The sequence below is a fragment of the Argiope bruennichi genome, chromosome X1 (assembly GCF_947563725.1).
Source record: "Argiope bruennichi chromosome X1, qqArgBrue1.1, whole genome shotgun sequence".
Lineage (NCBI taxonomy): Eukaryota > Metazoa > Arthropoda > Arachnida > Araneae > Araneidae > Argiope > Argiope bruennichi.
Genome location: NC_079162.1, coordinates 19,695,781 through 19,815,456, shown reverse-complemented (window position 1 = coordinate 19,815,456; position 119,676 = coordinate 19,695,781). Strand labels below are relative to the sequence as shown.

Here is a 119,676-nt window from a genome sequence, read left to right as displayed (position 1 = left end):
GTAGCAAATTCATGTGATAGGGCAAAAAATTTTCATCAATAGTTTTTGGTTTTAGTTCAAAAACCTTGCCGATAAACGGCGTGGCAGACAGTAAGCATATAATAAACGAAGAAATTACTGAAAATCACATCACAACCTTTCGAAATCTTTTAATAAATGAAAACCACAGTTCAACATTTTCATGGTTCTCAAAATATTCCTCTAAGAAACAGAAAACATCAGCAGTACGGTGAGGCCTCGCGCCATCTTGCATAATTCAGGATGCTTCGACGGATGCCACGGATGATTCGACTAAAGCCTTTTCAATGGTAGGGATGACGAATATTTTACGAGCGGTTATTACGTAACCAATATCAAAAAGTCACAAATGCAAGTGATCAATACTTTTCAAAGAAGGGTGTGATTCAAATCCTTGATACGATCTTACTGGTGATATTTCGATTACAGGTTTTGGATCACGATAGAAAGTAACAATCGGTACGATATCACTGAAATTTGCCGGAGCGGTGACTTCACTGGAAAGTAACAATCGATAAGATCTGTCCAATGGAAGCTCTCGAAAGAAATCTGTGATTGGATTGAAAAGTGAACGGACCGGTTATTGGAATTATCGTATCGTATGATTGAATTGCATATCACTGAAATTTATCGGAGCGGGGATTTCACCGGAAAGTGCGAGGGTTCACTGGAAAGTGCGAAGTCACCGCTCCACTTTACGGGAGTGACCGATATTCGTATTTGATGATGCACTGTTCCATACAGATCATTTTTAATTGCTCGTCACATGATTGACTTTGATTACATGTATTCTGTTTACTGCTGGCGCCATCTATTGGTAGAATATAGGACTAAAGTAAACATTTTAAAGAAATGACATATTTTTAACTCACTTTTTCCAGAAAATGGTTCACTCTAATAAATAAATTAAATAAATAGTTTTGAGAAAAAAAATAAAATTTAAGAAGTAAGCTGAAACAGATAAATTAATTCAATCACACGTTACTTAAATTAGTAAATTAAGTATTAATTACAATTAATAAATTTTATATTTAATATTAAGTAATAATTTTTAATTAATTATATGATTGAAATAACAGATATTTGAAACGCATATTTAAAAATAACAATAGCAATATTATTTGTTATTCAAAAAATCGTGGATTATGCATCTCTAAAATTAACCGGAGTGGTGACTTCACAGGAAAGTAACAATCGATACGATATCACTGAAATTAACCAGAGCGGTGACTTCTCCGGAAAGTAACAATCGATACGATCTGTCCAATAGAAGCTCTGGAACAAAACAGAATAGGAGAAATCTGTGAATGGATTGAAAAGTGAACGGGCCGGTTATTGGAATTATCATATCATTGAATTGCATATCACTGAAATTTATCGGAGCGGTGACTTCACTGGAAAGTGTGAAGTCACCGCTCCACTTCATGAGAGTAATCTTGAATTTCCGATATTCGCATTTGATGATGAACTATTCCATACAAATCCTTTTTTATTACTTGTGACTTGACTTTGCATATATTCCGTTTACTGCTGGCGCCATCTATTGGTAGAATATAGAACTAAAGTAAACAATTTAAAGAAATGACATATATTTAATTCAAATTTTTCAGAAAATGGTTTATTCTAATAAAGAAATGAAATAAATAGTTTTGAAAAAAATCAAATTGAAGATCAAGTAAGCTGAAATAGATAAATTAATTCAATCAGACGTTACTTAAATTAGTAAATTAAGTATTAATTACAATTAATAAGTTTTATATTTAATATTAAGTAATAATTTTTAACTAATATGATTGAAATAACAGATATTTGGAAACAAATATTTAAAAATAACAATAGCAAATTTATTTGTTATTCAAAAAATCGTGGATTATGCATCTCTAACTATTTGTAATGTCTTGGTTTCGGGATCGGCATGTTCCCGACTAGAAACCCAATTTTTCCAAAGAACCTCAATGAAAGCGGGCTTGATGCATCCCAAATCTGGTAGGCCTGATCACTTTCTCCTAATGTTACGTGTAATGGAGAAAAGGAATACAAGCCCAAGCGTCATTATCGTGTCTGACCACGGCTAAAATTGCATGATCTGTCACAAAATAACCTTGTAGCAGTTGCTACATCACAATACATTATTTTCTTCTATTAAATAATGACTTTTCAAAACACACTTTCTTTTTTAAAACATTATTATTCTAAGAACACCTTATTTTTTCAATATTACTGTTCTAAGAACAAATAGGTTCTTTTTATTTTCACACATATTTATACACATAATACAGAGAAAGTATACTCGTCAAAAAATTCGAACTCGAGATTTTGATGAACCTCCACGTTTTAGACTTTCCTGAGTTTAAAAAAAAACATTTTTGGAAAAAGGCCGTTTGTCTCTCTGTGACAAAGATAACTCAAAAATAATTTGAGCTAGACAGTTAAAATTTGGTATACGGTATTAACACCAAATTTACAGATATATATCAAATTTTGAATAAAATCTGTTCAGAGGAAGTCCGTCTGTGAGCTCAGATTCTAATAATATATCCGTATCAGAATCACTCAAAATCTCGATTTTTAATTCTTGTGATCATGAATCAGCAATCTCATCTGTGCCACTAATTGACTTATTCATAATGAGAGACTTTTCTCTTCTGATAAATAACTTTGACTTACCAAAACAAATTGAATTCAAGACATTCCGAAGTTTAAAAAAAAGTACATGTAACGTATTTGAATGCTACTCTAAATGCAACAGAACTGACGGTAAAATCCAAACAGACCTTGCATAGCAGAAAAAATAAAATAAAGTGATAGCAGAAACGCGAGAATGTTTCTATCAAGTTAAAGAACCCAGCTCTGTTTATCTACATTACGGTCATCCCCCTCCCCGAAACAGCTGATGAATAAAGTACCCAGTCAGGCAAAATATGAGATAAATGAAGATCAGGAAACTAAAACTATGTTCATTTCAAAGGTAATGGACACAGGAAACTATCGAGTAGCCATTAAAAATCGTTCCAGCTTAAAATGAGCATATGCATCACCCGTCCCCTGAGCGATACGCCCGTCGCGAAAGGGTTAATGTCTGAAACGGATCCAATTTGAGACATGTATTTTATATTTGCCGTAGTCTTTCTCAGTTATTCATTTTATATTTGTCGAAAATTGAGATATATACTGGAGATGTCTTAATTGTCTGGGTGATGCTCGCTCATTTTTCTGTTTCAATGCAAATATAATTGGCTTGTGACGTAAGAATATCGCAAATTTATGACCTCCTAGCATATGTTTAAATTGTTTAATGGAAAGATAATTAAAAGCTCCCGGTCATATGTGCTCTAAGATTTTTAAATGTCCTTTAACTTTTTGGGATAAAATGCTAATAATTTTCAATATCCATCTTCATATTGCTGTAGAACAAATCCAATTGAGAAGTTAGAGACATCTATACACAAAGCTAATGGTAGATCTTGATTAAGAAAGGTTAATAAAAGAGCATTAGCTAAATCTTCATTGCATTTTTCAAAAGACTTCTTTGCCTCTTCTGTTCATGGAATTTTCCTTCGATCTTTTTTACTTGCGCTTTTTAAATATTCATTTAAAGGAGCTTGGGTATTAGTTGAATCTTTCAAGTATTGTCTATAAAAATTAATTATTCCTAAAAATTTACGAAGTTCTTGAATAGTTTCAGAAAGTTCATGGTTTGTTACAATTTGCAATTTTTCTGGAAGATGTTTTGAGCCATTTGATGTTATCAAATATCCCAAAATTCTAATTTATTCACTCCCGTTACAGATTTCAATAGGCCATATTGTTGAGTTCTATTAAATACTTCTGTAAGATATTTTTTATGTTTTTTTCTCAGTTTCTTACGCTATCAGAATATTATTCAAATACTGAAAAGTAAAATCCAGCCCAATGAAAACTGCATTAATGAATCTTTGAAAAGTAAGTAGAGGGAGTACTTCTTAAGCCAAAACTCATTACATAAAATTCAAAAAGTCTAAGTAGTGTTATTATCGCTGTATATATATATATATATATATATATATATATATATATATATATATATATATATATATATATATATATATATATATATATATATATATATATATATATATATATATATATATATATATATATATATATATATATATATATATATATATATATATATATACAGCGATACCAATAACAACTCTTCTACCCAAACAGCTGTTTTGGTAAAATCGGTTAGTTACTTCCCTGCTAACCGAAAGGTTCCAGGTTCTATTCTCCCGCGTCTCATACCTCTAAAATATCATTTAAACCGCGATAACCTCCACATGGTCTCAGGGTGCATTCTGTTTTTGTGACTAAAGAAGCGGGCTTATCCACAGTGATTCTGATGATTTTATGATATCATTTTCAATTTTTTTTTTTTTTTGATTTCTTCTTCGGCTATTTCTAATCTTCTAGGATCTGTCTTTCTTTTGAATGAACTGATTTGCCAATAGTAGTTATATAATGAACAAATCCTGTCGATGCTGCTACGTTCAGTGGTAGAGGGGTGGTTGGCTGTACGCAAATAGTTATATAATGCTCAAAGTTGTGTTTTGTTTTAGAAGTTAATAAATCAGGTTTTGTTATTTTGGAAATTGTGCCAAAATACTAGATTTTTTTTAAAATTTTTTGTTTGAGGTGTTTACTTTTGATTCGTCGGCTGTTGATATAATTTCACCAATAATGCCTAATTTAGTTACACCATCAATTATTTTTTTTGTTTTTAATATCAATCAATAAATTAAACCGGTTAAGAAAATCTGACCTTACAATGCCTTTACTGACCTTGGTTATGATAAATGGCAATTGAAAATCACGGCAAAGTCCCAAATCAAAAATTAAAACTGTGTGTCCGAAACGCAGGATTTCAGTACTTCATGCAGCATAAAGTTTAAAGTCGCCACTAATAATCATTACACGTGGATCGAATTGAACTTACATCCGCAGCTTTAAACATAGATCCAACTGTCACTTGACTGCCAACAATTTCAACAACATCTTGATTCTAAAATGTCATGAAAATAACACAATTTACCATTCGGTTTGTCATGTCTCCGACTTCTGCCTCAAGATAATGATCCATTATTTCTTTTGGTACTACGACTTCTTTCATTTGGCTGGAGATGGAAATGAAGTTCTTGGACCCACTGTTCCGACTAAGATATTTTCTCCAACAATTGGGAAATAGTATTTGGTTCGAATTCTTAATTTAGACTCGAATTCTTAACTTCAATTGAATGAGCCGCATGTAATTCAACATGTGTCAAAAACCTTTTCAGCTATAATCGTCAATTTATCAATACCTTCATCACTAACCACGATATATATTTAATATCATGAGGCTCATGAATTTACTGACTTTTACATATAATTCCGCCTCTATTTTCAGATAAATCTCCTTTATTATTATATCATAATATCTCATAGCTGACTCACATAATTTAAAAGTAAAGAAATAAATTTATGAATATTTCTGTAAATATAAAATTATCCGATTGATATTTGGTTATTGTAACAACGCCATCTTAAATCATAATAACGCTTTTTATTGCTTATAATTTCTTTGATAAGTTCTTTTTATTTTTGATGAAAATCAATTTCGGTTTAATAGTCCAAATTCCAAAAATTTGTTCTTCAGAATATTATTACTCTTTTTTTTTTTTTTTTTGACCAACAAAAGTTTCACTAAATGAAAATAGATAAGATTTTTCGAGTTAATTTAGTTCTAGTCAAGTACCACGGTTTTTTCTTCATATTCTATGGACATTCCATGTAAGAAAAGTTGGGAAATTTAGTTTTAGTATAACTTTATTATTTTATCGTGAGTTTTTAACCGTTTATTATTTTATCGTGAGATAACGTCTCGGCTATAACAATCAAAAAATATTCTTTCTAATATTTATGATTCTATCTTCAGCAATGTAATTTCCGATATTCTGTTTTATTGCCCATATACTTGCGAAACGACTATTTTCTGAAGCTCGTTGAAACATTTATACAGCAACCATTTTGAAGTTTCAATTTATAATTAAGCTGTTGGTGAGTATTCGTTTCATTCGTGAGAATAGAAAAGCAAAGATATTTCTTTTCACCTAAATCCGAAAGTTTTATAATCTCAACTCCTTGCTTTTCATAGAAAAAGTTTTGTTATAATTTATTCTGTTTAACATACAAAATAACCAATTATGTTGAGATTCTAACTGAATTTCATTTCAATCAGTCGTTTCTCCACTTAAAATACTTTTGTGATGTGGTTTCATAAGACAAAATAACAAGCATGTTAATCTGACTCCATTTATTTCCGTACTAAAGATTAATATTTACAATTCTATTTATTATATTACCATTCTCTAAATAAATGGAAATTTCATTTCGCGGGCAACAGATAATTTAACTTTAGCTCTGCGCCAGCGGCGCTCGGGACAGAATAGACAAGGCTACTGCCTTTGAAAACCTTTAGTCTTCTCTCCTTTTGTTGAAAGTGTTTTGATATCTAAAAATCTTGGAATTAAAAGCGTATTAAAAACCTACTTTTCTTTAAAATGAACGAATCGATTCTACAATTTTGTACCTCTGATTACTGCGCCCAGGCAAGTGTTCTGTCTGCCCCATCTTAGTTATGTCATTGCAACGTTGATCAATGCTGCTAAACTTAAGGTTCACAATATAGTTTTCGTAATATTGTCAGACAGTGCCCATTATAGAAATTTCTGTAATGTTTCCATAATATTATATAACATTATGCGACATTTAGGTTTTAACGAAAAATTACACCATGGATTGTTTACCGTTATCAAATTTAAAGTAAATCATTAAGTTAGAACTAATAATCTTGTTGCAGAATATAATGGTAACAATACTTTTTAAAATTTCTGTGCCTCTTGAATACTGTTATATATTATGTAATATTATTGATACGGCATTCGTTATTTACAACATTGCCCAAAATACTTTATAATACTGTGGTGCCACTGAAGTAATATGTTTAAAGTATAATGTGAAATTTGGCAGTTTCACATAGATTTTTGCTCAGGATTAATGAATGAGCATATAGAAAATTACTTAAATTACATGTTTAGATTTTTTTGATATATAATGTTATTTCTTTTTGTTTTCAATAAAAGAAAACTTCAAGTTTTAATTAAATAATTTCTCAAGAAATTCAGTGGAGAATTATATTATTTATTATCAATAATTAAATGCTTCAATAAAAAGTAACTGATTGTTCTAATATAATTATATCATAAATGGCATTCAAGATGATTTACGAATGGTAGTCTGTAGAGAAAATGGGGAAAAAATTCCTTCAAAAAATGAAAACACAAAGAAAAGAAAAAACGGATAGAAACTAAGTAATAATAAGGTTTCAAATATTCTACGCAATGCCAATGAAAAATGCCAAAATGTCTTTTTCGAAGCCTCTTTTCAGCGGTTGTAGTCAGAGTAAAAATATTTTTCTTCCCGATTTAAGTTCAACAAAATCTCGTTTAAACTCAAAGAGTTCGAGATTAATATCTCTTTAGAATATGGAGTTTACATTCTTGTATTAAACTCCGAATTTATAAAAAGAGAATTAAATTTATTTCTATATAGTTGTTACAATCGAATGATTGAATTATTTAGTCAATATATTGATTTAAATATTTATATTATTTTATTTGATGAGAGAAGTTAAAGAAAATTTTGACTAATTTGAAAAAATGTCTGCCGATAAGCTGTATCCATGTATGTTATTGTTTTGGTTTTGCTCTATAGTGCTTTTATTGTTAGTTGTCTTACATAACGTGTTTCATGAGTTTTTATTTATATATAGGAACGCCTTAATGTATTTTCACTTAAAATTTATTTTATATAGTCAGATGGTTATTTATACATTAATATAATTACTGAATTTAACCTTCGAAATTTCTACCATGTGTTTAGGTATTTAGCATTAAAAACTCTAGCAATTTTTATTTCAGAAATTTCCCTTTCATCACTTTTTCGAAATCTTATATATTACTTTTAAAACTTTTTTTTTGTGTCTGTGTGTATGTTTTTTTTTAAAAAAACAAAATTTCATGACTTTGACCTCTGTGCAGTTGACAAACCAATAAACGCGTTTTTGACGAAAACTTTTGTTTTATTCTGAAAACCGCTTATAATATTCCTCTGTTAAATAATGTATTCTTTGATAATTCGGTGTTTTCTAGCATTGTATTTGATAGGAAATAATTACCCTTTTCTCTTTTATATTATTTCAATCTGTGTTTTTATTTTATGCATGTTGTAGTAGTATATTTAGCAAGATATTCAATATCTGTTGAAAAAATTTGACTGCTGATATGATATATTTGAGGCTTATTTGGAATATGCCATGATGCTTATATTCGCTGCAGGTTTCTAAGTACATTTGTGTTGTCATTATGTTGTAATTTAATAATAGATCATTCCTTTGATTCATGTGAATGCAGATATTTTATTCACTATTTTTGATTTTTTCCATGAGTAGATTCTTGATAATAAGCTATTTATTTTTAGTTCAGCCAATATTTTCCTTCAGTTTTTCCAGCTTTATTGAATTAAATTAATAATAAATTTAGTTTTCTCTTTACATTTAAATAAATATATGTTGTGTCTCAAGATGGCTAGCCTTTATAAGTTTTATTTTCATGCTTTTAACATTTCTAAATTTTTAGTGAAAAGTGTTCTAAAACAAGACTTGTGAAAAATTATAAATAATGTATAAATTAATACCAGATCAAGTTTGAATTCTTTTAATTATTTAGACTTTCTTTCAAAGTAAAATTTGCATTCTAATGCAATGGATGTATTCAAGTTTCATAACTTTACATAACAACGTTTAATAGAAAGCTTAGCGGTTCAAGATATTCTTTTGAAAATTAGACTCACAAATGTGAGAATCAGATTGAAGACATATCCTGTTATCATTTTTCTTTACATATAATTTTGTCTTTTTTAAAGTATAGTCATAAAAATTATCTTAAATATAATCACTGTTACTAATGCAGAACAGAACAATATTGTGTTTATGAATATATTTCTCTCGAAAAGTGATTTTAAATAAATAATTATTATTAATTGATTAAATAATTGAAGTGATTTTTTATTAATTGATCAATAAAAGTACTTAAAATTGTTTTAAATGGGTTTACTGAATTTATGACTTATGTATGTATTTCTGAAAAGAAATGAGGATTAAAATTTCATCGTTTCAGTTTGCATGATATTTTTGTACTGACCAATCTGCTATGTAAATTGTAATATTGTTAAGTATTTATGGATTAAATTTTGAAGGTAGAAAAAAACAGTGAGTAAGGTTTCAGGAAAAAGTTATAAGATACAGAGATTTAATAATAGGAATTATTAAAAGAATTAAACTTGAACAATTTCTTTTGGTCATGACAGCAGAGGTTCCGTTTTATATTCATGTAATTATATTAATAAGTTAGATGATTACATTAGTTAAAAAGAACTAGTGTTTGGTATAAAGACCATGGGAAATGCTAATAGTGCTGAGTTCTGTTTGCAAAATTTGTAGGGAGGGAGAGAAAGAAAGATTTCTTTTTTAATCTTTTTAAAATATAAGAGAAAGTATATTATTTTTATGATTCTTTTTAAAATATATAAATTTTCTACAGTCTAAAGCAACTGTTTATCAAATAATTTCTGATCCTTAAATAATTATGTTAATACAGAATTATGATGTAGATTATATTGAAATATTCTATCCATATTTTTTAAATATTGATTTTTTAAAAAAATTCTAAATGTGCATTTTGAAAATAATAATTTTAGAAATCTAAACATGATAAAATATTGTAATGAATAAATTAGGATGAAATATTTTAAAAAGCAGAAATATTTAACTTCTTGAGAAGTGAAAACATTTCTTTACAATTTTCCAAATTATTACAAAAATCATGCTATCCACTAATTTTTTAAGTAAAAAATTTATGTAAATTTTATTTTAATATAAATATGCAGTCTTGTTTTTTATTTCTGCTTCCTTATTAAATATTCCATGTAGATTTTATGTAATTGTATTGTTTGTGAAATCTGAAGCAGTTATTTGAGTTGGATTTTCTTTTGTGGTAATGATTGCATCAGAATTTATTCTTAAGATGAATACAATATTGTGATATTCATGTTCAGTCACTTCCTCTTTTATAATATCTTTATTCATTTTCTAAACCAATGTATTTAAAATTTCCACAATTATTGTAGGACCAAAAATATTGAAAAGAATTTTTCTTCATAAGTGGAGAAAGGCTTGTACATTCAATGAATTGACAAAAAAAGTTTAAATATGTTAAGTAAGATTCTAGTTATATAGTAAATATCAATGACAATAGGAGTGTAATAGATATTAACAAAGTTTGTAGAAACAAGTACTGAACACCACAGAAATTTTGATTTATGTATTATATACTAGAGCTATAACAATTATATACTAGAGCTATAACAATTGTGACTTGCCCATTTCGCTTTAAAGAATTATATTGACTTTAGATGGGAAAAGAAGAGCCCTGCATTGAGTCTGTATTTTGTTGAAGGCAGGTTGGTTGCTTTCGTGCATGCATTACAGCAGAATTGAACTTGTACTGAATATCAGCATAAACTTAATATTTGTTTGGATTGATAGTAAAACAAGCTTCTATTAAAGATTTTAAAAAATTATTCAAAAAATGAATTTACCATCACAAATTCGTAAAAATTTACCTTGTCTCATTGGATTATGGATGTACTGTGGCTTTTCTTTTTCTGTAAACAATTTTGAAGTTCTTTCATTACAAAATCAGTAAACAAGATTTGTGTATTGTGATTAAAATAATTTTATAATTGAAAATTAATCAAACAAATATATGACATCTCTTCACTTATGGTATTATATATTGTGAATCATTAAGTATTTCATAACCTCGTTTCACAAAGTTATTCTAATTTGAAACTTGGCTGAAATTTAAATTTGTTTTCATAAATATTTCATAAATTTGGCAGATTTGTAGATGGTGAACTTTCAAAGCTTGATATGAAAGTAAAAACTTGCACCCATTATTCGTTCTGCACTCTATTCTAAACACTCTGTATTTCCATTCTAATTTTAATATTAATTTTTTTTTATTGTTAAAGAAATTAAAAATTCATTTTTAACTGTTGGTGGTCAAAAGTGAGAAGTGGTCTGTACTTTTACATATATTTTTATTTACAACTATATATACTCTCTTTGCAGTGAATAGTTCATATAATACATGGCTGATTGCGGTTGACTTTGTTAAGCTTTACAAACTTTTTTTACAACTATATACACTCCCTTTGTGGTGAGTTGTTCATATAATACATGGCTGATTGCAGTATTGCATTGCGGTTGGCTTTGTTAAGCCTTGCAAACTGAAGTTGTTTACTTCTTCTGCAGTGGTTGGGGATCCGATGTGTGTCAACGTTCTAATGAACCTCTGTAAGACTCGGGTGGGTAAAGGGGTTGCCGTAATTTTAAAATTGCAAAGTTTGGCATTAAGCCTTATTTGCGTGAACAATTGTTATTTAAAGAAAGTTAACTAAGAGATTTTAAATTAGATTATTTTAGAAAGATTTTAATTGAAGAAAAATTATTAGAAAGATTTTAATTTATTATTATTTAAAGAAACATTTTTTTTCCAGATGGCTTGCCTTTGGGGCATAGGAGTTTAAGTCTTCCTACAGAATATGATTATCATCAAGCAATGGCTCAGCATGCTGCTGCAGTATCTGCAGGTAATAGTTCTCTGCATCCAGCAATGTCTCAGATCCCCATGATGCCTACAGGTTTGAATCTCTCAATGAATTCTGGAAATCATTCTCTGGGTAGTGGAATACAATCTGGTGTTAGCAATACGCATCATATGTCACATGTAGGCAACATGAGTGGAGGAGGCAAGATGAAAAAGAAGTTGAAAGTAAATAAAGACGGTATTCCTGCTCCTAAGCGGGCAACAACTGCCTATATAAATTTCACTCAGTGGTATAGAGAAGATCAGAAAAGAAATGGGAGACAAATACCAAAGGTAAAGCACCAGAAATTACCTCTGAGTATTTTTCTCTTTTATATGAAAACTGATAGAGAGTGATATGTTTTATTGTATGATGCTTTTATGTAAAGATTTTTAAAAATGTTTTGTGCATGCACAAATATGCTACCAATTATTGTCTCATGTAAATCATTAAAAGATGAGACAATTATTGATTTACATTGACAACATTGATTTACATGAGTTTTTAGAAACTCATGTAAATCATTAAAATAATGTTTTTATATAATATAAATTATATAATGATTCTATTTTAATTTAAGAAATTTACTGATGCCCGACTGAGAAGAATGCCCGATGTCATTTATATAATTTCTGCCTTTATTTACTACCAACTACTGTGGTTCCAAGAACTCATGCAGATCATAATATTTTTAGACCATTATAAATTCTATTTCAGTTCCAAAAATTATTTGAATGTAATAATATGTAATGTTCTTTAATTTCTGCTATGTTTGCTCAAACATTTTTGATTTTAAATTGTCATTTAAACTTTTTTGTTAACTGTTTGCATACACTGATTAATAACCATTTTGATCCAGTAAGCATGTTGTTGACCTTATAATAAATCCGTTATAAGTTGATTTATTATGGTAGCTTTTTAAAATTAATTAGAGTTGCCTCAATTTTCCTCGCATCTTTGTATTCTTCAGTATTTAGATTTAGTATTATAAGGTACTGTTATTAGTTAATGTTAACTAAATGCATGTAATGTGAAATAAAGAAGTGTTGTCATGTCCTGAATAAAATGCAATCATTTATAAAATTCCATAATTCAGTTTATTATTAATAGTGATATTAAATTATTATTAAAGGTAGTGAAATCTGGAAAAAATACATAACAGCAATATTATTGGCCCAAGATATTTGGCTGTTTAAAACTGGCCTCCAAGTTTATACCTTGGAATGTTGCCGAATAAGGGTTGTAGGGTTATTGGCCCAAGATTAGTTATGAGGTAAAAACTTGAACTATGAATCTCTTGATTTGGTATTTGATCTGAATATTTTCTGGTATTTTTTTATAGTCCCAAACATAATAATTAGTAAATAGTAATAGTTATTAAAAAAATTGGCCCAGTTTGTATAATTAAGTTATCACATATTTTAATGTACTGTCTGATCTTATATTTGAGAATATTTACAGTTTGCATAACTTGAATTTTTTTTCTCTGATTTTGACCTGTTTTTTTTTTTTTTTTTTGCATTACAAATATATAACTTCAGAGCTATTGAAATGTTGCTATTACATAAATTTAATATTTCAATTCCATACTTAGATGCATTATTTGATGTGTACTGTTTCCCTGCGGCAAAAAAAAAAAAAAAAAAAAAAAAAAAGTAGTTGTAACATTTTTATTTTGATAAAAAATGTTTTGACTGAATGTTTAGCCTTTTTTTTTCTGAAATTTTCCAGACAGTTTATCTTCTCATGTTTTTTTACTGATTAATTGTTTTATTATTCAAATGAATGTTTTACAGGAATATATTTCTATCTTTTCTAGCTGAATTAGTTATATACAATGCAAGGTTTTAAATGCAGTTAAAAGAAGACAGTGTGGAGTCATTTTGACGCCCAAAAGTACATTGATATAATTTGAAAAATATTTATGAAAATGCATAAATTAAAAAAAAATTTCTTTCCAGAGAAATAAAATAAAATCCTTACTAACAAAGTCAGAAAATGTCCATAATCTAACTTCATTTTGTCTTTAGGTTAATTATCACAGAGTGAGTATATTGCTCACTATAATAGCATTATATGATAAGATTATTGTGTATTTGTTTTTTGTCAATAAATATAGAATTCTTATTGATTTATTTTGAAAGATCAGAATATTTATATGCAGATTATGCTTTAAAGCTGAATAATGATTTGTGTTAATTCAAGGCTGACATTTTTATCTTTAATTTCATATTTCGTTTCAAGTCTTTCAGGCAAGATTTCAAAAATTTTGTTTTATATGTAGAAATCCTCCTCTCCCCTTACATTTACATTAATAATTTTTTAAGTATGGATAATGGTAAATTTGTATATAAATTATTTTTGCTGTTAACATTTATGACTATAGTATATGTTTAATGTCTTTAGATAGGTGATTTTGGGAAAGAATGTGCTACTAAATGGAATAGTATGACTGGTGAAGAGAAGCAGCCATTTCTTGAAGTAGCTGCTCGTGATCGAGAACGTTATAGAAAAGAAGTAGGTATTTAAATAGTTATTTGTTAACAAGATTAAAAGGGTTTAGATTCTATTTGAATTTTTTTAAATGTGGTTAATAGGAAATAGAAATATGTCACATCTTCTTGAAATCTAATAGGCTTTTTTTTGTTGTTGTGGCTTGCAAACTTACTTCATTTAATAGAATCTCAGTTGAACTTAGCGATTTTTATTTTAAATCACTAAATAACAATTTTAAATTAATTATTTTTTACTTATTTTTAATTATTACATCGTTTTAAAAGTTTATTTTCCGGTTTTCGCCTTGCAAAAAATTTTGCAGCTGAAGGTAGGATCACAAGTGAACAATTTTTGAGAAACTAATTTACCGTAATAAACTTGTCTTTCATACTAATAAAATATTGGAGTTGCAATATTTTATTATTGCAAAATATGAGTTGCAAATAATTGAAATGATGCTTTTATATATGCAAATTTTGATGTAATAATCAGTCATGAAAATTAGATACCAATGAAGTTTCTCACAAGGCATTTTCCATGTTTGTAATGATCTGTTTTGTTTTTTTAAGGATTTCTTTAATCAAATGCACATACTGTACACACCCGATTATCCGCGGAATTGGGTGGCGCGGCCGCCGCGGATAACAAAAATCTCGGATAATCCGAAAAAAGCTAAAAACGGGTATAGCAAAAGAGAAAACAGTCATTCCAACTTTGAAAAATCGTTTTATGTACAATAAAACGTAAAATAAACAGCAGGAAATGTTTAACTAACGCTTAATATTTTAGTATATCACTCAAAACTAACCTAAAATGCATTTTGTTAGTTTTGTAGAAAAGTGCTTTGTACTTACGAGAGGCGTCAAGGATACACAGAAAATTAATACATATGTACTGTTTTAATTCTTTAATGTATTATGTAATTATAAAAGCATAACTGTAAAACTACACCTTTTTGAAGAAATCAGTCATTCGTGTTTGCTTCTTGGGTTTGCTTGAGGGGAAGTTTCCTAGAAGGCTTGGAAGCATTTTCTCTCTGCTTGAAAGCAAAAAAAAAAACTTCGTGTGGCAGGCGCGGATAACCCGCCCGCGGATAATCGGGAGTCTACTGTATTTTGATTTCCTGTGATAATTTCAGATATAAACTGAGTGTCCCTAAAAAGTGGAATAAGTATGTATTTCCTTAACATTTCATTAAATATGATGGACAATTGTAAGAAAACAACTTGGCTTTCATGAAGGTTGATGATACAAAGAAAATGAAATTTTAATGCATCCTCCATTTTGTTAAGGTATCAGCTGGTAAAATGTTTCTTTTACATTCATCTGTGCACACACACAAAGTTTCAGGCTTACATTACAAAGTTTGAAGAAACATGTTTGTTTCTAAATTTAGAGGGCTTTATCTGAAATTTAGACTTTTTTAGAAATGCAATTTTATTCGATACAACAAAATTATTGTTGCATGCAAATATTTATATGCAGTACATCATTCATTCATCGTGACTTGTAAGAAATTTTCTAAGCATGCATATTGTTAATCACTTTGATTAGTAGATAACTGCAAGTTCGACTATAAACAACAGAAGAGGAACTTGAGAAATCAATATTTTGAGATATCTTGGTGAAAGAGTGTGATGCCAAACAAGAAAATAAAATTTTTTTCCTGTAATTGTGCACATTATATTAGGTTTCCCTAAAGAATGATGTATTTCAGTACAAAGGGACACTTTGAAATATTGATTTATTATGTGTTATTTAATCAAAATGCTTGCCTAGCTGCTGAAGAATCCAAAAATTGTTGCATATGTCTTGACTTTTATTTATGGAGTTGCTTACTTCCTTCTGCACAGCAAGCTTTCTGTGAATGTAGCAGAGGATTGTTGACAAATTCAAGACGCCCGTCTTGATGCCACAAATGAACCGGATTATATGTAGGCAAGCATTGTTAGAAGCAGAGCCAGATTAAACCGTCTCAGTGTCCTAAGCAATGCAAATCTTGGAGCCCCTTTTCCTTGCCAACTTTTAGATTTTTTTAAAAAATTCATTTTGATTTAATTTGTATTTAAGCAATTATAAGTGGCAAATTTTGACAAACTGAAATAGCAAAATGCTTAATTGCAGGTCACTATCTAAAAGGTTGGTTTCAGTATATTGTATATTTATAATATTAATTCCTAGCTGAAATTTAATTTGAAACAAAGTTAAATAATTTAAAAGCAATTAGAAGATGATGATGGCAGTTGTGTTGCTAGTCATATATTTTGGTAAATAGAGTATTATTTCATATAATTTAAAAAGTGCCAAGATTAAGTTTTAAAAAGAAATAGAAATGCGGTGTTGTGGTTTTCTAAAGAACTGTCCAGCTTTAAATACAATATTTTTATTTTCCACAAACACAGCTACACTATAAAATTCACTAACGCTTATCTACTACACACACATAGAAAATTAGGTTTAAGAAAACAGTATGGTGGAAGGATTCCACTGTTTCCAGCCGAAAGCATTCGGCGTTAAAGCAAAGGTTGCGCATAGGGAAACTGTCGACCTCAGGATGCAGGTCTGCCGTTCAACTGCTTGTCTTCTGTAAAACACCACAAGGGATGCTCTCTGCTCAAGAGGAAAAAAAGAGGTGCTACATTAGTAATTACTTAAATTCCGATTCTTTTAAGTTAATGCATCTGGTTTTGAGAATGATAATAAGGTGCATTATTGTTTTGATGAAATAATTGAAATTCTGATTAGTGAAACGTGTAAATGAAATAGTTAGAATTTTTGATACTGCAGCATATTTATAACAAAGTAAATTTTGTGAAAAATTAACCTAAATTCGTGTTTATATTTTTCTTTAAAAGAAAGAGATCCACACAATGATGATTGAGTCACTGTAAAAATAAATTAAGGAATTTATTTTAATATAGAATATTAACTGTTTAAAACCATAAAGAAAGAAAAATAATACTAACACACTTATCAGGACACTTTAACAATTATAGGTATATCTACATTGCAAAAAAAAAGAAAAAAGCATTTTCATCTTTTTTTTTTTTTTTCTCTCTCTCTCTCTATATATATTTATTGGGATCGAATTTGTATCTTCTTTAGTACCATGCAATTTCGATCAATCATAGAACCCATACTTTAGCGTAACTCATCCGTGTCGATTGCAATCCTGACAAACTAGACCCCCTCCTCCACAAAGGAAAAAAAGTTTGAAAAAGAAGATTATTTATTTTGCAGATAAGGACCATGAGAGTTTTAATTTATTCCCCACAAATATCTCTAATCAGCATCTTAGTTGCTTTCCTGAAAAAAAGTTAATTTCGAATTTTTTTTTTTTAATACAATATAACCTTGTTAAATTGTCACTCAAGGGAATTTTTACGACTTAAGTGGAGTGGTAACTTTTGGAGAAAAAAGAATTTTTTTTCTTAATATATAAATATACTGGAATATTTTCAAGAATTGCTGTATGATTCAGTGATAAAAACAAGCTTCTCACAAATTTAGTACAAGCAAATGAATGAGTGGAAAATAAACACTTTTTATACTTACCATGTTTTATTTTCTTTTAATTACTTTAGAACATTAAGATCCAATAGTGTTGATTGATGAAGGTGCTTATTATTGGAGGTGTCCACTATTGGAACACTTTATTTTTTAACTTGAAGATTTTGTAGATCAGGAAATGGGACTTTTATTAGAATCTGACTTGGCTCTAACCATCATAAAAATTATCTCTTGCCTTACAAAGCCTTAATTCTTTAACTAAAATTTCCTCCAAGACAAAATTCTGCCCTTTCACCTTTAAATGTTTCGGACAGTTTTCTCATCCTCACTGAAGTCCTCACTGAATGAGCAGCTCCTCTAAGCTGTTCTGTTATTCATGTATATTGATATAGGTTTATAGTAGTAAATTGGTCACCGACTGTTGCCTTCAGCTGCTTGTCTTGAAGATAATTTAGCTTGTGACTATATCAATCTATTGCATACAGAAAAAAATGTGCAGTGTAGAGAATTATAAGAATTTTGAGAGACTGTTGAGAGAGAGAGAGAAATGCAAGTGTAAGTAATAATTATTTTAAAGATATTTTTTAGTTTAAGGAATTTTAATTTTAATTTGAGAAAGAAGGAAACATCTTAAGGCTATCAAAAACAAAAGGATTAACCTTGTGGTGAAAAGTTCAGAAAAGGAGACAAATTGACTATGCCATGGAGGCTACACTAGTTAGAAGTAAGAACCTGTTTTGGAAAGGAGTTTGTAGATGGTTGACTGTGAAGAAAGGAAGAGAAATTTTATTTGAAAAGGTTTGTTCTGGAGCATAGTTTATTTTCAGGAATTTAATTCTCTCTAGGAAGAGCTTTTGGAACAGTTTTTTGATAAATTCTTTGATACAGGAAAATTTTTGAGGCTTGTTTAATTTCATTATTGTGCATAAATCATCTCACATTGACAGTCTTTATAAGTTTTTGTTTCCCATGATCTTTTTGAAGTTGTACATTGCTACATGAACCCAAATTGGACAAGCATAAGCTAAAATTGGATGTAAATAGTTAAGGTAAATGAGCACATATTGGTTATAGATTGTTCTGCTATACATAAAAAGTATCTGGTTCAAAATAGTTGAGAAGAATTCGTGCTTGCACAAGAATTTGGTTGGAAATTGCTTTTCATTTTTTTACCATGCTTCAGGCACATTTGAAATTCCTTCAATAATAGTTTGATATTGGGGACTAATGTTCATATAATATTGTGGTATAGGTTCTGTACTACAATACATACATATTCAGTTTGTGTTGTATTGAAAGTTGAATTCTTAACTCTCATTTCATCAAACTCCTCATTTACTTTAAATAAAGCTGCCTTACTTTCTGTGACAGTGTTCCTGTAGTCTCTCTCTAGCAATAGTACTTTGATGCCAGAGTGCAAAGTAGCTTAATTTAGGCAATCAAGAGGCTTTATCATAAAATTCATTAACTTCTAATTAGGGAAGATTATTCAGTAGTTAGAGTCAAAGATAAAATAAGGTTCTCCTAAATTACAATGCCTTCATGCGAGCCTTTCCATCAAGAGTATAATTTTATGATTCATTTGATGAAGCAGCGATCCATGACTATGGTAATAAGAAATTAAGAGCTTAAAAGATTAAAAAAACTAACTAGATATTGATTGTCTGAAATGAAAAATTAATAATCCTTTGCATAAAAACATAATAGTCAAATGCATATAAAATCCACATATCTTATATGGTAGAAAAATTTATCTAAATATAAGAATACACAATTCAGATTTCCAGAAATATTCCCACTTTCGGGGTCATTACTGGCAACTAATTAGATTCAGTAGCCATTTGCAGTAACTCAACATAACGTATTGTGAAATTGGTGTTTTTGTTTCCAATGTTAGAATCAGAAATTCCAACTTGCCAAAGAAATCTGTGGAAGTCAACCATGGAAGTTTAACAAAAAGTAAATACAAAAGATGAAAATACAAAAATGAAGCTTTATTTAACAGTTTTTTAACCATAATTCTTGGTATACTTTAACTGAAAATTAGCTCTTGATTCATAACATTCATCCAAATCAATATATATTTAACTATGTGGAACAATATGTACCTAATATTTATGTTAATTTATTGCTTGGCATCATTTAGTGAATTTTCTTGGATGATAGCATCAAAATAAATCATTATACAGCACAATCAAATATAACATTTGTATTGTTAGCTTAATTAGCAATGACCTTGCTTTTTTAGTGAAAATCTTAAAAGCAAATAAATATATATAAATAAATCTTCTCATCTTTAATGGAACTCTTGCATCTACCCGATGCCTTTATGGCTGTCGATTCAATTAAAAGAAGCAACACTTGCTAAAAGAACAAAACAGTACAGTACCGCTTTATTGTAAAACAATAAGACGTATATACATGGAAGCAGTAACACGTCATTAGGTAAAGTCACGATTGGAAACAATTATTCGACTCATTTCAGTTCCCATCACTGCTAGTGGTCACTTGATACCTCTTACAGTGATTTAAAATAACTTTTTGAAGCCATTGACATCAGAATGTGATATCAATCATGCTAAATACTGAATTGTTCTGGTGCAATTATTTATATATATATATAAAATTACATTTTATTTATTATTTCCACTTTTTGTAGCAATGAAGCGAAAATATAGGAATCAACAGGGTCAAATTGTATTCTTGTTCTCTAAAGCTTAACCAACCATATTTAATAAAACTTTGTATGATAAGGAGTCTGAGCAGTTTCAATCCAAAATTTCATTGTTGTCAAATAAAGGCTTGTGTTTAGTATTTATATATGATTTGTAATTTTTAGATGTCTATTTATAAGCCTGCTCGTGATGTAAACAAACCGAAACGTCCTGGCACAGCTTTTATGCTGTTTATGGCTGATTTGAGAAAAGAAATGGCTGGGAAAGAACCAGAAGGTGGAGTTGCTGCTTTAGCAAAATTAGGTATGTTAGATTTGTAAATATTTTTTATATAATATTTTTATATATAAATGGATTTTTCATTGAAGTTGATGTTATGGTATCTGTTTATGTAAAGGATTTTTTTTTATCTACTTATAATGAATATTAAAACTTATATGTTTATGAACTTGGTGCTTTATAAGCAAGCATATATTACTTTTTTTTTTTGCGCATGTTTTATTCTGATTCGATTTCAACTAAATAGGGGTGAGATGACAGATATAGATGTTCGTTTTTTATTAAGCAATATATAGAACAATTTATGGAATTTTGGATTAAAACAAAATGGAAGAGTTCAATAATAAAATGAAAATTAGTACCGAAAAAGAATAGCAAAAAGAAAAACGCGTATAACAAAGAACTTCAGAAACAACAAAGAACTTCATATATATATATAAAGGAAACTGCTTTGGCACAAGATATATATTATTATACATTGCTACCATTGGCGACCAACAACCAGAATGATCCATACAGTTACAGAGACCTTGCACATCGGAATTCTCTTCTCCAGTGTAATGGTTACAGTTAAAATGTACAGATAATCTTTACTTAATTACATCTTTAGTTTAGATATTATTACAGCTCATTTATTTCAATGTTAAATAGTATTTAACATTATAATGTTTATTAGTTTTTAAATTCGCTTAAATAATTATTAATAGTAAGATATTGATTGTAATTTAAAAATTTCTGTTATTAAATGCTAAGCTAATATAGTTTTCTGTATGAAAAAGGGTGATACTCTTTATTGTGTGTGTGCTGCAAAATATTCTCTGCATTAGGATTTTTCGGGCTTAAATATTTTTTCATTATTTATATGGAATTTTATTAATTGCAGGTGGTGAACGCTGGAGAGCTATGTCAGATGAAGAAAAACGGAAATATGTGGAGATGCAAAGTGAAGAAAAGATACGTTATGAAGCTGATATGGAAGAATATCGTAAAAAGGTTTGCTATTTTCTACAATGCAGTCTTAATGTAATTTCTTGTATAATTTTTTCGGGAATTCTTATTGTTGATTATTTACAATTTTTCTTATTTTCTGCATTTTATCTGCGAAAAGACCTTTATTATTATGTCACAAAAATTGTTATCAAAGAAAAACCTAGGCAGTCTGTATGTAAATGAATGCCTGCATAAAAACATGAAATATGCTTAATTTTATGTAGTATTTAGAAATAAATTTTATTTTTGATAAACCATTTTTGGTGACAAATCTTACCTTATCTTATTTTTTTTTTAAATTCGTTTGTCTATTTGATATTTAAACTTTAATGAAGATTAAATCCTTCAAAAATTACAATATAAACTTTTAATGCAGTTTTGGAATATTTTTATTTTGCCTAGTTGTATTTAAAATTTATTATACCAGTTGCAGAAGAAATTTGAATTGGCTATGAAGTTAAAGGGAATTTCATTCTATCCCAAAATGAATTTTCCTCTAACTGAAATTTACATTCTTTTTTTAAACACAAACATCAATCTGCTATGGAATTAAATATATTTGAAGTTTTTAATTATTCTGTTATTATATTTTTTATGATATTCAATTTTAAATGGATTTGATTCAGCCTTATCTTGATAATTTTAATTTCCCATATTTAATGATGATATTATTTTTTAGATAGCACATGATTATGCAATGCAAACGATTTTTATTTTTAAACTTCTGAAAGTCAACTTCATATAAAAATTACCAGATTTGTATTTAAGAATCTATGTATAAATCTGTATGCAACATGTTTATACATATAAAAATGTATGCAACATATTTAGAATATGGATCTATCAAATTTGAAATGTTTATATGAAAATAATTATATTCTCTTCAAATTCCAGCAAAGCATTGCAAATCTTCAACAAGCAAATAATCCTCCTCGCACTGAAGAACCTTCTAATGATGGTTCTGATAGTCTAGATTTGCCAGCTACAAATACATCACAGTTACCTCAATTGTCTCAAGTTGCATCTAATTCAGGTTCATCAACGCCATCGCCTACAGAGACGCCTACCCCTGCATCTCAGTCAAATAGTGCTTCTCCACCACCACCTACACTCAGTCCAGGTCCAACTGACTCATCTACTTCAGAAAGCCCTAATAGTTCCATGGCTGCTTTATCCTCACTTACTAATCCAATGTCTTTATCTCATGCTATGGCAATGGGCTATGCTCAGCATACTCTTTCTAATTTTGCACATGCCAGTGGCATGTTGATGTCAAATCCAAATTATAGCCAAATGCATAGTGCTATGCCATCATCTGCTTATCTTTCATCGTCAAATCCTAATTATAATCAAGCTCATATGCAGGGACCATATAACTGGAACTGAAGATTTTGATTTATATGTGCAGTTATTCTTTCAAGAAATGTTGAAACAACATCCTGTTTCTATATGCATTTATTAAGTTTTTATTCTCTTCTTTTGTGGCTATGCTTATATTAAATTGTTAAAAAATTGTTATGTTAAAACTGGATGTTTGTTGGTTATGGAAAGTATTTTGCACATTTAGCAAATTCTGTATGAAATTCATATAGCAATACGAATAATTTTATTTAATCAATTGATTCAATAGATTGTAATGTTAATTAATGTCATCTACCTATGTGTTATTAATTTAGATTTTATTGCCATATTTGTGTTTTAAATTCTCATTAGTTTGAAGAGAAATATATTTGTCATCAAATCTTATGAAACGTGTACAGTTGCATTAGTTTACTAATTTTTAAAATATTTGGATTACTGATTTGGATTTCTAGTCAGATAGCTGATCAAAATTTTGAAAAAATTTTTACACCATAAATAAAAGGAATGGCTGCTTTCTCCCCCCCCCATACACTTTATTAAATTCATGCTTTTAAAAGCTGTATGGAATTTTTTTAATCTAATACTTTATTCCGTAATTTGCATTTTTGCAATGACATTTTTACATAAATTTTATTTAAGGTACTATTTGGAATGTAATTTGAGTCGTTTTCGTTATCTAATTTGAAAATGCCTTTTTATATCGGAAAAAATCTTTTTAAATCAGCTGTGACTTTTTCTGAGTTTCGAATATATGAAGCTATAATTATTTTAGAATTTATAGGAAATGAAATATATGTATTAATAAAAATAATTTATTTTGTACTGCCATATTTTCTATAGCTGGTGTTCATTTAAATTGTTATATTTTTCTGGCAATTTATAACCAGTAGGTACCTTATTTCAAAGCTGATAATACTATTCATAGAATGGTGTGTAAATCTCTTAAAATTGCATGGCATGTGTTTCATTAATTCTACTGTATTGTTTATGTTAGAAATAGCATAAACTTGTAAAACTTGCCTTCAACTTGCATAATATTTAGATTTGATTACTTGCACAATGCAGAGGGTTTTTTTTCTTTCTATTTTAATTTTCATTTATCTGAAAGTACAAACTAGAGTGCATTTATATAATTTATGAATACTCAAAACTCATATTGTTCGTAACTCAAAATATTTTGATGTGTGTTGTAGTAAATTTTGATAAGTGATTTTTAAGGTTTGTTTCTACTCTGTATTAGTTTCAGTAGCTTGTATCGAAGCTTTCTTCCCCCTTTCATCTGGGCTTCTTAGCTAGTTTCATCTTTTAATAGAATTGGATTATGCATAGTTTTTACTAAATATCAAATCTTGAAACAGATAAAAATAAATTCATTCGCAAGTTTTTATTGAAATTTTGTGTAATTCTTCAGGTTACTTATGATTTCTCATATAAATAAATATATCTATTGGGGATGGTTGGGCATTTTTAGTATCATTTTTTTTCTTCCTTATGAATGAGAATTTTGCAATTGCAGTGATTTCAGTTTTCTTGGTAATAGTTTGCTGAATGGCATATAGAAATTTTTTGTAGTGTGGTATTATTTTTAAAAGTATGTTAGATATTTAATTTTATTTTTATATTAATATATGGGGGTTTTCTGCTTGAGTTAAAGCAGTTGCAACTTTTCAGTGTGAAAATTATTTCGAGTTTGTTTTATTGCAATGTTTTAATTGGGGTTTTCTCCCTCTCATTTTTTTACTGGAAGTAATTACATTTGGAATCTCTAAATTAGCTTAGCTGATATGTACTAAAATTTATAAGTTTTATCTTATTTTTGTTATTTTATTTCGTAATTTATTTTTAAAAAATTCAGTTTCTTTCATACATTAAAAATTTGGTCCTGCCATTCTCTTGAATCTCAGAAGAAACATCAGCATCTGTCTAAATTGTTTTAAGGATTAATTTCGTTACGCTAATTTATTGTAAATTATTTTTTAAATATTTTTAGTGATAATAGTTTGTGAACAATTATTTTTTTCTTAAATAATTGTAGAACCATTCATGCCTCTTGTATTATAAAAAGGCTTCTTTGCCTACAGTTCGTGTTCTTCTCTCTTTATTACCATCTGCTTCTTATACTTTACAGTTTAAGTAACGTATACACTAGTAGTTATTCATAACATTAAAATTTTTCTGATTAAATTAAGGAAACACATTTTATTTATTGGCTGCTTCTATCTTGCTACTTTATAAATGAAGGAGTTAGCATTAATATGGGTTTCGTTATGTTCGCATCCCATTTTTAAAACAACATAAACGCTATTTCCGTTTTAAAAAAGTGAAACTGACGTACAGATTGTCTACTGTATTTTCTTAGAAAATATTAACTAAGACTTTCATTTTAAATTGGGGAAAAATTATTTTTAATACCGTTTTAGGAATATATTTAATTTTTCTTTGAATACTAATATTACTTTGAGGGTTTCTGTGTATGAAAATAGTTTCCTCAAATTGTATGCAAAGTTCATCACCATCAGAACTTTAGCATTATTATCATTTCTTCACGTAAGACTAATTAAATAAAAATTCTGACAATTGGTGAAGTGAAACTTATAAAAAAAATTATGTTCACATTACTCTACAGGAGGAGGAAGTCTTTCTGCTGTAATGATTTGATTAGAATATCTGTTTCATTGTTTAATTTTTATTTTCTTGTGTTATATAAAGAGTTTATTTCCATTATTAGATTGTATCTATTAAAATCTATGCTAAATTTTGTCTTGTATATATTTATTGGAATATTCTGGGATTCAAGAGTTTGTATTTCAAGGAGTTATTTTAATGTCTGTATTAATGTGGAAGCATACATTTTTGTGATATTTACATTATTGTGTGTTTAATGTTTTAAAATATGTGTGTAGATGCATCATTTCTTTTTTAAAAAAATGAAAAATATTTTGATATGTATATTAAATAAATATTCACGAGTTTTTATTACGTTACAAAAACTTCAATATGTATACGAATTTACAATTTTCTGCCAATCTTCAGCAGCATTAATGGTGTCTGTTAGACATTAAATATTTTTTTAATCAAAATATAATTTCAATATTTATAATATTTAAACTTTCATTTTGTTAGCCAATTTATTAATTTCATTATTCTGTGACACTGTATAATTTGCTATACTTTTTTGTTTTTGAGTATATGATTCAGTGATACCAGTCAATTATATTATTTCTCTAAAGTTCATTGTTTTTAATTGGTTTTTATTTCAATATTCTGAGATTGCATCTTTTCCTGAGACATAATTAATCTTATTTTCTTTCTGTGTGTTTAATTTCTTTTTAGAAAGTTTTTCTTCAGTTTTAACTGCATATCCTAAGTATTTAAAAATAAATTTTTGCGATAGTTTTAAAGGATGTTTAGTTGCTTTTTATAAATTTTCTTTACTTTTATGCTAATTTATGATTTTATACTTTTTTCAGAACTATTTCTGTCACAAAGAAATTAACTTTTATTTTTTATATGTGCATTTTGAGCCATTTATTCTAACTATTATTACGTTTGCTTTTTATTCGTGCCTTTTTTTTTTTTTTTTTTTTTTTTGTGAAATATATTTCTTTTAAAATGTTATGTTTTATGTGCTTTGATTTACTACTACTTTTTAAAATGGTTTTTATAGTAATTTTTCCGACTAATGCCTTTTATTTATTCTTGTACAGGAACAAGTAACATAAACGAAAATATTCTAATTGTGAGTAAAAACGTAAATAATTCCATTTGTTTTTTATACATTGTTTTACAAAATGGTATTTGTTTCATTTATTTGTGAGGTATGAAATATCTTTTCATTTACTGCAGCTATGAAATTTTCCTCCTCATTTGCTATTTTCAGTTTTAAAATTGTGCTATTTTGTATTTTCTAGTATATATTTAATTACAAAAATTTTTAAGGAGGACATGTTTTTATGTTTGGGAATTTTTGAATAAAAAAAGTCAGCTGTTTTGTATTCATGTTTATAAGTGTAAATATTTAATAATGTTTGCATTTTAAATTAATTTCATAATATTTACACTATTAAAAAGTATATAAAAAAATTTTATCACGTTTTTAATATGTTTTAATTTTTCTTTTTTCAGCAAGATTTGATTTAAATTTTTCTCACATTTTGCATTGAAACAATATGCATATTTAAAAATGAAAATAGCAAATGCCTTTTTTTTAAAGACAGAATTTACGTGAAACTTTAAAAAAAGTTATTACTTAATGTTTGACATGTTGTTATATATTATCATGATTTCTTTGTATTTATTGGTGATGATAGCTTAAAGACTTGAATGCGTATATAGAAAATTTTTTACAAAATCCTTTGTTTTACTTATGAAGTATAAAATAATTAGCTGTAGAAGCAGGCCCTTTGAATTCATTTTGTAGTTATATCTATAAATTAATAGTTATTAATTGTTTGAAATAGAAAATTTATTTTTGAAATGTTTTATTTCATATGTGAAATGTGAAAATTCAGTTTTTGAAAGTTGAATTTGATGAGATTATTAAAGAAATAGTTGAATAGTCTTTATTTAATTAAACTAAAAATGATAGGCTTAATTAACATGATTATAAATTAAACTGTTTATATTGTTTACAAACTGTTGGTGTTTAAGTTAGAAAGATTTTACTTAAAGTAATTTGTTATCACTCATCTGTATTAATCTGAAAGTTAATATATTTTATTCTCATTGGTGTCAAATATTCTAAATGTATATACTTAACTAGAGACTATAGCAATATCAGAAAAATGAACAGAGTATCTGCAAGTGACTTGTAGGAAATTATTGCAGCATATATTTTTTTAAATGTATAATCTTGTTTTTATTCAAAATCTTTGTTTCTTCATAGGATTGGTGATTTAGTGCTTTTTTTTCCTTCTGTTTTACATTTTTTTCTCTCTCTAAATGTTAGCATTACAGTTTTGGTATATTTAGTTCTGATTTTCCCTTTCAATTTGTCTGGATTGAAGAACAAAATACAAAAGTATTTACCAGAATCTTGTTTTGTAGTCAACTCGAATGTATAAATAATTTTAGCAGTACTTAAAATATTTTCGTCTCAAAATGAGAAAAGTTGTAGCTTTTTTTAAAAAAATCAATTTTTTTTCTTCTTTTTTTTTACATTTGATTTTTATGGATGATGTTACAGAATTTTGGAAACTTAAGTTTTTGTAGATTGCCAAATATTTCTTTTATTATGCTCTGTAGTCTTTCTATACTTTAAACTTATATATAATTTATTTATTTATTTATTTTGGTATTTGGCCTATACGCACAAGTTTATTACATTGCAGATATTTTATTTATAATAGTATTTTCGTAATTGTACGTTTTCGTTTTGATTCTTTTTATATCCATGCTATATTTTTAGATGTGTCTACACCATGTTTTGTATGAGGATTTATAGTGTTATTTGATGGTGAAAAGTATTTCATTTTACTTTAAAATTTTTAATGTTTAAACAAACGTCACAATTTTTAGTGATAGTTATGAGTTTATTGAGCCAAAGTTTTTTTCTTGTGTATTATCTACATAATTATATGTAAATACATTCCGTTTATTTTTACACCTTATGTTGCATGTTTCAAATATGTTATTTGATTGCTTTTCTTTTTAGAAAGATTGTGATCATTGAATTTTTCTGAGTTCATTTATAATTGTTTTCTTTTTTTTATGTGTTAATTATACAATCTGTTTTCAACTTCATTTAAATATCTCACGTAGATTCCGAAGTGTTTTTCCCCCTTTTATTATTTCTGTGATAAAATGTTTTGTATTTTAAATTTTGCATTTGATTTGAAGGTTTGTTTTATTTGTTTAGTAAATGTTTTGATTCTCTTAATTATTGTTTATTTATCACTATTCTGTTTCTTTTTGAAATTTAGTTCATTCTCGTCTTAATACTATGTGAATATTAAAGTTTTAAATGATATATTTTAAAATACATTTAGATATTTTTTAAAAAAAGTAGACAATTTTGATCCATCAAAATGTTATTGCACTTTTCGCATGAGTAGCATGCAACATATTGAGAGTTAACTAAAATTAATAACCTTTGCTGGATACTGAACGCCATTAAATTGGTTTCATCATATAAGGTGAAGCTTGCTTTGGAATTTGCATGTGAATATTATAAATTTAGTTTATACTGTTAATTTTTGATTAAAAATTGTAAAAATATTTGTGTGTGTGTGACGGTTTTTTTTCCATCACAGATTCTAATATACTTTGTAATCGTGTTTTAAAATTTACAGAAAATTGTAATTTTTCCCTTCAATTCTAATAAAAAATTGTGTTAGGTCTTTATTCTAAGTTGCTAGTAGGAGTTCTAAACGTATATAATTTTATAAGATATTATGAGTTTTAATCTTTTATGGAAAAAAAAATATTCAAAAATATCTTCTGTTAATCTAAGAGTTCGTTTTATTTTAAACTTGGTACTTTTTTTATTTAAAAAAAAAATGGAGAAACATTTCGTCGTATTATTTTCTTCATTTGATTTCGTCAAACTAAAATTAATGTAGTCTTCATTTTTTTTATTTATTTATTATTATTATTATTATTGCTCAATATTTTGACTAAAAATTGACTCTGAAGTTGTTTATACTGTAAAAATTAATATAAATTTTGTCCTCACGTATTAAATTCGTGTATTAGATAACATTTAAAGAAAGACTGGAAATTTTAAATCTTGCCATAAAGAAATTTATTTTATCTTCCATTTCGAAATCTCTTCTTTTATTAAAAAAATTTGTCCTATGAATTGACTTAGTTAAAAAAGTTTCTTGTGGAATGTTTTTAATATAATGTTCTCAAATTCATTACGTTTAAACTCTTTTTTACCTCGGTGAAATATATTTAAGCATTTTAATCAGTTTTTTCTTCATATATCCCTCCTGATTTTATGACAAAAGTGACATTTTAAAAATGGCATCTGTTATGTTGTTTCTGTCGCATTTAAATCTGGAAGGGTTCACAAATGTAATGTATAGAAAGTTTTCCTTTTATTATGGGATTTATTTCATAGCTCGCTGCTGTTTTATATTTTGTAAAATTGGAATCTTAAATTTATTCCTGGGAATTGTTTGGATACCTGTTTAATGTTTGATTATTGTGCCTACGCCATTTTAACTCTTTTGACAACTTTTCGTTGTTTATAATTTTTACGTTAGTTGCTTCTTTTTCAACGAAATTTACCTCCGATTCTTCTCATTCAGTTTACAATTTTTTTCAGAAGTCTTTAGGCATTTTTTTTTCTGATTTATGTAGACTTTTAATGAATGAAAGTAAATAGTATAATCTTTTGAGCCTTTTTAACGTCAAAATAATTAGTACCACGTTTTTTTCCCCTCCATCCCCCCCCCCACTTTTATTCTGCGTTTTTAGCTCTAAAAAATGACTTCCAAGCCCAATATATCAAAATATTTAATATCTTGTGTTGAAGTCAGATGCTTAATGGATTCGATATATTGAGGACAAATTCATTTCTTTTCACTTATTTTCTGAATTTCTTGATTTTCCTACAAAAAGACAAGAACTACTAGCTGTTGAAATATTAAATTTGATTCAGATTTCAAATTAAATGAAGAATTAAGAAGTTGCTCATTTACAGAGAAACATTCTTAAATTAATGTGGAACATTATATCCTGAAAAATGTTAGGCATTAATTTCTTATACTGTTCGAAATTCGTAAATTTCAAGTTATTGCCGTCGAGACGGAAACATTTGTTATTTATTCTGTTTAAAATTTAAGATTAGCAGTTAGGTAACCGTTTATATTTACTTACTAACAAAAGCAAATGCGTGTTGGTTTTCTAAAAGGTGCCTTGTTGAACCTAGAACTACCAATTTTTGCAGCAATAAACTTTAATATGTGGAGAAGTGTGTCATGTTAATTACATAAAGTTTTGGCATTTTTTGTTCATAAGATTTGGGAATATTTTTTTAATAATAATACTTACGCCATTAAAAAATTCATAAATTAAAAAAAAAATTTCATGTTTTTTCTAAATTTTGAGAATTTAAAAAAATATTTATACAGCATTTGTTATCATTCTTTTATTCTTGCAATGGAAAATAAATTGTTTTCGTTGTTTATCGCCTTAAATATTCAATCATGTGTTTTTCTTTCATGCTGAAAGTTAAGGATTGAAGCTTCATTTTTCGCATGTTTTGGTAATGTTATTAATTTTTGTTTTAATATTGTGGAATCAAATTCTTCTTAGATGCGTATCTGATGTACTGAATGATTGATTATACTGACTCTTTTATTAATTTTTTTGGTATGTTCCCGTCCATCATTATTAGGGTCATCTTGTCCGACAGTCTAATTGGCTGTAACCCAATAGTGCATGAAATATTTATGGTGACTCATTCAGAAATTTGTTAAACAAGAAAATGCCATCAATATTTATAAATTAAAATTAACGCTTGTATTTATCAATTAGTTGAGAGAAGGAATTAAGAAAATGCTGAATTTTAAACTACATTTTAGTGATGAATTATTTTCTGTTTATCAGTGTACAAAAAGTATTTATTTAGGTAATGCTTTTCATATAGTATAATTTAAAATGATTTTTTTTGTATCAGTTAAATGAATATATTTAAAAAATTAAATAAAATATGAAGTTAATTATTGATTTCTATATGAAATATCTGGAATGAAATAGAAAGATTTTTTTTAATAATAATTTGGCTATTGAAATGAGTCATGTATATATCCAGAGGAGATGGAAGCTGGTTGCAAAATCTTATTATAAAAAGCGAAGAAACCGGTCACTTTAATTTCCTTCTCAACTATTTTATTAGGTAGGTATTTTTGTTGAGCCATAGATATTCAAATTCTTAATTACAATACTGATTAAGTGCCAAATCATTCTAGTGCAAGATACGCAGATTTAATTGGACATGCATGGTAGGTATTGTCATATAATACAAGTAAAATGCTTATATTTTAATGTTGAAATCAACTGTGCATTTTATATGAAAAAAAAAAAAGGAAGCTAGTTTTCAGCAATGTGCAATCAATCGTTATTTTTACAGGTAAATATGACATTATTTGACTTGGTTGCATTAGGGAAACTTATGCATATAGTTAAGAGAGCAGGTCCCAATTTTATATTAATGATATTTTTTTAAGGAAAGAATGAAGATCAAATTATTTATAAAATATTTAATTGAAATTAAACACAACCAACACTGTCAGCGGACCTTCTGATTGCAAAAGGTGGCTGGTCACTAATATAGCAAATATTTATTATTACAACGGGCGAAAGATTTTATGTGTTTATTATTTCGGGTCTGAAACTTTGTTATTTGGTAAATAAGCTGGAGAGTTGAATAAACTGAGAGTTGGTTTTTATATTTAGATGTGTAAGATGTAGACATTATCTGGAAGGCGATTATGGTATTTTTTAATTTTATTTTTGTGATACTTTTAATGCATATGTAAAAATATAATCTACATTTTACAGTTGTTTGCTACTTGATGTATAACAAAATATTATAGTGCAGATTTCTGGTAGAAATTTGATTCTATAACTCAAAAAATATTCAAGGATATTGAAAGTTTTATCTAAAGTGTACCTGAACTTGAATCGCCATTACTCTTAAAGCACCAAAACAAACTTTTTTAAAGAGAAAAATAAGAAAAATTATGAGTTTCAGAGTTGAAATTAATATTTTACCGATAGAGAGAAAGAAAAAAATTAACTGACTTTTATTCTTTTCACTATATTCCTGCATTTCATTATCAATACATTCATACCTATTTTTGTGCGGTAGATAGGGACCGCGTAAATGAAATCGCACAAAAAATATTTCAATGCTTCATAAATAGCTATAACAAATAATTTTTACAACATATTTTTAAAAAATTTATGCGGTGAAGGGGGACCGCATAAAAAAAGGGTAACACTTAGAAAATCTCTCAAATATTTACGAAGTAATGAGGAAGTACTTTTCAAATAAAATAATGAAATTACGCATGGAAACTTTTTTTAAACTTAACTTCTCATCTTAAACATGGAACAATTTTCAAAATGCACGTCATTCAATACTACTTGTCGAAATCCAAAACGCGCATCTTCATGTGATGAGCTGGTTCAAAATCATTTTCGTCATTTGAAGATAATAGAATTGATTTATTTTTGGAATTAATTGACGTGATATGTAAATATATTGTATACCATGCACATTTTATTAGTGCACATACAGGGTATCCTGAAATAGACTGGCGATTTTCAGAAATGCATAACAAAAAAATGTTTTTTTTAAAAAAAAATTCTTGCAAATATACCATTTAAATTTCTGTGGACTTGAAATGTTTTTTAAATACATATTCGGGGCAATATGACCATATTTTAAAACCACCTAAAACATCTTGGACTTTTATTTGTACTTTGTTAAAATGTCTAATTTCGGATTATTTAAATCTCATAAGAATTAAAATACTTTTTCTAGCCAAAATTGTTTTGCAGCATTTGCATGATGCCCAATAGGGACGAGATCTCTTTCGGTCAGTCAGACTTTCCATCCTTTCTTGAACAGCATGTAAATTTTAGTGCTCAAAATTGCTAATGGCTTAAAATATCTGCTCGAAATTCGTTACAAGGATTTTGGCTAATTTATATTGTATATAATTGTAATGATGGCCTAATTGTAGAAGAGTACTAACGTCATTCTCCGAGTATCCAGTATCTTTCTAGAAAATGTATTTATGGAACGGTTTTTACGATTGCAATTTACAGGATTTTTACTTCCCCGGAAAGGACAAGGTTTTATACAAGTAATGCGGAAATTGAAATTATGGTAATTCATTTTTCAAGTTACCTACATGATAGTCTTCAAATAATCAGCTGAAAACTCTTCATTTTAAAAACGACAGTGCAAAGAATACTTCAACGTAATGACTGGCAATCGTGCAACATTCGTGGATTTCACGGTCAGGGACTATCATACCATGATAAGCGTCTAGAGTTTTTACTGTTGGGCTCCACTTCAAATGGAATCAGAAATGTAATTTGGTCAAATGAATGTCATTTTAATCGAGATGGAAACCTCAGTCGTCCGAACGACCACTTTTCAAACTAAAAAAATTCCATTCTTCATACAGTCAATAACAATTTTCTTCAGATGTTTGGTGTGGCATTTTTAGAGACTCATTATTTGGCCATGTTTTGTACAACAATATGTTGAATAGTGACCAATGTATTCAGTTAGTTTTAATGGCTTCTGTCATTATTTCTATAGATGATGTAGTCGCAAATAGATAAGAGTTCTTTCTCATTATATGTCTCTTGTAAGACAATGGCTAAATCCAGAATTTCTTGATACCTGGACTGGCTCACAAGAACTTGTTGAATTGTCTCCTATATCATCTAACTTTACCCTGTTGGTTTTCATTTATGATGTTGCTTACGTTCTTCTGTGTATATAGTACATCTCTTGCAGACGCAGCAGATCTTTGCCAATGAATATAAGAAATTTATCTTGATGCCGAAAGTGATAAATCGAATCACGTGTATGCAAATATTATTAGAAGAATGCACCTTTGTAATAGGTGTCGAAGGTATTCATTTTGAACAAGTTTTTTTAAATTACTTCAATCAATGTTTTTTTTTACCATTTTTCAAAATTTAATGAAAGTTAATAAATGCATCATTATGTAAATGTATTATTTCGCCTTTTTAATACCCTTTTGTGATATGTATATTATCTCTAAAAGGGCTACGAAGGAATGGCTCAAATACCAGTCTGAGATGAGGAAAATGATCTAAATCAATAAATTTGCCTTTTAATATCTCGGAAAATTTTACAGATAGAAAATAAAACTTTATGTACTTACTAGCCGCCTTTGGCGACCAGCCGGCATGCATCGAATGCATCGTCAAAAATAAGGACGCGTTATCATTAAACGATTGCTTAGAAAACGGATCAAATTTGAATTTTGATGTACTAAAAATTACTTTGAGTTTCAGATGACATAAATTTGCATTTTGAGCGGATATTCAGCGCGCTTTTTAAGAGGTAGGGATCGATAAAGAAGGCTAAAAAAAATTTTTGCATTAAGTAGAAGGATTATAATCTCGATTTCAGCACTTACAATATTGAAACTTCCCAGTGCAAGCGATTAATCTTCGGCGCAAAATGCTATTCATTTTTGCTTATTGTAACCATAAGATAACATTTACGGAAATTTGAAATGGAATATGAAAAGACGTTGAAATACTTTAAAACCTTTATGTTGAGACCTAATTAATGACATCTCCGACAATGAGGATGCTATAAATCTAAGCAATGAAATTATTTTCATACTTAAGGAGACTGGCATGAATCTTCGAAAATGAGCTAAAAATTCTTCGATTCTCAATGTAGCTTGAAAACGGGCTAAAGTTGATTGCTGAGAGACATCCGAAGAACTGAGCATACCATTAAAGATCCTGGAAATCATATAGGACAATACAAACCAGATTATGATGTTCGACATCCATCAATTTGAAAAAATAAGAAACCTCAAGCTGATAACGAAAAGAGTTATTTTATTAGCTACTAGCCGCCTTTGGCGACCAGCCGGTTCGCCAATCTTAATGTTCGTTAAAATTTTAATAATAAAATATTTTATATAATTCCTACATAATAGCTTCTTTATTAAAATATTTCAAAACAAATTTTGATAGTCATATAATTCACTCGTAATATTATAAAGGCCTTCAGTCATAACGTAATATGTATCTCTCTAATTTTTTGTTAGCTCCTGTAGCATTTATGCTTCAAATTAAAGTGGAAATGATTAATCTGCAATTAATAAAATAATATTTTTTACTGAAACAAAGCATTTTTTTTAATAATATTATTACTGAAAACAGAGTCACTGAGCATTTAAACCTTATAGGCACTAAAGAATATATTTCTTAATTTATGTAATATCTCAAGAATTTGTCAACAGAATTTTCTCAGATCATCATGAGCAGATCGATTAACTAACAATGTTTGATTTTAAATGCATCAAACATTAAGAAAATATATAGAATCGTTTAAAATAATCGATCGAAAACAGGTTAAAAAAACTACTTAAAAAAAAACAACCGATGTACTTAAAACTATAAGCATATACAAAAAATATATGACTAACATAAATACAATTTAATTACAAAGGCATAAAACTTACCTACAAATAATTTAAATCAAGTCTCCGTTGAAAATCGTTGTCAACAATCAGAACACAATGCGCATGCGTGAATTTTCAACGCCAGTTATGGTAATGCAAATGCGTGAATTTTCTACGCCAGTTGGGGTAACGGTACGCAGATTAGAAATTTTTAATTTCCGTTATTCGGTTTTATTTTAATTCAAAAGTACTTCAGAATGAATCTGAAAGATCGATTAATTAACAATGTTTAATTTTAAATGCATCAAACACTAAGAAAATAAACAGAATCGTTTGAAATAATCGGCCGAAAATATGTTAAGCCTATCCTTGTTAGCATGGGAAAAAAAAACTGAAGCCTTACTCATTTGGCGGTGGGGAAATGAAAAGAGTTTTTTGGCGGGAAAGTTAGTTTTTAATTAAAAATAAAAAAAAAGGGACCCCAGGTGCAAATTCCCATCCTCCAAGGTATGCATGTGCCAAATTTGGTAGCTGTAGGTCGAACGATCTGGCCTGTAGAGCACCAACACACACACACACACACATTGAGCTTTATATAAGTATAGATAGATGAATGTAAGAAAAACATCTTACTCGTTAGCTTTTTTTCTCTATGGAGGCCGTATGAAAATTTAATTTTTGTCACTTTTTATTCTCATCCTCTACAGAGACCAAGATATTTTCACATATTTGAGTACCTTATTTCATGAAACTTTGCAACTGGAAGCATATGCCTAATTGCAATTGTTAAGGATATAAGCACTTATTCCACTTTTTGGGGACACCCTGTATATATCAGTACAAAATTAATAAATATTACATTTTCGCACATCCATGTAAATTTAAAATTTTTTGCGAAACTTGATAATCCGTATTTACACTATGTATAAATGATTGCAGAAATGATTATTTTATGTTTTAAACAGAATAACTTTTAACTAAACTTATAATAAATACTCTGATCAAAAAGTACCCGGAATGATGACATAAAGCAAATTTATCAACTTATTGATGAAAATTTACTATTTCTCCTTCTAAGTAATTTCCAACGATTGCAATGCACTTCTGTCAAAGTTTTTTCCAATCATAAAAACATGCCTTAAAGTCATTTCTGTGAAACTCCTTCAGGGAACATTGCTAATTTTCTTTTATCGAACTAATGGACTCAAAACATTGGCCAATAGACTTTATACACGTTTTGGTTTCGGGTGCATGAAAAAAAAAAAAAAAAAAAAACCCGCAGTTGCAAGGTTAGCAGAGTGTGCGTGTATTCTGTAGTGTGTAAAATAAGCGTATAAATTATGTTATTTTCTTGAAAACTATACATTTTCTTACGATAATTTTTAACAGAGCATGTTTTTCTACTTTATTATTATCACCTATAAAAGTAAATTTTGCGAATAAATAACACAGAACATTAATTTTTTATACATAATTCAAACGATATTGTTGGCGCTTGAAGTATTGTTTCCATTTTTTTGTTTAATTTTTTAGCTAAATATTTCGGCAGAAGATTTCGGTATAAGAACTTATCTCTCTGCTATCCTCTATTTAGAACTATTTTTAATACTCTTTTAGCATGGTGCACTAAATAAATTACTGTCTACGAATTTTTTTAAAATCTGTTACTACATTATGATTTATCTGAACATTATATTGCTCATTAATTGAACATCCATTTTAAACAGCTGTGTGATTGCTGTTTACTATTGTTTAACGTGCTATGCATTTGATTTTGTCGTCATTTCTTACAATTCATGATTTTTGCTTTGCATTGAAATAAAGTGTTTATTGTGTTGAAATAGATTTCTTCTGCCATTAGTGTATTTCTAGATGCCAATACGCTTTTTAAAACTAAATTTTGAAGGAAATGCTATAACAGATTGCTGTTAACTCCATAACATTAAGATATGCATACGCATAATTTAAATTTATTAACTTTAAAATTTACAATGAAATCTTACATCATGATACGTGTTATTGCTTGCAGTTCAAGCATAATTTTGGTTATTTTATCTCTTTATTCTTTGACAGTGAATACCTTATTGTTACAGACTTGAAAAATTTATGTAAACAAATAACTTTTTTTTGGCTTAGAAAAATTCATGGCGCTGAATGTTTATTTTAAAGTGTCTATGAATTGTCTAAATATCATACATCTTAATAAATAATTATTTATTTCTAAATGGTTTCATGATTTTAATAACATCGCAATTGATTTTTTTTTTCTTTATCTGCTGTAGATTAATATTTGGAGTGTGAGGGTTAAGAAACTGACATTTCGAATTTACGATTACGTAACAGTGCAAATCTGTTTTTAATATATTGAGCATAAAATGTAATAATCTTTGATTTGTGCCATAATTTCTTTATTATGATCTATTTAGCAAGTTTTTAAATTAATAATAATAAATGCTACCGGGATTTGAAAATCAAATGATGGAGAAAAATTTTTTACTTACTTCGTTATTACTTAAATAAACAGAAATTCCCACGTATTAAGCAATTTTTTTTATATTCGACTTTCCTCAATTCTATTAACCACTTAACTGTTTTATTTTCTTTACTATCTAGTAAATAACACCTTCTATTTTGAGAATGTTTTCTCATTTTGATTCAAATGGAAATCTATTGAATACTTGACTAATCTATGTATTCGAAGTAATTTTATTATTGAATTATAATCGTTATGAATAGTTTATTTTTTTGCTTACAATTATCAAAATTCGATAAATCGATGCACGTATGGCACTCGGGTAAAACAGTTAAACGGTTAAATCTAATGTTCCATTTCAAATATTTTCTGAAAAAGTCACTCAGCTTACAAAATTGTTTCCGAAATATGTTCGTTTCAGTAATACTGCTTTTTAAGCATAAGGAGGCTCCATTATTTTAATTTAAATCGTTAATTTTCAACATATATATACATTGCAAAGAAAATCCTAAGAAACTAAAAAATATAGTTAATAGCACCCGAAAATTGAATTTATGTGTTAGATGTTTTTTTCCAACTAATTGAAACAGAAATTTGACGCAAAAAACATTTGTTGTCTTAAAATCCCCTATTAGATTTTTTATATTTAAGTCATTAAGTTTTTGAGTTGTCTCATTTATATGCTTCTGAGAATACAGACCAACAGACGATCAACCCCTTCTTGGATTTGCCTCAAAATTCGTCAGCTCTCTGCACAATAGATACTAAATCAATGTACCCAATTTTATCTATCTAGCTCTCTTAATTTTGTGCTTTCCGTGTTAACTTATATTCGAACAGCCTGGTAGACTTCCTAAGAACGGATTTTGCTCATAATTTATTATAAATCTACAAATTTGAGCTAAAGACCGTGTACCAAATGTTTTCTGTCTAAATCAAAGTGTTTCTGAGTTATCTTTGTCACAGATAAACGTTTCCCGTCACAGATAAACGTTAAACAGATAACGTCTTATTTTACAAAATGTGTTTTTCGAACTCAGGTAGTCTAAAACGTGGAGTTCCTTCAAAATCTCAAATTCGAATTTTTTGACGATTGTAATACTTTTTTTTATACTTCGTATAGGAGAAAGTAAATCTTTGTTAACCTTATCTCATACCAATACAACATCTGGGGAAGTTTTTGTTTTGAGTTAAAACAAACAAACATTTAATAAGTATTTTAGTTGTGCATCAATGACATTGAGTACAATTTTTATATTTCTTTCTTTGCTAATTGAAAGAATATTTGATTTCATATTTTGTTTATAGGATTTTATATTTTGAGCTTGAAATCTTTATCTCTCTTCTTCAGAGAAATTATTTTTTCTAAATTATTTGTGTCTATTTTAATTCATAATAAACTAGAACTGTGAATGAAAAAACTTATTAAACTTGTACATTTGTGATTTCCGTAATCTCCTTTTTGCAATATGATAAAATTCGGCCCATAAAAATATTTTTGTTCAGAAATGGATCCTCCTTTTTTTCATCAATTGTATTAAGTTCTTCTATTGAATAAGAGGGAAACTAATTTTAAAACACATATTTATTTTACACAATTCTAGTAATTTGCGTGAAATATTTATGTGAACGTGATTCCCAAATTAATTTTTATTTGCCCAATGGGAAAAAGAAATGTCTTAAAAATTCTTGAGATGATAATATTAAGGAAGAAGGATTATGTTGAATTTCAGACTGAAATACTCTTTGTTGTTATCATTCATCACAATATCTTTGTAGATCTCATCAACGAAGATATATTCTCCAACTCAACTTATCGAATGAAATTCTGTCCTCATTTATTTGAAACATTTGAATAATTTATATGAAATGGCATTTATTTTGAACGAAATTGATGTAAAAGTCTAGAATGTCATATAAAATTCTTGAGAAGATGAGAGTAAAGGATCTTGTGAAGTGCACAGTAGTGCATCATTGGAACCTACGAGTCCATTTTCGTCGATGAGATCATCATAGTTTCGATGAGGACTTGTTCCACTTGAGCTAGGACTAGTTGGTGGTGTAGATCCATTTTTTTCATTTAAAAACACAGTGCAAGGTTCTGATTTAAAGCTGAGAGTCAATTCATCGAGAGGTGAACTGCATGTGGAGGTATTAGAAATTACTGGTACACCACATTTTTGAAGTTTGTTCTCCAATTCCTGTAAATGAGCAATAAGTTAAATATTCTGCATCGCTAAAACTTATTCAAATTCACAGTTTCTATAATTTCAACTATGTTTGGAAATCTCCAATTTTTGTTTTAAGAATTTTCAATCAAATTTTTGTTTAACATTTTCAACAAGCAATAAAATGGGTGTGAATATGTTGTTCGATATTAAAGGTTTAACATCATTTATGCAATTAGGACATTTTACGTGCTTCGAATTTTGGTATAAAGTTGAGATCGTAAAAGTGCAAACACATTATTTCGAATATCATTTTATTTTGTCCCACAAGTTAAAATGATATTTCTTTTCAAGAAAGGTGCATAGTGTTTGAATGTAGATAATTGGTTTAAAATTATAGAAATTTTTTCCTTACTCTGAGAAGCTGTCTTTAATAAAGCCTTGTGCTTGAAAACTACCTTTAATCGGATGATGGCCAGAAGATCTTCTTTATATCTCGGTGACATTTGTAATTTATTACTGAATGAATTTTCTTATTACTGCACTCTATATTCCTAGGCTCTGAAACTTCGGATTAGTTTTAAAACAGTGTCCAGTTGTAGTATGCAGGCATTTTGCATTAAAATACCAATTTTATTTTTCATTTTTGCTTAGAATATTAATTTCTTACTCATGGAATTTTTTATTTTAAAATTCTAATCCAGTTAATCCGTTTAAACATTGCCGAATTATAGATGCTACAAACCTCTAACTGATAGTATAGCTAGGCTAAGTTGCACTCAGAGGATATGATCTTTTCCTCCATTATATTGTTAATTAGTGGGGATAAAGTACATGGCATTATTTGCTCATCCTATTCAACTTTAATTAGAGATGTAAACGCATTGATTTTTTTTTAAAATTGCCGCACCTATATTGTTTTGTCCATCAGTATCTATAACACTACCCGTAGTAGAAACTAATTGCTTATATGTGAAGAGTTTTAGTGCCTTTTTAAAGTTTTTTTTATGGATTTTTGTAATCAATTACACTCTGAAAAAAATCCTTATTATCTAAATAGAAACATTTTCTGGGGGAAATTTGAAATTAATGAATACAGTATCTCTGAAAATTAATGAATACAGTGTTTCTGTCAACTGAAAACTTTTCAATTCTCGGTTGGCAGCTAATTGCAAAATTTCATTCTGAATTTTTAGATGGGAAATAGCCGTATGGTTTGTAGGAATAAGATGTTTGTGTAAATTATGTATTGAAATATTTTTTCTTCCAGGTTTTCATTATAAATTTTTTGAACAAAATTAATATTCTCACATGAACTTTACGCTGGAGATTTCTGTTCTGAATTTCTAGAATGAGCTGCTTCTTTTCCATATCAGGAATTCTTGCGGCATCTTTTTTTAAGCACCGTAGGTAAGCCACAGACGCTCTGAGAATAGTTCCCTTGTTATGTCTGAGGTCGCGAACGAGTTCATAATATCTAAAAAAAAAAAAAAAAAAAAAATTAAATTATTCTTTTAAATAAACAGTATTAAATTGTGCTTAAATTTATATTCTGACAATAAATTTGGAAAAAAATTTTACTTCTATACCTATATTTTTAATATGTAGAGATTCAATTTTAACATAATTTTACACCTTCTGTCTTAAAGCCCAATTTTTATGCCATTAGGATTTTTGAGCACTTGTATTTGTATTTTATTCAAGTAAGGAATGGAAAGTCTAGCTGAACCGAAAGGGGTCCCGTCCCCTACTGCGCATTATGTAAACGCTGATTAAACTCTGGCTAGAAAAATATTTTATTATTTAAATAATAAAATTATATATCAAGATTAGTATTATATATTATTTTAATATAATATAATTTAGTTGTTTTCAAAATATGGCCAGATTACCTCGAATTTATATTCTATAAATATACCAAAAATATTTAAGGTCCACTGAAAATTAAATCTTATATTTATTGAATATATTTAAGAATACTGGCAAACAGCAAGTATTCTTAAATATAATGGCTTCAAATAATTGTCAGACCTAAAGGAAAATTGTGAGTGAATGCGAGTGAACTCGACATGAACAACAGTGACAACAACAAACATTAGTACGATTAGGCGCCATACGTCAATGAATCATGAGAGATATTTCGACCAATGAAAATCTACTTCGAAGTCGATGGGACTTAAGAACTATGTAAAACGTAGATCGCGAAAGTCACGTTTGAGAACTACTCCCTCTTAAAAATCAACTCACAAATGTGGTATGAATAATTTGCGAGTAAACTCATCGTTTGATGAATACGGCTGATTGATAATCTCAGTTTGATAGCGTGTTGTGAGTTTTACAAGAGCAAAAGAACTGAAAAAGTTATTGTATTTAATGAAATATATTTTGAAAATTCAAAACAAGTGTTAGAAATACGAAAGACATACAATTTAAAACTTAAAAATATTTTTCTACCTGTTGGTGTATCTCCTACTATCGATATCATAGTCGATGATACAAAAACTTTGGTGTCGATATATAAAAAAATGTATTATATTAACTAAACATCCATATTTTTAGGTAAATTGTGCTGTTTAACAACAAATATAATTTAGAATATTTTTCGATTCTAATAAATCTATAAATGTTTCTAAAAAATTAAATCAGCATGAGTCCGCTAAACTGAAATTAAAAACACTTCAACAATGCAGCTTTCTTAACTTAGTCTATAGTCTGAGAAAATTTATTTTCTACGTGTCTCAAACTTTTTATAAGATATTGTTGGGAAAATTACTAGAAAAAGAATTGTTGAAGTAGTTACAATCATTGAGGAGACAGAAAACAATTAAGAGTACTTACGGGTCATTTTGTCGTGGCAGTAATGTACCAAGTTCCTTAATTCTGTCATTTATATTAAATCTTCTTCTTCTTTCAACTGCAAAGAGTTTTGATTTTAGTTTTTAATTATCCTTTCCCCCACAATTTATTTCAATTTATTAAAAGTATATAAATAAAGGAAGCTGAAAAACGTTTAGAAAAGAGTTTAAAATAGTTTTTAGTTGAATTCAACATATAGTAAATCACGGACATACGATCTGTGGATAAAAAGAACTAGATTGCATAGATAATTTAAGGATACAAACTTGTTTTACAAAATTGGCTTTTAGACAATTGCTAATTGGGACACCGTTTGTAGATTTTCTTAGACAAAGAAAAAAAAAAGTTTGCTTTATTCAAAATTTTGATTAATCCAGATGTTTTTGATCAAGGATGTAGCTTTAAGTCTGTAGGGACCTTCAGAAGCTGAATTTCTGTAATTTCACCATATTCGACTTCGAGAGTTTATTACGGCTCTTCAATCTCAAATTAATTCCCTCTTGAAAATAATGGCCTGTTTTACATTTCATACTATAACGAATAAAATACAATTTTATAAATTTTTTCAGTTTATTTTAAAATGGTAATTGAAATAAAAAAAGCTTCACATTTCGCTTCAGGGATAAAGATTATAATAAAACACTTTCAAAAGAACGAAGGCACACTTTTAAATATACACATGCAGTTGCTTCTGGAAATTTTTAAAACTGACAATTTTTACATAATATTTACCCTAAACTTTTCTGTTCCTTTATTTTGTATTTAATTAGTTTTCTTTAAACTGTTAAACTTTGGTTCACATGCATGTGTATATCAATTCCAAAGAAAGGCAAGGAAGTGACTGTCGAAGTTTAAATGTGGTCTTACTCCTTGGTTAGAAGAACAGCGTTCTGCGGTTTAAAAAATACGCTTATATTTCGATTTTGAGATCGTTTGTTGGATGCTCTTATATCCAAATTTCTTTTTCATTAGGGGTATCGACAGAAACTTGTTTTCAGAATTGATTGGTCAAAATATTGAATATTATTTTTGTAACCGATTCTAGATCTTAACAATGAATATAGATTTGTGTTTTTCAGTTTTCACATAAATAAGTTAATTTATCATTTGAACTTTTGTAGTACCTGATACACTAAAACGTTTCAAAATTGGTGATATCCAGCAGATTTTGAAAAATTTTCGTGCTGTCCAATTAATAGATCAGACGTGAGAAAAACTTTGGAATTTTTTCAGCTACATGATATATTTATATTTTCTGCAGATTTTCAAATCGTTAGAGGACTTCGATAAAGCAATTTTTCAATGAAGTAATTGAATTGAATAAATAGATATGCATTCAGAAGAAATTTTATCAAATTCTAAATAAAAAATTTTTTCCGCAATACATAAATATCAGCTCATTTGTCGATCTATCTAGGAATTTCAAATACCTGTTAGCTGAGGTTCTTAAGCAGAAAATAAAACTAATTTAATTTTTTTTTAATGAAGTGAAAGAGTTTTTCATAGAAGGCTGTAGCATTTGGCTGATTTCCATGATGCGAAGGCTTGTGAAATGTCATTATTAAGAGGTGATATTTTCTAATCCATGAAGTTATTTGAAGAGAAAAAAATTACTCTCGGTTCTTTTACTAAGTATTTCATTTATGATCTGAACAAATTCCATGATTTTCCTGATCTTAGGGCATTTTAGATAGGTCAGAAAATTTCACTTTCTTTTGTGGGAAGAAATGATCTATACCCTTAAAAATTGAGAAATGCAAAGGAAACAGCTAAAATCTGTAATATTCGCAAATATTCATATCATTGATTGATGTTTTGACATTTCTAATTAAAATGGATATTTTGATGGTTTTTCTAGTGGGCCAAGTGTAATTCTTCTCTTACCGTTATTCGCAGAAAAGATTTTTCGGGTAATACCTGGGTTAAAGTATAATAGTACATGCGAACTCATTTCTGCAGTTTCAACTAAGCAATTCAGAAATACCTTATAGAAAGAAAAGAAGTCGCGATTGAAAATTTATTTTCTATTAACCAAATTTTCTGCTCTCTAGGTAGATTACAATCCTAATGAACTCGAATAATCGAGCTCATTAGGATCGTAACTTAGTACTTAGTATGCTGTAATAACTCATTTTATCAAATGATTTCTGTGTTAAATACTGTCACTTTAGAATATCCATTATCCATACAACTGTAATGAAAACAGTACTTAACGGTTCTTTTCTACTTCTTTAGAGCTCGCATGTCAAACTCCTGATCCATAGCGATTCTCTTTTTGGGAGATCAACCAAAGGTTTAATAAAAATTTCGTACTTGATGCTAATTCTTCTCTATAAATTTCATAAAATCACAAACACGAGGAAAAATTTAATTTGAAGTAAGAATTAATTCGAAGCAATTTTTCATATGGAAAGATGTTCTGGAAGATACATTTTTAAAAAGTTTTCCCCGATGACTACAAAACAGAGACATAGCGACGAGGGATTCAAGAAGGTATGGTGACTCAGGTACCATTCTTGAGAATTCGATGGAGACAAGCGTTAGTTCGTTTATATCATTTTTGAAAATCAAATTAATAAATGTTGAAAAAATAATGTGCACTTTCTAAACCATTGATGAGAATTGTGGATGAGAAAGTGATATCTTACGGATATCACTTGCTTTTTCTATGACACTGCAATAAAATAGGTTTAAATATATGTAATTGATGGTAATCGAGTTCTAATGAAATTTCGATTTCAAAGCAGCATTCAGTGCTGTTGAAGATATCTGAGTTTTAGCCTTAAAGATCTGGAACATCTCAAAATTTTCACATGAAATTCTTTCTGCATTTCATAGTACTTAACGGTTTAAGCAGTTATTCAAATCACAAAAAAAAAAAAAAAAAAAAAAAATCTTGTTACGAATTATAGTGTCTAAGGAGTAGGTGGCGTTGTGTCTATTCACTTTCATTTGTATATATTACATCTCTTTCTTGTACATTGCTCTGTTCTGTAAATACGTCGTGCAATAAACGTGTGTATTTGAGAGATCTGGAATTTTCTGTTAACAAGGAGTAACATGATATGCAGGGCAGCTGCAGAGAGTGAGTCCCCTATATTCTTCTAATACCTAGAATTACTTATAAATTTGGAAAGTAATTACTGAGGGAGATATTTTCACCACGAAGAAGGAAACTTACTGCAGATCGGGAAATTTTTAATGATATTTCGGCCTTTTTATACTATACTATTAGAAATAAATTAACTTTTCTATAAAAATTAAAAGATTCTTTTTGTTTTGATCGATATAGAAAGTGTTTATTTTGTGTTTTAACGTTTGCATGTTTCCGAAAGAAGTGGGGGGGGAGCAAGTGAAAAACTAACACAAGCATATACATGGTGTCCACAGAAATTCTGAAGTCTCTCCCCTCTAACGTCTGAGCACTGACAACAAAAATCATATGAGTGGCGTCTAAGTATAGTAAAACTGCTATGTGCACTATTTACAACGTCACCTGTATTCGAAATTCGTAGTTTACGTTTCTATTTCAAAAATGGTGAGAGATATGGAGGAGAAATTATTATGTACTAAGGTATCATTGGTTTATCATCTCGCATCCATCTGTATATATACCGCATATATGGAGAAAAGACCTAATAAAATGCGTATTTATTTGGTCACAATTTCAAAAATTTTGATATCATGAAATGTTTTGAAGTGAAGAATCAGTTGGCTCATAAAACACTTCTGACGGTGATTTTAGTTGATATTAAGCACCGCAGCCGTTTTGCAAAAGATGAGCTTGCAAAATGCCTTCTGAGAACCTGTTGAGCAGCCAAGCGGAGGAAGGGCGTACGAAGGGAGTCCACGGAGTGAGAGATCGGGAGTTGGGAAATAAGCTGTTATTTATGTGTTTATATAATCTACTGTGTTGTGTCGCTAAATATGTGAAAAAAAAATCTTGGGACGAAAATTGTCTTTCCCTGTCTCCGATTACAATATGCACATTTATACGATAGTTAAAAGATCCTTTTTATAATTAGTGGGAGCTTGGAGACAAAGGAAAATTTACCGAAGAGCAAATTACTCTGAATATTTGGATGGATGATTGGTGGTGATCGAAATTACTTTTTTTCTGTAAACAAATCTTGAAAGAGTATTTCCCGCTATTTTCCATGATGAAGATGTAATGGAACCTGTTTCTTTTCGTCAATTAGTTGATATCCTCCAGAAAAGAGATAAAGAGAGAATATCAATTACAATTTTAAAAAGGAAAATTATTAATTGTAAAACTTCGTCTTGGAATGGGATTATCTAGGAAACATACCGGTGTAATTCAGAATGGTGATCAAAGTTCAGTGGAAAAATCACTGGATGAAATTGTTGTAATGATAGGTTATTAATAGTTACAATACCAAGTAGGAAAGATATGATTATTTCTTTTCGAGTAGAGAAAACGCTTTAATCAAAGGAAACGCTGATGAGGAGATTAAACACAAAGTTTTGTTATGTTTATTAGAGGATAAAATATCTAATTTATTAGTTAACATAGATGAGAAAGAATTTAAAAATTAAGAAATCTTAAAATAATTAGTATTAAAAGAATATGAGGCATCACCGATTCTATGTCTGAATAATTTTAGAAGAATTAAACGTAACTCCGATGAAACTTTTTCTCAATAAACGTCCAGATTAAATCTATGTGGTAATACGTATATTGAAACAATATATACTGAAAAATTATATTTTCGCTTTCTATAAAAAATAGAAATAAACCGCATTTTTTAAATAGTTTAAAAATTGTATTGAAAGTTAGATTTTGCATTATATTTTCTATATTTCAGTCTTTAATTCATAATTTATTATTTTAAACATCAAGCACGCTAAAAACCAATTAATCTGAAATTATCTAAAAGGCACCATTCATATGGAATCAAAATTTAATTAAATTAATTGATTAACTAAAATTAAGTCCCAAGAATATTAAAATAGTGCATCGTAATCAAGAATACACAAATATAGAAAATTTGAAAACTCAAGCGGAAATTCGAAAACAAATTTCCATCTTAAAAAAACACGAAACAAGTCAAGATAAATGTAAGGGCGTAAAAAACGGTATAAATTAATAAAAGTGGCGAATGTGTTTTCAGACATAACTTACAGTTGCGAAGATGAATGCTTTTCTCCATGAAGCGTTTTATTTTCGAATTTTAGTAGAAGTAGAAAGCCCTGATAATATTGCCTTTCATATTTTTATTTCCTTCATAAATCCTAATAAAATATGAAGCTATATAGATAATTTACAAGAAAGAGGTTTACTTACTCATATTATGATTATCTTTCTTTTGTCGATCCTTGGCAAGAGCGTGCAAGGAAATGCAATGTTTCTGGAGATAAACTTTTTTGATGCCATTTTTCTCGTTTATTGCAGTAGTTGGAAACGGATCACTTTGGTTCTTTACTGGATCCATCTCTTCATCTGCCTAATGTTTGGGACAATTATTTGCAAATAGAATAGTAATTTTTTTTGAGATACTTGAACCTTTATTTTGTTATGTTGGATCTATATTTCATTTATTATAAACAACAGATTGCACAGGCTTCTTTCTAAATAATATCAGACAAGTTCACCTTCTATTTCTCATGAAAACACTAAATTTTTGCATTTACTTTGAGTATTTTATCTTAGCAAAGCAAAATTTATCTTAACACTCACCATTTTTAAAAGCACATGTTACTCACTAGGTTCTGTTTTAACTTTCAAAATAAAAGCTAGTATTTAATATAATTCTCAAAGTGTGAGGAGCTGTGAACTAAAATGATTCTTAAAGAATAAGTAGCAACAGATGAAAGTAATTTTTGCGATACTGATTTTTTTCTCTGTCAAATCAATTGATAACTGTTTGTAGAACTGCATCACAGACAGAAAATAATTTCTTGATTTAATTAGAAATTTTGGCGAAATAAACGATTTGTATGCACTCGTATATTTTTCTTTAACTTAAACATTTTGGCGGATTTATTGAGACAAATTTCGCTGAAAGAGAAGAATCTTTTTAATATTTCTTGATAAAAACTTGTAAAAGCTAGACAAGCAAAAATCTGATGTCTAACTACATTCTAAGCTTCATAAAAAAGTGTTTGAATAAAATTATGCATATATTTAGATACACTTCGTTACGGTTTTAAAAAATTAACAAAATTATCAATTTAATTAAGAAATTAATTAAATACTCATTCCCAGGAGTTTCGCACAACATGCAAGAAATAATATATTTTTACAATATACCGATATTTAAAGAATCATATAAAGGATTGTTTCTAAAGAATTAGTAAATATAACTTAGGAAAATGTAAGGAAGCTATAAATATAAGGGAAAAGTGAGTAAGTTCACACTTTTTTGTACAATGCTTACCAATTTTTTAATTTAAAAATATTACGAAATTCTGCGTTTAAGTGATAAGATAACTTGCATTCTTTTTTAAATTCATATTATTTTTCGTACTTTTTACTATAAGATTTTGAATCGCTGCTTTAAGCTAGTCATTTCACTTGCCATCTAAACCATTCACAGCTATTAATAAGAATCATATGACTTTATACAATATTCGAATCTGATCTGTAGTTACTGAATCTTAACATAGTATATGCATCTTTTTACTATGTGTCTTTATATTGTATGTGATGTTGCTAATACTATAGTATTGTAGGGAGAGTATACATTTTGTAAGGTGGAAATGTTGTAGCTCTAAACATATTCTGAAAATGTATTCGTCCCAGTGATAAATGCTAATGTATTCTTTCGTTATCGTTGATCAAATTAGATCGCTCTCTCATTCGTTAAATTTCCACGCAAGGGCTTGAAAGTTTTAGCCTGCTATTCGGTAGCAGGTTTTTTTTAATAACCTAAACTATAAGTTAAGCTACTTGTTTTTTATATAAGGATTATGAATTTTTTTTAGATCCAAATGCAATAAACTTAGTAAGGGTCTTTGGCCCGCTCGTCCAAGGACCCATATCCTTCCTGTCCTAAAACATAGAAGCAAATAGGCTGTTAAAATAGCTTTTATTTAAGAACAATGCAGTCCAAATTTATCCTGATAGATTTGTAATCCGATAGGTTGTCTGAAGATCCATTTGGCATGTGTTTTTAAGGAATAGTTAAAAAAATACATATAAAATTTCAAATTTCATTATTTATAAATATCGCAATTCCTGTATAACAATAAAGCTTAAAAATATTTTAGCTTAACTCATCAAGCAGGCTATTACCGAATTTGATTCATTAGATAAAGTTGAGTAGCTGGCATCCGACTCCATAGCAGATAACATGAATTTCGAAACTTCATCACCAGAATCTGAAATATATTACAAAAATAATCACAATTTATCAAATCTGTTGCCGAATTTATTACAAACCATTACTCTTATCCCACCCATTATAAAAAATGCAGGGTGTCCATAATTAAATGATCCTTTTATTAAAATTATCTACAGACAAAACTGTTGTTCAGAAAGTTATGAAATTTTATGTAGAACAAAGTGAATGGATGGGGATTTATTGGAGCAAATAAAAAAATATTTCAAAATGTCACCTCCAATTGGCTATTTTTAATGAATTACACATTTAACATACATTTAAGATAATTTACAAATTTTATTGCAATGTTCAATAAGACAGCCCTCTTATTCAGCTACCATCCGAAATCGCAAGTTAGCATGTTCCACAGTTGACCACAGCGATTTCTGGGAAAGACTAAGAATATGTCGTGAAATGCTGTCTTTAAGATCACGTAAAGTTTTTGGACTATCTGACTTATTAGATATTTCAAATGCTCCCAATGCCAAAAGACACATGAATTGAGATCTGGGGATCGGGAAGGCCATAGATCACGAAAGTGAAGGTTGATGAAACGTTCATCTGTAAAATGATTTTGAGCACGCTTTTAGCAAAAACTTGTGTAAAAATTGTGCGTGAAAGGCAGCGACGAGCTTGCAGACCCGGGGCAATTTTATTCTGTAATAACGATGGATATCGCTGTCCGTGAGCGAGCATCTTACACTAAATTTTTCGAAGAAATACGACCGAGAATAAATGATGCAGTAAACCCTCACCACGCCCTTACTTTTGGTGGTTGCAACGGAACCTGTAAGTTTGCGGATTTTCTGGTTTCAGAATTTGGCAATTGTGAGTATTCATCTGTCGTCCAAATAAAAGTGTGCTTTGTCTGTCTGTCCAGAGAACATTTCAAGACCATTCTGAATTAACCTTAAGGAGAGCAAGAAATGGAACTAAGAACCGGTGTTGAGTCTCGAAATCATATGGAAGCAACCGCAGGTTGAAGTTTGAACAGATAATACTGGACGATACTTCGCACAATTTTCTGGGAAGTGGAACGGGGCATATTTAGTTCTTCTGTCACACGACTGACATTGGTACTAGTCTATAAGTTGGAAGCACAATCCTTTTCCGCGTAAAGCGCAATATTCTCTATTGCTTCTGCGGAAATAAGTTTTCTCATTCTTTCAGAACGAATATTAAATGATCCTATTTTTTCAAATTTAGCTAATATTAATCGAAGATTTTTAACAATCAGTGGACCTTTACGCATTCTTGTCAAAGTCCATTATTAAAATAAAGCAAATACAGTGGCATTATCTTTTTGGTAAAACAATTTAGCTTACGAAGCTCTATCTGATAAACATAACGACACTCTCATGACGAACAGCGAGCACATTAAAAATAAAGTCTTCACGAAGGTTTATAACAGTGCAGTGTTTTATAACAGTATTGCGTTGCGTGGACAAAAATTTGCATTTTTGTTTCTTCTTCTTCGAAAATTAGTTATCAAACAAGGTTTCGGTGGAATGCACTTATCTCACTACATCCCATTATGAGACTTTGTATTTCGCAGTTGCTCGTACCTTCGAAGATAAATTTAATTAGGGAACTCGAGTGCTTGCATCAACAGATATTTCGCCACTTAAATGCTTTGTTTTTTTCGTGTTAACAGTCAAAGTAACTATTTTTTGTATGTTTCAGCTGAGACCAGGGAGCTACAGTTATTGTCTTAGGTGTACCATTAGGAGTTTTTAAGTGTCTTAATTAAAGCATTACTTTACAATTACAATGAACTTTAGAGATTGTGTAACTTAATGAGTATGAGTTATTGTGATAGGGTGACCTGTAGATAAAGAGGTGGTGAAATCTAAATAAAGAACCAGTCGTAAATGAGTAACTCATTAAAAAACATACTCGGATGGTTAAATTTTGTACTAATTTTTTTACCCGTTCATGCAAATTCCCATCCCTTCATTATATCCTACACAAAATTTCACAACTTTCTGAACAACTGATTCACCTGTAGACAACTGTAAAACAGAATCGTTTAATTATGGACACTCTGTACTTTATAATATTTGTTCCTTAAATTCATTATTATAAAAATTTCTTTCTGAAAAAAAAATGCCATTTTGTCTTAGCTTTATTTCAAATAGATTTAAATAAAAATTTATGTACTAATAATACTTATTTATTCGAAATGCATTTGACAGACATTAATTAAAAATCCCAATTATGCTCAAACTTTAGTAGATGGTATTCAGGTTATCACTCTAACTGTGAACCCACAGTTAATTTCTAAACAGTTATGGATTGCCATATATTTCCGCGTGGAAATCGGTTTTAAATAAAGTAAAGGAACATTTTTTATTCTGGTTAAGTGAATAAAATGTATTGCTGAAAAGTTACGAAACCTAAACTTCAAAACAGTCTCCTGGTCTTATTAGTTACATTTAATAAAAAATATCACTGTGTCTTGATAAAATCTTGCTGAGTAATAAATAAAATAAATGGGGTTGTATGCGAATTTATTTCAGAAAAAAAATAAGTTCTGATAAATTAAAATGTGTGAAATAAATTAAAAATATCATTATAATTTTTTATTTGTTTAAAATTTCAACTAAAAAAACAAGTATACAGCAGGAGCTAAAAAAAAGTTGGAAGAAAATAAAGACACCTTATGCAGAAAAAAATAACCTCATTTCATTAAAAAAAAAAAAAAATGGCATGTTATTCAAAATCTGCTTAAATCCATTTATCTAAGCTATATAGGATTTTCTTTTCCGAGAAAAGAGGAATTTCCGAGGTTTGAGCGGAGCCACATAATGCTTGAAGGTTATTTCGTGTTTTCTGAACCAGTTCTCATTCATTTGTAGCAAAACTTCACATTCAGTAATATCCGACTTCTGTTTAGACATTACGAAATGATGCCCAGTCAAGCATTTGATGGATGTATTCGCGTCTCGGGCGAATTCTTCAACAACATTTGCTGCAGGAAGAGACACATCTGATGAAACATGACTGTAAGATTCTAATTCGTTTTGGATCAGAGGTATTACATGCCGTAATTTAATATCTATCACAGCTAATTTATTTGTAAGAAGTTAAGCATTTAAGATTGTGTATATTATATAATTTGTCTATTTTAGTCGTCAACGAGTAGCTAATTTTTAAACCGTTAGAGATGAGATTTGAATGAAATAAAATTTATTTTTTAGAGTCAATAAATATGCAATTGAAAAGATTACGAAATCTAAATTTGATAGTATTTTCCTGTCCCAATAGTCAACATTTAGGGAGAAAAAAAGTTTGGCTATCCTAGCATAAATAATAATTAAAAAAAAGCTCCACTATTTTAGGAATAAAACTGACCGAATCGTAGCTGTTTAAAGTGAATGGAAATCTATAGAAATCATATAGAAATCTATTTCAGGGGGAAAATATCAACTTTCTAAAAAAATTAAAATGTATTGATCAAATGAAAACTTTTATTTTTTTGTTCGGCTTAAAAATTCAACTGAAGAACGTCGAAGATATGAAATGAAAACTAACAGTTTGTGCAAAAAGAATAACATCATTTCATAATAAAATTATATTTTATTTTAAATAGGGTTATAACGACCAGTTTAAGTAAAAATCAATGCACTGTACTATTTAATCGTGTGGCTTCAGACGTATGCACTCTCAAAAGCAATTTTTCTTGAATACTATGCCTCGTCATATGAATAAGATTTACCAAAGTCGTCAGTGAGATTTCATTTTTTAAATAACAGGCCATTTAAAGAGCTGTGGGTATTACTCGCAAGAACATTTTTTATCCAATAATATTACTTCTAAAAGATTTAGTGAACCACCAACCTGAAGAGCATTCTTAACAAATCCCCTAATGAAACTGGATTCTTCAACTAATCATATAAACAGTTGCATACTGAGTAATATCACAGAAGAATAATGACCCAATTAAATTTTTTTTTTGCATATTACGCATAAAACCTCCATAAATTAGAGAATTTAATATCTGCTTGGTAGGAGCAGAGGATTTTCCAGCGATAGCGAGTTATTATTATATAAACACTTTCTTAATTGACAGTCACTTGTAAAAAATATTGAATCCAGAATCATGGATTTTCATCACGTTCATTTAAAATAAACTTGTAAATACAATAATCCCTGCATAAATCCTTGTATTCCAAGCATGTTTACGTGCAACAAATATACAAATAAATAAATTCCTACTAAGCGAATGATTATTAAGCGAGCGCTCTAATATCTCTTCATGTCACGGATTAAAAGAAATTACAATTGTAACTGATTCCTTTAAGAGCTTCCTCGCGATGACAGTTGAATTCGTCTAAAATGTTAAAGCTATATAATTCGGCCACTTTTAATATCAAAAGAATGGAACTTTTATCTCTAACGGTTTAGAAATCAGCAATTGTTCCACGAATAGAGAAGACAACTTTTATTTAGAGACATTTTTTATTTTTCAGTATTTTCTATATAAGCATCAGTACATTATAAAGTCAAATTCTACTTCAAATCTACAAGAGAAGCATAGTGAGGAACGACTTCTAAAGAAACACAATTCTTAGAGATAAAATATGCAGTTTATAAAAACAAAATTTTGATTTCTAAAGAAACTATTTCAGGTAAAAACAGAAAAAGCTCCAGCATATACAATATACTATCTCTACCATTTCCGAAGTCTACAAACATTCATTTTGATTTAAAAGATATTGAACCTATAGAGTGGTTTATAGAATTTTTTACTGATATTAAGCATAGTAAATTAATTCAAGATATTCCTCTTATTTGTTGAGCATTAATTAAAAATTTTAGTACCCTAATAAGCTAAAGGATGGCGAATCTTGGATTTTAAGAACTAAAAAGTCGTGGCATGTGATTGATATTAAAAAATAGAGATATCAAAACTCAAATGAAACAATTCGAATTCTCCAGATGACGAAGTCGAAAAGGAAAAAGGCAAGAATGTCTTAATGGTACAAAATCAAGCTCAATAAAAAAATTTTCTTACTCATATAATTTAAAAGGAAATCGCCAACAATCAGTATGAAGACGATCATATTAGAGATACAGTATTACTTCAACAGCATTGGACGAAATTCAGGTGATGAGATCCTTTTTGCTTTTAAGGGATTTTTGAGATGTCCCCCCAAAAGAAATTAAGAAGGCCATAGAAGCCATCAATGCTACAGCTGCTCGGAAATGCGACTTCCCCCCGAAAATGGTTGGCGTTTTTTTTGTGCTGGTATTAAACACACCTAGATGACTTCTGGAAGCAATCCTTGTACAGCCTGTTGCAGGGAAATCCATCTCGACATAAGATAGGTCTTATTAGGTAGTCTTGGAGGATTCCTATTGAGATATCGACCGAGATTATCGTTACTGCTCATGCAGATACTTGTCTTGACATGCGTATTGTGGTTGTTTAATTCACCATCAAGTGCCTTCATCCGTGAAAAGAATGAACGCATCATGCTACGTTGACGAAGACAATGCTATTCTTTAGATTCGCTGATGATGGCGTGGGCACAATTTCTCATCATTATGGATAGTAGCATTTGCCGTTTTCTTTATCATATACAAATTACTTTTATCCATGTCGGACTCTTCTTATCAGTACGTTGTGCTAATTAAAAAAAATTGTTTTGTCTGTAAAAGCTTGTGATCTCTTATAAAGAGCATGTGTTAGTCAAGAGTTCGAAAAGAGTTTCATTCTCGATGAAGTTCTCTTCCTCTGCAAATGTGTTAGGATTTTATCTTAAGGATCATTTATGTTGAAGAATGAATGAATGAGTTTTAATGTTGAAGATCAAAGTTTAATCAAAGTTTTTAATGTCGGATACTGTTTTGAAATATCTTTTTCCTTGTTTTAAAGGCAATGATTAAATCATTTTGTTCATATATTGTATTAATTCTAAATGTGCAAAATATTGCTAAGCTAACTATTTGTCAAAGAAAATCAAATGCATTTAATTAGCTTCAATTTAAAAATGGAATCAAACAAAGAAGACAAACCCATCTAACTCAATTCTGATAAGTTAAAATTTTTGTCGTAAACAATCGCGAATATTATTTTTCTATATGTGCATATTTATTTTAACCTTACACTTCACTCACTTTCTTGTACTCATGATTGTTCGCCGCACAGAAAAAAATCTTACAGCAGGAAAAGTAACTGAGAAAATTCACTTTGAACTTGAATTTTCAATTAAACTTAATTGAAAATTAGTAATTGCTTAGCTAAAATTTCTTTAATAAAAATTACCCACATTAAAAATAAACATAATAATTTATTTTCATGATTGAAAACTTATTAAAAAAGTCTATGCAGAATTTAAAATGCGTGACATTCAAAGAATCAATTCAAAATCCACATTTTGAACATTTATTTCGAAATCATTCAAAATCTTTGTATCTCAGAATTACCTAATCATTTATGAGCGTTTTTTGTGCTGAAATAAACACAATTTTTTAAAAGCATTCTTTTATAGATGTATTAAAAAGCATAAATTTCTTAAATATTAACTTTTTCTTTTTAGTCTTTAAATTATAATTTCATTTAAAAATATTGTGGGATTTTTTTTCTCAAATTCACTAGCATGTATAATCAAAGTAATCAAAAACTTATTACAGTCAATCAATTAACTGATAGTTGAAATCTTAAAATGTTGCACTGCCACTACAAAATTTTAAAACCCTTCCATATTAGCGAATATTGACTCTTTCGAATCTTTACAAGCATCTGAAACATGCCAAATGAAACAAAAAGTGTTTAAAAAAACAGGGATCTTGATGAAGTTGCAGAATTTTTTTGTCAATAATTTGCTCTAAAGAACTGTCTTACGCCATTCTCTTAGTCAATGGTTCTTTCAAACTTTTTAGGAGGAATTGAAATTAAAATCCTTGTACAAATTTCCTTTTACAATTTTCATGAATTTCTTAATAGATAAATCCTTATCAGACATTAACAAGAGTTGTTTTGGCTTGTTTCTGAAAAAGCAGTCAATAACCGAACCCTTTATGCTAATTTAAAAGTGTGGTTTTTTAGTTTAGAAAAAAATAAAGATGCTCTGATTCAGCTGATTAGAAATCTATCACTGCTTTCAAACTTTGTTACAAAAAATCATCAATAAAAATATTTTCATTTGTTGACTACACTGGCGCAAAATAAAATCCCAACATCAAGAAAGACTTGTGTTAGATAAACAAAATTCGGTAGGCGCGTTTATACATCAGAAAGATGACCTCGATTCAAATTAAATTTCGCGCTTAGTGCATAAGTATGGCGCTAGTAGCGCCACTCAGAATTTGCAAATCAGGTTTGCTTTAAATACGTGTTGTAAAGTCACTGAGCGTTATTTATCTTTAAAATCTGACGTATTGAGTTGATGTTGGCCAAGAATGCCTTTAACAAGACGAAGAAGCCATTATCAACAGCTCCCCGAGTTTGAACAAGGTCGTGTAATAGGGCTACGAGAAGGTGGATTTTCTTCCCGCGATATTGCAGAAAGACTTGGCCGGAATGTATCCAATGGGCATGATTTTTGGAAGCAGTGGTCATGGGATGGTACTACCTCAAGAAGACCGGGTTCCGGGCTGCCACGTGACATTACTGAGAGGGAAGACCGTCGTGTTCGGCGTACGGCTGTGGCGCATCATACTGCGTCTGCGACAGAAATTCGAGCTGCAGTTTGTACAATAGTGACACAACGAACTGTTTGAAATCGGTTACTTCAAGGAAAGCTCCTAGCCAGGCGCCCTGTAGCGTAAATTTCACTGACTCCAAGCCATTGCTGTTTGAGACGCCAGTGGTGTTAAGCGAGAGCTCACTGAAGGACGGAGTGGATATCTGTTGTGTTTTCTGATGAAAGCAGGTTCTGACTTGGTGCCAGTGATGGCCGTGTGTTGGTCAGAAGGAGGCCAGGGGAACGCCTGCAACCAACTGCGGCCGAGACACACTAGACCTACACCTGGAGTCATCGTTTAGGGAGCAATTTCTTATGACAGCAGGAGCACTCTCGTGGTTATCCCAAACACACTGACTGCACATTTGTACGCCAGTCTGGTAATTCAACTTGTAGTGCTGCCATTCTCGAACAGCATACAAGTGGGAGTTTTCCAATAGGATAATGTTCTCCCTCATACCGCTGTTGTAATGCAACGTTCTCTACAGAGTGTCGACATGTTACCTTGGCCTGCGAGATCACCAGATCTGTCTCCAATTGAGCAAGTATTGGATATCATTGGACGACAAGCCCAGCATCATCCACAGCCAGCACTGACCTTCCCAGTATTGACAGAACAAGAACTACAAGCATGGAATTCCATACCACAAAGTGACATCGGCACCTATGACACAATGCATGGACGTTTGCAGGTTTGCATTGAAAATTCTGGAGGATTCTAATGTAACAGCATTTCACATTTTAAATGCATTTTCTTGAGCTTAAATTAACCTGCAATCTTGAAAATGTAACCAATTAAACATGTTAACATGAAAAATGCAATGTCCAAATTTCATTACTCTACAGTAATTTTTTCTTGGTGTTGGGATTTTTTCCCCTCCAGTGTAGATAATAGTCCGATAAAATTTAGAAGTGTCACTAAATTTATAACAATGTTTTTCACTTTATCGAGGAGAAAAATTTGACATTTTGTCTTTGAAAAGACTTTCTGTATTGCTTCAGAACAGTATTTCCGTACTCACTTTTTACAAGATCCTCCTGAGCCTTCAACAGTCTGCGCTTGATTTCAATTTTGTCTTTGAAAACCTGTAGAAGAGTTAATAATGCTTACAAAAATGGCACTAGAGATAGATTTCAAGCTGAAAAACCAACATGAATTCATTTACAGAGAGATTTGCTCTTTCTAAAGGACGATTTTCTTTTAGATTCCTCAATTATATTCTTCTACCTGGAATATTTGTTATAATGACCGATGAAGAAATTTTAGTTCCAATTATACAAAATAATCGGAACTATTCCATTCAATTGACTGACCCCAAAACACTTTTTATTTTTGAAATAACGGTTATATGACGGACGTGATATAAGATTCGAATTCTATCTTTCAGATTCAGAGAAATTATATCACATTAGAAGCAAGGAAGAGACCGATAACTTTATTTTCAGTTTGGATTCCATCTTTATTAAATGTAATTTTGAGTCATGCATTAAAATTATTGCTAGGGGAGTTATTATTGAACGAAGAATTGGGGATAAAAAAAGTGGTTGAAGTCGATAAATTCGCAGTTTTATGTTCTAAGTATGTCGAATACATTTCAGAATGAATTTATAATAAATTCATTAAAATGAGTTTTTTAAATTATTATTAATGTACTAAATGTACTTCTATTAATGTACTAAAAAGTAGAATATTATTTTATTTGAATAATTTTCCATTTTTTAGTCAAGATTAATTATACATTTCTATAATTATTATGGAGTCTTGAAATGAATTTCTTTATTGTATGGAATAAGGCTTTAATTAAATTATTCCTCTAACTGATAATTAGGACTTGAGAACGTTGTATTATCAAAAAGAAATCCCGACTCTTAGCATTAAAAAAGTGATTAAAAAAGAATCACAAAATAAAAACATAAAATAAGTCAGGTTGAATAAATATCAAATAATCATTAAATGAAATGAAACGGGGCCATCGTATGTGCATCTAATATTTAATTAACAAATTATTCTTGTGTCATTTAAATTAATTAGAAAGGAAGCTTACAGACTTATCAATCGTATTCTGAAGGTGCATTAAATAATGTCTTTTTTTCAAATTAATTTATTAATTAACCAGTATCTGTTACATAAATACCCAGTATGTTCCCGAGAGATTGTATAAACAGTTGTTTTGGCTTTTAATCACAGTAATGAACTGATTTGAAGAGGAAATAATAAGAAACTACTGCATGTTGCTACAGAATCTATTTTACCACTCATTCCTAAATACTTCTTTTCCACTTTTATTCATTAAAAATATGTTCCATTTCATATAATATCGCATATAAGCTACCATAACTATTTAATACCTTAAATATGGAGTAATTTATAATTCTATCCCCAATTTTGTTAAGAAAAATCGGGAAACGAACTTTTGTGAAAACAGAAATATTTTGAGACACGAGAGGAAATATCTAAGATTTAAAAAGGCAATTTAAAATGAGTAGGATTAGAAGTAAAAACTACAGTTATTATTGTAGATCTATCTCTTATTTAAATCTTTTTTTCTTTGGCATTTACATTACCTCAAAAAGTGTACTTAAGCGATTGGATCTGGTAGAAAAACTCTTATTTAGGTCTCAGAAATCTCAAATTATCCTTAATCACCCAAATAAATTTTGATTTAGTAAAATTGGTGCTCTTTAAACTTGTCATATTCCATTCACAACCATCAACTCAAAAAGTTCCTTAATAATAATGGACATTCACTCTAGTGCCTTTAACATAATAAATCAAACTCTTAAGTACTTTTCTACTAACGCGCCAAGTTGGCGAGCTCCCATTCTATGGTTGCTCCCTTTTGTAACTGAGCGGGCCATGAATCGCCAAAACTAGATTTTAAGATAGAACGCGATGCTATATTGTTGGTAGCGGAGTGGTGCCATGCCCCTTTTCATAGTCCAATAAACTGCATTTTATAGCTGCACCGCAATTATTAGTTCATTATCATTTGTAGAGCTATCATCGACCTCTACACAAATTATACATGTTGAAAAATCCACTATAGATCATCTCAGAATATCTCCTCCATCTCTACAACCTCCATTTTTTATTGAAAAGGATTAAAATAATCATTTTCAGATTCTTCTAACATAAGGACAATTTTTTTCTTCCTCGATGTCACTTTTCATCAGTCATAATCAATACTCCTTTTTAAAAAGTAATATGCATATAGATCACATGATAGGTTCCTTAAAAATGTCAGTTAATAATTTGAATTAAAAAATAAGCATTATTGTGAGACGAGAGACTGAATTTAATATCACTTCGTATCATATTATAAACTATTCCAAATGCATAAAAATTACAGAATTATAAAATTCTGTTTGTTCTTTTAAGAAACTCCACAAATGATCTTAGGTACAAGATTTCGTGCCTAGGACAACTACCTGAACGTTAGGTTTTACTCGGTAATGTATAGAAAATTAATGTATACATAAAAATTTTATGAAAGTAACAATATTAGATAAAACATTTATTTAATATATAATAAATATTTAAATTGCAACGTGACCAATTATTAGTAAATTGCAAGTATTGTCATAAGTTATTCAATATCATAATTTAAAAAACTGATCCCAAACGTCAGCTGCATGCATTGTTGCTTTGAAACACCAATGGATTTTTTTTTATCAGTTTGAACATATTATTGTTATTCTCTTTTCTGTAAACAACATCTTCCTCATACAGAAACTCTTTTGAATCTGCAATAATTTAGAATATTTAAACACTATATCGTTCCTCTTTAATATCTGTTATTTCTGTCATATAATAATGTTCAACTTTTCTGCCTTGTAATCTTGTTACACAAAAATCCCCTTTTCAATAGTATCACTTATAACAGCTACTGTAGAATTTCTATCATCAGTGAAATTTATAGAATCTACATTGTCTTCTAATTCTTTGGATGTTTCAATCTGAAACACAGATTTTTTTTCCCCAGCAGTTTTCTTTTGCCCATTCTAGCTGCTTGTTGTTCTTTCTTTGCTATCAGGATTCTACATCTCCCTGACTTTCCACTACAAGGTAGAGACAAGACAGATCTCTAAAAATCTTCGTCCAAACAGTATATCAGTTAGAATATATCTAATGAAATTTCAGAATGAGCCTTCCAACAAAAATCAATGCAGTATTATTCTAAAACTGAAGCGCTGCAAAATTCGATCTTTTAAAACTCGTTCGGCAACGTCAGTTTACTATTTGTATTAGATCTTAAGACATCTAAATATACAGTTATGAATATGCGCAATGATAAATAGAGAATAAAAGTGGGGTAAAGGCTGACAATTTGATGAAAATCTGTTAGAAATCTTATTTAAAATTATATTTTTGCTTTTAAAAATATAAAAATTGTTTTTCTATATACAAATTAATAATCTGCAAAAACAATTGCAACAAATGTATATTTTATAAGCCAAGCCATTGGAAGTTTCCAAGCAAAACAAAAGAAAACATTCAACAATAACAAAAATTAATTAATTCAAAATGGTTCAGAAAAAAACTGATTATTTCAAAAGGTCTTTTCTCTACTTATTATGAAAAACTTTCATAAAATAACAACATAAAGAATTTGATGGCTGTTTTACCTAGGGCCATGGTAAATGTAATTTCATACAAAATGCTGTATACTGAAAAATACACATAGAGAAAAGACTTATTTAATATTTAAATAAGTACTTCATTTTACAAATAAAATTATGTACTGGAATTCAAAAAAAAGTATTGATTTACCGTTGGGAAACAATAGAAGAAATGAGTTGTAGAATTTTACTTTAGATTATCTAAAAGCTTTTTTCACTTATAATTTGCTGCAGTTTCCTCCTACAAAATTTTAAATTGATTGACATAATACAATTACAGTAGACTCCCGATTATCCGCGCCTGCCGCACAAAGTGTTTTTTTTTTTTACAAGCGTAAAGCAAAGAAAATAAAAATGTTCACAAAACTGAGCGAAACGTTAAATTTGCTAACATCGTGCTTATTTATGACAAAAATATCCCAGGCCCTCTCCCGGAGCCTTCCCCTCAAGCAAACCTAAGAAGCAAACACAAATGACTGATTTCTTCAAAAAGGTGTAGTATTACAGTTATGCTTTTGTAATTCATAATACACTACAGTATTAAAACAGTACATATGTATTAATTTTTATGTGTATCCTTGACGCCTCCCGTAAGTACAAAGCACTTTTTTGTTTTCATTAACAAAATGCATTTTAGGTTAATTTTGAGTCATATACTAAAATATTAAGCGTTAGTTAAACATTTCCTGCTGTTTATTTTACGTTTTATTGTACATAAAACGATTTTTCAAAGTTGGAATGACTGTTTTCTCTTTTGCTATACCCGTTTTTAGCTTTTTTCGAATTATCCGCGATTTTTGTTATCCGTGGCTGCCGCACCACCCAATTTCGCGGATAATCGGGAGTGTACTATAGTAATACCACTCATGGAACTCAGTAATAGAACTTAAAAACTAAATATTATATAGTTTAAGAGGGAAATCCCCATATGTACAGTCTCCCTTAAATCAAATCTGTAATCATAAATATACATATTCATGAAAAAAAGAACAGCACGTACTTTATATGACGATTTAATTTCTTTTTGCATTTAAATTTTTAAAAAAATGCATATTTCTTCTATTCTTCTTCTTCGCGCTACTAACTCTCAATATTTTGACTCTTAATATATTTCTTAAAAAGGAATCTAAAATTCCTTTTTTACTATAATGCTATGTAACATGAAGCTTTTTCAGCATTCTTTAAAAATTTATTCTGTTAATATTGGTAAGTATACACAATGCATAAATTAAAAAAAAAAATCTTTCTGATTATGCTTTCAGTTCTTTTCCCTAAAGTAACGCCCTATTATATAATTTCATTTTTTTCCTTTTTATATTTAGATTTCAATACACCCACAAGGACATTTGTTTTGCATTTTACGAGACAAATTATATAAAATGATCAAATTATAGCTATGCGCATTGTATTGACGGACCTTTCTCAGGCGAATCATTTGATTTCTTTCTATATAAGGAAGGAAAATATCTTTCCCCTGCCTAAACTGTTATTTAAGAAAAATAGCTTCCTTCTTTCTTTATGTATGTTATTGTTTAGAGAGAGAAAATGCTTTTTCACCTGTGCTATAAAATTTTATTGTTTTATAAGTAGTTATAAAATAGTTGCCTCGATCAATTGATAAGAACAAAAAACTTCTGTCGTGTTGCAGAATTTGGGACAGCCATTTTCTTTTCCTTTCTTTCTTTCTTTTCTTTTCTTTTTTTTTTTCGGATATAAATGTTTGAATTCAAGATGAGAATCATAAATTCTATTCGAAAATTAATTGCTCAAAATATTATTTACCTTCTCCAAAGATCGCTTCGTTCTGCACAATGTTAAGCCCTTCTTGTATACGAATCACACAAAGAGAAAATTTTGATTCGTCAGAAAAAAAAAGAAAAAAACACATTGCGAGACTTTGAGGAATCACTACGCTTTACACATTTTGCAAAGTGATCCCCCAATTTTTGGCATTGTGTTTACCTGTTTATATCTCTTTGATCATGATTCTATTGTTTTATAAGTAGTATTGTAAGTAGTATTGTTTAAACGCGCTCGAAAATGGAATACGCATGAAATTTTGTATGTGCTTTTCATATTAATATTGTAGATTTCCTTTAAAATTTAGCTGGAATCCTTCCAAATGAAGTTTGCCTATTTGTCCATCAGCGTTTGTATGAACACGTTAGCTTAATAATACAATCAGCTAGGTAGATGAAGTTTGGTACACGGTTTTATTGGAAAAATTATAGATCTACATTATATTGGACCGAATTCGTCAACTATTTGAGACACTGTCTTTTCGAATATATGTGAACAAATAATTCAGAGACATACAAACTTGATGCATTGATATTAGTATTTCATCGTAACTATGATCGTTTACAAATTTTGGATCTAATCGATCGGATGAAGAGATTCTATGCCTTTTGTACCTCAGTATGCGACAAAGATAAACATAAAACGGTTTTTTTAAAACAAAATTTTACTAATTTTACAAAAAAAGTTTAGTGGATATCATTCCCAAAGTAGATTTATCGTACATTTATGGTAAGAGTAGAATGCAAATAAAAATTTCCATTTATTCTAAAGAGAAATGAATCGTATGAATTCCTGAAATACTAAGTAAAAAAACGCGCTAGAAGAAAGACAGATTCTTTAATTGTGAACTTGTTTCTTTTACATTAGAGATAGACATGTATATCGAGCTGGAAAAGTATTTTAAAATATGTAAAGATTACATTTTGGCTGTATGGATCAATAAATGTAATGCTGAAAAAAATACTTAACATAACGTCATATATATTCTTCTAGACCTCTTAGTCATATTTGGTGAAGCATTTTAAAAAATAGATCTGTTTCTGTGAATAAAGAAACTGTTTGTATTTGATAGTTTCAAAATTTTGTTACTTTAACCGTAACTGTGAGTTTTCACATTATTTCAGAACTCATACCATGTAATATCTGCTTATTCTTTTCTCTCGTTAAGGGAGAGGGAAGATCAAGATGTATTGCAAAAACTATCAAAGGGCAAAGAAAATTAACTCTCTTTTTTTTTTTTTTTTTTTTTTTTGTCATCCCTGTAACAGTTATAATCGTATCTATCAATGCACCGTCACAAAATGCATGTTATCAGTAAATGCATGATACATACAATTTTTTCTGTTCTATGCTCTTTAAAAACAAAAAAACGAAAAAAAAAATCCCTCGTTTCTCATCCGGGAAGTTTTAAAAAATCCCCTGGCCAATAATTAAATAAGAAAGACAATAATTTCAATAAATCATTCTCGTTCGGTTGTTCAACCATAGTACTAAAATTTATAGGTATTAAAAAATAATAATTGACAAATTTAATCAAAACAAATTTTAAAACCATGTACTAAATAATAGAAATTCCATTTTTTTTTTTGTATTCATTATTACAAATATTGGATTTGCTATCGTTTTTTCTCAATTTTCCTGTGGAGCAATCGTATGAAATCACAATTTAATTATACTAATAGACTAATTTATAATTAAGTTCTAAATATATTAAAATAGTACATTGTAAACGAGAATACACAATTTAGGGACTTCAACACACCGGTATCGGAATGATAAATCATTTTTTAAAACATGAAACAAGAAATAAAATTGTGTAGAAAGGCTCAAATAAATAAAATTGTGTAGAAATACCCAAATCAAAGATAAAACTCTTAACTAGATCATACAATTTGCTAATCCAATTCAGATTTTTGAAAAAAAAATTCTATAAGTTATTAAAACACAAAGTAAATGTCATATCAAAAATTTTTAGGACATGAAGTTATATTTCGCAATGGACGCAAAAGAGCGAAAAACTGTCTTTTTTTTATGCGGCCAAAAAATAGTTTTATAGCTCCTTATGAAACTTCAGAACATATTTTTAAGCGATCCTTATTTACATCCCAAAATGCATTCGAACAGATGTATTTCAAAACACTTACCAATTAAAGTATAAGAGTTGGGAATCTCCACATGTTCTGAAATAATTCTTAAAAAACTACCTACATTCCCTGTTCTTTCAAAGAAGCGATTTGTCTGAGCCAGAGCGGAACAGTTTGATAAATAAATATTACTTTGTTTGAAGAGCAAAGCCTCAGACGGTTTACTTTCGACGCCATTTATTATCCGACTTCAAATAAAATAAAGAAATCCCAACATTTATTTGATGACTGAAAATTTATTTTCGATGAATTTCACTTTAAAATTTAATAAGATTATTTATAGAAAATAATTATTGAATAAGTTCGAGGACAATATGTTAATCGCTTTTTCCTCTTCTATTTATATTTGACCTTTTAAAATTTTTTTACTAAATTTTATTATTCGTCATATTTAGTATTTAAGGATATTCTTTGCAGCTCTACTTAGAGGAATGCATATTAAAAGTAAATTGAATAAAAACAGTTTTATGTTAAAAGTGGAGATTTTTTTTAAAACTTTTTATTCTTTAATTCACATTTAAAATAATTGGCAAAATCAAAGAAACCAATATTATAGAAAATAATATTTATTTTATGTGTAACTCATAGATATGCCATTCCTGCTCCCATTTTCGAGAGCAATCTCAAAAATATTACTTTCCTGTATATTGGTGGAAGTCCCCAAGTCACAATCACTATACAATTTCCTTTTTTTTTTCATATGACAGGATATGACTCCTAGATACCTAATCAGTCGTCCTTTCTTTTCCAAAATATTACTTCCCAAAAACACTACTTCACTGTGCATTCTTTTTGTAAGGGAGGGGGGGGGGACTCCGAAATCACAATCACTGAACTAATTTCCACAATTTTTATTTCATGTGAAAAAATATGATCCCTAATTGCATTATCAATGGTTGCCTGAGTTATGACATCTAAATGTGTTATCAATCATTGTCTAAATAAACATCAAGATCATGACCCTCGCATGCGTTGTCAATGATTGCTTAACGCATTTAGGGGTCATCAACCACCAGCTCCATTTTCAAAAGATATTACAAGAAAAAAAAAAAAAAACAGATATTGGCAGAGCCAATATCTGTTTTTTCACAACTAGCTTCACAACTGGAACGGAATTTCTCATTTTGCCACCTTGCAAGTACAGCAAACCAATCGAAATACTCTATGGTTATTGTACTAATATAGTTTAAAATAGTACTTTCATTTGTTGCGATGAGAGGCAGTTCATTAAAGTTAGTTAATATGATTTGATAAATACTATTATTATGTTAGGCAAACAATTGGTTGCTGAAGGCAGCTAGTTCATTACTATGAATGTTAAGGAACTGTAATCCATTTATAGTAAATTTACTATTGGGTGGCGTCACTCATATAGAAGCAATTTTTAATTAATAATGATTAATGTGAAAGATAACAGCGGTTAGATTACCACTATTTTTGCCATTCGCAATATAAATCCTCACAAAATTCATAACTTCCAAGAAATTAATTCATCTCAACATTCTGGTTGATTTAAATTTATTATTTTAAAAGTTTATTTAAACGGTTTCTATCTAATAAGAAATGTATAGTAAGAAATGCATAATTTTATAATGTTGTAAATAGTGGGAAATATAAAATGGGGACCAATACTTAGCGAATAGTTAAAATTACTTGGAGTTTTTCGTTTTCGTAAGTGCATGGGATAAATTTAAGAAAAAAATTAATACCAAAAAAAAAAAAAGAATTAATACTTAACGCGGAAATGAAAAATATTTTGATGCTTGCATTTAATGATTATATCCAATGGCATAGCTGTTACAATTACGGAAGCTTAATTTTATGAAATTTGGGACTATTGTAAAATATATGGAATACAAAACAAACATCAATAAATAATACTAAATAAACAGAAATGGCTTCTTTCTTGTTACAGAATATGGAGCTTACTGTGCAGTAATTATAAACTGAAACAATTTGATCAGTATGCTTCTAAAATTATATAATTAGAATGCTACAGAGTTAAAATGACCTTACTTACATAGACTTACATTCTGGTTGCCGAATTTTGTTGAAACTATTTGGAGCACGGAGAAAAGTTTAAAGCGTGTTCAATAGTAGCACGAAGTGTTTCTTCAAAGCAAAATGACGTGTTATTCGTGCTTTCAATTTAGATAAAATCGCATGCTTTTTCTATAGAAACGATCCTTTAAGGATCAAAAATCACAGAGATTATGTCAGGAGAATAAGGAGGCTAGCAGTCAGAAAATGTCTCGAAAGTATCCAATTATGCTCAAAATGGACACGAAGCAATTCTTTCACTTGTAGGGAAATATGGAGTGTTGCACTATCTTGCGTGAAGACATTTGTCCTTAAAAATTCGCTTTCTTGTAAAGCAGGAATGACTTGCTGCCGCAGAAATTTACAGTAATTGGCTCACGAAACGGAATACCTTTTAGGCCCTTGAGAAATATTCACCTCAAGGAAAAGGTACTCAAGAATGAAAATCAGCAGTAAAACCACATCATAGAATAATGCAATCAAAATGCTGAGATCATTCGCGCATAACGTTCGGAGGTACAATACACCATATGTGACAGGTTCTGAGTATTTTATACTCTTTCTAGAGCATGGATGGCGAACCAGTGGCACGCGTGCCATCGATGGCACGCGGCACAATATTTTGGGCACGCCGCCGATCAAATCGGTTTGCATTTTACGATTTGCAAAACGACTTGCATGTGACTTCATTTGATAAACTGAGTTTGTCCTAATTCGATTGGTTGGAAATCGAAGAATTTGAAATGCAACTGATTGATTTCCAGTGTAGTTCAATGTGGATTCAAAAATTTATTGAAACCAGGAAAAAGTTGGAATTGATTGAAACAGAAAGATTAACAAGCAACATAAGTAAAAATGCCAGTAACGAAATTTGGAAACATGAAATTCGATTCAAACATTTAACTGTTTAAAGAAGCTGGATTATTCTATTTTAAGCATATTTTCATCTATGCATGTGAGTCTCTTTCAGAGAACAATAACATTAAAGACTCGCTTAGAAACCGTTTGGCAGATGACTCCAATTCAGCATGCATTCTGAACATCTTACAATCCATCTTACAAGCAATTATTTGTCATTTAATATGCAACAACAAAAGTTACATTAATATTACTTTAATTTGAATTACACGTATAACTAAAACATTTACTACTATAAAGTGCAAAATGTATTTTTTCGTAATAAATAAAGAATTTTGAGTTGTTAGTATTTAGTTTTATTTTATTCCCAATAATCACAAGCCAAAATTATTTCACGGCACGTCTATGCCTCCTTAGACATTTCGTTAGAAAAAAAAAATGGCACGTTGATCCATAAAGATTCGCCACCCCTGTTCTAGGGTAATATGCGCGCCATCTGATCACAAAATGTTCTAAGGCTATATATACAGTGTCAACTGCTATTCCGGCCCAAAACCGAAGTGCAAAATCAATGCTCACTGCTTTTGCAGCACATGGAATTTGTATTATGGATACCATTTTAAAATGTATCGCTAAATCTTTCGTACGATAGACAAGAGAGACAATTGGGAATTGGAAAAATATTTCGAAAAATTTTGGGAACCGGACGCTACCTCCATACTTTCAACTGAAATCCATTTCCCTCCACTTTTTGGCAGCTCACCCAACTTCCCAATCTCTTTTCAATTAGTAATCATCTTTTTCAATACATTCTTCGATATCGATATTTTTTTAAGTCTTTCAAGAGTCAATATTTTCGCTTTACAGCTAAACCACTACTATTGTTCTGATGTAACAACTTACCAGTAAATCTTGATCTCGAAAAGCGCTATCTTGTGGTCAAGATTTAAATTATTACTTTTTGCAGTTTTCTTTGCCCCAAAGCCCCTATAACCCATAAACAAACATCAAACAAAAACAAGCTTTATAGAGGTCTGAGTAGGATTACTTTAATTATGACCGTCATTTATTTTTAAGAAATTAAAATCCTCATTATTGATTGACTTCTCATATGCTACAGTTTTCATTCTATCTAATGAGTAAAAGATATAGTTTGCCATAAGACGAAAGAGATATTTTTAAATTTAATTATTTAAAAATAACTTAACTTTTAAAAGTTAATTATTAAGGCACTCTTAATAAAACATTGGCAAGCAGTTTTAAAATTTTTTGATTTGATATTTTTTGCAGCCGCCGAAATTTTTTTTTTTATGTTCTTACATTATAACAAAGTGTAGAATAATATTTGACGCAAGACATACATGATCACTATAATTTGAATGTAAAATAAAAAGCTGTTGACATTTTGAAATTTGTGAATATGGGACTAAATCCATGTTTTACGGGCACAACAGAAAACTTAATGTAACGGAAAAACTACTCATTAGAATCAGCTGAATTTATGCCCAAATTTAAATGGATTACCATTAAATTTTAATTTCTTTGCATATTAAAAATTACTTATTAATAATAACTATGGGTTAAAATGCTTAGAATACCTTATATTTCTAGTAAAGTTTTGATCAAGAACTATATCATTTCTTAAAATATGAATAAAAAGTTAGAATTTAATTTTATTATTAGAGTTTTAAAACCTTTTAGCTCATAATGTCGAGAAGAATGGATCTAGATGAATGAAACATGGTTGAGGAAATATTTTTGGATCAAGTTATGAAATTTGATGAGAAAAAAGAGTATTGCGTTTGGAAATTTTGTATTTTTTATTATTTCAATGTAAACATAGCCTCTTAATGAAACTGTTGAATCAAAATTCTTTCAGAGTATGTTAGAACTTTTCAAATGTATGTTGTGTAATAAACAATGTTAGAATAAAGCTGGGTGATTCCTTTTTCCTTCGACTGTAAAATTGATTTCTAGAGTATTGAATTTTAATAGGGGCAAAAAATGTTGAAAAAATTTTATTTTCATTTTTCAGTTCGCTCAAAATGCCTATGTTTTGAAAAAATAACATCCCCCCCCGCTAAAATTTACCGTTATTCTAAAATTATACTGGTTTTCGGTTTCTCTTAGCATCTTAACACTTCATTTCAGTTGGATGCATTCTAATTTTAAAAATTTGGATTTAGATTAAATTATTTTAGTATCTGTCTTCAATCCGACTTCCGAACGTGTTGTCTCTCATCCATTATCCTAGTCAAAACCTTTTCATGATGAGGAGAAGAATGTATTCCATTCAACTAAATTATAAGATCAATGATTCTTTTAAATGATAGTTTCGTTGTTTGAGCAACTTTCAAAGTATGCTGACATACTACCATTGATATTTTATAATTTCGAACCAGACTAGAGAGTATTTAATTACGATGTAGTTTTCAAGCTCTTTTGTGTACAATTCATTTAGAAAATAAACAGCCTTCAGAAAGTCCAGAATGTCTTACAGCTAGATATGAAGTCCTGTTTGGATTACTCAGATTATCTTCAGAAGATTCTGTTGACCTTTACCAATGATAATGAGATGCATTTTATTTTTGTTGGTTTAATTTGCATTCGGCCTTTCCCATCTTCCATATCTGTTTGAGAGAACCTAGAAATAAAGTTGTTTAAAAACTATTTAGAAGAAAGGAATAAAGATATAAGTACAGTTATACTGAATGGCCAGAAACAATTTATTTAGTTATTCCAAAGAAGACAAAAGCATTTATGGTCTATTATAATGATGATATGCTTTTATATCAGGTCATTGTAAAAGTTCGTCCCCGAGTTTGATAGCTGGTGGAAGGATGCATTTTATTTGGAAATGTCGATGTTTTGTTTCACTGTGTTCCTTGCACTTGGTCTGCCTCACGATTTCCCACCTGCCAGAAAATGTGTAAGAACTTGAAGGTCGCCGGAAAGAGAACCATTATTCATTTATTGAAAGGGCTTACAATCATCGCCAGAATATGGGCAGTAAATTAAGGGTAATTGAAAGGTCTTAATAGTTCGTTTGAGTAAAATAAAATATTTAAATTAAATAATAAACAAGCCAACTCTGGAGTCGAGAGATTTAAAACTTTATAGAGATTTAAACAAAAAGAAAGCAATAAAAACACTTAAAAGTAAAATAACAACGCCCAAAGGATGGAGGATATAGTATACAGTACAGCAATATCGAAAAACTTATAAATATTTAAAATACAATCAATTCACAAAAATACAAAGCTGATAAAAAGAAAATGATCAACTAATTTAAATTTCTGAACAGAGCAAAGACAGCATGAAGAAAAAGAAAAAGCATCACTAGAAAAGTAAATCAAGAACATGAGCAGAAACGCACAAAACTTTTTAACAACTAGAATCCTACACAAAAATAAAACAACAACTAAAAGCTGTTCTAGAATAAATGATTAAATAAAGCATCAGATAAAAGCAAATAACCCAAAGTAAGGACCCATCACCCCAACTTCTTCTCAATTTCATCATAAAATATGTCTCGAGGTTTCACAAATCCTCATCGAAACTTCGTTCCAGATTGCACTAAGGAACCAGTGAGGTTTGGATTCGCTGGAGGGACGGATGAGGTAACTAGTGAGGAACATTTGAAAGCGAAGTGGTCGGTGTCCCCTCGACTACCGCAGATGCAAGAAGGATTGTTTATAATATGAAATCTATGTAAATAAAAAAGAAAAGGACCATGACCATATACAAAAAATAATAATTACTTATTATGTGTTAATAGATTAAAATGAACTCTGGGAACATATGCTCTGCCTCTTACATCTTTGTTTGAGCCATTCCAGTATCGTTGACATTCATCCAAAACAAACTTCTTCAATCATGTTATTAAGTATGAAAAAAAACTGGTATAACAATTAATTCTCCGTAGAATGTTGCAGATTTGAATAAGGATCTCTTTACATGGGATACCGGCATGTGTTTTCACCCAGGATAAGTCGACCCATTCTTCCGCTTTAAGCATGTTTTATTACTATTGATAAATTTTGAATTACACTTATTTTTCTTTAAAATTTCAGTTGATGAAAGGCTATCTATAAAAATGTCAATTTTGACACAATTTTCCAATACCCAGATAGCCTCAAAATTAATTGCCACCAACTTAGTCTTAAAAATAAGGAGGAGCTAATTATATAATTAGCTAATAAGGAGCTAATGAAACAATGAGCTAATATAAGGAGCTAAAATGAAACAATGAGCTCCAATTAGTTTATTATTTTTAAAAATGCATCTCGCAGCCCAACATCGCCGTCAATCCTAGAGCCATTGGTATATACCTCAAATTCAACAGTTTTATGTTCTATATAAATGTCATTAATATTGATGTTATGATCTAATTTATCAATACCTAAAATTCGGGAACCTTTTATGCCAAATTTGAAAATCAAAAGATGGACTTTTCAGAACATCAGGGAGAGGAGGTTTTCCCAAGAAAAAATTAAGCACGTTAGTTGGGCTGGTTCAGTAACATTTGACTATTTTAGCTAATGAAACCTGTTTAATTGTATGCAATTTAGCTTTTTTTTTTTTTTTTTTGCTGAGTGTCTTGCCCATACGGTAGGTCCGTAGAGGAGGGCTTCTTCTATCACAGCATAGAACCATTCTTTCAATAAGTTAACACTGATACCCCAATTTAGCCCAGTTATATAATTAAAATTATTATTCAGTACATATTCTTTTTATGTAAATTTAGAATATGTGGGGACCAGGTAAGTGAATTATCTATAATTATTCCAAAGAACTGGAGATACTTAGTAATAGTTTTGTTATCTAGTTTGATTATTAGTGGTCGTTTGGAAGTAGAAAGTCCGTTTTTTTTATTTTGTGTCCCACTGAATTGTTTGTATTTTGTGTCCCTCTGTTATTATTTTGTGTCCCTCTGTTATTATTTTGTGTCCCTCTGTTATTATTTTGTGTCCCTCTGAAAACGTAGCCAACGTTTTCTCTGTTGAAATAGCCGGCTTGAGTTCTTTTAATTTTTAATTCAATGCACCCAGCTGTATTAACAGAAAATTTCAAGTTTCCACCTGGAATCAGCTTCAACAATCAGAGCTAAATTATCCACGTAGGTCTTGAGGTACAATGCATCATTATTTAACAATAAAGTTTCTTTAAAGTAAAAATACATAAATGAGGCACCAGGACAGAACTTTAAGAACATCCCTAGCTAAGCTCAACAGATCTATTGTTTAAATTACATATCTATTGTTTAAATAACTACGTAAGAAAATTTGAAAAAAAAAATGAGATATCATACTTATCAAGCAATGAGAATAATATACTCCAATCAAGGTTGTTAAATGCCGCCTTGACATCACTAGACATCAATGTAATTTTATCTTAATTATCAATAGACGTCAATGCAATTTTATCTTAATTTTATCCATTAAAAAATTCACGGGCCACCACGCAATTCGATAATTTGTTAAGGAAAGTAATTTCATGCTCACGCAAATTATTAGTATTAATAAATTTATTAAATTCTGAAACAAAAACTCTAATAACAATTTTGCCAGTGGTTGGCAATAAACAGTTAGACCAGTTAAATTGACATAAAGAAGGGTATATTCCTGACTTAAGCAAGAAAACAAACCTAGCATTTCTCAAAATTTTAGGAAAATGAAAGCATCTAAAGCAAATATTTATAATTTCTAGAAAAAAAAAGCAATATATTTTTGCTAGTGGACCTCAAGTAATGGCAATCGGCATGCTTTTTAAGATAGCGGCGTATGATAGTATATTCCCTTCAGTGGCATTCCTTAATTCTCTGGAAGTCTCTAGTAACATTGATAAAATCCTTAATTTCATTATTTATAGTGTTAAAATACATGGTTTTATTTGCCAGTTTTCCCACCAGGAAAATGGAGTCACACTCAAGTTCTTTAATTTTCGCAATGTATTTTCATTCATCTAAACCTATAGGTTTATATTTGAGATCATGCAATTTTAGAGTAAATTTAGTGTCACAAATAAATAAATTTACCAAAGAATAAATGAATTTCCCAAATATTTCTTCTTCTAGACCTTTAACATGACTCTTTTTCTGCCAAAATTCCTTCTAATAAGATTTTGTATTAAGAATTCTGATAAACCTGACTCCAGTCGTGTTTCTAAAGTTCAACAATAAATTCATCGGCAGATGAAGAGGACGAAATAGATTGAATAATAGGAGCATTTTTAGTTCTTATACTACTTATCGGTGGCTCAGTCATCGGGTTTCTTATTTGCTTGATTCAGGAGAAGTTGCTGAAGAATTTGGTTTAGGCATACTAAATTTTAAATTTTGATTTCCGACCAAGGAGTCATAAAAGGACTATCTTTTATGTATGAATAATACACTTCTATTTAAAGAGATCGTCGGAAAAATGCTCAAGATAAGCTTAATGAAAGAATCTGTAGAAAAAAAAAATTCAAAGACAAAACTCATATTTGAATCCAATACGCAAAATTCTGAGTTCAGATAACTCTCTTGCTTCTAATTCCAGTAAATCTTTAAGGACAACCAGAAAATTCTACACGAAAGTCAGAAAATGTCAAGCAATAAATAAAGAATTCAGCTGTACCTACGGCTATATGTGTCAATTTTCCGTCAATGGCGACTGATTATCTAGCAACCTAATGGCGTTAATCTTCTAATGCTTACAATGGAAATACTTTCAAAATCCAGCAACTACTCCAGAATCTTCGAAAAAACAGCAATATTTTAAAAATATATGCAGATTTCATTAGCTCTCGACGAGTGCTATGCGAAGCAATAATCCATTTCATAAGAAAAGCGAAATTCGCACAGATCAACTCAGCTTATAGGGAGCTTCAGGAAATCCAACCGATTACCACGAACATCGGTTTGGTTCTGTGTATGCCTTGTGCTTTGACGTACTCAAAAATCGATGTATTTTATCAATATTCAATACTGTAGCGACAAAATCAATACTTTTATCTTGCAAATGTTACTTGGAAGATAAAGGCAACTTTTGTCTCTACAATGCTGAATATTGATAAAATACGTAAATTTTTAAGTACGACATAGTTTTAAAAATGGCTAATGAAAAGACTCATGCTTTATGAGTTTCAAAAAGGCGCGAACTGAACAACTATTGGAACTGAACAAGACATTTCAGCTGTTTATTTAAATCCTGATCTTGCTGAAAAATTGCTTGATTGATATTGGAATGGGGATTTTACATCGGAAGATCAATCAAGCGATATTAATGGCGATATTATAAGTCTTTTGGTGAAAGAAAACCATATAAAGCGATTCAGAACATTACGAAGAAGCTGAACATTTATCATTCGACTGCGTTTCACCATTTAAAAAAGTTTGGATACGTTTCCAAGTTTGATACCGGATCAATTATCCGCATCATCACTTCTGTACCAATAAAAAGTCTTTTTTTGAAGTCGTAGTAATAAGTGATGAAAAATGGGCTTTATACAGTGCATGAAAAAAAAAGCGGGTGAACCTGTCGCAAATTTAATTTCAAATCGTTGTTGTGCGTTTGGTAGGACATCAACGGAATTCTTCATTTCGAACTATTCTAACGTGTTGAAACGATCACGTCAAATAAGTACAGTGAGTAATCACTAGACGCGATATAACCATTCGAGAAAATACTCTTTCCTGGCAAACAGAAAAGTTTTCACGACATTGCAAGCCACATGTGGCGTAACAAGTGTTGAGAAAGCTGCAAGACGTGTAATGGGAAATTCTTCATCGCATCTCCGGATCTTACGCAATCCGACTTCATATGTTTCGATCTTTGATTAGTTTAAGTGACAAAAATTTAAGACTAGAGGAAAATGTACAAAAGCACCAAACGACCTTTTTCTAGGAAAGACAAGATCATTTTTCATGAATGAAAATTGCAAATTTGTAGAGTGATGGAAATCTGTCATACAGAATAATTATATTTTTAATTCATAAAGTTATGTTGCCGCTATTTCATTTTTTAAGGTTACTAATATATGAGATATGAACTTAAGCAATCATGTTATAGTTTATTCCAAAATGTGAAGAGAATTGTAGTGGATCTTATATCTGATGTCACCAATTCAGAGGATTTGAAATCTATTTACAAGACTTCAATGAATTTCTTATATGTATGTAAGAATGAAAAAAATTGTTTCTCTTTTTAGAGACAGAGCTTTCATAAAAAGACAAAAATGATTGGATAATTTCATCTACATGGTACTCTTCTGTTTCAAGTAAGCATACTGTTGAAAGTGTCATTATTCTGGTAATATATGTGCTTCTTTTAAATAAGAAGTGTTAAAGAATTCAGCATTAACTTTCTCTAGGAAAAACAGCTAAGAAAGATTTTTGGTTCATAATATATTTTCTTTACATCCAAATACATATTATAATTACCAACATTTCATTCAATCACAGGATGCGACATTTTGTATTATAGGTACAAAAAAGACCATGGAAAATTTTCATGAATTTCTTCGAAATAAACAACGCTTTTGCTGAGTTGCTGATTGGAAAGTTACCTAATGAATTGCGTATGTATACTGTCTAGTGATGTTTTTTGAATGCGATGCAATATCATAATAAAATGCTGTCAATGACTTTTGTTTGTTAAAAAACCAATTGTTGAGCACATACCACCAAATGAAATATACTGCAGCAAAGCATGTACTATACTGCAGCAAGGCATTAATTAGGAAGTTTGTCTAGCACAACATTTTGAACTTTCATAGCCGGAGAAATGGAGATAGAAAAAAATTTGATGAAGGTTATCTTTCCATATGAACGACAAATCCAAATACATGAAAAGATTTGATGTTCTAGTGCTATATAGCTGAAATACAGCTTTCAAGATACAAATGCATTAAAAACTAATTACAGTGGACTCAGCGTGAGGACCAATGTTCCTAAATTTGTACTTAAGAAAATACTCATATTCATTTTGATAAAATGCAGAGGTATTTTTTTTGTGAAGAAGTTGCATTTTAATTTCAAGTTTATTTAATAAGAATATTTAAATATTAAGTTGCAACCACCGTGCCCTTGAGTGCCTAGAATAACAATACAAAGATAAAAGAATTTGACATTAAAAATGTTTAAAAAAATTATTATAGTAAATTTAAATCGGACTTTAAAAATTCCTTATATCAAAAATTTAAAAAAAGGACTTTTGCTTAAATCGAATTTATAAAAAATTTAGTTTTTTGCTTTGTAGGTAAGGAAATTTTTGAAATTCATTCATTATGCATTTGAAATGCATGCATTATAAAATTTAGACTTATAAAAACTTATATAGAAAGAATTAAACAAACAAAATTCTTGGGAAATGATGGCAATTTGCGAATTAAACATATTTGTTTTGAATTTCAAATTTAAATTAATTCATTTTTAATGAAATAGTAATTAATATCTTACTTGCTGTTTTAATTTGAACATAATTTCTTAATGCTGTAAGTTTTTTTAATTAAATAATTTTTAGATCTGTTTATGAACAGATATATTTGAAGTTCAATTATTTGTAGGATTTTTAAAATTAATTCATAAAGGTATTAAAAATTATTACAGAATTGCTTTATCATTATTTCTGGAAGATATTCCGCATACTTTAGAATGAATAAAGTATAAAAAATTTACTTGAATTGTAAATATAAATGAAAATAAAAGATACACAATTCTTTTATTATATTGAAGCATTTATTATTTATTGAAGCAACAAACAATCTCAATAAAAACTTAACTACTAAGGAACTTCCCAAAAAATTTTGCAATATAGAAGTTTTGATAAGAGAAAGTTTATCTAATTTCTGACTTCCTCCAGTTTATTCACTTTAAATTTTAACTCAATAGATGGCGCTTCAATTATTCCTTGTGATGACGATGTATTATGAAGAAACGTGGTAGGCGTATACAGCTTTAAACGCGGGAAAATTAGATTTATTTAGTTTAACGAAGTGTAATTGCACTAACAAGTTTTTTTTTTTTGCCTCACACTGTCTTTTGGAATTGCACTTTCAATTGGTAAGTGTTTTGATTTCATATTTTAATGAATTTGATTCTATGTTTTGTGTTGTTTGGTTTTACTGTGATCTTACTTGGATTTAAAAATTTGGGAATGGTTTTGCTTGTTATTATATAATTATTTTTAATTTTGTGGTACTAATTTTCAAAAACCTCAATTTCCTGGGATTTTCGGGTCACGAGGGGTCAATTTGTTGGACGAAAAAATCCCTCAATCCCTGGTTTGAATCAATCCCTGGTCTGGAAGAAAAAATCCCTGGTTTGAATCCCTGCCTGACGGTGACCCTTGAGAAAGTCTTCAGGCCGGATTCATTATATCTTTCTTTTTGGTTGTTTGGCATTAAACTTAATATTTATTTCTAATATTTATATATTTTAATTTGATCATGCAAGAGTGTGTTTGAAGAATGTCTAAAAACATTGAGTAGTCAAATGTGCCTGTCTTATCGGATTCTTGTGATTAAGATACTAAACTGAATGAGTTTTTGGGTAGTATTTTATGGAATCATCAAGGAAAATTATTTCTATAAATGCAATATGATCATCTCTAATATAATAAAAATACTAACAGCATTAAAACATATGGGTAGTTGTAATTAAAGTGACCCTATTCAGACCCCTCTAGAACCCGTTATGCCTGTTGGATTTCGATGAAACTTGATATATACGTTATATAAACGATGGGTTAAAGATTTCTGTAATGAAAACAATTATAAAAAATTTCATCACTAGATGGCACTTCTAAAAAATTTCTTATGCAAATTAGTCAAATCTCCAAGACACTTGCAGTCAGAGGCCGAAAATCATTCTGTGTGCCTTTGTCATTGTTAATCTTGCCCTTACAGAATAAAGATCGAACTCTACTGGTAAAACTATTTTGTCAATGTCAGTATAATCGTTTAAAGGAATTTCAAAACGTCGAAGAATGGTTTGAAGAAGATGATTAAGAAATTTGAAAAGACTGGAGACTTGGGTGTGTTGCCAAGAAGAAGGTAGAAACCGATTGCGAATTAAACTGCGTAGAATCGCTACTGCTGTAGTTGAAAGAGCCTCCAGTTCCAGCTATTCTTCAAAAAGTGCTCGATTGGTGTCACGTGAATTGGCGATGACGTGGTCGACAATACGAAAAATTCTGTGATCCATTTTGAAATGGTATCTGTATAAGATACACGTAGTGCAAATGCTGCAACCTCAAGACCTCCAAACACGCTATGAATTTGCTTGCCGAGTTTTGGCGGGAATGGAAGTTGATGACGCTTGGCCTTGAAAAATTTTATGGTCAGATGAGGTGCATTTTTCTTTATATGGAGCTATGAATAATCAACATTGCCGCATATATGGTGCTTTATCTTCTAATGTCCTGCACCAACAACCACTGCATTCTGATTACGTGATTGAATGATATGGATTTACTGCTGATTCCTTGGACAATTTTTCTTTGAAATTCTCCCTCCTCAAGGTCTTAAAAACGTGCTCTTTCACGAGTGCACGGTACAATGAACTTCTTCGACAGCAGGTCATTCCTACTTTACAGGAACGGAAATGTTTGCAGACAACTGTCTTCATGAAAAATGGAACAACATCCCATATTGGACGCAAAGTCAAAGAATTGCTTCGGGCTAACTTTGGCAAGAATCGTGTAATATACAGATATTTTCCGGAAGCCTAGTCTCCTCATTCACCCGACTTAAATCCCTGTAATTTCTGGTTGTGGGGATTCTTAAATGACCGTATTTATGGAGGAGGAATTAGACTTTACCTGAATTGAAAGTAAGCATTACACGCCATGTTGCTGAAATCAATTGGGAGTTTCTTCGTACTACCATTGAAAAAACTATAATGCACTTTCAACACGTAATTAATGTCAATGGAGCACACGTTGAGCATATTCTGTAACTGAATAATTTTCATGATTCTGACAAATTTTTTGTCCTACTTTAGGAGCCACAATTCCCCTTGGTGGTCAAAATTTGAACTATTCTTTAATGTAGAATTTTTTTCCCATGGTCCATATAACTTATATATCCAAGTTTCATCAAACTCCGAAAGGCAAAAAGGGCTCTTGAAGGGTCTGAATAAGATCACTTTAATTATAACCAACCTGTATTTTCAAAGCATCGAAGGAAACAAATATTATGTTTAACAGTTGCAATATTGTAAAAAAAAAAACTACTGAAAGGTAATGCAGATTGAATGATGTCATGTTGAAAAATTGTTATGTCATAATCATTCGGAAAGTAACAAATAATTTATTTATGAAAAGTTCCTTCCGAATAGAAATTATTTTAGCAATAATTTGTTTCAGCCAGAATCAACCGCTTAATTTTAAGGCGGTGAGTAATTAAATCCAGTTAAATGAATTAAATTTTAAATTATCTTTAAAATAGATAAATGATGGTATTTGAAGAGAGAAATTTACTTTCATTACAGATGAGCTGTCAAAGTATAAAATAGCAAGAAAACTTGAATTTTAATTTCTCTTGATCAAGAATTTTTAATGTCATAAAAAGTATGCTTTATTATTTTTGATCCTTCTTTTCCCTTCATCTAAAACAAACGTAATAAGTTAATTTATGTTCAACAATTTTTGTGAAATAATAACACTTTTGCCATGCTTAGATAGATTTTTATAGTAGAATGATAAATAAAAATAAGGTTACTCTTTCCACCTATTCTTATAAATGTGAATTTACGGTAAAATAAAAAAAACCAGTTTGCTCTGTTTTATAATCAGAAAATCACAAAAGAAAAACAAAAAACAAAAAAAGGAAAAAAAAACACTCAATTTTCGGCTGAATTTATGAGAAAGATTGTGTCACATGGAATTCAAGAAACATAATTCAAAAATTCCGAAGTAAAATTTGATGGGAGAAAAATACGTGGAGTGAAAAATTCGAATGCATAAGAAGTTGTAACCGAATACTATTTCAGCAATCTTTCCTTTGCTGTTTCACAAAAGTGAATGCCGAAATAAAATTTACAAAATGGAATCTGCTGGGAATAAATAACTTTCAAAAGTAGGCATCATAGAAATAATCAGTCAAAATCACTCTTATGAAATCATTTCGCTGATGTATAGGCAATGATTAAATTCAAATGCGCAGGGTATCCATTTTAATAGTTCATTTCTAAAGATGGGCGTATAATTCTAACATATTTTGGACTGTGAAATTCCCTAAAAGCATAATGAAAAAAATTATTCAAACTAATTTTTATACAGTCCTCCAATTCTATAGTTATATTTAATAAAATATTCTTGACATATTGATACTTTAAGCGAAAAAAGAGCCATTCTTCTACGAACAAAAGTGACCGATTTGGAAATGAAGATTTGAATATCATTCATTTCAACAGCTGGCCCCCCAAAAGATGATCCAGTCAATAGATTGAAACACAAATACTGATTAGTACAATATAATGAAATTCAAAGCTTCATGGTAGGTTTTGATCTCAGAAGAATGACATTTTTTATGTTTAAATTTGCAGTGTGGCAAATATATTTTACTATAGACTGTAAAAATTCATATTTCCTAATTCTTCAGCAACAAGTTTTATTGTTTGAAAACACATAAAATGTATTGTTTTAAGTCATTTAAAATATTTTTCCATTTGCACCTAATGCTTATCTTTAACGGTTTAGAAATTAGCTGCACAGCTTCTATTGGAGTGAACACTATTTTTGCAGTAGAAGATAACAAGAATCGCAAAGGAGCAGATGATCAGAATTTTCTAAAATTTCTCTTTTCATCTTATGGTGCCTTAACATATCGGGAATCGGGGGCGGGGGGAGCAAAATCATGGTATTTTTTTAGGTATAGGCACCAACATAGTTTATGACGTGTTGAAATAAGAAAATGGTTAGGTATGGTCGTTGGCATTCAAAATATGTTTGGATTCTTTTCCCAAAGCAACCTACATCTTATCAACATTTTGTGATAAAATTTTTGGCAGATGAGCTGGAGAGGAATTCTCTTTAAATTAAAACATTATGATTGAACATTTATAATTAGGCGAAGTTTTCCATTTTTTAGCACCTTCAAATATTTTTTTGTAAAATACAAGAACAGAAAATGACTCATTGAAGCGAAGCAGAATTTAGAAAGAAAAAACTTTTGGGAATGCTTTTAGTTTATATAGCTTCAAAGAGGTAATCCCCCCCCCCCCCAAATCTAGTTGAACAAGCAATTGTACAGTGATGGAAAAAAAGATAGGACCAGTTATAATTTTCCAATGTTTACTAAATTTTATAATATTTGTTAAATTTTATAGGGAGCAAAATATTGAGCAGAAAAGTTATTTTTTAGTAAAAGTTTAGTAATATTTCAACATTTATTTCGATTATTTTTTTTTAAATATTTGTACAGAATGAAGGCAGAAAACTGAAATAGGGCCACTCAGTTTTTTACATTATTCTGAATTTATTTTTACTCTTAATCAGTTATTATATGGTACAAATATTTTTTCAAATGTCTTTAGTTTAATAGAATTCAATAATAAAATAAAATGATTTTATTGAACATTTTTAAATTACGCATGTTAATTTTTTAACGCAAATAATATTGTCTACTTTCACCACATATTTTGACAGTAAAATTTGAGTTATTCTTTTGATAAAATATTTTTTGTTCTTAGTTGTTATATTGTGTTATTTTATTTCTGTTATTTTTACAAATGACAAAAATAAGAATAACGTTCATAAATATTTATTTATGAACGTTTTTTTGTTCAAAAGCATTTTTGATGAAATCATAATATTTTCTCAGTTATGGGAAGAGGAAAAAGGTTGTGTGAAGAAGAGTGAGCCAAAATTTTAAGTTTTAGAGAATTTGTCTTTCAGAGTAATCGCAAAACGGTTAAAACGCTTGAAAAGTGTTGTGAGTAACTTCTTAAAAGATCTTGACCGCTGTTCTGTATATAAACGATCTAGTAGAAAACCATCTCTATCTAATAGACCAAAAAGGGCCATAATTAATCAAGTCTTTTCTCAACACCAATCTTTTACTGAAATTAAAAAAGAATTGCAACTGTCTTGTCCAGAGCTGTGAATATGCACTTTTAAAATCTTCATATGTAAAATACAACAAAATGAGAAAACAGTATCCGCTAATAAAACTACAAATGCTTAGTCGTGTAGAATGGGCAAAACAGCATATTGTTCTTGGAAATAAATGGAATGATATAATTTCTCACATGAAAAGAAATTTTATTTGGACGGACCTAACGGTTTCCGATATTATTGGCATGATTTACCGCGTGAACGGACAATACTTTCTTAACTCCAATTCGGCGGTGGTAGTGTTATGATTTGGGGCGGATTTCCTCGTTATGAAACAACTTCGAAAGCCATTTTGAAACTAAAAACAAACTCTAAAGGATATCAAGACATGTTTGCTGAAAAATTATAACCAGAAGTTCCTCGCATTACAAGTGCGCATTATATTTTTCAACAAGATAATGCTTTTATCCATATATCATTTTTAAAGCCATGGTTTCAAGTAAATGAAGTAGAATTCTTTCTCTGAGCATAAAAAAATCCCCAACTTAATTCCACGGAAAATTCATGAATGACTCGTGATATTTAAACCGGCGTGCGATATTACGTCAATAAATATGAGTTACAGTATGCAATCAAAAATTCGTGGAGAAAAATATCGAAACAACTTTTAGAAAGACTCTTTGGCATCTACGTTGATAGATATCATACAAAAAAGGACAAATTTCTGAATAATTAACTGTTTTGTGAGCCAAATTTGAACTGAAAATTTTAGAGAGTATTATTCCTGGCGAACCAGTTGGTCGCCAAAGACGACTAGTAATTCATATTATTGTATTCTATTGAAATAATAGAAAGTTTGTATAATCGTTCTTGTCTGATAATTGATTTTGTATAATTTTTATTAATTTCAACGCTCTGAAATTTCTTTTCATCTTTTTTAACAGTTTCTCAAATAACTTATTTAATATAGTATTAATACTTCCGAATCATCTGCTTTCATCATAATATTGTCTGTTGAATTGATATCGATTTAGCTTAAAAAGGAAATATAAACTTCAACTAAAAATATAATTTCCTGTTAACTGCATTTTGGGACTTCCTTCCAAATGGGCTGATAGTTTAAATATTATGTGCGTCATTGTTCAGCTGATTTTTATTTTATTTTGGATAGAGGAATACTTCTATATCTTTGAACTGATAATATTTTATAGTAAGAACTATTGCTTATAGTAAAAAATAAAATATAAAGAAAACTCGGATAGTTTTCACTTTATTTTCAATTTGTCTAAATGACAGCTTGTAATATGTCCACTAAAAATTTATACGAGATTCAACCATAAAAACTTTTCTTGATATTTCTTAATATCTGTAGTTGGTGAATACGGTAAATATATATAAAGATTTTTAGATTAGAAATAGATTTTATTAGATTTAATCTATAGATTTTGGTTCTTTGCATTACCTAGTAGCGAACAACTTTAAGATGTTTGGAATGAAATTTTTTTAATATATAATAATAATTTAATATTGTTAGACATTTGGAAAAGATCCATACATAAATTTATTTCGGATCCGAATTTTTATGGTGTCCTTGTGTTTTTCCAATTCCGCGCCATGATCTCAAGTAAAAAAACCGATTCGAACCCGACCTTTTTTGCAAGTTTGGTAATTTGTGGTTTTAGCAACTGCAATTCAAATTTGGCTACTATTTAAACTCGCCTCGTGTAAGTACTTTTTTAGATGGAATATGAGAAGTGGTTTAAGCTCTTCGGCCGAGGCGGAAGAGAAGTCAGCTGTGTGCAGCTGGTTTGTTGCCTCACCATTTTAAGATAGTTTCTTTCAGTTCATTTAAATTTTAGACCGAAAGGATGAATGGTTCGAATCTGTTGACGAAGGTCTTGTAATGTTAATTTAAACTTTGATTTTAACATTTATCGTATTATTTTGATTGCTCCAGTAATGAGCATATTTTTATACTTTATAATCAATAAAAGTTATTTTAAGGAAACTATTTTCAACTTTATGCCTCCTCGATTTAAAATTTCAATGTCAGCTTTGCTAATATTTGGGTTAGTGTACTCAGAGGAATGACCGAGTGGTTATGGGCTCGGCCCACGCTCTGTGTGGAGGCAGGTTAAGCAGTTATACCAGACCAGGAACATTGTCCACTTAAATATAGTTCTGGTCTAAGAACTTCTGTTGCCGGTATACTAAATACAGTAGCAGATATGGAGATGAGCAATCAGATTCCAGTGTTGACCCAAAATAACTGGAACACACAGAAGCATGATATGCAAGCCATCTTGATGCATTTTGGATGCTGGCAATTTATCATACAGACCAAGCCAGAGGAAACTTATGAAGGGGCAACATACAAGGAAAAGTACGACTTGCAACTACGTAAGGATAGATGCTATACGTTGATTTTCGCTAACATCAGTTCAGATCTGAAGAATCTGATTACAGAAACAACTGATGGTACAGTAGCATGGAAAATATTAAAGTATCACTTCGAGTCAGTGATAAGAGCTAGGGTTATCCAGCTTTTGGATGAATTCTTCGGAACAAGATACCAATCAGGGGAAGATGTCGGAATCTTCATATCTCGTGTAGATGACGGCGGCAACCAAGCAACAAGAGGTGGGTCATAAATTGGACGACCTGTACGTAGGGTTTCAATTGATAAGGTGGCTTCCTCAAGAATTCCAGTCCACCGTGCAACAAATTTACAGATGGAAAGAGGATTTCACAGCCGTACAAATTGAAGTGGAGCTGATACTAGAGGCCAATTGTCTTCAACTTATGAAGCATGATTTGGAGAAAGCAGAGGATGACTACTTAAGCAGTTCCATATCGAGGAAGAATTCGAGGACAGTTCCTGGTGGTGCAAATACAGTTCCTAGTGGTACAGCTTCAACTCCTGGAGATACAGGTGGTAAAGCAGAATGCCAGAAAAAGGGCGGTAAGGTAATTTAATATAAAACTGCTAAAAATGTAAAACAGTCTATCAAGATGATAGGTCCTTGTTATTTATGTAATAAGTACGGGCATCTTAAAACTGTAAAGAGAAGAACTCTCGTCAAAAATCTTTTTTCCCTGTAAATGAAAATTATAACAGAGTTTAATATAAATTTAAGATTTTGTGAAGCTGAATGTAGTCTTATAGAACTAAATAAGCAACTTGTAAGTAGTTGTAACTTATTTGTGTAAAACTCGGATAAAGGTGTTTGGGTAATGGATACGCCACGAGTCATTTTTGTATTGACAAGGGTTTATTTTTAGATTTTAGACCAATAACTAACATGGAAATGTCATTTTCAACGGAGGATAAGAGTTGTCCAGTAGAGGGAATCGGTAAAATTGGATTTTTAGTGAAATATAAGGATTGTTTTCATGAAATAACTGTCTGATGTTTTATTTAATCCCAAGTTGAGGAGAAATTTGTTATCCGGTTCCAGATTAGAAAGTAAAGGTGCGCCTTTTGTGGGTACCATTGGTTTAAGGACTGGATAAATTAATGTTTTTAATAAAGACTGGACAAAGTTGTTTTCTGCGACGCGTCACGATAATTTGAATTTTTTTAAGCCTGACCATTATATTATACTAAAGTATAAAAAAAATGAAGTCTGTTAGTAATGTAACCGACAAAACAAAGTGGATCAATTGAAATATGGCATCAACGCTTTTGTCATATTAATAACGATTACTTGGTAAAGATGATAGTGTAAGAGGCCTACCACGATTAACAGGCAAGTCTCATTGTATTCCATGTAAATTAGCAGAGTTCAAGAGTTTCATTTAAAAAGACGGGGCGCCGTAAGGTCAAAACGTCCAATGGAGTTGTTGCATTTGGACCTTTGTGGTTCAATGCCAATTGAAAGCCAAAGAGGTAATAAATATTTCTTGAGTATAATTGATGATTATTCAAGAAAGGCGACGGTATTTCCCATTAGGAAAAAGTCTGACGTATTTTATACGTTTGAGATTTCAGAAACGAGCAGAGCGTTTTTTTAAGTAGAAAATTAATAGCAGTCAAAACTGATGGTGGATTAGAATTTTATTACAAAGATATGGATACTTTCTTGGCAGAACTGGGTATAAAGCATGAGGTAACAAATTCATATACGCCAGAAGTGAATGGGGTCGCGGAGAGATACAATTTAACAGCCCTAGATGGCATTACTTTGCTTCACTTATACGAGGAATCGAATTTGTCACAAAGACGGTCACAAAACCCCTTTCGAAAAATATTCAGGTAGAAAACCATCAATATTGCATCTAAAACCTTTTGGCTGTTTGGTATATGCTAGTGTGCCAAAACAAATTAGAAAATCTGTATGCGAGCAAAATTGGGAATATGCATAACATACTAAGGGTATGCATAACATACTAAGAGTTATAGGATAGGGTTAATAGAAGAAAATAAATTATTCTAGACTATTAATGTAAGATTCGAAGAAAATAAAGGAATTGATTTTAAACCGAAAACTGACAGTTACCCCAAACTTAATTTAAACCTTCCCGATTATGATGATGAGGACGATTTTGTTACTGTAAGAAATCGTTAACGAGTCGTTTAGTTTCAAAGACAAGTACAGAAACGCCCTCAACGCCATGTAAAAAAAAAAACCAGATTTATCTTCCGATAATTGTAGCTTAATCCCGTGTTCAGAGGTTATGTGGATTCGAAACATAGGAAAGTAACTGGATCTAACGTATATTATGGTATCAAGGGGGAATCAACCCGTTTAAGATCTTTCAACGAAATGGAACGATACTGTAAGAAGCATAACATTGAGTATGATCCGAGTTTGATTTTGGAAGGGAAGATACCGATTCCCAGGAGTTTTCATATTTGACTGAAGGGCAACAAGAAGCCAATGTGGTTGAAGCATGTATTCCTAATTGTTATAAACAGGCAATTAGATCCAGGGAAGCACCCAAATGGTGTGATGCAATGGATAGGGAAATGATGGAACGTAAAGTTTGGGATTTGGTTGATCGTCCGGACAATGCAAAAATTTTAGGAAACCGTTGGGTTTATAATATAAATCGTGATGAAAATAAAATTGTTAGACACAAAGCCCGCTTAGTTGAGCAACACACAATTAAAAGGCGAGTCATTTGACGAGGTGTCTAGTTCAGTTGTTAGCTTTACTATTGTAAGACTATTTTTCACTGTGTATGTTTGTGGAAATAGATGCATGTTCAAATAGATATCACTAATGCCTATTTATATGCTAATTTAGATACTGTTATCTTTATGAAGCAACCAACTGGATATGAAACTGATAACAAAGTGTGCAAGTTACGTAGGGCAATATATGGGCTCCACCAGAGTGGGCGCCAAGGGTTTTTGGAATCAGAAAATAAATTGAGTTGAAATGTAAGAGATTAGAGTGGGTTAATTGTGTATATATGTTTGAAAGTTATGTAATTCTATTATTCTATGTAGACGACATAATATTTGGTAAAGAAATTTAAAACGTAAATTTCGTATTAAATTATTGCAGAAAAATTTTGATTTTAAAAATTCTGGGAGAAACAAATTATTAGGAACAGAATTTGAAGAACAAGGTAATGGCCTATTTATGCATCAAAGATCTTGCTTTCAAATATTATGTAAAATTTATGAAAAATATAAATATCCTGTAAGTTTACCTATATCAAAAGGTCAAGTTCTTTCTAAGTTAGATTCACCCAAAACTAGCGAATAAATTCTAGCATTTCCTTATAGAAATTTAATAGGATCTTTGTCATTTATTGATATACGCTCAAAACCCGATATTATGTATGCAGTAAATGTACTATCCTAATTTCAATTAAACCCAGGAATGAAACACTGGAATTGTTTATTGAGATTATTAGGTTGTTTAAAATACTCAAGAATATAAATTGGAACTTTCAAAAATTAAATCATTAAAATTAAGATGTTTCTCCAACTCGGATTTTGTTACAAATAGGAATGATCGAGTGTCGATGGGAGGGTTCATAACTTTTATTGACGGAACTTTCCCTGGCGAACTTTCAAACAAAAATCCGTTAGTCTGTCTACTATGGAAGCGGAATATGTTAGTTTAACAGAAGCAACAAAGGAATTGATTTGGCTACAGAATGTAATTAACAATAAAAGTTTGAATTTGGAATTAAGTGAAAATGTAACGTTTTGTGACAATCTATAAATTTTTACTACAAGTTTTTTTGCAATTCACTAGTAGAAAATTATAGAACGAAACATATCGATGTTCGTTACCATTTTTTTAAGGAATTCAATACACAAGGTTTTTCAAATTAAATGTGTAAATGCCAAAAATGACCAGATATTTTTTCTAAAACCATGGTAAAAGAAAAATTGATGGAATTTTGTAGAAAATTATTTTCTATTTACGAGAATGGGACTTTTCTCTTGGTTAATGAATATTTGTTTATTCACAATATCTTTATTGCAAGACGCAAAGTGATTTTTCTGTGTTAAATAGTATAACATGTTAAAAAATGAAATTATATTACTGATTTGTAAGAGATAATAGTACGAAAGTTGGGAAAAGGGGCGCGAAACTGCAACAAGAAAACAGACCGTCATGTGATTTCTAGATGGCTGGTGGACAAGCGTTGAGTTCGATACAAGCTCAGTGACCCAACGGTCATTGAGGGTTAGAGCAAGGAATAAGTGGAGAGTCGGAAATGTTTAAGGCGCATAAGCCTTTTGAGCATGCTAGGAACGAAGACGTGTGACCTCATGGATTTATAGTGATAAGTACCCCATTCTCTTTATTGGAATCTCCAGAGCATCGAAATAAGACGTTCACGATTTTTAGGACACATTTAGGCCGGAATTTATTTTGTAAATGCCAGTTTATCTAGTACGATTTAATATTGGCGATATCTGTCGAGTGCCTGTATATTTATTGTATTATCCATGTTTAATATAAGTATATTGTAACCCATTTCAGATGAAACTAGGATAATATATATTGCAGGTCCAACTAAATTAATTGCTTGTAATTTTGAGATAATTTGAGTTAATGACATGCATTTGCAGACGGAATTTGTGAAATGATTGGGCCCAACTTTGTGTAGCTTCGATTATTAAGTGTCAGCTATTGAACCAAGTAACCTATTGTTTAGTAAATTTTAATTGCGATTCATATGTATGTGTTCATTGATGTTCGTTTATTATCTTAATTTCATGGTTTGGTGAGAATTATCTTTTGGTGCAAGTATTATCAAACTAAATTTGCAACTTAGCAAAACCTGAAACCACTGCACTTCAGAGTATTTGAGAAAAATCTAAGGACTACTTATGAATTGAATTTCATTTTTAATGTAGTTAGATGATCTCAAAAAAACGTATTGACTTCCTTTTTTCCTACTCATGTTTTTAAACTGAGTGATGGCATTGGAGATGGCAACTAACTTTTCCGGACCTCCACCAATGCTTATAATGTCGTTAATGAATAGATGAAAACATTTCATTTTCTGAAAATGTTCCAGCTTGGAAATACGAATTAAAAGTTAATAGGACACTAATGAAAATTCGATTTTATTATTTACTAAATCTTAAATACAGCACTATAGTGCGCATAAAAACATCCGTCCGAATTTCTTCCCGAAATCTGTTCCAAATCAATTAAAATTGCATCCTCATCACCTTTGAATCCCTCAATTTTTTTCAATTATTTTTTTATCTGATTTTAGAAGCAGTTTCAAAAGTATTAAGAATAGTGTATTTCAAAAAGCGAACGGACTTCTTAAATATCCAGATGATATTTTTAATAGGCCCATACATTAGACAATGCTATCTTAGGGAGAATCCAATTTGCAAATAGATTTGTCATTAAAGTATGCTTGGCGGAATCTTTCTATTCTTGTCCTGTGTCATTGAAATTTTCTGCTCAATACTTTCTAAATTCTATCTGAAAAAATCCTACCATTCCATAGCTAACAAAAACAATAATTGCTGAATACAGAGGAAACAAAGTGTCAAGGTAAAACAAACAAAAAAAAATATTAGATTTTAGAAAAATCCAATCAAAATTTATTCACAATTTATTTCTTACCCTACAAAATTATTTGAGTTAACCAACTTAGTAGCTAAAATGGTCAAGTAGTTAAAATGCGAAAATTATAAATTCATTAATTATATGAATAATTATAACTTTGTTTGAAATTTAGTGATGTAAGGGATGTCTAAAATAATATCAAAACAAAAATTAACGAATAAATGAAATTGGGAAAAGAAAATGAAATTGGCAAAATTAAAGAAATACTAAAATTTGAACAGATGGCTGTTAAACATTCTTTTTCGTATTTCCTGGAATTTCTAATTCAAACAAGAATTTTTGGCCTTCTCAAAGACTTTCATCTAGGCACGAAACCATCCATTTATCAAAATTAAAATACCATCGAATAAATAAAATTTACAAATTAACTAGTTTACAAAATAAATTATAAGCATATTATTTATGATTAAAGGAACAAATTTGTGATTAAACGTAATTAAAAAAATATGAGAATATTGTTTAAAATATACAATTATTTACGCATACATAATCTATAATTAAAAAACAAACTGTGTAAGTACTTACATATTTAGATAATTTTTTTCAAGATTTCATAATACGGAAGTAGCAGAAATATTCTTATTTCAACCTGTCATTTAACTCATTTGAAGCTCAAATACTTTATTGATTTTAAAAATAGAGAAACTGACCTTTACGATGTAATGAAACACAACATCCGAAATCTAGACTCAATCTGTGCAACCATTACAGTTTTTTTGGTGTTTGGGGGAGTTCCAGTCGGCGCAACAAATCCTGATAAACGACAGGACTTCGGACTCCCTTATCACATAAAATTGGAGCTGCGACTGTGTTTATTTTTTATTTTTTTGCGCGTAATAAACAATGATATACTTTATTTATTTTTATTTATCACTCATTAACAGCATTATAATTATAAATTTAATTATAACTAAGAAATGTGATCCATTATTTTCTTCATATATTCAGTTAATTTGTGAAATGAGATCTAAAAAAATTAAAGCTTTTTTGACTGTAGCTAATGCATTTTCCTCTTGCCTTTGCTGCAATTAAAGGACATCACATCTATTTAGAACGAAATGTCAATAAATTTTAAAATTGATCTCTTTCTGAAGTCCCGCATGAAAGAACAGTCATAATTTTGAAAATGCGATTAATGAAGAAAGGCGGCTCCCGACCTTTGTTTCCTTTTCTACTCATTGTTCTTACTTTTGAGCAATCTTTTTTGCGGAAAGAAATTTCATTTTAGTTGAATTAATTTAACTTCGTTTTTAAATTTTTTATAAAAATTCTTCGTTATTCAAATGAAAATAATTAATGATGAAAGATAACTATTATTCATCGTAATGATTAAATGCCATGTTTGAGCTTGTTTCATGGAGCTGTTTTATAGAATTAATGAAATTTATAGTAATATTTGTTATTAATGTACATATAAGAAGCCTTGAAAGATATTAAATATTTTATTGCTAGAACATCGAGTTATCTTCTTTCTCTTTTATCCAGTAAGGTTGCATAATTTTCACTTTTCAAACGTAGAAACGATATTTTATAGCTCTTCCGCCCTTTGAATCCTTTGTGTTTTCCTCCATTACCAACATAACGTTGGCATTGGGAATAGATGGATGGAACTGTCTTGACACGGAAATTGTAGATGTTTAATCTGATCGTTTGTGTACAGGATATCTCAAATTAAAAAAAAAAAAATTATACACGATTTTACAAATAGAATTTTGAAATGACTCCAAAACGGAAGATAAATGGGTTTGCATTAAATATTGGACAAGATTCGATTTGTTTTCACAATTTATAAGAGGAAACTTATGAAAAAATGTGTGAAGTTGAAATCAATATTTTTTGAAATCAAGATTTATTCTCTTGTTTTTTCTGTTTCTCAGTTTTCAATTACTTCGTTCCAAAATCTTTCTTACTGCAATGGATATCTGACTTTTATTACACTTCTTTTTCGACAAATTATTAGTACTTCATTGCATCCATTTGTGTACTCTTTATTTAACGTAACCTATATCATGTTTGTAAACATGGGATTTGGAATAATTTTTTCTTGTATGGTAGAGATTTGAAATTTTTAACACTGGTATGTTCTGGGTGAGAATACACTATTTTAACATTTTCAGAATTTAATTATTCGTTAATAAATGAATTTAGACTTTGATTCCACACGTAATCCGAAATTTGAGAAAAGTTTACTTTTAAGATTTCGTAACATTTATTATTTTGAAACATATTATAAATATTATGATTATATTCAGCACCATAAAACTAAAAGGTAGAATATATAGGAAATAAAATTTCTAATTTTTAGTATATTAAAAAAAGTGCGTTTAAAAATTTTTTATTATTAAATTTATTATATTTAAGTTTTAAGATTCAACTGGAAGAAAGCTGTCCGATTTGGTTAGGCGCACAATACCTGGTAATTCTCGACAAGGCTTGGCCGTTGTATAAGACTTCTGTCGTCAGAATTAATTACTATAAAACATCTGTCGGCTCTGATGAACATATTAAAACTGGAAAATAATAAGTAGAGAAGTTTAAAAAAATACTTTTATTAATCGAAATGTCTTAAAAAGGGAGACGGTCTGCAAAAACCTGGAGCTTAAGCAAAAATCGTAATAGCGTGAGCGCAGTAAGTAATTAAAAAATGATATTAAATACAATGAATAGCATAATAAACCGAAAATTCTTAAGCATTTATTATATAGAATTCAGAAGATGTTCTTTATAGATGTGATTACAATTATAATTCACTTGGAACATTCCTATCTGCACAAGCTTTTGTAATTTGAATTTTATTTTGACCTACAGATCTTTGCCAAAAATTATTTTTCCTTTATGCACTAATATAAACTGTTTAAGTTTATATTTATTATTTAAATTTTTTTTTTTCATGTTTATGAAATGAAATTGTGTAATCGATTTTTTTCATTTCCTATAGCACTAGAATGGTAAATTTAGTGTACTTATATATTCTTGATGACAATATGTAAATGTACTAAATATTTTGATACAAATGGCACCATAAAAATGTCACCAATTTGCAGTGAATTTGAGAAAAAAAGAATTTTAAGATATGTAATAATGAATTATAAATTAGATAGGAATATGTAATAATTAATCATAAAATAAATTTTAGTAATAGGTGTAAACTTTTGAACAAATCAAAATGAAGTTTCTATTCTTTAAATGGTTCCGTTTTTTTAGCTATTATAACTGAAAAGATTTGAGGTGAAGGCAACTTAAAAGGGTCTTTGATCTCAGATACTTATCACTTCCTTTTTTTTTTTAATGTACTGATTGAGATTTATAATAAAAAAGGCAGTCATTTCCTAATGCCAAAACATCAAATTGATAGAAAACGAAAAATTTCAGTGATTAAAGAAGATTTTAAGTTTATTTTCTTTCAAAAACGATAGTGAATGATGATTAAGATCCAGTTTGTTCCATGGAATTGTTCTATGAATTCAAACAGCGTAAGGTCAATGTCATGCGAAAAAAGTAACTTCATTTCTTCTTCATTATGTTTAACTTTGAAAAGTTGATTTAAAATAATATTTTGATATTGATTTTACTTAAAGATAACTGCTTGAGTTTTAATATGGCGCAATAGCAATTTTTGTGCGGTGATTTGATCAGAAGTTATGTCGGAAAAATGTTGAACTTTTAAATCCCCATTTCACCTTGATTAGACGGGCTTAGAAACATTTTTAATAGCTTAGTTAACTCTTTTAGGTGCTCAAAAATGTAAATTTTATTCGAATCCATCTAGAGATATGGGTTTTATAAGTTTCAAACAAGCAAAAAAACAAACGGTCATTCAAATTTATATGGAGAAACAGATTAATTAATTGCTGAACTTAAAGATTTTTTTTTCATTATTTTAAATAATATGCTTCGAGGATACTGTTTAATTGTCATTATAATTATTACTAATAAAATTTTATAAATTAATATACAGATAAAAAGATGTATTTTTAATTCTTATTAATGCATGTTTCATCATTCAAACGTTTTTAAAAATCTTTAAAGCAAAATAATGACTGAGGTCAAAATTTGTATTAAAAGTAACACATTTGCACTTGACTGAAAGTTTTTATACTTGAAAATTTCTTATTATTCAAATCATTTATGATATGAATAATTTAGGAGTTTTGTATTGAAAATGACACAAATGTAAATATGTAGACAGCTCTTTATCTACATGCAGTTTGTGTATTTATAAAGAGAATATATAGTCCAGTCGAATTGTACTTTGGCCTGGAAAAGATACAGAGCAGCAATTTTATTGGTGCAATTTGTAAACTGAGTTGGCTATCTATAACAGGCCTCTAAGTTTGCACCCAAATATGTTACTTAATAAGAGATGAAAACTAAGGCAGAGGGTTTTCGTGTTTAAACTATTAATCTGAGAGAAAAGATTAAAATTATAAAATTGTAATATTAACAAGACCTATAAAAATGTGCTGTCGAACGTTATGATAGCTTTATTAGGTTAGAAGTAAAATTAAAAAAAAAAAAAGTACAAACCTGGAAAAATAATTTTCTTTTAATTGGAGCGAAATTTTCAGAATTTCACATAAATGCGTTTTACTTTGAAGGAAATAATTGGTAAAAAATTTCAGATCAATATATCTGTTTTTTGAAAAATTCTGCTTAGTTGAAAAAAATAAGTTTGTCAAAAATTGCTTATAAGTGCTTTTCTATCACCCAAAATGGATTGAACGAAGGAAAGATAGACGGAAGAAACTTATTTTTAAAATGTTTTCAACGATTTCGCAAAGTGTCATAATAATAGATTTTCAAAACACAAAATTGTGAAAAATTAAATATTTAAAAGAAAAATGTCTTGCCTTGGGCAATCGATTCACGAAAAACATTATATAGCAGGTATTTGTGCAAAATGGTCATCAGAAAACGAATTCAGATTTGAAAATTACGAGAAACTTAACTTCAAAATTAACTTACACTACTTCTTTTTTGAAAATCGACTATTATGATACCATTTTTAATCGAAGAATAATTTTCCAGAATTCATTTTTTTTTCTTTTCTTTTCGATCCATGACTTCTGATAGATTGAAAAGTATTTGTAGGGATTTTCCAACAACTCTGTTCAACGAGGAATTCTTTTAAAAAATAGTGCAGATATTGATTTGTAAAACGATTTGATAACTATTACTTTTTTTGAAGGATTGTAGCTATTTAAAGGAATAATTATTTCTTTTTAAAGAATGTGCATAGTTAAAGAAATCATCACTATTTTTTGAAGGATTACATATATTTATAAAAGCAAAAATTTCTTCTAATCTAGTATTTTGAAGGAAGGCTGTTTTACCTTGTGTGATTTGGTTTTCGCAACAAAATTCTAATAAATAAAAAAAATTAGGACATTAATAAAACTGGAAATATCGGGACAAATATAACTCGCATTTTGCATTCATGTACAGTCTTTCATTATACTGCTAATAAAATCATTAATAAATTTACTAAACGATAATTTTTTTCATGTAGAATTTTTTCTAAATTAAGTTTGTAAAGAAAAGTAATTAGATTTCTAGGGTTTGGAAATATTTCTGAATAATATTGCTGCATAAAATTATTATGCTATCAATGAGATTTAATGATTTCAGTGCTATGCTAGATAGTGTAAATTTTACATAAAAATACAAAAAAAATATTCATATCTTATATATTTTAATGATGTAACTAGTTGTGTTGCTCTGAATTAAAATTATTTCATGTAGATTATTTTCAGCGTAAAAATTATCTTATAAAATATTATCCAAACTAATATGTAAATAATCCAAAAAATTAATATGCAAGTAATCCTTTTATCTGTTTTTAATTAAAGTTAGAATATCACTTGAACCATATGCTTTTTAAAAATCACCAGTAGCTAATTTTATCCGTCAGTTGTTAATATTTGTTATATTAGTACTGCAAATTTTGTTACCAAGTATAAGAGAGGCTGTCTTCGTTTGATTTAAGCATAATTTTAAGAATAGTTAATTTACTTCTTTAGTCAAAAGTCAAAGATTAAGTCAAAAGATGTATTCAAATAAGAGAAATTAAAACAAATGGTGATAAAATTATTCAAAGTGTAAAAAAAAAATTGTAATTATTTGAATACCTAATAAGATTTTAAAAGTATTTCGCTTTTCTTGTATAATAAATGCACAAAATTTGATTTAATTCGACCCAGTTGTTTAAGAGGAAATTTAGAATATGCATACATAATTATAATAACTTTCATTCATCTTAAGATATACTATGATGATTTCGTAAAACGTAACAAAAACAACATTTTAAATTAGAATTCAAAATTTACCAAGTAATTCTTTTACATTCTATTTTGGTGGTGAGCATTAAAAAAAAAAAAAAACGCTATTTATGCACTAAGATTAATTTCGTATCATTTGCTATAACATAAAATACAAATATAAAACAGCGATTATCAGCTGTTGAAATATTTTGTAGTGCGATATCATTCGCAAATAAAAAGTACAACTACCAAACTTCGATAAGATAACATTAAATAAATATGCTAAATAATCATAGAATTTACCTGTGATATTCATTTTAATATGAATCAGAATACAACCGCTCCTTCTGATAAAATTTCTCTAATTTTCTTTGGAATTTCCCTCATTTTTCTGTTACAGTAAGCTGAACTTTTTCACTAAAATCAACGCCATAGCCGTTTCAAAGAATGAAATAAACCCCCATTTGTTGCTTCTCGGATGGAATCCACGTATTTATTCTCTCCACTTCGTACTTGTAGATACTTTCGCAGACTATAAATCAACAGAACTGCGGAAATATTCTATTGTTCTGCCAAGTTCTTCTGAGACAATATAGTTTGCTCGCTCCTCTAAGATTCTTTTTACATGTTTTTCATTGCATGCTCACGAAAATAGAATCTTTTATAAAAATTCCTTTATTCTTAGTAGTTGTGGAGGAGTTTGAAACGTTCAATTTTTAACACAATAGCTCTTAAAGAGAAATTTCATTATTGATTTGAATTCTTATGGGAATAATTTTTCAATTGCTCTTTCAGAAATTATCTTAATAATTTAAAATAAATTTCCACGGCATTTCAACATAGATTAACAGCAGAAAGAAATTTTATACTCACTCCAGTTGAAAGTAAAATGATTTATCCTAATATACTTAAAATAAACTGATGTACAATTTATATGCTTGTGGAAATGATTAAGTTTGGTTTTATTCATTAATCTACTCCAATTTTTTGTAAAAAAAAAAATATAAGATACTGTAAACTAGGAAACTTTGACAAATTACCTTGAGAACTTTACTAAATATTCCTAATCAATCAAAATTCTCAAAAAACATCAGAAAAAAAAAGATTTTTTTTGAACTATGAAAACATTTTATTCATTGGTATTGACTCTTTATTGTAAATGGAGATACTTAAAAATATTGAAACATAAATTTGGAATGCTTAAAATTTATGAGCCTAAGTCTCTCTCTCTCTCTCTCTCTCTCTTTAATTCCGTCAGAAAGAAGTAATTTTTCCACAGCTCTCATTATAAGGAAGGTAACTAATGCTAGCGATATCTTGTATATTTTGTTAAGCTTCATCAGGCACGTTTGGAAAGTAAAGATTTCCCTCTTTCACTCGTATGAAAATATATTTCAGACTTCTCATCTGCATGCAACTGAGTGAGTTTACCAACAAAATGTTTGATACTCTCTCTCCCTCCCTGTAACTTTGACAGAACAAACGTTCCAAGCTTCAATAGTTGAAAAACCACACCATCAGTCTCCAGATATTCAGGTGTTCCATAATTGCTTTAGACGACAAACCGCATAAAAATTTCGCTTGATGCCGAATTTTCACGCATGGAAGAAATATTTGTTTCAATATAAACGATATAAGGGTCTTTTGGGATTCTTGCATCCCCTACGAAATATCATTTTTTGGACCTTGGATCATCAGTAAAATCTTGTCATAGTTTACTAGGTTCGACGGAGAAACACTTTTAAAGACATTTTTTACTAATTAAAGAATTCTTTTAGCTGATTTACTAGTAAGAGCTCTTTGTAACGTTTCCCCCTTTTTCCTCGCATGGTAATTAGCATTCGGGCCAGATGTAACGTCAATCGTTTTCCCACACACAGTTAAGTGCCTACAGACCGCCAGATATGGATTCTTTTTACTAGTGGAGTCATTGAGTCTGGACATATGTTATATCCAGGTAAGAGCCGCAGATGTTGTAGAAATGATCAATCAGCAGCAACCGTTGTCATTAAATGTCGAAGTCAGGTGGCCTTTAGCCGGTGTTAGCTGTGAATTGATTATAATTAACAGGTGTTCGGGAGGGTCAGCTACAAAAATGAACCCTGAATAAACAATCCCACTATCGACTCGAGACCACTGAGGACACATTGTTGAGCAGTTATTAGGTGATAGGAAAATAAGTTCACCAATGAGAAAATCAAAGGCGGATATCAGAATGAAATAAAATGCGGTATTTTTGTTTGTGTTTGGGAAGAAGAGAGCGAAGAGACGAGAGAAGTGAGAGGCACCAAAAGATAATTCGGAGAGACGTCAATGTCCGATGAAGTTTCTGATATTTTGAAAAGATCTTTTGTGATTCGGGTTTCTATGTTAGGATCCACCCGATAAAGATCGGTGGATTTCTGGAGCGGCCCTGGAATATTTGTTTTGAGCTAAAAGCCTGTTAGCGTCTTTTTGGTGTCTATTCTCCTACTTGATCCAGGAACTATTTCATGATTAAACTTTCAACTGTTGTGTGAATTTTCTAAATAATATTAACCCAAGTCTGAACAAATTGTTTTTGTGTACATATATGAGGCTGTATATAAAAGAATTGTTTGGTTACACTACTCTCTTATTTGATAGGTCAGGGTCAAAATATTACATCTTAAACTATTTTGAAACTTACATGAAAAAAAGTCGTTGGTTTGTCCGAACAGTATAATCCTCCCATGTAACTTGTTTTTAAACTATGAGCTCTCACATAATCCAAGAAAGCTTTCAAAATGAGTCGCATATCAACAGCACCAAGAAATATTCTCTATTCTGCAAAAGCAACGAGAATCTCATCCTTTTTACTGCTCAATAAAGCCTGGCTTCCAGGTTTCTTGGAACAGAGACATTTAATTTTATTCTCAATGTTTGTATTTTACCAATTCTTTTCCATTTTCTTATGCAGAGAGTAAGTTGCAACGTTGTATCTTGATAATTTGGATATACGCAGCCTTCCAATTTGGTCCAAATCTGAAATATCTATACAGAAAACACGGAAAACGCACTTTGGAAATAATATGCAAAAATTTGAAACAAAAACAACCCCTAGATGTAAGCTAACCTGTAGCTTTTTTACTCAGAATTCTAATGCAATATTTCCAAGTCATATTATTAAACCGAGGTGTAACATAGAATTCACATTTAAAAGTGGTTCTGAAATAGGGTTATATTAAACAAAACAAGTTGAAAACAATAATGCTGATTAAGTTTATAAATAACTGTTAAGGATGAAAACATGCAGAAATGCTTTCTAAATGCGATGAAGCCGTCGGTACCTTTTATTGCTTGGTTTAGGAACTTGGTGGAAAATCAAGCATAATTTTTTTCAAAAACTGACAAAGTTATCCCGATTCAAAACATTGAAAAATTACCTGTGCTATAAATACAAACTGAAAAATTATTTTTGGCTTCAAATTATTGTTTTTCATAGAAGTTCGATTATTTATTGACAGTTCATCTATATGTCGTCTGATATTTGTCGCTTTTATAGCTTCAGAATAATTATTTAGCTTACTCTAAAATTATTAATTGATGTTTTATAATTGCATCCGAATGCCGAGAATTAGAGATTTAAAAAAAAGGCGTTATTAAAATATTAAGAAGATATATTTCCAAAATTTTAAAACAAAAATTTTGAAAAGAGTAAAATTTTGGGAGTTAAAACATCTCTGTAGGATGATATCCAAGAAAATTAAGCTGCTATCATAAATTGGATTTTAAAAAAAGAAGAGAATCCAGAAATAAGAATCGCATATACTGAGTGATCGAAAGTATTCGGATATAGCTTTCCCGAAATCCGAAAAATTTAACTTCTGGATTTGCGCATTAATATAAGCTAGACAAAAGGAAAACACCAAAAGGATGGGCACAAAATGTATATATTATGTGATGGAGAATATTTATTTTCGCGATGCTTGGAGAAGCGTGTGTTTTCTGTTTGAATTTTGGCACAAGGATCAAACATTTGTTGTTTTCGAAGGCATAAAATATATTTCAAGAAACAAAATGGAGTCATCGCTAAAAACCGAAAACCCTTTTTCATGAAAATTGCTTCTTAAAATATCAATTAAATCAACAAAGTGAGTTTGTCTCTAAAAATAAAATTCTTGGCAGTCACATAAAATGTTTAATATTAAAAATATAATTGACCCAAATGCCGAGTCGGTACATTAAAGATATTTTTGAGTTAAAAATGTCTCACTCTTGTTAAGATAGCATTACATTTCCCAATTAAGAGTTTTTGAATTGCTTGATTAGTATTTGTATAACCCAGATTTGATTTTGAGACAATCCCAAAGCCTATCACACTTCTCTAATTATATTGAAACTTATTTTCTTTCTCGTTACCTGAAATTTAAGTATATCCAGAAATCCAAAAGAATTGGATTTTGATATTTTTTCAGTGTGATTCAGCTCAAAATATTTAATCATCAAAAGATTTGGTAGTTTTTATGGCTTCAATGTCTCTCTTAGAAACAATATAGATTGGGATTTTGTTTTTAAATCAGTGCAGTAATTTTAAATAGCTTAAAATCGATTGCATAGAGTTCAGATGTGTACACAAAGCAGAAAGCGTGAAGTTTCGCAGCAACTATATTAGATTATTTTGGAAAATAGCAGCTCAACCGAAATGATGTCAGGTTTCAAGCCGTCAATATATAAGGACATAATCAGAATAGCACCACCCGTCATAAAAATGTTGCTTAAATAACCAAATTGAATGTTTTATGATTTGCGTAAAAGCTCTTTTACAACCCTCTTTCGATTGGCAGATTAGGTTAAACTCAACCTACAAAATTAGTTTTGTTTAATGGGTGCTTGCTTGAAAAGAATCAATAGCTGGGGTCCGTATGTTAAATAAATATCAGCTTGTTAATAACAAAAAAGGGATTTTCTTTCTTTTTTATAGCTTGAAGTTTTCAAAAATAATTGGATATTATTCGCATTTAATTTTAATATAAACATTCAAATTATAATTATTTTTATTTAAAAATAGAAGCCTTTCTCTAACTTTTCAAATGAGTTATCAATCTAGTCTCTTTAGCCCTAAGAAATGAACAGCATCAATTTTTATTGCGAACGAAATAACCATATTTTAAAAGAAAATCCCTGATTGGTAAGATGCGAAATCTCATTTTAAACCGATGTGCTTTATTAAAAAGAGGATATTTTTATTTTCAGATGGATAATTGGATAAGAAATTTATTCATCTTAATAATTTTTTTTAAATATTATGTCGCATATTTCATCTTTACATAGAATTCAACAGTATTTTAATTATATAAATATTATAAAGAAATATTAAATATTAAAGAAATAATAATAAGGTGAAAATAATATTTTAAATTACGGTAGGCTAATTACAGGGGATAAAATTCCAACTTGTCTGCTTAAATAACTGAATGTGGGTGACGTAAAATAAACGTATATATTAATTACAAGAATAACAACATGCGACTTATCTGAAGCTTGGAATGGTAAATCCTTTGAACATTTACTTTTAGGAATCCAAAGGGTTGTTGTCATTGCCTGTATCTGTAATTCATGCAATAGAATTGTTTTACTATTCTAAATTAGTGTCGATTTAATTTGTTTTGTGCATTTTACCTTCCTTTTTTTCGTTTTTTTTAATTCGCTGAGAAAAAAAAATCGCTTTATAATGCATCCTTTGTTGCATTTCTGATTGCAAAGATTATTTACAGTCAGAAATGCAGGAATAGGACAACGCCACCCACCACGAAGCCCATTGAGGTAACACAGCCACCGGTTATTGGCGCATCCAGTTTCGGCGTTTACTTTCTGCACAATACAAAACGTATATATTCAGTCATTCCTGGCGACATCCTTAACGCCTAAGCCTAAGAAAGCGATACCATCACTTTATCCTCAGAACACTAATCATTAAAGCGGTTAGCTACCAACCTAATTCATGCACCCGGGACCACAATGCACCGTCCTTCAAATGGGTGAAGTACGGCCGCCACGTGAAGTTTAAATTCTATCCATTAGAAGCTTGACGATAGCTTCTCATGAAGAACCTTCTCACTTGCCGGTGAGAGTTGGGAGAGAAAAAAAAAAGCACATCGTAGAAGATGGAGAGGAGTGTAAACCAGAAAGGAGATGAGATCTCAACAGTATCTCGAGATATTGAAGCGCCTCTCAGTTCGTGTATTTTCTATATATATATATATATATATATATATATATATATATATATATATATATATATTCCCCCACAACTTGACTTCCAAATATACTTTATAAAGACAATCGCAAAAATTCTTAGCAAACTTTGAATTTACGAAATGTCGTGAAATATTTATGTGGGATATGATTTTAGTCCCACTAAACGGCTACACACCTAATAAACGTGAGGTCAAAACTCTTGACTTTTTCTTCCCCAGCGTTCACTAGACCGAGAACTGAATATTGTTGATGATGACTACATGCTTCCGAATGTGATATTTAATGATTTGAATTTTCAATGTAAAGGGCAGGCAGCCTTCTTAATTCTTCTTCTTGTTAGTTCTCAACAAAAAGAAATGTACGCACATTCAGTGTACGTAATGTAAATTAAAATAAAATAAACGATATAAGATTTCTGCGTTAAAAATGTTTTTGCGATAATTTTTTTTTCAAAGCAATTGTTGTGTAATTTCATGAAATCTTTTTCTCTCGCTCTTTCTGTTTGAGATTTCGTGAATCAAAATTTGACCTTGGTTCAAAATTTAGATTTGGGGAAAACCTTTATTTTACCTAAGATTTGGCAATTCATCTCTCTCAATATTAATCATTATTGCAATTCCTACAAAACATATTGATTCGATTTGTCGTTTTCTTCTAATTCTTTTTTATCATTTTTGTATCATAACTTCTTGAATACCACTGATATGTAATTATTTAATGACTTGAATTTTTTTCTCTGTTTACTTCATCTTGCAGATATATGCTTTTTTACGCAGCAAGATGAAATTCAAAAATATAGTGTGTAAAGATAATTATGAAGGAAATACAAGAAACTGAAAGAAGTCAAGGCTGACTAAAGTTAAAATATTTCATAATGAAGTTAAATAAAAATAACAAGAATATGAAAGATTTCTGCGAGATGAAACGCAAAATATTAAATAAAAAGTAAAAGAAAAATCAAAAGACAACATCGCTGATTTTTGTCCAAATTTAAATAATTTATTCGGTACAAATTTTCTTTAACCACACAGCAAATTTTTCGTGCCAAATTTGTGTCAGTTGATTGATTTCAGAGAATTTCAGCATTTAGACGTTCAATTTGTTCATTTTGAAGTGATAAATGGCCACTGATATATAATTCTATTCGACCTTCTTCAAATTTTTTCCTTTTAAGACATTTTTGCTCATTACTGCAAAAATCGTTTGTAAATATTTGATTTTTAATTATTTAAAAAAATTGTAGTTAAGGGAATTTCTTAAAACCTGTTTTAAAATAATGCCTTTTTGAGGATGCAATTCAATTTGATTTGAGGAGCTGAAAAATGAATTTAGAGCTGAATACATAGTGCAAAAGAAATCTTTAAAATTAAATAAATAAATTCAAAACGAAAGAGGCTTTCTCGAATTTTGGAGAAAATGTATTCAATAGAGTTGTTTAGGCTTATCATAGTCCAAGAAGCGTTTAGTTGCTCGCTAATGTGTACAAGTTTTTTTCCAAAAATTTCTTTTGTGGAACTTTTAGCGCAGTCAGAAGCTTGTATAATTCCAAACATATGTATTAACAACAAATTGCTGTTACACGAGAAGGAAGAATTTGAAATATAATAAATTCTAATGAAGATTTAACTGACTAAGAGGGACAAAAATATATTCGAAAAATTGTGAAATATGCTGTGGAAAATATTTTCAAAAAGAATAAAAAACCTGCAACTGTGCAACATAATATGTAGGTAAAATATTTAATATACATGTCAGGATTTTTTTTTTAATTAACGTGACAACTAAAAATTGCAGAGTAAAAAAAATTATTCTATGTTTAAGAATTGTGTTGCATTTCATTTACTAGTATTTAATGCAATTATATAATATATACAGCTTAATTATTAATATTATTCAACGTAAATAATAAAAATCCTTTAAAAAGTTACTTAAACATTTAATTGCAAAAGAATGGTTGAAGCAATCAATGCAAAGTGTTTTCAGCACAAAAGTTTCAGATATTTTTATATATTTTAAATCAGTTTCTTTTCCAAGCTTCCATTTTTAACAGCTAATTCACAAGATAAGTACTTGAATGCAGCGCAGAGAAAAAGAATTAATCCTCTCTGAAGCGTCTTTATGTCTTGAGAACGAAAGTTTAAACAAAATCTGCTAATCCTGGCGAAGTCAAGCAGAGCGTAACCCCAAGATCTAAGGAGAGACTAGACTCTGTTTCACTCTAACTTGGCAGTAGTGTATATTCTAGGCATGCCGAATCACAGTCACTGTCAGGGGAACTGGGTTACTTTAAAGTACAAAGTTACTAGAAATGTAGATCGCCGGCGAAACTTTATCTCGCAAATTTTTCGCCAAATAGTAAATATTCATTTACTTTATTATATTATCACTTTATCGCAGAATTAATTGCTTCCTTATTTTCATTATTTTTTCAATATTATTGATACATTATTTTAATAAAAACATTAATGTTATTTCATTTCGTTTCATCGTTTCTCAAAAGAAAACTCTAAATCTTTCAATATTCGGTAAAGCGTAGTTCGGCTAATGTTTTTCGAAAAGATATCTGTATAATCGTTCACATCTTTTAAAACTTTATCTAATGTTGGGATCTCATTTCTATGAAAATATGCATGGATTTTTCGTCAAATACAGGATAATGTAAAATCATCCTATTTTACAAGACCTGAATGTTTACCTACTGAGCCTGATCATTTCTTTCCAGGGGTACTTAAAGAACTGGATGCCTTTATTTCTTTTTTCAAAAGGAAAACTGTTCATTGCGAAACACCTGTAAGGTGCGAAACTTTATCGACGATTTGATTGATAGAATCTTGAGGGTTTTCTCGGAGTCGAGAATAAACGTTTAATATGTTTCTGCATGCTGCACTTTTGTTGGTTTCACTTGTCTTGAAGGTGTGCTCAGCGTAGTCGGTGATAACACTTTCTCTTTTTCAGACATTTTAGAAGTGAATAAAAATAACGAATCGAATAAATATTCAACAATCAAAACTAATAACTACTAATGTGATTAATAGTATCAAAAATATCAGCTGGTAAAAAAGCGAGAATAAAAAAGTACGAAAGATTATAATGGTTGCGAACTGAATGAAGCTGAGTTGGCGGAGGCGTAAAAGAAAAACGCGCCAAATATTTGACCTTGAAGACCGGTTCTAGCCAAAGTGGAATTCATTATGTCAATCTTTTAGCTTTATTCGTTCGCTTTATTTACAAACTACTTAACAGATAAGCACTTTTAACTTGAGAATTTTAAATACATACTGATTAAAAAAGGATTTCTGTAATTTATGATATTATTTGATAAATTTCTGCGCATTTTAACTATTTTAAAGTCGGAATTGATGGGGAACTCTTTCTCAACGCGGAGCGTCACATTTTCTACCTTTTACAATACTGCCAAGTTAGGGTGAAACAGAGTATAGAAATACGCATTATGTCATCATTCTTCAATGAGTTGGTTCGTTACAACTTTTTCCATACTGTCGTTAAACTGTCTTAGTCTGTAGCGATGACAGCCACGCGCAGTAGTAATTGCCACCAAGTACCTACTTATTGAATGACTTCCGAATGCTGATGATAGTCACTATCGAATAAATATCGGATACATATTGAATCGACTTTGAATTTAAGCCAAATCACACCTGATAAGGGCAATAACTTCTCTTAACCCTCGCCCCATTACCAACGCCAAAATTCAATTGTTTAATAGAAGAAATACAAAGAAGATTAATCAGTAGCGAACCCATTAGGTTGGACTGCTTTTGTGTGTAATAAAAATAAGTTTAACAAAAGCATGTCGGTAAGTAAAAACTATGCAGACACACAATTACACATGACAACAACCACCGTGAAATCAAAACAGATAACGGGAAAGCTGAAAGATGAGAATTAATTCTATTTACAAACAGAAATATTAGGAAAACAAAAAGAAAATAATGAGAAAATACTGAAGAAAAAATATTTAAAGAATTTCTAATTAGACATTAATTCTTTTGATGTATAAGGCAATCAGGTTTACTTATTCTATCATAGTAAACTGCAATTTGACTGTGGATGTAACTTGACTGATTAGTGAGTAATTCGCTTGATCTATGTTTTCAAGAATATCACGTAAAACGAGAAAATTTCCGTTAATTTTTAATTAATTAAAATGAAAATTTTAAAATCCCTTAGAAATGCTCATTCCCACTCTCTAAAGTACATATGTGCTAAGTTTTGTCGCTCTAGGTTAAACGGTCTGATTTGTACAGCGCCAGAACAAACATAGACACTCTCGCATTTTATCCTTTATCATTAGTAGAGTTAGAGATGGAAGAATAATAATCATTTATTGGAAGATATATGAATATGAAAGTTACATAAGGCTATATACAAGATCATATAAACACAATATTATATAAACAAAGCATTCACAACAGAACGCAAACAAAGTTGAATTTAAGAAACAAAACAAAAATACAGTACGATATGTGTCTATTAGGATAGAGAATTAATGAAAATCTTTGATATTACTTTGTACGTACATTGGATAATTGTACATACTGATTTCAAAATACTGACAGCTTGTTTTCGATCATATAAAAAAAGCTTTCAATTTTTTTTTTTTTTGAAAAATTTCCCCAGATTTGTAATGAGTTGTTGCAATTATCAGCATATGGTCCATCTATTCCAAGTTCTCGCACGTGACCAAGAACCATACTTAAACATTCGGGAATTTTCCAGCTGTCGCCGCCGGATCTGAGTACAATCGATGCGAATCTGGACCCAATTATAATTCGAAATTACGCACGTATAGATAAACGGTAAACAGCTACACTGAGCAAATTTCGCACTTTATCCAGGACTCTATAATTCCTAAATTGCAGCAATTTTGAAAATGTTCGCTCTAATCCATTGATTTACTTAATTTACATCTATTTTATCAAAGTATACAATATGGAATCTCCCAAAATCTTCAGTTTCACATCACACCAAAAATTTCTTTGAAATTCCTTGGGTTTGGCAGTCAAAATTTCCCCAGAGGCTAATATTTTGTTGAGAAAACATAGCTTTCTTTAATTAACTTTAAAAAAGTTCGAATTTTCTTCCGATTCAACAATTATTTAAATGAGAAGGGCAATTCAAAATTAAAAGTGGAAACGCACTTTGACACTTTACTCCTTCCGATACTACGATATTTGTTAAATCCCTGTCTTCACAATAAACCGCTTTTTGTTTAGTGGTTGCTTTTTCTAATGCTGCAGCTTCAGCATCGAATAGATCAAGAGAAATCAGGAGTTGCTGACACTTATGATGAAACTCCTGTTCCGATGGTATAATCTTTTTTTTTTTTTTTTTTTTCGAATTTCTATGATCCATATAAAATTAAGCTAATTCAATAAAGAGACCCTCCCCAAGAAAAATATATTTAGGGAACAATTTTTTTTTTTATTGTGATGCGCTAGACTCAAGTTGCAACTACACAAGCGTCCGCAGCCAAATATTCTACGCAATCTTATGCCCACTCTTTTCACACGAATTAAAAAAAATTTGTAATACTGGAATATTTAACATATTTATTTTTATTTACAATACGGGACAAGGTTGTTTTAAAATTTTTATTATATTAAAATAATAAAAACATTTTTTTTCTCTCAATATTTAAAGAAGGTGAGCAAGAAAATAATTTATATATAAATATACTTAGAAGTAAAAAAATTATAAATAAGGTGGAATGAGTCTTGTTCCTCACGACTCGGTTGCATTCGCAGAAACACATGTGGATTGTAATTACAATCCACATGTGACCACAGCTGCGATACCAAACAAAAAATAAATAAGAATTTACTCTATGTAGGGAAGGTTTTATAATGTAAGAAGAGCAACAATCAATCAGCGATCAGGGCGAAGGTTTACAGTACATTCCTCTGTGAAATAGGCGGGGTTAAAAGATTATGGGGGAAAGCGCAGAATATTTTAAAACTAATATGATCAAAATATATTTTTTATAAATTTTTAAAGACATTTGAAATATACATTAGAAATAAGAAATAAAAATGGAAGCTCCTATCTATTCCTATCTATAAAGCTATTTTTATTCTAATCTATAAAGTTATTTTTATTTTACATGTGATAAGATTTTTTGCAAAATTATTTATATGTCGACGTTTTGAGATATTTAATAAATATTTAAAATTCCCTAGGTGAAAACTTAAAATGAAACGATATTTATATTTTGCTCAGTACATGGCGAGAACGAGCGAAAAATCCATGTTCTACTTTCTAAGAATCTAAGTGTCCAAAGAAGTTATGCGTAAATTCATCTCCTATTTCATTCCTCAAAGCAATTTTAATGAAATGATACGATATTCACGATATTGAATGAAACGATATTTACCCCTGCTTTCTTATTCCATCTAGCGATTACACTTGATTGCATTAAAAAAAGCTAGAAATACTCCATAGGAAAACATTGCTCCACAGGCGTTACACGGCAGCCTTCAGGTACAATGATATCATTAATGAACACTTGCGAGACGGTATTATAAGACAGGTAAAATTAAATTCAGATCAAAATATCGACAAAAGCTATTTTATCCACACCAAGCTGTAGTACGAAAACAAAAATATAATATTAAGATAAGGAGAGCCTCTAATGCATCGTCAAAAATAAGGACGCGTTATCATTAAACGATTGCTTAGAAAACGGATCAAATTTGAATTTTGATGTACTAAAAATTACTTTGAGTTTCAGATGACATAAATTTGCATTTTGAGCGGATATTCAGCGCGCTTTTTAAGAGGTAGGGATCGATAAAGAAGGCTAAAAAAAAATTTTGCATTAAGTAGAAAGATTATAATCTCGATTTCAGCACTTACAATATTGAAACTTCCCAGTGCAAGCGATTAATCTTCGGCGCAAAATGCTATTCATTTTTGCTTATTGTAACCATAAGATAACATTTACAGAAATTTGAAATGGAATATGAAAAGACGTTCGAAATACTTTAAAACCTTTATGTTGAGACCTAATTAATGACATCTCCGACAATGAGGATGCTATAAATCTAAGCAATGAAATTATTTTCATACTTAAGGAGACTGGCATGAATCTTCGAAAATGAGCTAAAAATTCTTCGATTCTCAATGTAGCTTGAAAACGGGCTAAAGTTGATTGCTGAGAGACATCCGAAGAACTGAGCATACCATTAAAGATCCTGGAAATCATATAGGACAATACAAACCAGATTATGATGTTCGACATCCATCAATTTGAAAAAATAAGAAACCTCAAGCTGATAACGAAAAGAGTTATTTTATTAGCTACTAGCCGCCTTTGGCGACCAGCCGGTTCGCCAATCTTAATGTTCGTTAAAATTTTAATAATTAAATATTTTATGCAATTCCTACTTTAATAGCTTCTTCATCAAAATATTTTAAAACTTCAAATTTTGATTGTCATATAATTCATTCATAATATTATAAAGGCCTTCAGTCATAACGTAATATGTATCTCTCTAATTTTCTGTTAGCACCCGTAGAATTTATGCTTTAAATTAAAGTGGAAAGAATTAATCTTCAATTAATATAATAATATTGTTTACTGAAACAAAGCATTTTTTTTATAATCTGATTACTGAAAATAGAGTCACTCAGCGTTTAAACTTTATGGGCACTAAAGAATATCTTTTTTAATTTATGTAATATCTCAAGAGTTTGTCAACAAAATTTTCTTAGATTCATTATGAGCAGATCGATTAATTAACAATGTTTAAATTTAAATGCATCAAACACTAAGAAAATAAAACGAATCGTTTAAAATAAACGGTTGAAAACAGGTTTTAAAAAAACTACTTAAAAAACGATGTACTTAAAACTATAAGCATATACAAAAAATATATAACTAACATAAATACAATTTACTTACAAAAGCATGCAACTCACCCAAAAATAATTTAAATCATCCATTGATAACGGTTGTCATGGCAACAATCAGAACAGAATGCGCATGCGTGAATTTTCTTCGCCAGTTACGTAACGAAAATACGTGATTTTTTCTACGCCAGTTGGGGTAACGCTATGCGGATTAGAAATTTTTAATTTCCTTTATTCTGTTTTATTTTAATTCAAAAGTACTTCAGAATGAATCTGAAAGATCGATTCATTAACAATGTTTAATTTTAAATGTATCAAACATTAAGAAAATAAACAGAATCGTTTGAAATAATCCGCCGAAAAATGTTAACCCTAGCCTCATTACTGTTGGGAGAAAAAAATTGAAGCCTTACTCATTTGGCGGTGGGGAAAATGGAAGATTTTTTTGGCGGGAAAGTTAGTTTTTAATTAATAATTAAAAATTCGAAAAAAGGAACCCCAGGTGCACATTCCCAACCTCCAAGGTATATATGTACCAAATTTGGTAGCTGTAGGTCAAACGGTCTGGCCTGTAGAGCGCCAACACACACACACACACACACACACACACACATTGAGCTTTATTATAAGTATAGAATAGTATGCTATTTGACCCTATTAGTATAATGAATCCTTTTACAGTAAGAATAAAACTATTATTACAAAAGATTTTGGAGATGAGTAGGCAACTGGACAAATGCGCTCTCAGTGATATAAAGACAACATTTATGAAATGGTTAAGAGAAACAGAAATATTAACAAATCTTAAAATTCGCAATTTATATTCCAATGAAATTAATTGAAAGTCGTTATAGCTTCAAATATTTTCCGATGCCCAGGTGCTACGGATCAGTTGCTTATTTCACAACAAAATATGCATTACAAGCTTCGTGATGTCCTAAATGAGAACCCAATCTTTAGTGAACGACGAAATTTTGTCCTCAGCACCTGCGTAGCTTTCACAAACAAATCTCTAATGTAACGAACCAAAAAACAGAGTTCTTGCACCTTTAAAGAAACTTACGCTGCGAAGATTAGAATTATTAGGCGCAATAATTTTAGGAAAAATAAGTAATTATCTAAAAAAAAAAAAAAAAAAAAAAAAAAAAAAAAAAAAATTAACACGCTAAAAAAGCGATTCTCAATTATGCATCCATTGGATTAAGGGGAAAACTGAAGATTGGAAGCAGTTTGTAAGAAACCGTGTGACTGAAATTAAGAATAAAAACAGTTACGAATCACTGGTATCATTGTGAAGTGAAAAACAACTCAGCAGACAAACTCATTAAAGAAATAAGTGCCCAATGTTTAGTGAACGACGAAGTTTGGTTTTCAGGACCTCCAAGGCTTTCACAAACATATCTCCCATGTAACGAACCAAGGTATATACTTGTAAACGACTTTCGTTGTGATGAAAAAGAAAGACGGAAGGTACTGATGACTTTGCAAATGAATGTTGGACGTTTTCATCCTTTACTAGGTTATAATAACTATAGTGACTCGAACAAAATTTTCAAAGTAACCAGTTACATAAACTGTAAAGCTACTCATGTAAAGAAAACTAGAGAAATCACATCAAGTGAAATGTCTGATGCGGAAAAGTACTGGATTCAACTTCTGCAGAGAAATGAATTTGAGAAAGAATACATTCAGCTTAAAGCCAACAATCCAATTCATCCATTGTTGTACCTAAGGGATGAGACTGCAAGGTAGAATCGGCAACTGTAAAAATTGTCACAGCTATTATAAAATGCCCTGTACAATTTTTGTACAGTCTTTAAATTGTAATCGAGTAAATTTCATATTTTATCGATTGTTAAAATTGGTATTCTAATTAATGTTATTGTTATGATGTAAATTGTATCTTGTATTTCTGACATTAATTTTTTAACTTTAATTTCATGATTAGTATATCAATTGAATTTTATAACTTTTGCAATATGAATTTGGATTTATATGTGATATTTCGAACTTGTGAATTCCAATGTCTGTTTTGATGAATTCTTTCATCGGGGAGGAAGAATGTAGTGACTTCGAGTTCCAGTAATGCCTAAAAAAGGAAAAATCTAGCGCGCTTCTTCAATCTTGATGGGGAATTCAGTCAGCCTGGTAAAGGACATGGCCCACTCAATATGGACCGATTGTATTGACACAGACTGGTCCATTACAAAAACGTTTTGGGCAGCCTTCTTCTGGTTCCTGATAGCTGACCGTTCACCCGTATTTAAGATGATATTCCTGTCATGTAAACATTTTAAGATATTCATAGGACGTTTACTACTTTTAAGTGCAATTCTATCGCGTTGTATTGAATATTATTGAAGGCAACAGGATAAAGCACTAGAAAAATGCGCGCAAATGACGCGTTTGTCATTTGCCTTCCCTTTGAGGATGGAATCAAAAAGTTTCATTATGGCCATTTCTGTTGATTTCCTCTAGCGGAATGCACACTGAAGATAGCCGAGACTATTGATTTCTAAAGATATTAATTTGGACGTTGAACGAGAAATTTCTTGAGGATTTTACAAATTGTTGGTAATAGGGTTTAATTTAGTTATATTAGCATCCCTTTTTAAAGCAATATTAGAGCAATTTTGGTACGGCCCTCGAAATTTTGAACCGCGGTCAGTTGACGAGGGTGATACTTGAATTGGCAGCCCCTCCTCTCCAAACTTCCGTACCACACCAGCGGGAGGACGTTTGGCCCCGACAGATTTAATGTGCACCAGACCCGCTTATACGGCGGTTGCTAGGTGGAATCAGGTCCCGAAACTAGAACCCTCCGATCCCGAAGCCAAGATCTTACCACCAGGTCACCACGACCCTATAGAGAGATGAAGTGGTAGGAAGATGCATCATCTCTTAATTTTCCAGGTTTAAGAAAAAGAACGACGTTTCCAACTTTTAGAGAATCAGGAAATTTAGCAAACTTGAGACAGGTGTTAAAAGTTCCAGGACAGGAAAGTTTTTGAAAATGTGCTGAATGATGATGTTGTCGAATGCCATCGGATCCTAATACGACGATTGCTTCTTTTGTAAATGGACAGCCAGCTGATGTGTTGGGAAGGATGTTTATGATACCATTTTTGTTAACAGGATGGAAGAAAATTTCCTCCATTATATATTGAGCTGCTTTGAGATGGTCATCTGTAGGATCTTGATTATTTATGGCGATTAATTGTTCAATATTCAGATACTTCGTTGCCATTCGAGATACTTTTTTGCAAAGTCAATGGTATCTTCTTTTATAGGCTTTGTAAGTTCAGCAACAGCGTCAAATGAAATTCCAGTTTCGCACTGGTCATCTATACTTACATAAAGCTCAATGTGTGTGTGTGTGTGTGTGTGTTGGTGCTCTACAGGCCAGACCGTTCGACCTACAGCTACAAATTAGGCACATGCATACCTTGGAGGTCGGGAATGTGCACCTGGGGTCCCTCTTTTTGAATTATTAATTAAAAACTAACTTTCCCGCCAAAAAAAATCTTCTCATTTTCGACACCGCCAAATCAGTAAGGCTTCAGTTTTTTTCCCCCCACACTAATGAGGCTAGGCATAAGATTTTTCGGCCGATTATTTCAAACAATTCTGTTTATTTTCTTAATGTATGATGCATTTAAAATTAAACATTGTTAATTAATCGATCTTTCAGATTCATTCTGAAGTACTTTTGAATTAAAATAAAACAGAATAAAGGAAATTAAAAGTTTCTAATCTGCGTTACCCCAACTGGCGTAGAAAAATTCACGCATTTGCGTTACCGAAACTGGCGTTGAAAATTCACGCTTGCGCATTGTGTTCTGATTGTTGACAAATATTATCAACGGATGTGGACTTGATTTGAATTATTTTTATTTTAGTTGCATGCTTTTGTAATTAAATTGTATTTATGTTAGTTATATATTTTTTGTTTATGCCTATAGTTTTAAGTACATCGTTTTTAAGTAGTTTTTTTAAATCTGTTTTCAAACGATTATTTTAAACGATTCGCTTTATTTTCTTGATGTTTGATGCATTTAAAATCAAACATTGTTAATTAATCTATCTGCTCGTGATGAATCTGAGAAAATTTTGTCGACAAATTCTTGAGATATTACATAAATTAAGAAAGATATTCTTAGTGCCCATAAAGTTTAAACACTCAGTGACTCTGTTTTCAGTAATCATATTATTAAAAAAATGCTTTGTTTCAGTAAAAAATATTATTATATTAATTGCAGATTAATCCTTTCCACTTTAATTTAAAGCATAAATTCTAACAGAAAATTAGAGAGATACATATTACGTTATGACTGAAGGCCTTTATAATATTATGAGTGAATTATATGACTATCAAAATTTGAAGTTTTAAAATATTCTGATGAAGAAACTATTAAAGTAGGAATTGCATAAAATATTTAATTATTAAAATTTTAACGAACATTAAGATTGGCGAACCGGCTGGTCGCCAAAGGCGGCTAGTTATCAATAAATCCCAATATTTTTTGAAATATTTTAATAATGGAATTTCCAGAGAAAATGTGGTTCCCATTTCAAAACCAGTGATCAATTCTATCACATGATGAATGCATGCTAGTGATAAGAGCTCTTTTTCATGCTTTTGTTCCAGAAGACCAGTATCTGAACTAGTTGCGTAAAACACATAGCACGGATGTTGTTTGATATGCCCCAGTTTTCAAGTTTCAAAGACTATTGCAATCTGTGCTTCTGCTACTGTAGATGGAAGCCTGACAAAGTAGTAGAAGCTGAGAAATTCCTTTTCTAGAAACTAGTACAGGTTGGTGACCCACTTTATCTTTTCCAATAAGATCCAGAAATAATTTGTTGTCCCAGCAGATAGATAAAAAGAGGCATATTAGGTTGAAACTTAGCCTATATGTTGGCATATTTCTGAGCTGTTTGCTCTGTTCTGGCGGCGAATTGAATCTAAATTTATAGCAAATTCATCAATATTGAATCCAAAGCTTTTGGTTGTTTCCGTTATAATATTAGCAGCCTTTTCCCTCATTTTTGTCCCTTCTGTTGAGTTTGAGTTGTTATACGCTTCAGTATCAGTAGGAGATTCAATTATAGAATCTAACTCTATAATTTCCTGTTTCTGCTTTCGGACTTTTCTCTCTTATAGCAAGTATTTTGACCATTTCTATCATTGATCCATATCCACCTCTTTTATGCTGTTAATAATACCTTGTTTTCTTGCAACATTAATTTATTGCTTAAGATATTAGCATGATCAACATTTAAAAGCTTACCCATTTGAAAATGAAAGCCGATTCTTTAGTTTGCTGAGATGATAAATTTCGACCCTTGTTTATCTTTTAAAGCTGTCACTCTTTGAATAACATTTCAAGCTTTATTTGACAGTTTTGCTAGTATCTCATTCTGAGTGGTATATATGCGAAGATAAAATACTTTTAAGATTTATTTATAAAATAATGGGGATACTTAACATTCTGATATATATATCCACGCATACGTTAAAAACTTCACTATTGTTGAGCAACTTCTAAATAACGTTTAAATGAGCTAACATTTAACTTGATTTTTTTTTCGTACAAAGGAACAAAATGGGAAAATAAAAAGATAGTATTATCATAGTTAAAAAATAAGCACCACTCTACATGGATATTATTTTTCATGCATGAAAGTTGGTTATTAATATGTGAAACTTTGATACTTCTATTTTCTGTATGTCATGAATGATAATGATTTAAATCTACTTGATGTCAAGTATGGAAGAAAAATGATTAGGGAGGAATATGAAGAAGATTTTTAAAAAAATTATTTTTAATAAGGAACGGAGGTCGTGGAGACAGAATAAGTGGCTTATCTCGAATCATCCATGATTGATTTTTCGTCCTCCATTTTTAAGCCTTTTTCTTTGATCCTTCCTATTGAAAGTATTTCTTTCCCAACTTTGGGACATA

General features: G+C 29.8%; 2 protein-coding genes across 11 annotated transcripts; one reads left to right on the top strand and one right to left on the bottom strand.

Annotated features, from left to right (window-relative positions):
• The first annotated feature begins 7,590 nt into the window (after window positions 1-7,590).
• On the top strand, window positions 7,591-26,292 carry LOC129959092 (high mobility group protein homolog TDP-1-like). 2 transcript variants are annotated; one of them, XM_056071902.1, is made up of 6 exons: window positions 7,591-7,782; window positions 11,719-12,101; window positions 14,215-14,325; window positions 20,654-20,792; window positions 21,652-21,761; window positions 22,653-26,291. In XM_056071902.1, the coding sequence occupies exons 1-6, from the start codon at window positions 7,758-7,760 to the stop codon at window positions 23,142-23,144; spliced, it is 1,260 nt and encodes a 419-aa protein (XP_055927877.1). In that variant the 5' UTR covers window positions 7,591-7,757; the 3' UTR covers window positions 23,145-26,291. The 2 variants fall into 2 exon arrangements, with proteins under 2 accessions (XP_055927877.1, XP_055927878.1); XM_056071903.1 differs by lacking the exon at window positions 7,591-7,782 and adding an exon at window positions 7,923-7,980 and having other exon boundaries at window positions 22,653-26,292.
• A 14,305-nt stretch (window positions 26,293-40,597) lies between these two features.
• LOC129958373 (transcription factor E3-like) lies at window positions 40,598-100,130 on the bottom strand. Of its 9 annotated transcripts, none has more exons than XM_056070814.1 (8): window positions 99,923-100,130; window positions 72,757-72,902; window positions 59,819-59,882; window positions 51,018-51,103; window positions 49,068-49,227; window positions 43,745-43,820; window positions 42,218-42,383; window positions 40,598-40,939 (listed from the first exon to the last, which is right to left on the bottom strand). In XM_056070814.1, the coding sequence occupies exons 4-8, from the start codon at window positions 51,075-51,077 to the stop codon at window positions 40,643-40,645; spliced, it is 759 nt and encodes a 252-aa protein (XP_055926789.1). In that variant the 5' UTR covers window positions 51,078-51,103; window positions 59,819-59,882; window positions 72,757-72,902; window positions 99,923-100,130; the 3' UTR covers window positions 40,598-40,642. The 9 variants fall into 9 exon arrangements, with proteins under 9 accessions (XP_055926789.1, XP_055926790.1, XP_055926787.1 ...); XM_056070815.1 differs by lacking the exon at window positions 99,923-100,130 and adding an exon at window positions 94,010-94,107; XM_056070812.1 differs by lacking the exon at window positions 99,923-100,130 and adding an exon at window positions 93,885-94,101.
• Window positions 100,131-119,676: the final 19,546 nt, after the last annotated feature.

Bases quoted from the DNA above. Each gene is read 5' to 3' on its own strand.
- LOC129959092 (XM_056071902.1), top strand. From the start codon at position 7,758: ATGTCTGCCGATAAGCTGTATCCAT. The intron at 20,793-21,651 runs GTATGTTAGATT...TATTAATTGCAG, and splicing joins TGCTGCTTTAGCAAAATTAG to GTGGTGAACGCTGGAGAGCT. The intron at 21,762-22,652 runs GTTTGCTATTTT...TTCAAATTCCAG, and splicing joins TGGAAGAATATCGTAAAAAG to CAAAGCATTGCAAATCTTCA.
- LOC129958373 (XM_056070814.1), bottom strand. From the start codon at position 51,077: ATGTTATCTGCTATGGAGTCGGATGCCAGCTACTCAACTTTATCTAAT. The intron at 49,228-51,017 runs GTAATAGCCTGC...CCCAAACATTAG, and splicing joins TATCTAATGAATCAAATTCG to GCAGATGAAGAGATGGATCC. The intron at 42,384-43,744 runs GTAAGTACTCTT...TTTTTTTTTTAG, and splicing joins CTGCCACGACAAAATGACCC to ATATTATGAACTCGTTCGCG.